Genomic DNA, 121,896 nt, shown 5'->3' with positions numbered 1-121,896 from the left:
TTAACCTGTGGAGGTATTTCTCAGAAGCAGTACAGTTTCCTACAGTGATTTAGGTTTTTCAGTTTCAACTACCAGAAAACTAAAACTTTCCATTTCTCTTCCTTGAGATCTATTCAGACTATTTTTTTTAAATAGTCAACTTTTGATTATGCAAATTCCAGCCCTACTGCAAGGTGAACTTAAAGGCAGATGTACTGACCCTGGTTCTCTTGAGCCCCAAGCATGTATTGAGGCTTCACATACATTAGTGCTCAAACCTAATGCAGAATTCCAGTACCTATTATCCCACAAAAGGGGCCTTAGCAATATTTTTTAATCACTTGCCAGCCCTCATAATGAGAAAAAGGACACCAATGTCACCCAACATTTCTTAAAAACTCTATGGACAAGGTCACTATTAACAATCACTCTGTCTTGGCCAGATACCTGATGACACTTCAAAATCACCACATACACACACCTTCGTGACTGACTAGAAAGAAAACACTCTCACCATCTTAAGTTATGACTAGTTGTCTTTGACATTTAATTTCAGTTTTCAGAGGAATTAATTTTGGTGCTAACATTTACATTGACACTGAACATGAGCTTACTTTACAGAATGCTCATAATGTTATTAACCACTGAATGCAGGTAAGCTATGGACTACAGAAGGATAATGCTTTTATTTATTAGCATCTATGCTGCCATATGAGACCAATTTCTCTTCATGAAACAAAAACAAACCACCATAAGAAAAACGAATATTTTAATTTCTCTCCCTCAGTGGCAGAATCAAATATCTGTTTATCAAGGATTTCCAGTAGTTCTAATAAATTGCTTTTGGAATTGTAAAAATTCCATTACAGAAACACAGAGGACAGAGATAAATAGAATCATACTGGCTTATCAAATGGTTGCTTTAAACATATTCTTTAACTTACTTTTCCTGTAAGAAAAGTTTGCAGAATCAAATAGGGAATTCCACTATCAGCATACTACTATGGGTTAGAAAACCAAAACTAAAAGGAAAAGATAAGATCAGTAACCTGGTATACTACAACAAAATACTAAGTCTGCAGAAGTTTGCATGTTTGTTACTATTTTACATAAGATAGAAAATTTATAATTTTATGATTTAAAAAACCAAAGGAAATCGAAAACATATTCTTTATAAAACCAAAACATTACTCTTCGATATCTTTTTCCTTTGAGACATAAGCTGCTTTAGAAAAACAGATGGCCAAGGCTTTAATGGTCAACATTTTTTTCCTGAAATACCCAAGCAGAAAATTTATTACATGATTTAAAAAGTAAAACTTTACAAGTTTTAACTAAATTAAAACATGCAGATATTTTCTCTGCCAAATGGTCAATAGAGAGCCTTAAATTGTTTTTAAATCTAAAGATTATTAGAGAAAAAAGCCACTTCTAATATAACAGTACTATTATAACAGGAACAATAAGTAAGTTCACAGAAAGCATTAAAGAAACAAAAATAGACAAAACAATAAACACTGTTAAAAGGTAGAATTGTATTCCAATTTTAAAATAAAGCATAACTATTTAAGTGAATAGTAACTTTCACATCAATTTAATGTTCTTATGATGCTTTTGCTGAAACACCATGAATGTGAACACTGTGAATGAGGATGCCCAAAAGTGTGTACTTCCAAGGAATTCAGAACTATACATTATCACATTAAGAATATCATTCATCATGGATAGCCCTATGGTGTCTAAAAATCTAAACATTTGGACAGAGAAAGCAGAGATACACTGTTTCTTATAGTCACTTGTAACATTCACATTATAGATCATTATATAGTCACAATTTTTAATTTTACAGAGAAAAACTAAAATGTGAAATTGCAGCCTGTTTATCTTCTTTAAAATCATTTTTAAAGCACAGATCTGTCAATTATTAGAGGCCAAAACTAACAGAAAAAACTGATAAATGCAGTCTTTAAAAATTTTGTAGCTAATTATACGCTAATTTTCAAAATACAATAGTTTTTTTTTTTTTTTTTTTTTTTTTGGTCCAAGAGGCCATTAAAAAACAAAAGATAACGTAAAGAACTCACACTTACCAACAGAAATACAAAGCTCATGAAAAAAATTTCAAGACTTATTATCTTTTTTATAGTTTGTGTGTATGTGTGTTTAAACACAAGAAATATCTAATAAATAATGGTGTGAACATCTTAAAAACATAAATGCATTAAGGTGCTTTAATATGACTGTATCACAATCATCCTTTGAAGAACATCAATAACTATCTGATTTTTCTCTGAATGTCAGATGAAATAAATTATTATTTCTAATATTAACATATATCAGGATTTACTACTCACAGCGTCTGTTTTTCTCCCTCAAAGGCAGGAACCAGGAATGGCCCACAGGGCAAATCTGGTCTGCTGCCTATTTCTCTAAATAAAGTTTTATTGGAACACAGCCAACTCTTTTATTTCCATATTGTCCCTGGTTGTGTTTTTGCTATTAAGATGAAGGTGAGCATTTTTTTTTTTTTTTTTAAGAGACCATTTGAAAGCTGGGGATGTAGCTCAGTGGTAGAGCACTTGCCTAGCATGTCTATCTCTTTCTCTCCGCCCCCCCACCCCCTGCGCGCATGAAAGAGAGAGAGAGAGAGAGAGAGAGAGAGAGAGAGAGAGAGAGAGAGAGAGAGAGAGAGCGCATTTAATTCTCAAAACCTGAATTATTTACTAATTGATTCTTTTTATAGAAAAAGTCTGTCAACACTTGCTCCAGGACATTTTCCTAAACCAAACAAAATAATGCATGCTACTTTGCCTTTATTAACACTCAGCTTTCTCTAATTCTAATATATATGTATATTTTAGCTTGTTTTTATACTTCATCATATTTGTTGGTGGACTGGAAGCTCAACATCACAGATGAATTTTTGTCTTTTGGAACATAAGCATTATCTCTAGCAAAAAAATTGTTTTATTTCAGGTCACTCAGGCACTCTTTATGAATTATTACAGATTAATAAAAAAATGGATGGGCCACGTGCCAACAGAATGGCCAGAAACTGTACATCTTGTTTATCTTGAATAAGGAAGCTGGATAGAAAGAATAATAAGACCAAATATATAAGAGCCATTAAATCAGGCATGAAAAGGCTTAGACTTTTCAAAACACACACATATGCACACACACACAGAAGCATCTTCCCACTTACCATAAAGAACTACAACATAAAGTAGATTTGTTTTATAAATATATTACTGTCTATATACATATAGTTACATCCACAAAACATGTTAAATAATCATGTGTATAATCAATACTACTTTAAGTTTTTTGTGTATTTTAAAATTACACATCTATTAAAATTATCAAAATAATTCTTTAAAAATATCAGGAATAAAACCAGTGAAGAGTTGCTTTCCTTTTAAGTGGTTCTAAATCCTATCATTGGTCATCCAGACCCTAGACTTGGTCATCTACAACTCAGTGAAACAGTTCAATTACAGAAATGTTAGCCATCAAAGGAACCCCCCCTCCCATTTTTTAATACTTCATAACAAATATGTATGTATGTGTATATGTATATATATATAAGACACTCTTCTTTAGTTATATTACATATTCTCGTAAATGCATTTTCATAAAAACACAAAATTCAAGTTTCCACCAGTATCAAATATTTTATACTGGTGAGCATTTCTTTCAATGTTTAAGTTAATGACAAACTCTATCAGGATACAGAGATCATAAAAATGAGACCAAAAATGTCTGCATCACATGCAAGAAAGGAGGAAATACTAAGGGCCAGTATATGGCCAGTTGGATACTATTCCCTCTGGACTAAGACACAGAGACAACAGACTGGCTAATTACTGTATAAAGTACAGTCAACTGACAATTATTCAGGGGCAGAATATTCCAGTCTGAATTCTTTTTTTTTTTTCCTATTCAGCTGACCATTATTGGCAATTTCACTACTTATTCACACACCTCTTTCTAGTTATTTATTAGCAAGTCTGATAAATAGGGATTATAAATTAGGGAGAAAGTTTTTGCTTAAATGAAGGTTTGCGATCAGCTGTAGATTTAATTTGACAATGGACTGCTTTTAGGTATTACTTAAGATAAATAAGAGTTTGCTATACCCAAAGTCTGCCAATTATCTCATTTTGAAACTCTGAAAGCAACACTGGTATTTTTAAAAAAAATAGGAACAAACTGTCCTTTTGATATAATAAAATGGCTATTTCTTTTTTTAAAATATTTTTTTAGATGTTGATGGACCTTTTTATCATTATTCATTTTTATTATTTATATGCGGTGCTGAGAATTGAACCCAGGGCCTCACACATGCTAGGCAAGTGCTCCGCTGTTGAGCCACAACTCCAGCCCCGAGAAAATGGCTATTTTTTACAAGTAATTATACTGGAAGATTTGTGGGTAGTTCAGGGCTACTCACTTCAGTACAAGTGATGGCAGGGTACATTATTTTCCCAAAACAATCATGACAAATAGCCAGCTAAAAATATTAAAAGGTCAAATTTAAAAAGTTATATCCATTTCACCTAAAATCTCATTTAAAACAATTTAGTAATATTTGGCTATCTTCAAATAATTAAAATGCTACAAAGAAAATGGAAGCAAAACCTATAAGAATAATTTAAAAGTGATTTTTATACTATATAATCTTAGATTATGACTAACATAAAACATACTACACATCTGTAACCCTACTTTTGGCACGCATTTAGCCTCTGTATTTAAACTTGTTCTGTAGATAATGACTGACAAAATCAAGGAAAACAACTTCACAAGTGAGTACGGGTTGCTCAGACACCACTCAAAATGGTCTGTGTGGCGTCACCTGCATTACTTTTGGGTACAGATGCATGCCACACTCACTTCAAACACAACAGCAATAATTGTGTAGAACATCACTTTCCTGAATTAAGTTTGCTGAACATGGTTCAGATTATTGGATATGTCAATAATGCACAATGCCTTTTAGAAGCATTTACTGTATACCCAAATCCTACTTCATGCAACACACAGTGTCACACAAGTAGTGAAAATGTTATCCTAGTCAAAGATGCTTGGACATTATTTTCAGGCAGCATTTTACCTTTATTTTAAGTTCAGACTATATAAGTTTTAGGAGAAAGAAAATGCCAATAAATTTATTTAATATATTTTAATATATAATATAAAACTAAGACAGACACTTTTATTTACCTAAATTGTTACTTTTATTTTCTACCCTATTCTAGACCTCAATTTTACTTTAAAAATTTGTATTTAAATAAGGGATAAAATGTTGCCCAAAAGTCTAATCATAGTTACACATTTGTGTTTTTTACTAGATCTACAAATCAAAATAGTTCTTATAGTTAAAAAGATACAATTTGTATCAACAGTAAAAGGTACTTTCTGGTTTTTCAGGGCTTTACTTCAAACTATGGCATGTAGAATAATCCCAATGACCAGAGCATCCAGGCAGACTGTAGTAATAGATCTGAATGTGTCTGCTACACTAAGTAAAATCCAGAATCTGGAGGGAACAGTCAAGTTATGTCAATCACATGACTGACTGCCGCTGACTGCAAAATCTATCTTCTAGTCCATAGAAATGTAACTGCAACAAGCAAAACCCATGACTTTGAAACCAGAAATATCCCTTACTAATACTAGAACAGACTTTAGTCTGTATCTAAAACTACACTATTTGTGGCAAGAGTCTGGCCTTAATAATATAACAGGCCCCCCAAAAAAACTACCTTCAGGAAATGGAAAATATACAGTATCTTACAAAAATTTTAAGTTACCATTTACACTCCTCCATCACCACTTCTATAGTGCAGTATCAATAAATGTTGCATATCCTCAACACATAAAACCACCTCAGGCCAGCCTTGATAAATAGCAGGAAAGCTAGAGTATATTAAATATAAAAGTTGCACTGAGAATAATTAGATTCATTAAAAACAGGCAAGTACTGTGAAAGGGTTATTTATCCAGTATTGTTGTGCCCCCCAAACAAATAGACAGACATTAAAAATACGGGTTAATGGAAATCGAGGAATTCAATTCCATTCCTACTGTCTAGAAGCACATCATAGCTGGATAACAAAGCTCTAACCTGTAACAGTTACGGCTTTTGCCTTATTCATAAAAAAATAAAAATAAAAAAATGGAAATGATTTTTCCATTGATTGCATCTGCTTTCTTTTAAACTGACCATATTAAGTTAACTAATTCTTAACAGAAAAAATCCAAACAAAAATACAACAGTGAAAAGTGCCATATTGTAAATCATTCTAATATATACTGTTACCCTTTTCAACATAAACCGGTAACTTACATTTTGTCTAAAATATAAAGTCAGTGCTGTAGTATATCTTTGTTTCTATAAATAATGATTATAGCACAAAGAAGCCCACTTTCCCCAAATAAAAATAACTTAAAAAGCTGTAAAAGATTCTAATTAAGCTTCGCTTGAAAAAATAGTTTGCTAGGTCTAGTCAAAGTTTCCACATTCTGAAGGTATTATAATTGCTTGCGATTGATAGATAAACACCAAGTTAATAAAACATGAAACAAAGATAAAAAGTGCTGCATATAAACCCCTGATGCACCAAAGATTAATATCAAAGATCACAGATACATCTATTAAATCAAACTGGAAAATTTTCCAGCCAAGGATATAGCTTTAAAAAGGAAATGTTTAAAAAAAAGTTTGAATGTAAAGCAATCCCGTGATACTTCCACCAAGTGGGGCTATACATACAGATTCCATGATACAGTATTTCACATAAATGGATACTATATAACCTCCTTGCTGAGAAGGAGATCACATGTGCTATTGTAGCAAACCTCCCTCAGCATTTGAGCTGAACAAAAAACTACTAAACACCACAATGATGCATCATCTTTCAATAACCCAGCTGTGATTTCTCCACTAAAATGGCTGCAGCAAGCTGCTGGGCATCTGTCATGTGAGGATTTCTTTTCATGACAATTCTCACAAGGTCAGGTGGGAAGATGTTGCACAAGTTGATATAAATCTTTTCCCGGTTGTCTTGGTACCTTGGAGGATCTTGTGGTATTCCACAGTATGGTATTCTCCAGGTGGGCTCCTGCTGTTCAGGTAGGCTCTGGAAGGTGAACTGCTCGTAACACGGTGGTGTAGAGTTATCAGGCAAGGAATAAGTCTGCCGATACCCATAGGCATCCATTCCGAAACTCGGCCTATCCCAGCTTCCCAACCCTTCCTGACGGGAGTAAGGCTTTCTTTGTCTTGAAGGAGAACTGTCATAGAGTCTGGAATCAGAAATGCTGTCTATTCTGGTAGCCACTAGGGACCTTCCTAGGTGTGGTGCCTTCGAGTGTGCTGAACTTGGAGGAGAGGGGTAATCACCAGGACAGCTAGACCGGGCACCCACAGCAGGGTGCTGCAGATGCATAGCCAAGTGTGGAAGAGGAGGCTTGTGATGGAACTTTGGTTCTTCATGACTGTAACTTTGCACTCTGGTTAAGGGGTCGTGGAAATTCTGCAGGAAAGGCTGGGAATTAAGGCGGCTGTGAGGGTGCATGTGTTGACACTTCAAATTCTCTTCCAGCTGGGGGTCAGGAGAACTGACATAGGATCGGTCATTGTACCCCACATAGGAGTCACTACTCCCGCAGCTCATGCTCCCTTCACTGCTGCAGTCAGAAGCTACAGAACTTATTCTATAGTCTGTGTCTAATGAGAAACGCCTTTCAGGACTTCTTGGGCCTGAGATACTCAGATTTGAATATGCATTTAACATGGAATAATATCCAATGTCAACAGGTGAGTCACATTTTGGATACTGTTCATAAGGCATTGGCGTTCCATGATTTTTGGTTGCCATCATCATTGGAGGATATTGTCCCTGTGGTCTTTGATCCTGAGGTGGGAAATGAACTCCAGATGGAAGGCCATTGCTTAAAGATGTAGTGCTTTGGGGTTTTGCAGTAGAAGTAGCCGGTATACTAACTAAGGAAGGTACAGACCTGGTTTCCAATTTGTTTTTGGTGGGAAGCTTTTCTTCTAGGTCTTGGTAGACTTGAGTCCTTATGCTTGGATCTGATTGCCTCTTTGGAGCACCTCGTTTGACGTCAGAAGTGCTATCAGCCTTTGTGCTACAAGGAACACTGTTGCTTTTCACCAGTCCTCCTTCATTTGCAGTTTTGGCTGCTGTATTTCTAGACATGGCACGAAGTTCATCAGCCACTGACCGCTGAGGCTGACTGCCCCTTTCGGGATGGTAATATTTGCACTTGTGTCCATAGGTACACTTCTTTCCTAAGAAGAGTAAAATTAGTTAGGTAAAGTAGCGTACCATCAGATTCTGAAAAATCAGCATGGCACTAGTATTTTAACTTGTGAAAGAAAGCAGAAATGGGAGATGTGCTAAGTGTTATTTTCTGTTCCATACTCATGAGAAATGTCACTTTTTAGTCTTCATTTCCTTACTAGCAAGAGCAGTAAGAAAGTTGGCCAAATGATTAGTGATGACCTCACAGCTTTTGGCTAATACCACATGTTCTCAACTCACACTTGCCTCTTCTCTTCCAGTGGGATTATATAATCAGGTAGGAAATTCTGTTTAGAAGAATAACTGTGCTGCTATATTATAATAAAGCCATGCTTATCTAATTTGTGTCTAGCTAGATGAATTCTAAATCTTTACCCACCTAAAAACATCGTATAGAATTAACTGAGTTTTCAAACCACATTTTAGTTCATGGCAATTCATATGTATTGAAGCCAAATAGGTAAAAATAATTAAGGGATTTTCTTAAATTTAATTACAATCAAAAGAACCACATATTATGCCATCCAAAATTTTAAATGCTGACTTTTATTAACAAAAGTTTAACAATATATTGTGTTCTAAATATAAATGTTAAGTATTCATAAAGAAAGTTACCATATGGACAAGGCTGCTTTTTGTGTTCAGGAACAATAGGTTTCTTCCTCAGAAAATTATCCAGACTTGGGCCATGTCTGCCAAGAGGGTCATCAGGGGGCATAAACCTAACATGGAGATAGTAAAAAAATGATACTTAAATAGGAGGTTGATAATTTAATTCTAAAGATACTGTACAAAGATTTATTTACTCTAAGATAATTTGAAATTTTAATCCAAGTTTTTGATTCAATATTTACAGAGTAAAAAAAATGACAAACACTACACAAATTTCTCCTTTCTTAGAAACTAAAGTAAAATATCTTAAGCTGAACTTGTATGTTTTTTAATTCAAACAAATTTTGAGTCTAGCGTCTTTTAATTTTTTTCTTCTTCTCAAAGGAGTGCTGGGATTTTTTTTTAAGGATTTCAGAAAGTGATTACAATGAAATTTTATGAGAGTTCTGTAAACATCTGTGTTGTGAAGTTGTATGAAGCAGGTGGGGAGTAAGATGGAGCAGCTGAGGAAGGGAGGGGAAGAGAGGGGAATGCAGTGAGAACACAGGGACTTGTTGGACACCAGTTATGTGTCAGATACTTTACATGCAATAATCCCATGAAGTATTAGCTCCATTTTACAGATTAATAAAATTTTCTAATTTAGGTATAAAAGAATTAAGTAATTTTTATCTAGTGTCCCATAACATAGGAAATATTCAATTATGACTGACTGTTCAAAGTCTATTCTCTTCCTATTATAGTAAATGTACTTCTTAGATGAAATGGATAAAAAATCTTAAGGAAGTAAACTTATTATTATTTGGATTGACTGTACGATGGAGAAAAAAATTTATAGTGTGCATGATAAAAAGAAATTATGATTGAAGAATTATACTACTTGTCACGATAATGCTAGAACTTGAAATAAGCCTAAGTAGTTATCTACAAAATAAGAATAATGCAAGTAATGTATGAAATCTTAGGGAAATGACAAAATGGCTGAGTAATAAATAGTTGGCAAAAACAGTGTTGCTATCATGAAAACAATGTATCAACATAAAAGTTAAAAAATAAAAGACCAAGTCACACCAACCACACAATTTTAATACAATTATTTTCCATGCTTTGTCTTTTTTGTTTTGTTTTCTTTTTGTTGCTTTATCTTTTTAACATAAAAATATTTTTCCATGTTTCTTAATAGCTTTCATAATAATAATTATGAACAGATGAATAATATGCCAGTAGGATATGCACTGTAACGTGACTGCTTTCTCTACTGCATCTTTAGTTTCCTTTGACTTCTTGCAATTATAAACAATACAAAAACAAACATACCTGGTCTTTTCTTTTTTCCTCATTATATATTCCAAGAAATGAGAATATTGGATTGAAAGGGCAAACATATTTTTGAAGCTTCTGCTAAATTTTGCTAAAATGTACATCAGTTTACATGCATCTTTAAAAGCATAAGGCACACACAAAAATATTTTTTGTGAATTAAATAGGTGAGGGGCTGGGGTTGTGGCTCAGTGGTACAGCACTCAGCCTAGCATGTGTGAGGCACTGGGTTCAAGCCTCAGCACCACTTAAAAACAAATAAAAAAATAAAATTATTAAAAAAAGATGAGAAATAAAATACTTTTTAGATTGGTTTGCATTTTTGATTATTCAAAGATGATATTTTTCTTCATATTTATAAATATATTCATTTCTATGTAACATGCTGGTTCATGTCATTTGTCCATTCATCAACTTGTAGACTGTGACTATGACTAGAGTCTTATATTGGTTTTGCAAACTTTAAAAAATCATGCCTTTAGTAAGCTATCAATGCTCTAAGTTGACTTGTGAAAAGTATCTTTTTTAGGGTGAAGATGGGAGTTCTTCACCCTCAGAGTTTAAACTTTCTTGGCCTCAGGTGCTCTGTTAGAAGTTTCAGGGAAGGGCAGGGGCCTGTCGTTCATTCAGAGCCTTCCATAGCACAAGTTTGCAGTTTTTCTGACTACCACTGAGGATCAGTGGGAGATCAGTTGTTGGAAGAAACCTGTCTCAGATCTGGTTACCATACAATAAAAAGGATTCTTAACAGCTGCCAGGTATGGTTATATTTTCAAGGAAGCAAGAGCATTGGTTTACTTACTTGTCATTGACAAAGGAATACATTAATAACCGCTCATCTATGAACTTCTTCCATTCTGGTTTTTCATTAGCCAAATCCCTGTAGTTATCATTGGACACAATTATACCATCTGACTCAAAAGCAAGCTTCACAATGAACCTGTCATCATAGCACACCACTCGTCTTCCCTGGACTCGCCGGGATGGTGTGAACACCAGGATTTTCTCCTTTTCCAATTTGCGTAAAATTTCCTGATCTGCAAGAATAGTAAGGACAGAATTTGAGGAATACATAAATATATAACATATAGAATGAAAACTTTCATATATTGTGAGTTTTTTAATGAACTGGAATATATGTAATCATTTAATTAGAGATTATGATTCATAGTTGGTAGATGTAGCAAAATTTGTAACTCCCTAGAATATTTTTTTTCCAGGAATTAAAGGCTTTAAGAATAGTAAAACAAAATAAAACAACAAAACCTGATCAGCATAAACCTCAATGTGATTGAGAAAATTTTGATTTTCATTCCATGAAGCTTTTACTAAAAGCCTGCTTTAGCAAATTTATAGAACAGCTAAGCTATAGAACCAGCAGCATTACTGCTAGAATACAGCTTCTTAGACATTCTGCTACAATGACACTCTAACAAAGCATATGAGTTGGGTTTAAGAGAGAGCAGAAGGTATTTTCCTCCCAAGTTTGTGTATTTTGTAGTTTTTTTTTTTTTTGTTGTTGTTGTTTGTTTGTTTTTCTAACTGGTTGGTGTGATGGTAGGAGAATCTGAAAAGCAAGTAGTACATGTAGTAGAGATAGTCAAGGGAAACCTTAAAATATAAAAGAAGCTCAATAAAAAGGAGGCAGAAAGCTCAAGAAAGTTGAAATAAGGTCAGAAATATTGGCTATTATATCTTCTGTGTCCTTTTCTCTGAAATGTGGCAACAAATAGCCAGTTAGTAATTAAAAACAAAAATCTTTTCAACAATTACTACATGCCTACTCTGTGGCATGTGTTGTGCTAGGTATCAAGAACCACCAAGGTTAATGTCATCTCCTCAAAGAGGGCACAGTCTTACTGGATCAGACAAACATGCAAACTGGGTAAGCAAAAGTATAATTGCCACTGCAGAAATATGAGCAGGCTCTACAGGAAGAGGAAATGGAGGAGTGATATGGGTTAGCTCTAATACTGGCATATGAATTGGATGATGGTCTCACAAATGAATTCATTAAGACCAGAACTTGGTTTAAAAAATCAGCAAAGCATTAATGGAAGATATAAGGGTGTTAGAATTAGCAAACCATGGATAAATCTCAGATTCTCTCACTTCTTACATCTGGCAATCATAATCTCATTGAGACTGTTTCTTTATGTCTGCAAATGCAGTGGCAAGCCTATGAGGAGTAACATGAGTTAACATGAGTAAAGGACACCACATGGTGCCTGGCAAATTCTTAATAAACACTGTGCTTTTCAACTTAATAGAGACATGTAATTGTCGGATCTCTTTTAAAAAAATCAGAGAAAACCAATTTGAAAGCAAAAGCCCAGACTCAATTATAAAATTCACCATATCACAATTACTGTGTTTCCCTCATAAAAATTTTGGGGACAGGCACCATGTCTCATTTATCTTTGTATCCATTAGCACCAAGCCCATGAAATGAAACTTATCAGTAGATGCTCAATAAATACTTATGTAATGAATGAATAAACGAGCTACTTGAAGATGTATACTCTGAAAACTTCCAGTGTATTCACTGTATTATGTGCATGAGTGATCCATGGTACCTCATTATTCAGGAGGGTATTTACTGACATCTGATATTCCTTAAGCCTTGATAAAGAGACTGAAGGAATAAATGTGGCAGCCTAATAATCAACACAATCTTGCTTAATTTGAATTTATAGAACAGCTAATGAGGTTGAAAGGACAATTAACTGGATGACACATAAATAATCCTAACTTCAATACAGGTTCAGTATAGCTGGTAAGTTAACATAGATAGTGCTTAGTATTTGTTAAAATAAATGGAAGAAGAGCTGGGTGCAGTGGCAGATGTCTGTAATCCCAGTAGTTCAGGAGACTGAGGCCGGGGATCCCAAGTTCAAAGCCAGCCTCAGCAACTAAGGTAAACCTTGTCTCAAAATAAAAAAATAAAAAACAGGCTGGGGATGTGGCTCAGTTGTTAAGTGCCCCTGGGTTCAATCCCTGGTATCATGGGAGGGGACGGGGGGGAGAAGATCGGCAAATGTGCTAGCCTGAATCTCTGAATCTGAAACCTTTAATATATATATATTTTTGCATTATTTTTGGTGCACTGTGAGCACTGGACTGTTCAATTTATCAGGTGTTACCTGAATGAGGGCTTTAGTCAAGAAAATCATTATATTTGGAGAGAAAACACTTAAAAACCTCTAATAACAGTTCTGGCATTTTACTAAGTAAAGTGCATATTGAATTTCAGAGACCTGGTATGCTGGTGTTTTTAAACCAAACTCAGCCACACTTCACATGTATATTATCATTATTCCTTCTTGATTTTTATTCTTTTCCTACTTAAGAAGCCTGCAAGTCATTTATATACTTAAACACTGAGCCAGGCACAGTAGCTGCATGCCTGTTATCATAGAGACTCTGGAGGCTAAGGCAGGAATATTGCAAGTTCAAGGTCAGCCTCAGCAAAGCAGCAAGACCCTGTTTCAAACTAAAAAGTTCTGGGAATGTAGATCAGAGGTAAAATATCCCCAGGTTCAATCCCCAGTACCAAAACATATAAACAACAACCTAAAACCCCAGACCGTTAATGTAAAAGAATATGTCCCCTTAAAATTTCTGCCTAAATATTCCACCTATTATATCAATCAATCCTAATATATGGATTCTTTTAACGAAATTATAATTTTTTTCTTTTTTTTTTCTATTCAAGATAATATAGCAATGAATATCTTTGGTCATAATCTTTGCCTGTGAGCTCTGCTATTTTTGGGAGGTGGGGTGGGGGCGGGGAATTATTCCTAAAAGATGAACTAGTAGGTCTAAAAATACAGTAGCCACACCCACCCATCCTGGATATGTATATTCCAGGACTCCCAGTGGATCTCTAAAACCACAGATAGTACCTAACTCTCTATATTCTGCACTTTTCTGTACATACATTCCCACAAAGTTCAGTTTATATATTAGGCCCAGTAAAAATAAATAATTAATAATTAAATAGTATAACTATAACAATATACTGTTAAAGTTATGTTGAACGTGGTTTTTCTCAAAATATTTTATTGTAGTATAGATTTCAGTAACTTAGCATATTGTTAAGTCAAGAACTTTCACCTTTTCACTAAGAAGAATTAGTTTACAGCTTCTCTTTAGCATACCCAAATTGGCAGCATAACTCTTGAGCTTTAGGACTTTATTAAGAAAAATAAGGGTTACTTATGCACAAGCACTGCAATAGTCAATCTGATAACCCAAGAAGGCTACCAAGTAAGAAATGGGCGGGCAGCACAAATAGTGTTGATATGCTGAACAATGGGATGTGATTCACGTTCTGGATAGGACGGAGCAGGACAGCATTAGATTTCATCACACTAGTCAGAACAGTGCACAAATTAAACAAATTAAATGTAGGAACTGTTTATGCATGCATAACAGAACTGCATGAGCATTTTATGTTAAGAACATGAATTCTTTATTTGTTGCTGTTTTTCTTATATAATTGATGAGTTCTTAAGAAAGTTTCTGCAAAGGTAGAAGCTTACATTTTTGATGTAATTACATCTATCTTTTCCTTCATAATTACTTCTAAAATTTTTAAATTTAGAAAGGCCTTCTCCCACTCAAAGACTACTTTTAGTCTTTGATGATTTAATTTTTGACAATTACATCTTCAACTACCTGGAATTTATTATTATAGGGAATAAGATAAAAATCTAAACAAGTATTTTTTTCCAAAGAGTTATTCCAACATCTTTTAGCAGAATTATGCCAGCTCTCATGCCGCAGTCTGGCTGGGCACAATTCAGGAGCCACTTGTCAAAAGAAACTAACTTTATTTTTAGAACCCACACGCCAAACAAAACAGCTCCTCAGGAAAAACCCTCAGAGCCCAACTGCCACCACCGGCTTCCCACAAACCTCTCAACCTCCCCCACTCCTCCTGCTCTTGAGGCCAATTGGCTGGGTCACGTGGGTGGAGCCAAAAAAGTCCCCCAAGGAGCAGCTCCATAGAGAAGCCAATCAGCTAGAAGTTGCTGGGGCCCCTTCGGCTGTGGCTCTCAACAACCTCACATTTTTATGTGAGTCCATAGCTTTGGACTTCACCCTTGGCTACCTACACATTTTATCATAATTTGACTATGACTTTAATAATTGTAAATAAAAAGAACATTTAAAGTAATCTACCCCTTTGGGTATATGATAGATGGTCATTTGTTGTTGATTTGAAAAGTTTTATGGTTTCCTTCAGAGTTGCCTCACAGATTTTGTTAATATTAGAGGTGGAAAAAAGGTCAGGAAGGGTTGGATGCTGATGTTACAAAGGACATCTCTACCTGAAACTCATACATTTAGAAATTATGAACTAATATAAAGTATGGATATAAATAGTTTATTGAGACTAGTCATTTTCTTCTTTTTTTTTTTTAAATTTTAATATTTATTTATTTATTTTAGTTTTCGGTGGACACAACATCTTTGTTGGTATGTGGTGCTTGAGGATCGAACCCAGGCCGCACGCATGCCAGGCGAGCGTGCTACCGCTTGAACCACATCCCCAGCCCAGTCATTTTCTTCTTGACCAGACAGCATATTCCGTGGTCTTAGAGGTCTTTTTTAACTTGTAACCATTAGAACTGGACTGGCATCCAGTCTAATTTCTTATAGCATATGAGAAAAGTGGGGTTCAGAGGCTCAGTGTGTTGCTCAAGTTCTGTTGCAAGTAAATGGCAAAGGTAGAGAAGGCTTCTTGTCTCAGCATGTCTCTAGAAGTCAGAATTTTAGGGGTTGGGGTTTTGGCTTAGTGGTGGAGTGCTTGCCTAGTATTGGTGAAGCACTGGGTTCAATTCTCAGCACCTCATATAAATAAATAAATAAATAAAATAAAAATAAAGGTATATTGACAACTAAAAAAATATTTTTAAAAAGTCAAAGTTTCCATATAAATGAAAAAAAGTCTTGACTCATGTAGTAAAGATTAGTGTTCAGTTAATTAGATAATTTTCAAACTTGAAAACAATTTTAATGTCCCACATAAGACAACTGCAATCATATAGAATAAACAGAAGTGGATTAAGAATACCTGAGTGTTAAGGGATCTACATAGGTATTATACAGAAGCTAGGAACAAATAGCTGCCTGTAATGAGCTTACCTGTAATGAGAGCATCAGGTCGGGATTGCTCTTTTCTCCAAGCAGGAACAAAAACTGTAATATCTTTATGGCCTCTTTCCAAAAACCAATCCACTGCCAATTTTATTCCTCGGCAGGAAAATACTTCTTTGTTTCCATGGCTGAAAGATTATTTCATAATACTTAAAATACAACAAAACCTAAGTTCAATTAAATTAATTCAAGTTTATAAACAGAAACAACTGCATAATAATAATAGCAATATTAGATTTGAAAGTTAAGGTGAAGGCCGAGCTCAGTGGTACATGCTTATAATCCCAGTGGTTTGGAGGCTGGGGCAGGAGGATTTCGAAATCAAAGCCAGGCTCAGCAAAGGCAAGGTGCTAAGCAACTCTGTGAGACCCTATCTCTAAATAAAATATAAAACAGGGTAGTGGTGTGGTGGTGTGGCTCAGTGATTGAGTGCCCGACCCTGAGTTCAATCCCCAGTAGCAAAAAAAAAAAAAAAGGGGGGGGGGGGAGACAGTTAAGATAAAGTTGCATTCCTCAGAAAAATTAAGATAACTTAGTTGAAAAATCAAGATCGGTGAGAAAACAATTAGAAAACTGAAGTGATTATTGTGTAGAAAATAAATAAAAAATAGGTTTCCAAATGTAAAGTTATAAAGATTAACTAGTCAAAAAGTTTACAAGTTCTTTTTGATAAAGAAAAGGCTTCAACCACAGAAAGAATTTTAATCAAATGTAAAAAAGTCACACAGAAAAAGAAATCTGTAAAAAACAGTGAAATGGAATACTTCAGTTTCTAAAAACTTTTCCTTTTTAATAGTTCTTATGTATATTTTTCAATATAATGACTAAGTCATGCACAAAAATTTTTAGGTGACCAATGTAAAATAACACCACATAGTCATGGAAAGGAAAAACACGTTCACAATGCTTTATCTCATATAAAAAAATACTTTCTATATCCTGTAATGAAAAGATACCTAGTTTCTGTTCAACAATTCTGTGTTGGACAAGGATTAATGATGTCAAAAGGGCATTCAAAATTGGATTAGCAGTCTTAGTGTCTAAAAGAAAATGCCCAACTCAGGAGTCATTCAATAAGTATTTATCTAGCACAAGGTTCTACTTATACATATTAACCAAATAATTAAAATAACACTAATTTCAATCTTTTTAAAGAAAGAAGTTTCTGCCTTGAATGTAATTAACTGCATTCTTTACAGCTTAAATTCTGAGGGCTCCCTTTCTTACATATTATTTTATTTTTGGGACAAAGAAGGGCTGAATGAAATTATGTAGGTAAATGCTTCTGTTAACTTTTAATAGACATCAACCATTAGGAAACCCAAGAACCACTAACATGCTGTAATCATTTTCAGTACAAAACAAAAATTGATTCACCTGCTTCATAGATGTTAAAGACTACAAATACATACACAAGAAATTGTGTTTCATGGTTTCACAGACCTGTTTTAACGGTTCAGGGAAAGATTAGAGGTGAAATCAGATTCATTGGAAGTTTCAAAGAATGGCATAAGGAAAGGAAGAGTGTGAGGTCACATTTTCTAGGTAAGAAGGGCTGCCTACTAGCCTGCAAATGCTCCAGAAAAAAGAAAGTGATGTTTGGTTTCATGGAAAATCCTGAAATTTAACCAGTCTCTGAAAAACTATAGAAAATGAAGGTATCTCTTCAGAGAACACATAGAGCGTATTCCTAAATACACTCAACTTGCTAAAACTTTACTATATTTTTGCTTTACTTTATTGTTTTGAAATCTATTATATTATGCTTTGCTAGTAAAATGATGATATTTGTTTTATTGAGAGTTGACAATTGTTTCTGCCTCTAAAGACAGGCATGCATAAGCAATTTCTTCCTGGTGATTTCATTCAATAAGGGTAACTGTCACATTTACTCAATGTACAAATAGAAGATTCCATCTTCTCATTAAAAAACTTTCATAAAATGTGTGAGACACCAGACCATTTACAATCATGGGACACAAATTCTATAGATTCAACAATAGGAAACTGTATCAATTCCAATAATAAATTTTTTCCTCATTATCCTCTCCTCACCCTCCACAAAGCATCACAGGGAGAGAAAAGGAATGAATAAGGATGAAAGGTCGTAAATAGAAACATAAAAAGAGCCTGGATTTCTGAGCAGATGGACCCAAATCTATGTTCAATCTTTGTTATATGAGAAAAAATAATTCCACATTTATGGAAGCAACTGTAGTGCAACTTTCTGTTGTTTGCAGTTGAACACATCCTTAACTTCCACACTAGGCAGACTATAAACCAAAGTAAACTGGCACAGCTCAATCAATACCAGGGAAAAGTGCATAGTTTAAGGCAAATACATTTCTAGGGATAAAAAAGCTATTACATAATAGTAAAATCGGAACAATTCACAGGCAACTATGGTAATTATGAACTCATAATCTGTGTCAATAAGGCAAAAGTTCACAGGATTACTAAAAGAAATTAACAAATTCACAATCATACTAATTGACAGGTGAAGCAGAAAACATTAAATAAGAATATAGATAATAGGAACAATCAATTAAAAACTTGATCTAATGGACATATACAAATCCTGCACAAATTCAGGGAATAGATAGAAAATCTTTTTGTGAGCACATCAAAGCTTTATAAAATTGGCTATATACCAGGCTATAGAACAGATTTCAACAGGTATCAGGAATCTGAATCATACATAAAATATCCTTTGACCACAATATGTTACTATGTTACAGATATGAGGTTCTAACAAAAGCAATTTAAAATTTTAACTTTAAAAGATTATTTAATTTGTAATAATAATTAAAGCTAAACAAATCTAAACAAAAAGAACTTTATAGAAAAAATGAAAATTAGAAACTTGTATTAAAGAACACAAGAACTAAAAAAAAGAAACAATATAACATTTTCAGCAGCAGTAAGACCCAATTTATAAAGATGGCTATCAAGTTAACATATATAAGTACATTATATTACCAAACAAATTACAGAGAGAAGTTTTTACAGAACTTGAGAATCTGATCCTAAAATTGATATGGAAAAACAATGAAAACAATTCTGGGGGCTGGAGTTGTGGGCTCAGTGGTAGAGCGCTTGCCTGGCATGTGTGAGGCCCTGGGCTCATTCTCAGCACTGCATATAAATAAATACAAAATAAAAGTAAATAAAAGATCCGCTGACAACTACCAAAAAAAATAAGGTGATGTTACAAATCAAAATTGGAAAAAGATGGACTATTGAACCAATGATACTAGGGCAACTGGCCATTCATATGGAAAAAATGAAACTGTACTTTTAATTCTTTCCATATGCAAAATGTAAGTTGTAGGCACATCTAAGATTTAAATATGAAAAGAAACATTGTAAAACTTTTAGAAGAAATGAGGAGACATTCACAGTAGGATAGGGAAGTACTTGTTAAATAACACAAACAACCACGTACTATCATAGCTTTGAACATATAAAAGTTCTTTACCCAATACTCCATAATTTATAAAGAAATGTCATATTGGAAAAAGAGACTTGCAATTTGTAGAAACAATCAAAATTCTAATAGTTAGAATAAATTAAATATTCTTTTATATCAAAACCAGTAACCCAGTTTTTTTTTTTTAAGGTAAAAGATATGAACAGTCAATTCACAGAAGAGGAAACCCAAATGACCAATAAACACATGAAAAGATGTTCAATAGTGGAAAAATGCAAATTAAAGTCAAAATGAGACACTCCTTCACACCCATCAGATTGGTAAAAATAAAGTCTGCAAACACCAGATGTTGCCAAGAATGTGTGAAAGTAGGAACTCTTACTGTACAGGTGGGAGTATAAATTGATGTAACTATTTGGGAGAGCAATTTGGCAATACTCTATAAAGTTGAAGGCGTGCTTTCTCTAAAACATAGCAATTCTACATCCGGGTTTAGTAAAACTACACAGTAACCTAAAATTAGATTCAATGCAATTAGCCATTGGCTTTCATCCTCTGCCCAGCCTTGGATTTTTACATGGGATAGGCAAATGTTCCTCACTGCTAAAGGGAAGAGAAAGGCATGCAGGAGGGGTAGGTCCCTGAGTCTCCAAGATTTTCACAGCCAATCCTCCCAGATCAGGAAAAAAAATTAAAAGAAATTCCTAAAATGGCTGTTATTTTGGAAGTCCCTGTTAAACACCAAGACCCAGAATTATTCCTACTAAGATTTAAGTCCAAGCAGACAACCACCAGGTGGCTCCAAATTACAGAGGTAATTTGTAGGGGACTTGGACATATCAGGAGAGGTTTGGGGAGACTGAACTTAATCAAATCTTACTGAGGCATGTTGAAAGATGTGATTAATGATATGTGCTAGATATAGTAAAAGGGACAACTATAGGAGGTACTAATGAGAAAATGACAAGAGTTAAGTCTGATAAAAATTATGAAAAACAGGATGTCCAAGTACAATGTTACTGATGCAATTAACTATCTGTTGGCTGTTTATTAAAAAAGAACCCCAGCTTTAATTCTATATAAGAACAAAATTCACAATAACTTTGCAGCCACTTATGGGCTATCTGCATACACTCAGGGATTTTTCTCCCCTGAGTAATGAAATTAGATAATATTATATTTATGAATTAGTATATTCCTTCAGATATCAATTTCTTTTTTAACCTAAAAATTTAGCAATAAGGATGGTTGGTAAACCTTAAGTAAGTTCTTCTGTTGGGTGATTTCATTGGAGGACATTGTGGTTACCTTGAATTAGGTAGAAGACCCTGAATATATGCTAAAAAGTTACCCTCCAACTGTTTTGGTTTAGTGGGATAGGGTTTCTGGGGAAAAATTCCAAATCTTCACAGCAAATTTTGAGTTACTGTTGATCAAAATGGGTAATATGAGCTTGAAGATCTCATCTGACTGTGATACTGGCTAATAGTAGAAAAAATATGAGAAGTCCCGAATGTTGTCAGCAGATCCCTTAAAAAAAAAAAAAAAAAAAAAAAAAAGGCTTATTTTACTCTGCTGTTTGGGACAGGTTCACCTATAAAAACACCACTTTGCAATGGCCAGAGAAAGGGTTGACTGAAGTAGAAAATTTCGTGTATTTACAAAAATTCTTAGAAAAACTCTACTCAAAAGAATTACTGATGTCTCTGCATCTATTTTATTTCTCAGGAGATAAAAGAAAGAGTAAACTGGACATCCACAAAACAAATTAGGAAAATGGAGGAATAAACTAAGAGGAGATTAAGTTATTTGCCCTTCTATGCTGCTTCTTGGCATCAATCTAGGACCTTGAAGAGTGGGGTGATGAACTTTTGGATGGATGGATGGTTCCCAATGACTAAAGTGTCTGGGGATAACTTTCCCCTTGAAAAAGCAGAACTGCAGTCTTATTAGAATATTCTAATATGGATTTCATCTCTCAGACTCCTTTAAACCCAACATGGAAAACATAGCTAGGGAAGTAGAAATGATGAAGAGGAAGGAACAAGGAGTTTGAAAATGTGCATAAGAGACTGTCCTAGTAGTTAGGTTGGCAAGTGGTTGCACTGGTAACTTGGACAAAAAGGAAAACAAAAGTCAGGATATCAAACAGTTAAAGGAGCCTGAAACTACACTGCCATACAAACCAACTGATTTTTCATCTAGTTGTGAAGAACACCAGTTCTAACTCTTTGAAATTCCACTGATTCAATTACCTTTTATAAGTGATCCAGGACTATCAGAGAAACCATATGATGTGATAAGGGTACATAGGCCCTGTTTCTCAGCTGATATTACCCATCTTAAAATGTTATTTCCAGTGCTCTGGAAAGATCTGCAAAAATCTGCCAAGGGGTCTTTGGCATGTTTTTAGTTTACATGTGAGAATGTGTACTGGCTGCTGCATGGAGTGTTGCTTCTGATTGACTGCCTGACTAGAGAACAGGCATGATGGGAAAAACGATAACCCCCATCACATAGCTGTGCGATAGCTGCAGGAAGCCAACTACCTCCTCCAACATCTCTGATTGCTCCTCATGCCTTTAAAACTGATTGTGAGTCACTACAGATGGCAGTGAAATCTTTCTGCAGGAGGTGATCTGGGGAGAAGTTGCCCTGTTGCTATTGGATAAGTCTTGCATTGATTTTTCCTCAGTTGCTCACTGAGGCATTTTCTAAATTAATGAGGATGGATTTAGAGCAGATTAGAATAGAGTCAGTCTTCTCCACTTTTGTGGCAGTTTTATTACAGGGAATAAAAGCACAAGTGAAGGAGAGGTATTTTAGATGGTAATGACAGACAAGTTTTAAGGTACTGGCAACAGCAATCTAGTTTGGGAGAAAAACTGGAGATAAAAGTGGAAAGACAAAAAGAAACTTAAGACTACAATGTCACCTGCCCAATTAAAATTATGTACAAAGGGAGCAAACCCTTTTGGGGGGCTACCAAGTTCTTCTCTCTTAAGACACCTGCTTCTTTTAAGAGAGAAGACCTCTTAATGAAAAGTCAAAAGGTCACTACTGTTAGAAGCCAGGACATTGGGAAAAGAAACGGTGAAAGACTGAGGGGGATACAAGAGATGCAACCCAACTATGAAGCTTTATCACTCCTCCAGGAGACTCTTCCCCTCAGGAAATAGGACAGGAAGTAACTAGCAAATGGTGCAAACTATTGAGCAAAACTGGCGTAATGGAGGAGCTTCAAAGCTGGGAATGAAACAACCTCATATATTTCAATGTGTTTCCTGCCTTGATCTTTGTCTGTCTTCTTGTGAATACTAGAGTCATGGATTTTGCAATTTCTGCTAACTTTTCTTGTTTTATCCTGGCCATAAAAATAATCTGTTTTCTCTTGACAGTTTATTCTACTTGTACTTTCTCTTCTGAGGTTCCTAAGCAATTAAGAACTGGTTAGAAGAGCATGTCTCTCTCTTGTCCTTAATTTGTGGGAAAGAGACCTGCTGTGTAAACTAAGGACTACCATATAGTTAGTGTATTCCAGAGACAGTATTTTTGGGGCTTCTGAGGAACAAGGTGCTTCTGAATTGGAAGTTGGTGAATATGTGCTCTTTTATACTGATAGTATAAGTATATATAAGTATAGTATATACTATATATATACTTATAAACTATACTTATATATACTTATAAACACTTATATGTAAGTATAGTATATGGAATGCCTTCATGCTATGGGCCAAATTTTGAAAAAAAGAGGCTTTCTAACATTATTGGTAACTACAATGTCACATGAGAAATGAATCATTAATTTGAATCATTACAACTTCCCAAAGAAATTTCTGTATTTCATTGTAGAACTCATGCAGGGTAGCAAGGTGAAATTAATTTGTAGACTAAGCTGTGATAAGGACTACTGAACTTTGAACTGGGTTATCTAGAGCCCAGTTACTTCTATCCAGGGATGGGTACTCATGGTTTCAGACATATGCACACTTCCTTATGACGTAAAAAACTGGAAACTAAGGGGAGCTAATATGAACACAAATTATCTTGGCAAAATTTCTTCATTAGCTTTTATTATTTTGCAAGTTAATTTTTTATCAGAAACCTAATAGGATTATCTTTAATTTATTCATATTGACTACTGTAATATATCTGAAAAGTATATAAATTCTACTTTTCTGTCCTCAAGAAAAAGGCAATTCCATAATAAGTACAAATAAAATAGTATTTGCTATCTCCTGTAAGACCATAAATAACTGCTACTATACAATTAAAATATGCTTGCTTATTAATGTCAACATATTAGTCACTTACAACGGTTAATAGATGATAAAGGTGCATTTGGTAATGCTGAGAAAAATTCAAGGAACCACATATTTTAATGCAATCTGTTTCATTCTGTGATCTAGAAGATGGGAAAGCTGGGCCAACCACTCTATCTGCCTTTTCTAGAAAATGTAATTTCACGTATTACATTTTATTCAGTTATATATATAGATATCATTAACTAGGTGAATTGCAGGACAGGAAGTGTTATCTTAGAATTAAAATGTTATCTACTAGTGGTAGATGTGAAGAAAAACAGAAAAACATGGAGAAAACTAAAAAAGGAATGAAGGCATCTATTAAAGGAGACTGCCTCTTTTAATACTTCATGTGGCCTTGACAGGGGTGAGGGTAAGGGGGAGAACAAAGGTGTCTTATCAATTATCTTTTTTTTCATCAAATTTCATTTTATTACAGTTTCCATATAATGTTTTAAAGAGCTTTGGAAATTATAGGTGATTTTTTTGCTTCTTTATTGTCTAAAATTTACGTAATTTTATTTATATGATCTAAGAAAAGCTATTCCTAAAAAGTAAGTCCTTTTCACAGCATCTATAACCTAATTTTAAAAACTGTATCTAGAATAGCACGTTTTAATATTCCAAATAGAGATGGCTTTTCAATAGTAGACTGACAGTGAAAATAACATACCCTCTAGAATTAGACATTATGTAATCTCTTAAGTCTTTTCTTTACCACATTTCTGTGACTTTAGGCAATTTCTTACCCAAATCTCTATTCCTCATATTCAAAATGAGGATAATCCTATCTGCCTTATATGATTGTAAGAACTGAACAAAGTAATATACAAAAAAACCTAGCAAAGTATCCAACATTAAGAAACATTATTATATACAACCAGAGATATGAAAAAATGTGCTCTTTATGTGTAATATGAATTGTAATGCATTCTGCTGTCATATAAATAAGAAAACAAAAATAAATAAATAAAAATATATTAACATCTGGGCATGGTGGCCCCCAGTACCCAAATAAATAAATAAAAAACATCAACAGCTTGTTCTTATAATACCAGTGATTTTTCATGTGAATTTTTAGTATTTTTATAGTGAATAGTGTAATAAATCGCATTATCTTTTATTCTTATATTAAAATTCCTGCTCATTTATTTTTATTTATTTATTTTATTTTTTCCTCCTCATTTCTTTATCCTCAAATTATTTGCTGGGCATCTCTTTTGTACATTATTCTGACATCTGTGCCAGAAAACAATATTTTATTTAAAAGAAAAAAAACATTATTTCTTAATGTTTAGAAAATAGTAAAATGCTTGGTTTGGAATAAAAATGAAACCAATAAAATAAATCTCTGTTTAATAGCTTTACTTTCACCAGAAAGTAAACTATCTTGTAGGGCAATATGGTTGATGTGTGGAGATCGTTAAACAGTTTTAGTTTTCAAAAGAAACCACCTAAAGATTATGGTAGTTTGTAGGCTTAAAAAGAAAACAAAGTTCTTTTTAATAAACCTCTGTTTATTTCATCTATTTAAATAAAAATCTGACCTATAAGTTTGATATATTCTAAAATGTACCTCTCTATATGATACTGTCCACAGGAGAATGAAATATAACTATAAAACTTCAAAGATTTAATAAGTCATTATATTAAGCCACCTATCATGATGACACAAGTAGCAGAGTTTGTCAGTAAAGTGCCTAGAATGAAACATAAAGTAAAAAGTGTCAGTTTAATCAAGTTCAGATATAAACAATTAAGGAAAGTCACAGCAGCTGGAAACAGTGATGCATAGTGGTGCATGCCTGTAATCTCAAGCAACTAGGGAGGCTGAGGCAGGAGGGTCAAAAGTTTGAGGCCAGCCTCAGTAACTTAGCAAGACCCCATCTCAAAAATAAATAAAAAAATAAAACAGGGAAAAGGTACACTGAATGCTATTGATAAAATGATAGTAATATAATATTAAAAAGTATTTAATGACAGTAAAGCACAGGTGCTCTTCAAATATTCGTTGAATTATTATTTTTCTTCAGTTTTTAGGTCTGATAATAAAGAAAGCATTTTGTGTATAAAAAGTGGTTTTAAGATCTCACAAATGCATTTTTCAATGTTAATAATTTTGAAAAAGAAATTCTCTTACACATATCCTGTGTGCCTTAAGCAGAGAGAAAGGGTACAGAAAGCTGGCTACCACCTTCAACATGGAAATAAGGAAATATGATAACATTTTATTTTCTGTCATTGGAATTCATACTGTATTTGAGAACCTATACTTATTTCCATGTTGCTGACTCATGGGCATCTAGAGTATTTTCTCTGGAATTGAAGGCTCATAGTCATTCATTTATTTATTTAGGCATGCCTATTTTGTTGCTCTTACAGCTACTCAACTTCATTGTCTCTGACATCTTATCCAATATTCCAAGATCACTGTGAAGTTAAATCTAGTTCTCAGAAAGCTAAATACTAAACAGACCATCAGAACAATAAATTCATGTCATTACAGATAATTTAAATCAATTTTATCAAGTCGTGTTCCAAACAGAAATTTCATGGTATGGCACAGATTTTTCTTCACCCAGATCCAAGTAGGTCACTGGCTTGATGTTGACAAGGAAAACATATCTGAGTATTTTTATTGTTAATAAAAATATCCTATTATCAAAAGTAGAAAACATGGACTCTGATTATGTTTTCCCATTTCTTATTATTGGTAACACTACTCAGGTGAAGGTCTGTGATCAACATTATTCACATGCAATAGGATTACTAAGGTAATGATTTCCTTGATTAAAATTTAAATAAGCACATTTTGGAAAGTTGATTGCCCACTGGTCTAATAAAATATGTGATACTGATGATAATCAGAATTATGTACTTAAACAAGTTATAAAGGGGTATAATGAAATGTAACTAATATTGCGTTTGTCAGACTCTACACTGAAATAATTAAGTAACAAAAAGAAAAACTTGTTTTGGGGCTGGGCTGTGGCTCAGTGGTAGAGCGCTCGCCTAGCATGTGTGAGGCACTGGGTTTGATCCTCAGCACCACATAAATAAATAAAATAAAGGTATTGTGTCCAACTACAACTAAATATAAATGAATAGATAAATAAATAAATATAAAACTTAGTTTTGGTTCTATTCATAGCCTCTAAATATTTTCTTTAAACCAGTAAGAGAAATGGGGCAATGCTAACTAACCTGTAAGTAATATCTGTGATAGCCACGTATAGGGAAATAAACTGTCCTTTAATGCTACTTGTAGTAAATTGGGGCTCAAAAATCATTACAATGAAAGATATACATAATTTGAACCATATATATATGTAATTTTAAGTTACTTAGCATAGCACATTACTAAAAAATAAAAGCCAGTTGAAATTACTTTTAGTATATATTTCACTTAACATCAAATTATTTTAACATGTAATCAACATAAAAGTTATTGAAATTGTTTGTTTTTGTACTAAATCCTTAAAATCTGGCATGTGTTTTACATTTACTACATATTTGGACTTGACAAATTTCATCAAGAATTCAATAATCACTTATAGCTAGTGGTTACTATACTGGGTCATGCAGGTATATACTGCACTTAATATAGTTTTGTTCAGGAAGCCAAAAACAAGTTTGAATGAAATCTAGCAATTTTTAGTTTCTCCTGTAATTTACACCAAATACTTGGACTAGGTGTGCAGGATGATTTTATTCACTAGAAGTCAGTGCTACACTGAGTAAACCAAAGAAATAAAGATAAACTTTAGAAACTAGGCAAGATGGCCTTAAATACTGATATTTAAATTTAAGAGTTCTCAAGTTCATGTACCTTCACAAAACAGATTAGGTATATGAAAGGCTTTGTGCTTTTTAAAAGATGAATCAGAAGCTTAAATCCTGATTATACAGATTCCTAAATTCTATATTTTATAAATATGTGGGCTTACTTAGATCACTATTTTTGATATGAAGGAAAGTTATTATAACTTCTGCATATTGTCTTTCATATTCTAACTTTAAAAACTTTCATCTGATTTGTGTTCAAACCTTAAGAAAATTACTTTAATGATTCACCTGAAGTGCTTTTCTACATCCCAGCGGATGTGTAGCTTTATATTAACACCAGCTCCAACATGAGTCTTTTTGGGGGGCTGAGTATAAACTTTCAGGCAAATGGCCAGTTTATTTCTCTGTTCTATGCCATTTCACTGGCATATAAAAGTAATCATACTTTCAGTGCATCTTTTCTCAGGAGTTGTCTACAGTTTTTAACCTTTGTATATATATTTCAACTAGGTCTTCTTGTCTCCAGTCTAACTGATCAAATCCATGCTCTAAATTTCTCTAAAAACGATCTTTCCTAAAAGCAAATTTTTCTATGCCACTCTGATTAAATTCTTCTGGTGATTCTCTATCACTTAGAGAGATAATATAAGATAGATCCTATTGGCAAAAAATAGTCACATGAATTATTAGCAAACAAAATATTTATCCTAATATTCTGCACAAACATGCACCCAGAAGGCCTACCAATAGTCAGGAGACTTAATCTAACCCCAGAAGCCAAGGTTCAAAGACCAAGATAGAAACCTTGCAATGATAGGGTGTGGGATAGTTGTTTCCTCAAATCAAGAGTAGAAGAAGGGCTAGGGATATAGCTCAGTTGGTAGAGTGTTTGCCTTGCATGCATAAGGCCCTGGGTTCACTTCCCCACACTACATTCAACTACATAATCTGTACTTCCACCACAAATGTGTAGGCAGTGATGAGGCTTTTTTTTTTTTTTTTTTATCCCCATTCTTATTTTACATAAAATTTGGAAGAAGTTGAAGGAGAATATGGAGATCTAGTTAATTTTAATGCAATTATATGACTAGGTCATGGAAGCATATTGAAGAAATCAAACACTTTTAGGATTAAAGGGCTACAACATCAATTTATATTCCTACCCCTAATGGCTCACAAGATGGTACTTTCTTAATGACAAGACAAGTCAAACCTAAAACCAAAGGGAAATTTTAAAAGCACTTGATTTTTTGAAAGAAAATATATGAAATTTAAACTAATGAGTACATGTGGGTAGAAACTAATTCTATATTCCACTGCTGGGCTATCCCAAGTTTAATGGAATCACAGATTTTGAAGAGCAGTGAAGCTACCTGGAGGAAATAATCACAATATCATGAAGAATTTAATTTTGGCAATATGATAACTATTAAGCATGTTTTGCTTCTGCATCTTTATATCAGAAGTACAAAGTTCTTGGCATATCTATAGTATGAAGATTCTGCTCTATTAAGGAAAGAAACTTGTTTAAGGAAGATAGCCTATCTGCCAAATTAATGAAATGTTTTTTCTCTTAGGCATTCAAATTAGCTGCTGCCTTTTGTCAGAATTTGTTAGTCTACCTCCACTAAATACAAATTCTATTCTGCTCCATATTTGAGAAACCCAAGCACTTCTTGAATTCCCAACATTTTATATGTAAGTTCAGGGCTTTATCTAAATAGTTTCCTCTCTTTTCTAGTTTTGCACAATTATGTCCTTGCTGATTCTATATCTAGCAGTGAATTGGCTATCACAAATATGCTAGACCAAATTGCAGGTATTGTCAATTTTTGGTGAATTGCTTATTCAAAAAACTATCAGTTTACCAGTGTGACACATTTTTAAAAAGATGCTAATAGAGCCCAGCATGGTGGCGCATGCCTGTAATCCCAGCACTGTGGTCCAGAAGGCTAAGGTAGGAGAATTGCAGAGTTCAAAGCCATCCTCAGCAATTTAGCCAGGCCCTAAGCAACTTAGTGAGACTCTGCTTCTAAACAAAAGAGAAAAAGAGCTGGGGTTGTGGCTCGGTGCTTAAGTGCCCCTGGGTTCAATCCTTGTTACCAATCAACCAACCAATAAATGACATTAATATATGATACTGATGAGAAGCATGTTCCCTAAGGCAACGTAAGATCCCTGCAATTTTGGGACCTATGCTGTTTATGTATTCTGGGGATAATTCTGGAGTCCACCTAGCTTTAAGAGCCCGAGTCTCTTTTATAACACTGCAGAAATCATCATTGAAAACAATGGTGATACAAACCTTAAGTAAAAATTGAAATATACCACTTATAGTTCATAAGAATGAGATGGACTATTAACTCACTAAGCTTGTTAAATGTTGATTAACATTTAACTAAATTTTTGTTATATTTGTTACTATATTCTGCATTTGGAAATTTAATGTAATGTAATAATAAGTATACTTATTAAGTATATAATATTAAGTATACTTATTAAGTATATATATAATGTAATAATAAGTATACTTATTAATAAAAATAAGTATACTTATTTAATGTAATAATAAGTATATTTTATTGAGTGCCTATTACATGCCAAGCATTTGGTATTAATCATCTGTAATCCTAATAAAGTTGCAAAACAAGGATATCCCTTTTTATACCTTTGAAAACATAGGCTGGAGAGTTTAAACAATCTGAGAAACACAAGATAATATGCAGAGAATTAAATGTATTTTAAAAATACTATTTTGTAATTGTAATAAAATGTTGCTGCCTTCCAACTTTTAATTTATATCTTAATACTCATGCATATCAATTTTATGGTTAGCATTTAAATGAAAATAAAATCTATCATATATCTGTTTGGGAGACAGAAAAGAAAATAGTACTTTGTTCTAAACTTACTCCAGATTTACTTATCATATATAATCTATTGTATGTGTAATCTATTTTTGTATGTATAAATTTATTATATATTTAAAATATAGGTTTGCTAAGCTTATCATAAATAGAAAATTAATTTCAAAAGTATATTATATTTATGCAACATGAAATGGATGAAATTCTGTATTTTTGTTACATTAAGATTTGGGAACTGAAGTATATATAAATGACTTTGTTACCTTATAAATGGCATAATGTAAAAAGTTCACTATACATTTTCATGAGTTCTAGCACTTTCAAAATTATGGACATGGTGCAACATTTTATTGTGACTTGACACTATAATGCTGCTATAATAAAACTTTCCTGTCAACTACTTCTCTCATGAGATGCCTAAGGCTCTCCAGTTTAAGTGTCAGATTAAAATATACTATGTAAAGAAGAAATGAATCTGCATAGTCCTATCTGTATAACAAAGGACACAGAATGAAGCCAAAATAACAGGGGAGTAGAGGTTGTTTTCATAATTACATAAGAAAGGTTGTTTGAAATGTTTTAATTATGCCATCTACTTTTTTTTTTTTTAGTAGATGAAAGATTGTAGACTAATTTATTATAGCTGAATATTATCACTGAGATTTTTCTGAGTATATTCTCTCTTCAAATGTACATAATGTTTTATTTTATTTTTTTAATTTTTTATTGTTGGCTGTTCAAAACATTACATAGTTCTTGATATATCATATTTCACACTTTGATTCAAGTGGGTTATGAGCTCCCATTTTTACCCCATATACAGATTGCAGAATCACATCAGTTACATATCCATTGATTTACATATTGCCATACTAGTGTCTGTTGTGTTCTGCTGCCTTTCCTATCCTCTACTATCCCCCCTCCCCTCCCCTCCCCTCCCCTCCCCTCTTCTCTCTCTGCCCCCTCTACTGACATTCATTTGTCCCCCTTGTATTATTTTTCCCTTTCCCCTCACTTCCTCTTGTATGTACTTTTGTATAACTCTGAGGGTCTCCTTCCATTTCCATGCAATTTCCCTTCTCTCTCCCTTTCCCTCCCACCTCTCATCCCTGTTTAATGTTAATCTTCTTCTCATGCTCTTCGACCCTACTCTGTTCTTAGTTACTCTCCTTATATCAAAGAAGACATTTGGCATTTGTTTTTTAGGGATTGGCTAGCTTCACTTAGCATAATCTGCTCTAATGCCATCCATTTCCCTGCAAATTCTATGATTTTGTCATTTTTTAATGCAGAGTAATACTCCATTGTGTATAAATGCCACATTTTTTTTTATCCATTCATCTATTGAAGGGCATCTAGGTTGGTTCCACAGTCTTGCTATTGTGAATTGTGCTGCTATGAACATCGATGTAGCAGTGTCCCTGTAGCATGCTCTTTTTAGGTCTTTAGGGAATAGACCGAGAAGGGGAATAGCTGGGTCAAATGGTGGCTCCATTCCCAGCTTTCCAAGAAATCTCCATACTGCTTTCCAAATTGGCTGCACCAATTTGCAGTCCCACCAGCAATGTACAAGTGTACCCTTTTCCCCACATCCTGTCCAGCACTTGTTGTTGTTTGACTTCATAATGGCTGCCAATCTAACTGGAGTGAGATGGTATCTTAGGGTGGTTTTGATTTGCATTTCTCTGACTGCTAGAGATGGTGAGCATTTTTTCATGTACTTGTTGATTGATTGTATGTCCTCCTCTGAGAAGTGTCTGTATAAAATAAAATACTTGGGAATCAACCTAACAAAAGAGGTGAAAGACTTATACAATGAAAACTACAGAACCCTAAAGAGAGAAATAGAAGAAGATCTTAGAAGATGGAAAAATATACCCTGCTCATGGATAGGCAGAACTAACATCATCAAAATGGCGATATTACCAAAAGTTCTCTATAGGTTTAATGCAATGCCAATCAAAATCCCAACGGCATTTCTTGTAGAAATAGAGAAAGCAATCATGAAATTCATATGGAAAAATAAACGACCCAGTATAGCAAAAACAATGCTAAGCAGGAAGTGTGAATCAGGCGGTATAGCGATACCAGACTTCAAACTATACTACAGAGCAATAGTAACAAAAACAGCATGGTACTGGTACCAAAACAGGCGGGTGGACCAATGGTACAGAATAGAGGACACAGAAACCAATCCACAAAACTACAACTATCTTATATTTGATAAAGGGGCTAAAAGCATGCAATGGAGGAAGGATAGCATCTTCAACAAATGGTGCTGGGAAAACTGGAAATCCATATGCAACAAAATGAAACTGAATCCCTTTCTCTCGCCATGCACAAAAGTTAATTCAAAATGGATCAAGGAGCTTGATATCAAGTCAGAGACACGCCGTCTGATAGAAGAAAAAGTTGGCTACGATCTACATACTGTGGGGTCGGGCTCCAAATTCCTCAATAGGACACCCATAGCACAAAAGTTAATAACTAGAATCAACAAATGGGACTTACTCAAACTAAAAAGTTTTTTCTTAGCAAAAGAAACAATAAGAGAGGTAAATAGAAGCCTACATCCTGGGAACAAATCTTTACTCCTCACACTTCAGATAGAGCCCTAATATCCAGAGTATACAAAGAACTCAAAAAATTAGACAATAAGAGAACAAACAACCCAATCAACATATGCCATCTACTTTTGGGCTGAAGTTTTTCTGAAGACATTCTGTTGGATAAGCATAGTTTAGAGCTTTATATCAATTCTCAGTATCAAATATTTCAACTTGGAACTAGGTTTTGATTAGGTGAGTTCATGAGGCTGGCCCAATATGACATCATTTACCTAAATGACATTCATCTTAAAAATTTGGTTTTTGTAAGTCTTATACTGTTTTTCCCCTCAAAAGGTTTGTTTTTGTGCATCCAAAAGTTTACTCCCTTCAATGCCAAATTCTGCATTTGTGCTTTTTTTTTTGGTTTCCTCCTTCATAATTTCACTTTAAAAATTGACCCATTAAGTCCCAAATTTTCAATTCTGTGAGTGAAATTGGCATAAGTTGCACTCAAATAGGTTGAAAACACTAATCTAGAGCTTGTATAATTATAATAGTAATATAACATTCAGCTACTGGGCTTCTATCTTTAATACCATATGCATTGTTATATTACTATTATAATTATATTATTATAATTATACTACCTACTACATAATTAAACATTACATACTATAAATAGGTTTTTATAGGTGTTTCACTTCTGGGACAATGGGGCAAAATGGGTTAAACTCCTCTCTCACAGTATTGCTCTCTTATACTCCTTCCCTTTCTCCTGTTTATATAGCTTCATTCTCTATTTTTTTTTTTCTTTTTGGTACCAGGTATTGAACCTAAGGAAACTGAAACACTGAGCCACACTCCCAGCCCTTTTTTATTTTTTAATTGGAGACAGGGTCTCCTTAAGTTGCTGAGGCTGGCTTTGAACTCAAAATCCTCTTGCTTCAGCTTCCTGAACTGCTGGGATCACAGGCTTGCACCACCATGCTCAGCTAGTTTCATTCTTAAAAACAAAACCATACAAAATTCTTTCCTAACACTTCTTTTTCCTTGTCTTTCTCTTCCTCTGTCAACCTTTTAGAATAACAGTCTAGATCTAATGTCATTTCTTGACATTCAGCTACTGGGCTTCTATCTTTAATACCATATGCATTTTTGAAGACGATGACTTCCTGGCTGTCATGTCCTCTGATCTTTTTTCACTACTCAGGATATTCTCTCCTTAAAGCTTCCTTCCTCTTTCAGTTTAATGACATTTTAAATGTCTGTTGGTTTACTGTAGCACTATGATTTTTTTCTAGCACTAGGATTTTTTGTAACTCTATTGTTTCCCTGAATCATCACTTTCTTCTGTGTCCTGACCTATATGTATTTATGTGTGTGTGTATGTATATGTGTATATATGTGTGTACATATGTGTATTTATGTGTGTGTGTATATATGTATATATGTATGTATATATGTATGAATACTTCTGACGTTTAATGGTTCTCAGAATAAGCTATACAGAATAATTGTGGCACCTCAAAATATATAGTTATTTTGGCCCTACCATCACTCAACTGAATGATACTCTTTTAAGTATGTTTTTAAACAACTGATCTTGTAATTCTGGTATATATCTATGGTTGTAGGTGTTTCTCAAAGATCTACATCCTTCCTTCAATATTCTCTGCTTTGGCAATTTCATGGTTTTTGGACTTCCATATTTTTTTAAGTAATCATTTAGTAGTTTTTGATTATTACAAGAAAGAAAAAGCCATTCTGTAGACATATTACCTTTAATACCTTACTGAAAGACTTTTCAAAGCCATATGTATAATTCGTACCTCTAAGACATTTGTTAATCTCTCCATTGGAAGGGTTGCTTAGATTCTAATTGATCTCCAACCTTCTATTCAGCACCGCCAGATTATGGGTATAAGGCACTAATCAATACAGGACACTCCTCTACACAAAAACCCTCAATTACCCTTGGATTGTAAAGTTTTGCATTAAAGACTTGTAAGATCTGGCTAGAAACTGTGCAATTCAGTCTTTCCTCTTTTATTATAGGACAAAGAGTGTAGACTTTGAAGTCAGACATATTTGGGTTTGAATAATGTTTAGCCTTGGCAAATAGTTTAAATCCTATAAATCTAATTTGTTTATAAATGAAAAAAAGATAATTCTGTCTCCTTCTTAAGATTGTCTGGAGGACAACATATCTGTTTTCCTTATAGTTTATGTGGAAGAACTGTAGTAATTCTCAAAGTTCAGAGCTACAATGTCCATTACAATAGTCAACAGCTACATGTGGCTACTGAACACTTAAAAATGTGCCTATTCCAAATTGAAATGCACTATATACACCAGATTTCAAAGACAATATAAAAAATTTATGCTATGTCTCAGTAATAACTTTAAATTGACTATATGTTGGAATGATATTTAGCTATGTTAGACTAAATAAAAATATATTTTTCAAATCATTTAACCTGTTTCATTTTATTTTTTAATGAGGTATTAGGAAATTTAAAATGACACATTTTATTTCCAGTGAACAGCGCTTTTAAGTTCTCCTGGTTAATATTCTAGGCTCTCCTTCTGAGAAACCATGTATGAAATTATAAGTTGAAATGCTACTCAATTGTTCAGAATTTGTGCTTTCTTCAGAGTCTCCAGAGCTCACATTCTCTTGAAATGCCTCTTTTTCTACCTTCCTGGCATTAACTGAACCCATTGTTGGTTTTTCTACCACTGGCCATGGTACAGATGCACTTAACTGTGGGTCATTACTCCCCACAAGTTTGACAAGTTCTCTATTCTGATGCCTTTATATGTCTTTTTATTCTCTAGAGTACTGAACATTGTGGCAATTGATTATATATTGATTGAATCTGGATATACTTTAAATTTTGATGTGGTAGCTATTGCTTATAATTCTAGTACATGGGAGGCTAAGGTGGGAGGATTGTAATTTTGAGGGCAACCTGGGCAACTTAGTAAGACTCTGCCTTAAAAAACAAACCAAAAAAAGGCCTTTAAATTCATTTAGAATACTTCATTAGAAATTTCACTTTTCATTTCCTTATGATTCCTAGAGAACTATTTCTGAATTACATTTCTTAATTGAACAAAAAATTTGTTCCCAAATCAATACTACTCTCTAGAAGAATTAGGGATTCTCCTTACAGTCATTTAACTTCATGTACAGGAAATTCCCAAACTGTTTAATGTCATCATACTTAAGTTCTTCATTTAAAACTAGTGATAACACTAAACCAGTAATGTACAATATTTCTTATGCCATAGTAATTTAGTCAGATAAAGAAAAAGACATATATAAGAAAAGAGGGTCTTTATTCAGGGATGAGTGAAAAGAAGATGGCTGAAGAAGGATTAATTAACATTAAACTAATATTTTCTAAAGGTAATGTTGGAATGCAGATGATTATTGACTTTGATGAGCCTGAGAAGGGAAACAGCAAAGTAGAACAAACTTTTAAAGATTTTTTACTAATAATTTTCAGTACAATTTTTCTTACTTACCTCATTGCCACATTGCTGCCATCAATAACAACTGGTCTTAGATTTTCACCATCATCTGTTACAATCTCTTGCATTGGCGATTCAGACCTCTGAGATTCCAGGGAAGAAGTTTCCCGCATTATAGTGTTAATTGTACTAACTGTTTGATCAGCCTCACTTTTATTTCCCAGTTTGACAAGTTCTCCCAAAATATCATTGATTAAAGCATCAGTACCAAGTTTGTTTAATACAAGCTGAACCTGTTCTTCAGAATAACCCAACTTAAGTGCAAACTCCAGTTTTGTTTGGTATTCTCGCACCACATCAGGGGGTTTCTTCACTTCCTTGGACGGAGTCTGGGACTCTTCAGGTTTAAAGTCTTGCAAAATTTCATTGTGTTTGAGTAGGTGAGGCTCTAAGCAGGGAGACCTACATAATTGTCTGTGAGTCTTGGTTAACAAGCATGGCTCTACTGAAATGCTATTCAATTGTTCTGACTCATGATCAGAATTTGTGCTTTCTTCAGAGTCACCAGAGCTCACATTCTCTTCAGATATCTCTTTTTCCTCCTTCCCGGCATTAACTGTATCCATTGTTGATTTTTCTATCATTGGCCAAGGTACAGCTGCACTTAACTGTGGGTCAGTGTTCTCCACATACAGGTGGCCGAGGTCATGCCCCAGGTGATCCTTCAAGCCCATGAAGCTGTTACGTGTACTTGACTCCACTTTGCTGTTTTTTCTGTATTCCTGAATGCAAAGTACACCGTATTCCTATAGAAAAATGTAAAATATTCAGAATTTCATACTTATTGTTTGATTTAAGTCTTACTGGAGAAGTTAGTGAACTGTCAAACTATAGAACATCTAGTTTGTATTCTGTTTATATCCTCTCATCACTCATAACATGCTTGCCAAGACCTCTCATGCCCCATTTTTCAAATGAAGAGGTTATGAATTAGAAAGGCCATGTAATTTCCTCCAAGGCAACAATTAGTAATGTAACTGGATATTTTATTCAGTTTTTTCCTAACTCTTAAACCCATCTTTTTCCCACTATACCAGAATGCTTCTCAACCGTAATGGCAGAAATTTTCCCGTTTATATTTCTAGAATGACCTACAGAATACTATCAAAAAGCATATTTTCAAAATATTATGACAGGTTGAGTACATTTTTCCTAACCCTAATTCCTAAAAGTCTGTAAAAATCATTTTTTAAAAAAGCGATATAGGGGGCTGGGGATGTGGCTCAAGTGGTAGCGCGCTCGCCTGGCATGCGTGCGGCCCGGGGTTCGATCCTCAGCACCACATACAAAGATGTCGTGTCTGCCGAAAACTAAAGAATAAATGTTAAAAAAAAAAAAAAAAAAAAAAATTCTCTCTCTCTCCCTCTCTCTCTCTCACTCTCTCTTAAAAAAAAAATCAAAATTAAAAAAAAAAAAAAGCGATATAGGAAGAAAGGAGAACATTAGTTCATCATACTTGAAAACTTATCATTAACCTGGATGAAGCTTACTAATGTAAATTAAAGACATTTTCAAAATAATTTGTATATTGAAAAATATTCACATTTTATAAAATGACCAATAAGGAATTAAATAATTTCAAAGTTAATTATGTTCTACTTGGAGGTGAATATAGTTTTGCCTTAATAATCATGATTTTGTGAATATTGAACATGGTAACAAAATATAATTTTTCACATTATGCTATTCTTATTAAGTGGCAGTGGTATTACATTCTGTTTCATTCCAGAAAAAAGAAAGAGTTCTTTTAGCCTATGTGCACTTATGGAAAGAATAGAAATTAAATACTTCACATAAAGTTAGTCACAAATAATTAAGCACACCAAATAAATAATCTTATCTCAATTTCCTGAATTTTATGGCAGAAAATATTTCTGTATTGCATCAGATTAACAGTTAACTTGCATTTCATTAAAAAAATCACCTCTAAATTTTTTCCCTGTGGGAATATTTTTAATGATTAAAATGTTTTGCTATTATACAATTTTTCCTTAAAGTCTATTGGAGATAATTTCCATTTCTCTATTAGGGATGAGTTAGAAATATAAAGTTATTTTCTCTAGTGCTTCACTGTATGAACTATGTCAACATAAGTGGTTTATTGATTAAAGTAATTCTAGTGTTCTACCCAAGTGCAACATTAGTAAACCAGTGGTAGCTGAATTTGAGACTGTCATTAAACACCTATTTAAATAACCTAATAAAACTGGGAAAACATTTATTCTAAGGCTCTTCAACATAACATACATAGAAGAAAAGAGCTATTATATAAATGTTAAAAGAAAATGCAGAGTAATTTTCTGACAAGTCACAAATTTGAAAACATATCTAATAAACTTCATGAGTCAAGTATTTCAACAAAGTGAAAATTTTATTAGCTTTGGTAAACACTATAGATGAGAACATGGAATCTTTACAATCCACTTAAAATTCCCGCAGTGTAGAACTCCTACACACTTCTACAAAAGTTTCTTCAGAGTTTATTCTGAGAAGACAGATAACTTTAATATCACTGTTCTACTAATAGAACATTCATTAATTTTAAAGCAACTCCAAACTTTCCTAGTCCTGATTGCTCAACTGGTAAAAGGATATTCCTTAAAAGAGCTCTGTATACATTTGTTCCATTGTGAGCTGTATTCATTTCAATTTCTTCTGTTAATATGGATATGCATATCCATATTATTATTTAGAATTAAGGAAGAGAGTTTGAAAGCAAATCTTTACACCCTGTGATTTATTAACTACTGTAATATACTAACACTATAATGTAAGTAACAAATCACAACAGCATCCTAATAAAGGGATACAGTTAAAAGAAAAATCTACACTGTGGCCTTAGTAGAGCTCCCACCAAAAGTATCTTAAACAAGGAAAACCTATTGGAAGCTGGGCTGCCTGGCAACCAGAAGCTGGTTGCTAAGCTGCACTCCTTTAACATGCCATCATGAATGCTAGCACAGTGAAAGAATAATTTGGTATGAACAAAAGCCTATAAAAGAGACTGGGACTTAAGTGCGTCTGGTTTACCCTCTGAGAACAATGCAGCTGCCAAACCAATCTGGAAGCTCCGACATCATTGTTCTGTAAACCCCACAATCTGCTCTGACTGCAGGAAGTGCATTTAATGGGCAACATTTTTGATCTCTCCTGAAAAGTTTGGGTTTTGCATAAGTGCTGTTGTGAGATAATTCTTCAAGATAATGACTTGCTGACCAAACCCCTGAATTGAAGTAGGAAATATTATTTTATTGAGCAACAGTATTGTTGATTTTTAATTTTTTTTTTTTGGGGGGGGATAACAAACAAAAGGAGTATCTTATGAAAAATACAGCCAGTGAGGAACACTAGAATAAAAAATTTTGTTTAAAGGATAAGTGGATTTTCATAATTTTTGACTTTCAAAGAAATAAAACCAGATACTATAAAGTTTTTAAATGGTAAATTAACTACTCTAAAAGTATTTAAAACTATTTCATCTTAAATCTAGTATTTTAAAAAGTACGAATGGTACTACTATATGGCTATAATGAAAAGATAGGGAGAAAAATGGGGTTGTTTTTCAAAATTTTAGACCACTTAAAACTCAATGTACTTTTAACTTGTGATAATACATGTCATTTGTACATTTTAATAAAGAGTTTTTAATAATGTAAACTATCCTAATCTTTAAAATTAACATTCAATTTAGTTTGATAACATAATTTAAAAATATATATATTTTGGTTGAACGTTTTCTGTAATGCTAGGTCCCTCCTCTTCATCATCTAGATTTCAATAGTTAGCTCAGAAAAAGTTATCTAATGCCATCTTGTACTAAACAAGCAGTTAAAATGATTTTTAGCTCCTATAAAGCAAAAAGACTAAATATAAGTAGTAAATGTAAGGGAAAATGAGTTCAATTTCCAGGCCTACAAGCCACATATATACTCTCCATCATAAAACACTTATTTAAAATAACCTGATTTGTATTGACCCAATTGATAAAGATCTGATTTTTAAAACTTCAAGTTATGCTTTTCTATTCATGATTTAAAAGGTGCTCTTAATATGGAACATTTCAGAATTTGGCAATATTTAAAATCATTCAGTAAAAAAACTAAATGCTAAAGATTTAAAATATTTCCATAGACATTTGTTAATAAAATGGGATATGTAAAATTTAAATATAATTATTGTTAAGTAAAGTAAAAAATACTTTCCTCATTTCTAAACTACTTAAGCTCTGCATTTACTCAAATGCAAGTTTATGTAAGTCATCTTAAATTTAACCAAGAATTATCTTATAACAGCACTTATGCAAAACCCAATATTAATATTAATATTTAATATTACATAAGGATGATTTTCCTTATTTCATGGAGGAGTATAGTCAAAGTTTTCACACATAACATAGACCAGTTTATACCCCACTCCTAGATTATCACAAAACTCTAAGAAACATGGCTTACTCTTAAACTTTATATCAGGTTCTATTATAACTGGCCTCTACATACTATATTCTTGAACACAAAAAGGTATTAGGCAAAAAATAATAATCCCAAACAGATTTCTACAGTTTTAAATCTTTGGATTCCCTCCAGATATTGTTCTGGAAATTCAAATTTTCTTGTTAAAGGCTACCTAAAACCTAAGTAATAGTATTTGTTGAAAGAGAACTAAATTATCATGATAATTCTGTAGATGATGATGAAGTATAACAAATTGTTTTAATTACCAAAAAGAAACTTTGTAATAGCTGAATGCAGTTTAACATATGGTGATTACTTATTAGAAATTTATCACACATACTGTATTTCTCCCATTTAGTGAAGAGATTTTCAGAAATTTGTCATTCAACAACTTGGATAATACTTCATCTTAAACCAGGTAACAATATTATTTTTTTAATATTCTAAAGAGTCTCATATTAATCAGGATATTAGACCATAAACTTGTTAAATCAATTTAACAAGTAATATAAAGTATTACTTTATATTAAATATAAAATAATACGGTAATATAAAGTTACAATGCCATAAAAGTAGGTTCTGGTTGTTATCCAAATGGTAATACTATGAGAACAATAAAAATAAAATAATGAATATGTAATAAATACCGACTGCTGTAGCCTCTGTGTATTTAATTACCATTGTATATGAGTGAGTGCTGTTGTCTGCATCCCCCTAGCTAACAAAGGAAGGATGTCCCTTTGAACAGACTGGTTAATGCTCTGGGGCAACAGATGTCTACTGGAACTGCAGGAGACCAGCAACTGGTGGCCTGCCCATCTTCTGAAAACTTTCAATAGACTTATGCATATGTTCACACAATAGGGCATGTGGTAGAAATGAAAACCTCTTTTTAACCCTTTATACTCTTTCTTTCTCTCCTAACTGATAGATTGAAAAGTCTTTGTCCTCCATTCCCCATTACAGAACTCTTGAAATCAATAGTTCTTGGAATGACATCTTTAATCTAGTATCTGAAAATAATGCAAAAGAGGAAAAAAGGTAGGAGAGTAGAAAATGAAAACTGTACATGAATACTGAAAGTGCTGACAAAGCGACTGAAATGCTCAATCATATTTAAAACCAGCTGTTTGAAACATCTTCATGTGTCAATCCATCTCCCTAGGCTAGACTTAACATAATGGAAAAATCTACCAAATCTCAGCATCATTTTACAGCACTTAGGTTTGACCATCTCCTTAAGAAACATAAGAATCTGACAAGAAGATAAAATATAAATTCACTGTTTATCACAATATCAGATTTTGTTATAACTTGTCTTTAAGCTCCATATGATTCCACGCCATGTCTAGTGCCTTGCAAAGATCCATGAAGCTATAATTATTTGCAAAATTCCATAATATGAAAATGTAAAAATCGGATTCACTGACATATTTTAAAGAATTGAATTCTCTGTATGTTGGCACTATGTAATAGTTTACAGGTTTTCATTTGAGGTGCTTTTCTATCTTTCATAAGTTCAAATTAATAATCTCTTTAGCAAAGTTAAACTTCCAAGGTATTAAGTAGCACAGATACTCACGTTAGCAGGAAAATACAAAGACATTGGTTTCTGTAGCAGCTTCAGCAGTAATTCTTTAACACAATTTTAGCTGCAGACTTCCAGGCAGGCAAGAAGAACAATGAATGGTTGAACAGATGGAATGGCAATGTCTTTGCTTAACCTATTACAGAGTGGAGTAACAGCCAATCATAGGCCAGAAAGCTCACAATTAGTTGGCCAGGCAGATGCAAGACAACCTCAGCACCCTGCGACAGGTTTGTAGGTTTCTAAGATAAGCAAGTTGATGTCATTCTTGGGTCTGCCCGGGGCAGCATGTGTATTAACGAGGGGTGTGTGACAACAATAGGCCATACAAAACTGACTAGTAGGCAGCTGCTATATGAGAGCAGAGTCATTAGGGAGCAGGCTGCCAACAAGAAACACCTGGCTTGGGCAGACTTCAGCTTTTCCTCCTTGTTTTTAATGCATGAAACAAAGAAACCAATTGTGTTTTAAAGCAGTAAAAGTTGCATGTTTCCAAAAAGTTGAGGCTATACACTAGTCTATTAGCTTTTCATTTTTATTTCAGAAATAAAGAAAATGAGGTGTGTCAAAGGATCAATTAACTATTGTAGCAACCCTTTTCTCTAATAAATGAGGTAGTGGTGAAATGAGACAGAAGGTTATAGTAAACCTATTTCCCTGGCAATAGTGGGAAATCTGTATTTTTAAGTATTTGCTAATGTGTTGCAAGACAATAAAACTGAGGCGGGAATAGTGAGAGGGGAGGGAGAAGGAAGAGAAGTGGGGGGAGGGAGAGAGAGGGAGGGAGGGAGGGAGAGAGAGAGAGAGAGAGAAACCTTTGTGTAAAATTAGTCATGTATACTATACATTTAAACAAATCCATTTAACTTCAACCTAAGATCATGGAAATGGCCCATTTTATCTAGGTCAAGTAACACTGTAAAATTCTTTATCATGGATACTAGTTAGACATATAATTTTATATGCAAAATCTTTCATTGTTTTAATATACAGCATAGTATACCTGTTGAAAGTATTTATATTTCATAACATTTATAACATGTAATATTCAAATTTCAGTTTAGAATAAATTAACACTAAAAAGAAATATTGTGATATTTTTGAAGGGTCTAAAGTGTACAAAAATGTCCCCAAGGTGAGGAAGCTTGTTATCTCTGATTCATATCTGTTTCATATTACAACACTTATAACACTATGTGCTACCTGCTTTTGAGGCCTGCTTGAAAAATTCTATTAAAATGTAAATGTCATAGGCATTATGAGGATATTTCCCTATTAAAGAAAAAAGAATCTATAGCTGCCTTACTACTTATTTATGCGATATGAACACACACACACACACACACACACACACACTCCTTTTTTAATCTAGTACAAACTGAAAGAGCTAAGGCAAAGAGCTGACTTTAACATAAAATTTTCTGATATAGGCTGATTTACGTAGTGTCCAGACCTTTTCATTAAATGACCCATGAACTTATCTAAACATCAAAAACTTAAGTCAAAACATCCTGAGGATCTACATCAATCTCACTTTATCACATAAAATACAGACGTTACTCACAATTATGATCACTTGTGAATACTTGGAAAAGGTAATATTTGTTTGGGACTCCTGTTCCTGACCTTTTTGTGTTTACTCAAATGCAAATCACATGGTCTGTATTTAGTAAATAGGAGGAAAATCTATTCTATATGGTTAAGATTTTCCAGTGATCTCAAAAAACCATTCCTTATGCCTACTAAAACCTTAAAAATTATTGTTTCCAGAAAGAAAAGTAAAATATAAAGTATGATATTGTAGATCACCATTTGCCTGCCTATAGATTATTTTTTCTGCAAAAGAGCTTAATATTTTATTGAAGTAATGCCTTTCCAAAATTGTTGGAAAATTTTTAAGTCTGCAAAACTATTTTTGAACTCAATAATTACTAGGTTCCAAATGTCAAACTAATTTCTAAAGCAAGAACTGATCTTTTTCTGCCAAGCATTAAATTAATGTTAATGAAATACTTAAGTCCATGCTCCATATCATAAGCCATTAAAGATCAGGGTAAAGCATCTCTAACATTATAGTTTATTGTGAATTACAAGGTAAATTACACAGAATTCAAATTTCCCTTTTCGGGTTAAGCATATCACAGAAATAAATAAAGAATTTTATTTCTCCCTCCTCCCCATGGGGATGGTAGTTCTTCTTGAAATCTCATGAGTAAAAAAGGTGTCATCCCTGAAAGGAATGAGGTCAATGCTGTGACTAGTCCACTGTAATTCTTCATAATACTGATGTGGTTAAATAAAATACAAATGAAAAACATAGTTTACATGGAAATTAGTTGCAACCCAAACCTAAAAACCTAAGTAGCTACATACTGACTAGAAAAGACAATAAGGTCACATTTATAAACTCATATTAAAACTTTTTTCTTTTGTATATAAGAAGGAAACTATTTAGTACAAATAGACAGTCTTCTCTTTTCCCTTGGGGTTTCTTCCTTCTCTTTATTCCTTGCTACTATAGTTACTACTTTATAGCTTTAATTCAGGAGGAGGAAGAATCTTCTCAGCCTGCCATAGTGAACACAAAGAATGAGAGAAAACTACCCAAGAGCTCAGCAGGAAGCCTGATCTATAGCACTGGATTAAGCTTTTTTTGCAAACAGCAAATAAAGGCAGCGATCTGAAAAAGCTAATCAGATCCTGCTGTGGTATTTAGACCATCTCAGTTGCTAGTATTGGATAATGTTAAGCACATTAAAACATCTGTAGGTGAAAAAAAGGGTTCCTTGGGCTTTCTTAGTCACATGGACCTAGTCTACTTCCCACTGACAGGCAAGTACAAACAGCTGTACTGAGCTCTGTTTGGGTCACTGCAATAAATGACTAAACACAGCTCACACTTATGACAGGGAAAGAAAAAGAAAGGAACCAGTGTAGTTTGAGGAGTTTATTAAAATTTGTCAATGCCAAGTGTGGTTCTAACATGGGTTTTCTATTTTTTGTGAGGCATGAATGTTAAGAAGTGAGTTTGAGACTACTGTTTGAAATCAATTCTCTTTGTCAGTGGTGACACAAGCTTTCTGGTACCTCTCTCTTAAGATTGGAATCATTTCCCTTTAACATAGAATCTCTTTTTACCTTAACAATAACACCATGGAATTAAGATTATTCCATTAAATCCTCCCAATTGTCCTCCAAAGGTTGAAAGGTTTTAAAGAAAAACTTAATATTTTTGAGATAAAAAAAAATGAATGAGCCAACCAAAAAAAAAAAAAAAGCTAACACATACACATAACAGAGTAAAAGAATAGAACAAAATCAACTGAGCACTAATTCTCAAAGCCAGAAATTATATTAGGCAGCTAGATGGGTCATAAGATCTTTCATATATAAAACTACTTTTCTGAGTGTTATCTGAAAATTGTTAAAGGTTAACTTTAAATCACAAAATGATGCTTTTATGAATTAGACACATTGCTGTAGATATCCATAGCACCCCATAGCACTAGTTAAAAGAAAGTCATAGGATCAGCTGTGTCAAGGACCATCATCTGTAAAATGCTAATTCCAGGATATTCTGTATAAAATTAGATATTTTCTTAATTTCCTTCTGCCACTCAAAACCACACCACTTTTCAGAGAAGAGGCAGGACATGAAAGTTCCAACATTAACCCATATTTGGATCCAGCCCTGAATTTGATCCACTCAAATATATGCTAGAAAGACAGTTTTATCTTTAACCATAAAGATCTCAACTGTAACTAGAATCATATATTTAAAGTAAATCATCAAATATAAATGGTTTTATATTAAATCAAGCCCATAATCTGAAAAATATTCTTATTGGGTAGAAAAAAAGTATATTAAAAATTGATAATAAGAAAGACAACAAAAGAAATATCAGAAATCATATTTTAGTAGAACTTATATTTGCTCCTAAAAATACTTAAGTAATGCCAATAATAAATAAAATGGCAAGGAAAAAAAGGTAAATTAAATATTAATTTAATACTTCTTTATTAGCAAAACCCAGACTGACTAGCTTTTTTTTTTTTTTTTTTTTTTTTAACAGGGCTTGGAAAATTTATTGAAAGAATACTGAAGAGTTCATAGGATCAAAGGAAGAACTCAACACTCAAGTTCTAGGAAGGCCAGAGACCACGTCAGAACTAAAGGTTTTGGTTGTGGAGCTTCTAGAATACCTCCATCTGATGATTCAGCACTACCTACTTGTAGGCCTTCTTGTGTTCTCATTCACAATTCTAATTTCTGAGACAAGAATCTGAGCAGAACAGTTTAGGTCTTACACTCACTTCTTTGTCCAATTACTGTGGCCAGAGATATATGGGGCCATGACTGGCAATCTTACTAGAACAATATAGAGATGGACTGGAGGTTCATTTCATGGAGTGAAATTAACAAAAGCAGAGAGGGAGAAAAAGGTAGGTGGACAAAAACATCAGGTATCTGCTACTAAATAACATTAAACATATTACAGGGAGATTATGGGTCCCATAAAATCCATCAAAATTACTTTTAAAAAGAAAGAATGTGTAAGGAGTGAAGAAATAAAATATTAAAAAAACAAAATAAAGAGCAATAAAATTTAATCAAAATGAAATCCCTGTTTCTGATTAGTTTTTCACATTTATAAAAATAAAATATGTAATAAGCTCATGTCCTTGCAGAAACCAGGCACTGCTTGGCCTCAGTTTTCATGACTGATCTATATCATATCTAAGACTGAATTTCTTTAAAGAACCCCATCACTGTTGCAATAGCACATTCTTGAATGTTCATTCACCTTTGTATGTTTCTGCTTCATCGATTTAATATATCCTCAATTCCAGTTAATCAAATCCCGATTATTTTTCTCTTCTCAAATTTCTCATTCTTACAGCATCCCTAAGACTAGATATGCATTCCCTCCTCAGGCTTAGATTACTTGTTTCTCTATTTTTCTCTTTTGAATAATTTGAATAACTCAAAAGTATTTCTCTGAAAAAATAATTTTCAATGACATCACTCTTATGCTAAACAAATACTCAGTTGCAAATCCCAAGTTCCTGGTTCTCTATTCTGTTTTCAAGGTTCCACAACCTGAGCCTCCTCTGGCCCTATAATTTTACTTCTCACTTTACTTAGGGGAAAGAACAGCAAAAGGAAGTCAAAGATGCTAAACTCTCCCCTAATATTAAGTCTTCTCTTGTACTGTCCCACTTACCCAGCTATATCTGTCATTCTAAACCTGGCTCATGGCTTATTTTTTCCTTAAATCCTGCTTGAGTTAGTCTAGTTTTTATTTATCTCCAATTATTTGAATTTCTGTAACATTGATGGTCTATATGGCACAATTTAGCATTTGGGTGCAGGCTACAAGCTTTTTCAGAACAGAAACATTCACTCTTCCATGATCACAGTATGCTAATCTCTGGAAGACCCTTTAGTGCAAAATATGGCCAGTAAAAAACCAAGCCCCTGCAAATATAAATGCAGGCATTCATATGAACAAAAATGCTATTCCACTAGTTTTTATTTTCTGTGTGACAAGGTGGGCTTATCAAAGAGCCTTTAGATTAAGGCTGGGTTCCTGTAACCCTGGTGCTGCTACTAGAGCTGCTTCCAACACTCAAGGAAGCTCAAGCGTTTCAAAAAGTGGACAGGTCTTTTCCTGTACTCTCCTTTGAATTTGACTTCCCAACTACAGGAACATCCATAAGAATAACACTGCAGCTTCTGCCGCCTCACTTGAGTGTGACTTATCTGATGGGTAGCCTAGGAAGAACATGTGTGCAAGCAAAGCTCAGCTCCTTATACTGCATGTTTCTCTTCAGGATAAGCCACCAGTGGGAAGAACAATACATGGTTGCTTTCTTCTTTAGCATTCCCTGAGACTAAATGATTATATATTTCTGATTCTGGGGCTCAGTGTTACTAAATCCTCTATCCTGTTCTCTTAGGTCATATTCCCTAACAGTTCTATGGACAAAAACAGTTGCTATTTTGGTCTCCTGCTATGGATCCTTTATTTCTTTACTGGTTCAGTACTAAGGCAGGAAAAAGACTGCCTCAAACTCTATAATAAACAATAAAATTTTGTTATAAATAACTCTTAAAAGGGGGTTAAATAATGACTATATACATGAACTTAGACCACTTTGATAATAAATATGAAGAAAGTAAAAAAAGAAGAAAGGAAGATAAAATTTAGTAACAAAACTGACAATGTGCAGTGGTGCACACCTGTAATCCCAGTGACTTGGGAGGCTGGGACAGGAGGATCCCAAGCTCAAAGCCAGCCTCAGCAACTTAGCAAGGCCCTAGGTAATGCAGCAAGACTCTGTCTCAAAACAAAAAAGAAAAAGTGGGATATGGCTCAGTTGCTAAGCACCCCTGGGTTTAATCCCCAGTACTTAAAAGAAAAAAAAAAAGTCACAGAAAGGTAGATAATGCTCCTCAAAGTCAAAATTCTTAAGGTTTATGAACACCTTTCAGTGAATGTCATCTAGAGTAGATAACCCTCTGTTTGGGGGTTAGAGATAAGTATAAAATAAATCCACAAAGGCAGTGTTACTTTCCTCTGGTCTAAAGATAAAGAAACTCTTCTATAGTCATTTACAATGACAATATAATCCATTATTATGAAATTTAATTTAAATATTTTTTCCAATGAAAATATTTATATTCCCACTTAGTGGTTAAAAAATTCATTAAGTAAATAAACCTTTTAAAAAGAGGACCTTCAATTCCTAATAATATCTGTAAATGCCCAAGAAACAAGGAATTCTAGAAAGTGCAGGGAGTACAAATGGCATACAAAATGCAGACTTCTGAAGTAGTAATATATGGGAGGAGTGAAATGGAGAAAATCCATGAGGAAAAAAAAACATATATACTTTTAAAAGAAGCAGAAAGCATATGATATCATTCATGGTAACAAAACACTCATAATTATATTGAGTATAATTGAAACTATGGGGAAAAGATGAACAAAAATGCATAATTTTATAAAAAATAAAATGTTCATAAGACATTCTTTGAATTTTAAAATAATAGAATGGTAGTTACATGACATCATATTGCTTTTACTAATGATAATGTTCACAACATCATCATCAAAGCCCAATAAGAACATAAGAATAAGTCTCATCTCTCCTTCCTATGCCACTCAATAACATTCCTTACTTTCCACCTGGTATGCATTCATTTGTGAACATCGTATCTTCAGGCGACTGCTATCATGTGAAGATTCATATATACATACTCTTCTTTAAGTGTTCAATAATTGAACTTGACAAACTACTTTAAAACAGCTAGACCCAAAGCACTGTTAAAAAGTGAAATTGACAGGCTATAAAGAATGATTATATCACATTTAAAAGAGGGCTATATCATTAGTAGGTCTGTCTGTTCTTATTAATGGTCTAGAAGAGAGTGCAAGTAGTATATTAAATGCTTGTAAAGTGACTATGGAGAAAATATGATACAGAGCAAACAATCCAAAAGGAACTTCAAACCACTATAACCCAGTAAATTTACTTCATTAATTATAAGCTTGATTTAAATAATAATTCTTACTAAGAATCAACATAAAAACCAGTTCCCTCTATATCAATTCTTATAAGATGGGGAAATGAAATGTTTGTGGCCTCATAATACTGATTCTACATAACTGCATACTATTGATTTTAGACCAGTGTCCTATTGTACAAGAAAAATAAAAAGCATTAAGAGGCTTAAAAAATGGATGGTTGTTTCAAAAAACACTCAATGAAATTAGCACAAAAACTTGCAACAAAATTTTTCATTATAGAGTTCTCTTATATGTCAAAATTTAGATATTAAAAATTGTGAGCATTTAGAACAAGATTCCTTCTAAATACAAAACATCATATACTAGAAGTTAAATCTAAAGTATGAATCATCTTGAAGAGCTACCAATGTAATTTAATTATAAACTTCTTTTGTTTTTCTATGTAGTTCTACACTAAGAAGAGTGCCTGGCACACAGTAGATACTATAAATAAAAATGTGCTAAATAAGTGACACCATTTCAATACTTGGGCCAAAATATTTTTTTTTTCCAGATTTGTTTACTTCCCTCACATACCCTACACTTCAGCCAAACTCAAGTAATTAAAGTAGTGGTGTGGTTCTCTAAATTCTGGTTGCACGCTGGAATCATCTTGGGAAACTTAAAATATACTAATGCCAAGGTCCCACCTATAAATATTTAATTTTATTGGTTTAGGTGAAGCCTGGGCATAGGCATTTTAAAAGCTCCCCAGCTGATTCTAATATGTAGTCAAGTTTAAGAATAATGACTTTTTTGAGTTTCTTTTTCCACAGTTTCACCTGTCAATAATGCTACTCATTACTATTGAATATTTAGCTAAAAATCTAACTCTGTCATGAAGCCATTCCTAGAACACTGGCAAATTCATCTTTAAATTATTTGTTTTTCTTACAGGGTCTGGTATATGTTTACTAGTGCATAATTCTGGAAACAAAGCACCTAACATTTATTGAGAGAATGACATACAGTTGATCCCCATTATTCACAGATCTGTATTTGCAAATTTGCCTATTTGCTAAAATTTACTTGCAACCCCAAATACATACTTGTGGTGCTGTCACACTGTACACAAGCACAACTGTGAAATTTGAGGTGGTCAACAGACCTCCAGCAAAGGTTGAGCAACATGAAGGTATGCTTTCATATTTTAAGTCTTACACTATAAATGAGGGTTCTTTTTTGGGTGGTCTATCTAGTGCTCTCTTTTCCCCATTCTTGTTAGTAAACAGGCTATTTAAAATGATGAACTGGGCTGAAATATTATCTAGTGTTCCGAAGAGCAAAAAGGCTGTGAGGTGCCTTATGGAAAAATACATGTGTAACTTGGTTCAGGCATAATTCATACTGCTGTTGGCCATGAGTTCAATGTTAATGAATCATCAATATAGTATCTTTCAACACACATATAACAAGAAACACACATATAACAAGGTTATATACTGATGAATTGATAAATATTCTGACCTCTACAGTAGTGCCCTTGATCTATGGTTCTACCTCCCCATGGTCAATTGCTATTAGAAAATATTGGATTGAAAAACTCCCCAAGGGCTGGGGTTGTGGCTCAGTGCACAGTGCTTGCCTCGCACATGTGAGGCACTGGGTTCAATCTTTAGCGCCACATAAAAATAAAGAAATAAAGAAAAAAATAAAGATATTGTGTCCATTTACAACTAAAAAAAAATATTTTTAAAAACTCCCCAAATAAATTATTCATACATTTAAAAAAATATGACATATGTTTTTGATGATGTTTGTTTTGGTGGTGCTAGGTATCAAAACCAGGACCTCACACATGCTAGGTAAGTGCACTTACACTGAGTTACACTCCAGCCCCCAATCCATAAATCTTAAATTTTATGTCATTCTGAGTAGTGTGATAAAATCTTGCATTGTTCTGCTCTGTTGGACCTGGAATGTGAATTATCTCTTTGTCCAGAGTATCCTTGCTATATACACCACCCACCCTTCAGCCATTTAGCTACTTGGTTATCAAATTAATTGTCATGGTATCACAATTCTTACATAGAGTTCAGTACAATCTGCGGTTTCAAGTACTCACTGGGGGTCTTGGAATATATCTTTCATGGGTTAAGAAAGGAACTGCTATATTTTCTCTGGCAGAAATGGTTCAGTATTCATTAATTCATTGTTTGTGGGAACTTAATAGGTCAAAGCTATAAAGAATCACAAGAATTGACTAATTTCTCCCTCTCTTCAAAATACATATACATCTTATCCATAATTTTTAACATCAGTTTCATTCAACAAACAGGAACATCCTAGTTGCCACTCATTGAGGACAGAACAAGAACAAAGTCAAGTCACCTTCTCTAACCAAGGTTACAGTTTAGTGTGTATGGAGGGACATAGGAGAGAATGTAAATAATAAACAGGTGTTGAGTGACTGAACTGTCATAAAGAAACTTTGAATAAACAGAAAGCTTTACTGATAAAATGATATTTGTGCAAATACCTAATGAAGTGAAAGGAAACATGTAATAGGGTTATGATCTAAATGTTGGTGCCCTTGCAAAATTCTTATGTCAAAACCTAACACCCAATGGGATAGTATTAAGAGTTGGTGCCTTTGGGAAGTGATTAAACCATGAGGCCTCAACCCTCAATGAATGGGATTAATGTCCTTATAAAGGAGGCTAAAATGAGTTTCCCTGCCCCTCATGTACATTTTTTCTACATGATTTAAAGAAAAAAATCAGGAATTTGGATTACAATAAAATGATCTATTAAGATGAGTACATAATTTTTTTCTTACTATGAATTACATTAATAGAAACATGATGATATTTTAGTGAAATATCAGCATAAATACATATTTTAGTGAGAATTTTTGTATCAATAATCTTAAAACTCAAATCATTTTCTATAACGTATTTGCTTTGCTACAATACACTATTATTTTGCTGACTTAAAAGGAACATGATATTTCATCCAAAACTATTTCTCAATGGTCACTGCCAAAGAGAGCTAAACTAATTTAGTCTTCTTGTTCCTCTATAGGCATCACTATTTCTTAAGATCTGATTTACTGATATTTTCAGAACTTTCCCAAAATACTTAATTTTATTAAGTACAATTTATTCCAACATGGATTCCAAAGGAAAGAGATGAGCAAGAGGGGGATTTTATAATTTATGGATATAAGAACCAATACCATACCATGTCCTCTTCCCTAAACTAACCAAGTAACTTGGAGAAGTTACTTAACTTCTCTATGTCTCAGTTTCCTTAACACTACTGGCAGCACAGGTTTATTATGAGGATAAAATTAGTTAATAAATATAATAATTTAGAAATGTGCCTGTCACATAGGAAATGCAAAAATGTATATTTAAAAATATTTAGATTATAAGTAAAACTGTAGTTCAAAAAAGAAAACTCAATTTACACTATTTTATTTGATATAATTCTGAAAGTTCTCTCCTTTTTAATATAGAAGAAAGAATATTGTGCAGGCAGAAGCTGTAATTGTGTCCACTAACTTTTCTTATCACACATTTAATAGAAACAAGAAATCAAGTGACTTGGGAACTCAAATGCCCTACTCTATTCCTTTGTTCATGATTATTTACCATACGAATTTACAAAATAAATAATGTAGAACAATGTTTATCAAAGGGAAGGGGACATAATATTAGTTCAGAAAACCGAAATGTATCTACTGGAAATTAAGTGCCATAAAATATTTTGGCTTATGAAATAATAAGAAAATGTTACCAACTGGTTAAAAATGTGAATATAAAAATTATTGACCATAGTGATTTAGAAAAAAATATAGTAATTTAATGGTGGGCAGCAGTGAAGGGAAGAGACAAAAATGTAAGTATAATAAGAGAATATAATAAACACCTGAAAGAAAATAAAGAGCTTCTTTTGTAGAAAAAATATTAAAACTTTGATTTTAGTTTAACAATACAGACAGTGTGTATTATTTTAAAATACATGGCTGTAGACAGAGCAGCCATCTTTCTCTACCTCTCCCATAATATAATTTCATTAATCTTTTAATTTCTAGTCACAGAATTTTCCTAAGTAAAACTCTTAATTTATATACTCTTCAAAGTTAGCTTCCTGCAAAGATCTATAAATTAACAATTAAAAAGTTAAAGCTACTCTGATATAAAGGGGGAGACTCAAAGTGGGATAGGGAGGGAGAGCATGGGAGGATGATTATTTCTAGATAGGGAAGAGGGGTGGGAGTAAAAGGGAGGGGGAAGGGGAATAGTAAGGATAGGGGAATGTGATGGTCATCATTATACAAAATATATGTAAGAAGATTTGAAGTTAGTATCAACATACCTTATATACAAACAGAGATATGAAAAATTGTGGTATATATGTGTATTAAGAATTGTAATGTATAAAAAGGAAAAGATTAACATTAAACAGAGACATGAGGTGGGAGGGAAAGGGAGAGAAAAGGGAAATTGCATGGAAATGAAGGAGACCCTCATTGTTATACAAAATTACATATAAGAGGTTGTGAGGGGAATGGGAAAAAAAAAACAAGGAGAGAAATGAATTACAGTAGATGGGGTAGAGAGAGAAGATGGGAGGGGAGGGGAGGGGGGATAGTAGAGGATAGGAAAGGTAGTAGAATACAACAGTTACTAATATGGCATTATGTAAAAATGTGGATGTGTAACCGATGTGATTCTGCAATCTGTACACGGGGTAAAAATGGGAGTTCATAACCCACTTGAATCTAATGTATGAAATATGATATGTCAAGAGCTTTGTAATGTTTTGAACAACCAATAAAAAAAAACATATTTCTCAAACCCCAGAAAAAAAGGAACTAGTTTTATAAGCAAAAACTTGAATAAACATTAAAAAATTATACTGAATAAAAAAAGTTAAAGCTATAACAATTTTCCCCTAAAATAATTGTCACTTGACAAAATTACTTGTGTTAAAAAATGATTCCTATATTGAGTTTATTTTATTGATGGTAATATAACTTAAATACAGAGCATTTTATAGATATTAGCTAGTTGATCAGATTTTATTTCAAAATCCTATCCAGTTTAAATGTAATACTTGGAAGAAAGGCAGGAAAATGGCAGTTATAGAATGATCATGTGGTCAAACCAAGTGAGAGGTTAAATGAAAACTAATTCATTTATTCACTCAAGAAACATTTATTTGAATGGTTACCATGAGAAAGGATTACTGCTAAGTGAAGGAGAGAGATTACAAATATGAATACAGTTGCTATGCTTAAGGAGCACATAATTTATTAGGAAAACCAGATAAATGAACATCTGCATAATACAGGGCATGCCAAAATTAGTATTCTTTATAGAGATATGTCATAGAGTACAAGAGACAAAGACATAGCCTCAGATGTAGGAAGGTTCTGCAAGGTGACATATGTACAAATGACAGTGATGACACATTTCTATATGTACTATATGGTGTATGTGTCTTTTGAAGGGGAAGAGAAGAGTAGGGAAAGGCAATAATAAAAGAATTGTTGCCTACGAGGAGCACTGACCAAAGATCCAGAGGTCTTGGAGATGATAAAACACTGATTAATATAGCTAGAGAAGTGGCTAGAAAGTCAGGATGTGGCTGGTTCATAGTAAGTCTTGAATACCATACTGAGGAATTTCAACTTTGGTAATGGGAACTACTAAGTTTTTTAAAAAGGCAATGGTATATTGCTACCCATGTTTCAGAAAGGTAATGGGGAACTACTATAGGTTTCTGAGATGTGCTTTTTAAAATGTTTTAGGATAATAACTCCAATTGCATTACTTTTTATTAGTTTTGGGGTGGCAAAAGGTGACCAATAGCTAAATTTATGCAGAGAAAAAATGAGATTCTTTCTAAGATACAGTCAATGAGTCTAGTTAGGATTTGATACCAAAGAAAAAGGGGAGTCATTTAAAAAAAAAAAAAAACAAACCTGATGGCATCAAATGAGACAAACATTACAAATATATTACAGAATGACAGGGAAGAGGGCTTAAGGTAAAGGCTATAATGGACAGTGAGGGAGTTATTTCTTTTTTTTTTTTCATTTGTTTTAGTTACACATGACAGTACAATATCTTGATATTGAAGGAATTATTTCTATGAAGTGAAAAGAGATGGAATGAACGGGAATTTATTCTTTACCATGTTTTTGTGCTACAGACACCTTTCTCAGTCGATAGACTCTTTTCAAAGTAATGCTTTTAAATATGTAAAACAAAAACATAGGGTTGCATTTCAAAGGAAGCCAATTATACTGAAGTATAGTCATTAAAATATTAAAAACTTCAACAGTGAAATATATGCCTTTTTATTAACACATTAAAATAAAACGATGAAGCGAAGATCTAAAAAAACTATCACGATTTAGAAATAGTTAAAAATGCAAATGAGGGGCCAGGGTTGTGGCTCAGCCATAGAGCACTTGCCTAGCATACATGAGGCACTGGGTTCGATCACCGCCACCACATAAAAATAAACAAATAAAATAAGGGTATTGTGTCCATCTACAAATAAATTTTTTTTAAAAAAGTGCAAATGATACTTCAGGGTATTTACTTCAACTGGAATATGATTTCTGCTATTAATATTGGGCTTGTTGCTTACATTTATAATTGAGAGAAATGCTAAATTTCAATTAGAGGATATGAAAATAAAGATGTAAATTTTTCCCATCAGGCATCACAGAACCAATGGAACACAGGTTGAAAATGCCTGGTAAAGATATAAGTTTTTGCTGAAAAAGAGATGATGGCATATGTTAGGCAAGAAAAGATTAAGATACAGAAAGATATTTTGGGTGGTGGTGGAAAGCAATAGAAGAGTTTCAAAAGAAGTCTTTTCTCCCCTTTTTTGGGTATAAAAACTTTAAAATAATAGTTTCAGTGCAGCAGGAGATGAAAGATATGTGTGTGCACATATGTGTATAAAAAAGAATAATAGACCATAATTTTAAAAAGAAAGGAAAACAGTAAAGTAGGGAAAACAACAGACCTGGTTCTATCAGGAAACCAATGACTTTCTTTTATCCTATAATTCTCTGGTAAAACTAACCAGCCTTCAACCCTCAACTCTGTACTCTTCCTTAGTCTCCATAAGATTCAGTGGGCCAAGATGGAATGGGAGTAAAGAGAGGCAAGGAAAAAGGCCTCTGGCAGGGAACTACCAGTCATGGGAGCAGAAGGTTAATTTTTGCTGCTGTTCTACCTCCTTTTCTAAGCCTGTTTACTCTTTCCCAGCACTGCAGATTCCTAGAGGCTTCACATTGCCATTGGCAGTCTACTTCCATTCTTGTTACTCCTTCCAACATCTTTCCCACCAAAAATCCAAACTCCAAAAGAAAGATCAGTGAGAGTGTTAAGACACTTAAATGGTTAAAATAATTAAACATTTAAATGTGAAGAATTCTTGAGATAAGAAATATTCTATGGATATTATAAGGATACTTAGATAAAATGACTGAGGAAATTGTTAAATATAAAATTTTAGTATCTATGTCTCAACCTCCTTCCTTATCCTTGCACCTTACTTCCTGTGTGTGTGTGTGTATGTATGAGTGTATGCACGCACATGTGTGCAGGAGTTAAGAGGCTGGGAGTTAGAACCAATTTACCCCACTTCTCATTCTTGGAAGAAAATTTTAAATCATTGGGTTTGGTAAACAAAAAACTAACAGGGAAGTAAACATTTGGCAATTAAATGTATCAATGTTCAAAACAAGAATTTCTAAAAATAAGTGACCATTTTATTTGACCTTCTAATTCTGAATGTCTTTCTAAGAGGTAACACAAAAAGTTGAATAAGAGACTATTGCACATTGAGAAGTATGAGAATTCTATATACTATAGGTTTACAAATGAAAATCATTTTAAGATTATGACATATGTATATCTATGTTGAACTGTCTTGCTTACACTAGGTGCATACTATCAAGTAAGTACTCAATCTATTAAAATGCACATAAAAGTTAAGCACTCATTTACTATCAAAGTAGGAAATAAACATTTATGATCTACCTGTTATTTTGAAGACTGTGTAGGCCCAAGACTCAGCACCCAGTAGCACACTTGCCAAATTAACATTCTGATTTCTGGCTGTCACTCAGGAGTTCCAAAGTGCTTTCTCCACCTGCCACATCTTCATTCAGGTGCTTTCACAGCATGGGTGGGTCTAGAAGCTAAGTTGCAGCTGCCAACCTGGTACATGCTTCACAGCCAGCCAGGCCAGCAGAAAAATATCCTACCTCAACCAAATTCACAAAATAGATTTTCTGAAGTTTTTTTTTTTTCCCTTATAAGGTGATTCCTTATTGTTTTAAAAAAAAAAAATCACACTTGAAAAAATATACAATCTATCCTCTGGGGCTAGTCTCAGCATAGAAAATCTTTCTGATTTATGAGATCAGGATTTAACTTCAAACATTAGCTGCCGCTTGCTCCTTGCTGATGTTCTTATTCAAAAGGGAGGTTTTAAAGACCCTAGGACCAGTCTGAGGCTCTCTCATTAATATATCAGAAGACCTCCGAGAATACTGAAAAGTACATAACTTAATGGGGAAATAAAAGGGCAGTGTGTGATGCATTAGGAGTTTGCTATTTGTGTTACTTATAGGAGTCACCAGAATCACTACCAATCTCCATTCTCAAGATGTGGAGCTGGTTCTAAATGCTGAACTCTATGATTCTTTTGGTCAGTTTATTTTTCCCATCCATAAACAGGACAGGAAAGAGAAGTTAATTTGTACTTCCAAAGCTAACCATCTTGGAGTAAGGGTGGGAGTTTTCAAAAAATACTCCCTGATACACTGTTAAACTAATAAAGAGAGCATAGTTGTCATCTTGGAAAAGTCATAGGTACCTTCTCAACTTCTAACGCCCAGAAAACCTCTAGAAGGGAGTGCAACAGGGCCAGAAGTGTGCAGATTAGTAGGGAAACTCCATTTAAGGACTCAAATGCTTTAAATACAAGCTAGGAAATCAGATAATTTTGAAAGTTAACACCATTCTGTCCTTACACAAAGAGGACAAACTCTGACAATCCAAAGCATAAGATTTATTTTTCTTATTCACAGGCCTTTAGTGATGATGATGGTATTAAACTCTAAGGTACATAAATATTTAAACAACAGCAACAAAAAAATGACTCTTACTCAAGTACTGATTTAATAATTTACCATGAGATACTTGATTTCAAAGCTGACATACAGATATTTGCACTAGACCAACTTTTTCAAAGCCTTGAGAAAAATTCAAACCTTGAGAGTAGGGCATGATACATAAAAAATAAGTTACAAGCAGACAGATAACTCACATAAAATTCCAATTAACTCTACTGTTATAAAAAATAAAATTTTAGACTATTTAGAAATGGATCATAATAAAATGTTCACCTATGAGATGTGGCCAAACTGATAATCCATGATGTAAATTTTTTAATAGATATAAAAAGGAATTAAACGTTTAAATCAGAAAGGTTAATATGAGCAAATAATTCAAAATAAAGCTGAACAAAGGAATAAAATTAAAGGCGGAAATAAATAAATTAGGAAGCAAAAATAAGTAAAACTGGTTAATAAGGATTAGAGGTACAACTCAGTGGCAGAATGCATTCTTAGTATGCAAAGGCCCTGGGTTCAACACTCAGAATCAAAAACAAGTGATTTGGTGAATAAAATGAAGAGCTGGTTCTAAATGCTGAATGAATTGAACAAATGAATGAATGAATAACTTCAGAAAAGTATAACCAAGAGGTCAGAGAACACTACAACTATATAATATAAATTTAATATTCAATTAAATGGGTTAAATGTCAATATTTCTGCATAAAACATTATGTCAATAAATTAAGAATCCATAATCAAAGTTGACTTAAGCAGTTGCAAGTACGAAAACCATGGAAGAATAAAAACTTTTTAAGATTTCTATATGACATTCCATTCCTGTCCAAGTATGTTATATCAATAGGTTCCATGAACGTGTTCTAGCAAAACCTCAAAGCATCAAGCCTCTCTTCTGTTTCTTAGATTATTCTAAGGCACCAAAGATGGAAGGCATCCCAACTAGTTGGTGAGGCCAGCATAACTCTGTTGATAAAACCCCACAAGTAACACCCAAACTTATCAAATATGTATATACTCTTACTTATATAAAAAGTCCTAAATTTAACTAAAGTAAATTATATGGTATATTGAAAGTTTTAAAATATACATTAAGAGATTTTTCTAACATTAAACAACTTTGTTAACCAACTCATTACATGTATTGGTTAAATGCTTTTACTGGATTGATGTGAAAGATGTTATATCAAGAGTGTCTAGATTTTGGGTTTACGCAGCTGAGAAGGAGACAGTATTTACTAAGAAAGGAACAGATTTGGGATAAAAGTTTTGTTGATAGTTTTAGTTTCAGATACCAATAGAGCTCTCTACAAAGAAGCAGTGTACAAGACAGATGTCAAGACTGAAGACATAATGTGGTAATTATCAGTTCACAGATGGTATTTTAAAATATAATATTGGATGGACTTGTTTTGGAAGAGTACAGAAAAAAGTATAGAAGCACACTTTTAATAATCTAAGGACAGGAAGGCACCATGTAGATGAGTGGCTACCATATTTTACTGTAGTTTATATTTGCTATATCTAATCATTTTTTTGGCAAGCTAAATTAGGATTTCAGCACAAAAAAATATTTAATAAAAATCTCATGGTATCACAATGTGATTTGACAGTTTCTTAAAATTTTTATTTCAGTTTCACTGCATTTTGGAGGCTTGTAAATTATTAGAAGCTTTTTTTGAGGGAAGGGCAGTAGTTTTCAAACAGCTTTCTACAAAAATGCATAAGGAAATTGGTAAGGGGGGGCACAGGGACTCTCACTTTAAGACTTTAGTTGAATGAAGAGCTTTTTTTTTTTCCCCAGAGGATATAAACTGTTGTCACTGACTTTTAACCAAATTTTATAGATATGACATAACAAGTGGACAACTGTGAAAAGAACAGGTCTCAAATTTTAAAATACTGAGACAAGGATAGAATAATTAAATGGAATGAAAATAGTAAATTTTCAGCCTTACTGGAGTTATAATAGTTGACTATTTGCTCAATTAAAAATGAAGAGATAATATCTAAATATTAGAAATGTATAGTTGCAGACATTTCTTAAAAGATCCTTTGGGAGCTAGGGTATAGGTCAGTGGTTGAATGCTTACCTACCTATGTGAAGCCCTGGTTCAATCTCAAGAATCACTACCACCACCAAAATAAAAACAAAAAGACCTTAAGGCTTTAATAATTTAAGGTAATCCCCATTACATGCAAAGCTATTTTTAAGTTTCTTACATTTAACTATTATAGATATTGTTGGAACATGTATATATAAGCAAAGGACACCTGTACTAGAAAATAGCCACAAGCATTTTGAAAAGTAGAAGTCCCATTAAAGTCAGAAGTAAGTCCTAAGTGCTTCTAATTAATCAGTACTAGTCTCTGATTTAAGCCAATGGAGTAAGACAAGAAAAAAGGATAAAATAAAAATATTGAAAAAACCCACATATTAATGGGCCATTAAGTATCCTGAAAATAAAGAGATGCAATTAAAACAGAGTTGAAACTAAATCTTAATAATTTATCTAATAGTGTATTAAAAAGAATTCTGTAAGGTAGCCAAATGTTATATAAAATAAATAACTTTTTAAAAATCAGCTACTAGCAGGTATAAAATACAGTTGAATATCCCTTATCCAAAATGCTTGGGACCAGTAATGTTTCAGATTTTGAATGTTGTTGAATTTTGGAATATTTGTATACACATAATGAGATAACTTGAGGATGGGACCCAAGATTAAACATAAAATGAATTTATGTTTCATATTTAGTTTACATACATAATAAGTGAAAATCACAGTAAGGATGGCTAAGGACTTAGATATTTCAATATACATTATTAATCAATACCCACAATCATTATAGTATCATGATGATAAGTATTACTATAACCATTTTATAGGCAAAGAAACTGAGGCTTAGGGAAATTAATGAGAATTTGCGCAAGATCACATACATAACCAGTAAGTGTCCTAACAGGCACTCAAATTCAATTTCTCTGAATCACAAAATGAGCTTCTTAGCACTATACTCATGATGGTATACCAAATGAACAAAAAAGACTGTGGAGAAATAGTGATGAGAACTAAGAAGTGAACGCTCATGTACTGCTGATAGATTACTAATTAACTTTCCTAGAGGGCAATTTTCATGATCACATCTTGGAATGTGTTAAAAATATACTTAGGTAGACATTGATTTCTATACGCAGACATTTATCACACTGTTTATTACAACTAAAAAAAACTGGTTATGATCAATGATTTCTTATATTGTTAGTACATAGTTGTTCATAGTAGGCCTTAATAATTTTATTTCTGTGATACAGTTGCAACATATCTCTTTTTTCATCTCTAATTTTATTTGGGTCTTCTTTCCCTTTTTTTCTTGGTTTGCTCACAACCTAAATATAAAACAATATAAACTTGATCAAATTATAATACTTAAGATATGCTGAATGTCATTCAGCCAGTAAAAACAATTTCTTAAAAGAATACTGAATGACATAGGAAAACTCTTATGAAAAGCAAGTAATAAAACTATAATGCATACACTTTTGGGGGGTTGGGGGGATACCTGGGATTAAACTCAGGGGGTTGGGGGGGATCCCGGGATTAAACACCTGACCACTGAATCTCATCCCCAGCCCTCTTTTGTATTTTATTTAGAGACTAGGTCTCACTGAGTTGCTTAGCACCTCGAGTTTGCTGAGGCTTGGCTTTGACCTCACGATCCTCCTGTCTTAGCCTCCCTAGCCATGAGATTACAGGCATGCACCATCACGCCCAGCAATGCATACACTTTCACAAGGATTTTTTACAATGAAATTTTTAAAAATGAAAACAAGAACACCAATATTTTAAGTTACATCTAAGCAAGAAATATAGATTATTTCACTATCATTTTGTACTTTTCCTGTATTTTATAAATGTGATAAAATGTGCCAAAATATTAAATTCTAAATCTAATTTAAAAAGATAAAATGAAGTAGTCAAAATAGTAAAAATGGATTTTAGAAAACACCTCCTCATTAAAACTATTTTTCCTATGCATGATAGTGCTAATTTAACACAATTATGCCCATGATTTTTATTACTTAAGCCACTTTTCTATCTTAGCAAAAATAGAAATAACGTATTTTATCTAAAATAGATCATTTATTGCACATAGATCTGCACTAGTCATTTTAAATTAAAGCAAAATTTCAGAAGTATTTAATTCACTAACTCAATGGGGCCAAAGAACAAGAACACAAACATTAAAAAAGCATAAGTCAACAATGAGGAGACAGCCTCAATTATATGGGAAAACTTCCCTGTAGATGTACAAAATAATAAAAATAAATTATAAAGTAAAAGCCTAGATTTCAAACAGACTAAATCTCAGAATAAGGATAAAATAAGCCCACCAATTTTGAATGGGAAATGAGTACAGATGACTAAGAACAAAGAACAAAAACTAATTTTAGCTTTATCCTAAAAGACAAAGTAATAGATTTGAAAGCCCTCTGAAAAACCTAAAATATAAGCTGACGTTTTAGTAACAATAAAAGTAAACATTATTTTATAGAAGTTTCATTATTGGCAATTTCAAGCACTTAGAACTTAACTGAGAGCCAGAGAATAAGTAGAAAAACAAAACAAATAAAAAAAATCTCTGTCCAATCAAATGAATGGATACTGCTAATTCATTTCATAATATTGAATTGTTCTTTGTGCTAAGTACTTTTACTTTCATTATCTTGAATTATGAGAAAACAACTCTGCAGAGTTAATGTGTTTCATAGGTGAGTAATCAAAGAGATATTAAGAGTCTTGCCTAGAGTCACAGGTAGAATATGGCAGGGCCAGAATTCAACTGTGTATCTATCTTAGGTCACAGCCTTAACCTGCTCTCTCCATACAGTGTGAACATTCACTTCTCAATCTAGACTATTTGAACATCCTATAATCACTGCCTAGAAGTTTTATTTCAGATATATTATTAGCTTCTTGTCATCCAGTTTCACAATCCACAGCAGATATCATCTGCAAATTAGAGGAAGGGAATGACAATGTCAGCAAGGAACAGCTAATATCAAGGAGAGAACAAAAATCATTGCTATGAATCAATATCAATAATTGATTCCTGCTACCTCATCACCTAAAATAAACAGCATAGAAGTATTGTTATTTAATTTAGGGTAAATTAGAAATCTAAATAATTCAGGTCAAGTTATTTAGCATCTCTAGTTCCATCACCTGCAAGGCAGGAAAAAAAAAAACCGCAGCATACACTTTATATACTTGTTATCAAACTACATTACTTAATGTAAGTTCTAAATTGTGCCTAGCTCATAGAGTTAAGGAACAATAAATATTAGCTATTGTTACCTTTCAAAATAATTTATATCACAGGATATATATTATTTGAAAACAGGAAAATACAATGTGAACTAATTATTCTTCCTTTTAAAACAGAGAAAAATGTTTTGCTCTTAAAAATTGGTATTTTGGAAAATTCATGTTTATAATATTCTTACCTTGCTAAAGGAGGTAATCGAAGTTAATTATATTCTTAAAAGGCAAATGTATATTCCTCCTCAAGCAATCACATAATATATTCTAAGTTAATTTTTAAATGCCTATCAGTTGTGTGTTTGCTCTGTAACGATCATCGTAACCATCTCTTATCCATCTATTATTGTTGTTGTTGTTCGTCATAACCATCACTAACAGATCATTGGTTAATCTTCAGGACAAGTCTATACACTGGGTAATATTTTTTTTTTTTATAGATGAAGAGCAGAGACAGAAAAAGCAGAAATGAGGAAGAAACAGCTCTTATCTAATCTGCAAGTATTATGAAGAAATATATAGTATTTCGAAAATGGGGAATTAAGCAATTACTTCTGAATTGCTTAATTTGAAAAACAAATGCTTGTCATTTGTTTTTACTTTAAAGTTCATGTACAAATTCTGCAAACTACATAAATATGAATGCAAATAACTGGAACAATCTTGACTAAAATATTTACATAACTTATTTCTGGGTGAGGAGATTTCACATGAACTTAAGTTTCCTCCATACTTTACTTTTCTTAATCAACACATCAGTACTTTAAAATATAGTACCACACGCCAGTACTTTACAATATAAGTATAAAAGCATTAAAATTAGAGATTAATGCCCATCAAACACATTGTCAAAGATTTTAAAAGTCAGTACTTAATGAGTGTAAACATCGGATGAAATCAACACTCTGACTCTTTGCTAATGGGTATATACACATCAATACAACTTTTGGTTAAAAAAACCATCAAAAACTTTAAGGCTTATTCTCTTTGATCATTACTTCTTGGAATCCATCCAAAAAACGTACTAAAGAAAAAAATTTTTACTGAGATGTTCAAATCATTATAATATTAAAATATTGGGGGAAAAGCACATATGTCTAACTGCAATAGAATGATTAGATAAAAATAATCCATAGTTAGGAAGGAAATGTTTGAAACATTTTGAATGTCATAAGAAAATCCTTAGTTTGTTATATAGGAATGGGAAGGTGGAATTCAAAATGCTATCAACAATAAAATTCCAAGTATATAGGAAAATGTTATGTCTTTTTAGAAACAAACTCCCACGTAAGCTCATTCTATTCTATTATTTAAACCTTACAATAAAAGATTAATCTATTAACATTTATTGTTATAGAGACCTTAATTTTTGTTTTAAGGAGAACTAAGTTGGGACTCTCTGCTAGTAATAACTGTGGACAAATGCTGCAGGCCCATAAGGTATATTAACATTTAAAGTTTTTTTTTTTTTTTAAGTACATTTGGTAGATTTAAGATCAAATGTAGAAACCATAATCTCAATATTTTAGGTGTAAATGTGGAATAGTGATTTAATACATTTATATTATTTGCTGACCATCTTACAAACTATATCCCAAGACTCGCCTTCTTAATCACCCACTACTCCAATGTGCCACAAGTTTCAGATGCAGGTCCATCCACTATCTGCTTTCCTGCTACAGCTCCTTGACTCATTTACTTACTTGGAAATGGCTCCCACCCAGGTATATGCACATGAATCCTACCTTGTAATTTATCCCTTTAGAGGTCAGGGGTCTTACTCAGCACCTATACTGATATTAAATTATTTGCCAAGGGAACAAGATGAGCAGTAACTGGCAGATTAGTTTACAATAATATATTCCAACGCTAAAAAGACAAAACTTTTCTTACTTGTTTTTTAAAAGACTGCTATATAATCAGAATCAAAGAATTCTTCTAGTTTATATAAGAAAACAATGAAAACCACTAAGCAGATATAAAATGATAACACCTTATACATATATTATATTAATTAAAAAATAAATGTAGAAATCACTGTGGGCTGCTAGAATCAGGGCAAAGTAAAAAATGAGAAAAAAATGTTTTAAAGATACAATTTGTATTAATCACTTGGGGTCCAATTTGGCAGATGCAACCCATCAAAACATAGCTCCAGAGAAGCCTGAAATATAAAATATTTTATTATTCTAAAAAACAAAAATTTAGTAAAAGGAAGTGACTAATAAAACTCCCATCAGCATACAAGCATTCCAAGTGTCCGTTTTCTATCCATTAATATTTTCCATTATACTACTTTCCATCAGCTTTGATTATTAAATGGGGTGCGTGTGTGTAAAATAATTATCTCTTCCTTGTTGTTTTAAGTTTACTTTGGGCTATGGGAGTAGAGCAGTGGTAGAGTGTGTAGAATGTGGGAGGTCCTGGGTTCAATACCCAGAAAAAAAAATTTCACTTTATTTTGCTTATAATGTTTAAGTACATTTACAATGATGAGCTGCTAAAAGAACTGCAACTTACTTTGAAAGTAAAACCATTCTTTAAATAAAGTTATTCAAACATTTTGAATTATGGATTCATAGTCAACTATGATATTTTTATGGTACCTTCAAGGAGACTAAGTTAGGTAACTTAATATAAGCAGGCCACATTAGAAAAAAAGGTGTATAGAGGGGCAAGTCTAAAATAGTCATCTTCCTGAGCTTGTCACAGTAAAATTTAATTTACAAATATTTAGTCAGCTATCTATATATTCAAACATCAGGGAATACAAAAAAATTCAAGAATATGGTACTAAAACTAAATGAATTTTGGCCTATGTCAGAGATGAAATAAATGGAACTCAAACCCTCTGTACTCCTGACTTTCTATGGTTTTTGGAAAGTCCAAAAAATGTATTTGACGTGTATTTCCTATTTTCTGTTTACATTAACATTAGAAAATGAAAAACTCAGGAAATAAGAACTGAACAACCTTCCCAAATTTCTGAATATACAGTACTCAGGCCCAAGGATATCTGCATCTATTCTAAGGTGGTTAACAAAACAAAACAAAACAAAAAAACACTGAATCAATAAGCGCCTGATGGGCCTGGAGATAGTCCAACAGGCTTGCAACCAATGGGAAAACTTTCCCTAAATCGAGATTAGTGTTTCATCTCTTTACCACAAAACACAATGCAGGATTGTTAACGGGTACCCAAAAGGCAAGAGGCGCAGTTAAGAGAACTCAGTACTTGGAACTACCTCTGTTTTTCAGGACTTTAAGCGGTAAAGGATGAAACAGTTTAAGGAAGAAAAGCGGGATTCATTTCTCCAAGTTATATCTATAGCACCTCTTTGTAAGGAGTTAAACATGAGAAATAGCCGAGCTAAAAGGAACGCCTGGTGTGAAAGGGAACTGGGCTGGAGCCTGAGCAGAGAGGGAGAAGGAGGGACACGGGAGGGGTGAGGGGTCTTCATCAGGACCGGCCGATGGGGTGGTAGGATGGAGCGATGGATAATAAAAGCGAACGGCTGGGGCCGGATCCGAGATGTCGGCTGATGCCTCACCCCACGAGCGCGCGAGGGTCCGAGCCGCAGCAGCAGAGCTTTGGGTCCGTTTCCACCGCGGACGCCGGAGCCCGCCTCCATATTCGGCCGCCGTGCCCCCGGCGGGGAGGGAGCGGACCAGTGCCCTAGGCCGCGGGGCTGGACACCGGCCTCACCTCGCCCGAAATCCCGGCGGGACCCAAGCCGCCAGCGGAGGATGCGCTGGGCTTTCCGCTCCGTGCCACCTGAGTGGCGGGAGCTCGGCGACTCGACCTCGGGCAGTGCGACGCGCCTGGGCCTGGAGATCACCCGGCTCGGCCGCTTCGGTCCCAGCCCGGCGTCCAGAGGCGGCCTCCCGGCCCCCTGGCCTCCCCACGTCCGTTCCTTCAGCGTCCCTCTCGCCGCCGTCGGCACCCCAACCCCCTTCCCGAGGACAAACCTGGGGGCCGCTACCCGGCATGGCCAATCCCGCGAGGAAGCGGCGAGCAGGCGGCGGGGCCCGCGGCCACAGCGGCCAGCTCGGCCCTCCCCGCGCCGAGCCGCGCCCGTCCGCTCGCCCTCTCAGCGGGCCGCGGCCCCGGCACCCCCCTCTCCCGGCTGGCACAGCTCACACCCCACAGTCGCGCGCACCGGGATCTGTTGCTCAACCTACTTGCAGTCTCTTCTCAGCAGCCATCACATGCTCTGGGAGCCGGGGCAGCCCTGGGGCCCTGCGGCAGGCGGCCGCCTTTCGCCTCAGCCCTGGGCCGCCGCGGCAGCCGCTAGGGCGCAGGGCAAGCGGGAGGCTCCCCCATGCCGCCCGCCCGCCCGGCCAGCCGGCCGCAAGCCGGGGCCCCGGCTCGGGCGCGCCCCCGGCCCTCGGCTCGGCCCGCCGCCTGCGCCGCTGCTCCGCCGGCGAGAGCGAACTCGCCTCGGCCGCCTGCCGCCTCGCTCCTCGCCCGCCCGCCGGCAGCCGCCGCCGCGCGCCGCTTCCTCCTCCCCTTCTCTCTTTTCCTTCTCCTTCGCCGCCTCTGGAGCCGAGGTTGGCAAACCAGCACCTGCTGCTGGAGATCGCCGAGAACTGAAACAGGAAACCCCGAGCCAGGGGGAAAACCCGGGAGGCGTGGAGAAGGGTGAGGGGAGTTGCTGGGACCTGTCGGGCTCTACCCGGCTGCTGGGGCTGCCCGAGGTTCCCGCGCCTCCTCCCCTCTCACCCATTCCCTTTCCCGGCCCAACCCAGGGGTCCCGACCTCCCCTCGCCGCTCCCGCAGAGCTGTCCCGAGGGTGCGCCTGGGCTGGTCAACACCTTCTCCGCCCAGCAACACGGATCGTGCTCTGGGCATCAAGGGAAACAACGGGCTCCCTTCTTAGGGCATGTTTCCCGTGGTTGTTTATTTATTATCTATATTCTGCACGGAGGGGGGAAAACCACACCCTGCATAAACAAGACCATTAAGGAAATTTAAGCAAATGAGGCTATTGGGATTTCACCCTCGGGAAGGACTTCTTTCAACAAGGAACTTGGCCTTGTTGGAAATGGCAATCATGTCAAAATCAAGGTTAAACCCAGAATAAATTCAGATCTCTTTCAGGAGATTGAGAAGAAACAGCCTTCTGTACTGAGGTGGGCACCTAAGTTGCAAGTGTGAACAGCTCTGAGAGCCAAGAGCCTTCCTATTCTATGAACCCAACAATCTAGGTCAATATTTCAGAAATGTTCGAATAATCTTATTCACCTGCCTGTGGAATAGTTACCAAGATCATCATTCCTAGCTCTGGGCAGGATGCTTCTGCCTCTGGAGAGAAGGGAGGATCCTAGTGGACTGTGTGGCTACCATGTGCCACTTGGTCCGTAGTTTGCTTTAAATGCCTTATCTCATTTAATTGTCACCACAGCCAGGTGAGCTGGATATTATAATCCAGTTTATTGTAATAAAATAAAAAATCGACGCTGGAGTGTTTATCTGAGATTACACCACTTTTGACCACATTTTTCATCTTTAGAATCATTTCTTGCCTCTGCATTGTTTTCAACAGGGCTTAATAGATGGCTTAAGCCTGAATTTTGGCTACTTAATGGTAGTGGTATCCATGATATTTATGGGGACCCAAACTTTATAGTTTCCTGTTTAATATTCTTTACAGAAAAAAATGACTTTATATGGCTCAGTTGAACAGCACGAATGCCTCCATCTCTTTGATTAGCATCTATTGCTCTTTTGTTATTGATGAGAGCCCAGGTAGAGCATCCTTCTGACTGATGCCCATGAGCATACTGGTTCTACCTGTAAGATGAAAGGAAAAGTGTCGAATGGAGCCTATTTTCCACTTTAGTAGGCCAATCTTGAGGCTTATTTAATAAAATTGTAGACAGGAGGCTGACTTTTGTGGTTTACATTCTTTCATAGCACCTTGAGGACCCTGGGAAAACTAGCAACCTGCTCTCTGCTGCAGGGTCAGATTTTATTGCCAGAAAGGGTAGGATGTTCTAGGAAAACAGCCTCTGTTCACTGGGCCAAACTCTCAGAAGTTTCTGGAGCAGGATTAGAGAGTAGCAGGGATTTAGGCTGGATTTGACAGTAAGTGACAACCTATGGCATGATTTTAGTGATGGCAGATAGTTTCCCCATTCCACAAAATACCACCCACACAGTGCCCTCTGTCCTACAATTCAGTCCAACTGAGTTCCATTCAATATTGATTAAGCATGGTTAAAGATCAGGGCACTCTGCTTAGGTCCTTTGGAGGTAAGAAAGATGAATAATAGTAGTCAATAACTAACATTTAACAAATGCTTACCAAGTTTTAGATATTCTAAGTACTTTGCATGTGTGTGATCTTATTTCAAAACTCCTAGAGGTGAAAACTCATTCTTATTTCCATTTTGCAGATGAGAAAACTGAGACCATGATTACACTCAATAAATGATCAATAGCATAATAACTAAAATTCAGGCATTCTGACCCCAGAATCAAGACCCATTATGTGAATAAGATACTGTAACTTTCCTTAGTTACCTTGTTATTTAGTTGGGAAGATAGAAAGCACATGGAAGTTAAAAGAAAACTAAGAAAATATAATAATTTATAAAAGTCTCAAATATGTGTCATGCTTAATAAATCTGTAAGGTAACAGAAAACAGAGGAATCACAGCAGGTTGGTATAGGTAAAAAAAACAAAGAAGATGAATCTGGGCTTTGAAAATGAGGATTTGGTCTGGATTGTGATATATGAATAGGATTTTGATAAGTGGGAGGATAAAGAAGGTCAGATCTGTGGAACTGACAGCATAAACAAGGAATGCCAGGGAAATATGGGGGACAGGAATAAGAAAAAGGTAGAGAGGAAAAGTAGGACAAAATTACAGAGATTTGCAAAATGAGAGAGGGAAACACATACACACTAAGAAAGAGATTATGTATCCTATATACCATTGGGAATCTGTGAAGGGTTTTGTCAAGAGATGATGTGGAGACTATCCTATTCTAGGAAGACCAACACTTTAATGGTTGTTGGTTATTGGATGGTTTGGAAAGGGGTGGGAAACAAATTTGAAACCTCATATGGCAGAACTGACCTAAAATTATGGTATAGATAGTGAGAGAGGAAAGGAAGAGACAGGTAAGTGATCCACTGTGATTTAACAATCACAGAGGCTTTGTGAATGATTGAATGCCCTTAGGAAAAGGGAGAAGTCCAAAATGACTTAATGGTTGTGAATGTGAAACTTGAAGTATTACTGACAGGGAAAAAAGGTGGGAGGGCAAGGTAGAGGAACTACTCTTTTTGTATTTAGATCACTTGGCCTAAGACAGAAACTTGAGATAATATTGAGATATGCACATGAAAATGTTACAGTATTATGTAGGAAAAGCAGATAGTTTGGTAAATGATGCCCTTATCTGCTATTGAGAGAGTAAGTATGAAACTTTAAAATGGTTTCTTTTATAACAAAACCCAGGTATGACTGTTCATCTTTGTAAACCAGAGTTGAAAAAAATTCTGATACAAATAAAATGTTTCTATGACTCTTGAGTTAAATGAACATTAGGGAATTCCTCTTATATTATCTTTTTCTTTTTTTGCCAGTTAATATTTATCTACAAGGAAAAGGGAATATATAGAAAAGAATTTTCATGAGCTCTGACAATATTAAGATGATGGGAGGAAAGTTAGAAATTATTTCATGTGATCCCACTTTTCATTTTGCAAAAGGCAAAATTGAGAATAAAATGATAGTAAAGCTTCACAATAGGCATTGGACAAATATGGCACTTTTGCTAGTACCAATTCTGGATAAAAAAATTGTATTTTAGTTTTATAATCAAGTAGGGATCTTAAATTGCAACTTGGAATTGCACATGATTAAAGGAATCAAGTAGCCATGACTCCACAGAAGGCAAAATCTTGGGACAGCCTCACTAGTTAAAAGCACATACATTGGAAAGAACAGATACGGGGGAGAATGGTTGCAATAAAACACTTCTGCTTTTTAAAATGTAGCTCCCCAGCAGACTACCACACATCTGGTTTCACACTTGAGCCATAAAAGACAAGAGTTCTAGATGATTGTCCTATCCCACTGTGGCTACTTTAGTCTGGGGCTTCCAGTTTCCCAGCCACCTTATCTAAGACCTCTAGGTGCTTCAAATGGCTCATTATCTCAGGTTCAAAACTGTTATTCAGCCCAGGAAAATGCTTCTAGTTCAATTCAGAGTTTTCCAGGTGGTGTCCTTGGGAATTTTCTCATTGGAAATGTGTCAATGTAGTATAGCTACAATTGGGGCTGCAGAAGAGTTATTTCTCCTACTCTCAAGCCTCATGCTTTTACCATTTCTACCCAAACTTACCTTAGTTGAAACAATACCAGCAGTCCTCTCGATATACCATCTCCAGCTCTTCAGTCAGCAACTGATTTCCTCTAGTCAAAGAAGTGCTTCACACACATAGCCAGGTGAATATTGTGATGTTCCATGCAGTGTCTTCTATGTCTTCTAGAGAAGTTCTGGTTAATTTCCACAATCAGTAACATGTCTAGCTTCTTTTGTCATCATTATTCAACAAAAGCCTTAGCACATGCTGTGCAGAGGAAAGACACAGAGAGATGAAACGCATACTTTACCCATGAACTTCAATGACTGGCTAGAGCTGCTGAGTTCTAAGGGAAAGGAAACTAGAGGACATGAGATATGTTCTGTTGACCAACCTCAGGGCTTCTTTCTTTTCATGGTTAACCACAAGATTCCATACTAGCAGCATGACTCTTTTTTTCCCCCAGAAATTGTGGGAGGACACCAGATAAGGTCACCAGAGGGCCAGAATAGCAAGGTTAGTGTCATACAGTCATGTGCTGGATTTTCTACCTGAGCCTGATAGGATAGCTGCCCAACTTCACCACATTTGGTAAACAGACGAATTTTGAGAACAATGAACTCCTAATAGAAGAAAAAAATGCATATAAGATAGCACTTTGCTACTGAGGACCAGTATTGATACTGTGCTGCTATTTGTGTTAAAGAAAATCTCTGCTTACATAATCATATAATTTTCTAATGAACACTTAAAAAACTGGTAACACTGGTTGTCCATGGGCAGGAGAACTGGTAATTGGAAAGAAAGGTTATATGAGAGATTCACATTTTACTCTATACTCTCTCCTAGTTTTTGAATTTAAAATTCGGTGCTTTGGCTTCATTAGTCAAAAACACTTTTAAAAGACTATGTTTATTGATGACATGTGTTTTGTCCATGCCTTTCTGATAGCTTCTATAAATAACCAGCTGTTACTTTTTTTGGTGACTGAAAGAGGAAGTTAAGGGAATCCTGTGAGTTGTACTGTAGAGTCCGGGGCTTCCCAAGCAAGGGAAAGATTCCCATGACCATGTAGAAGGGGAGATCCCATAATTGCTCAAGGATTCCCAGCTAGCATTAATAAAATTAGTCACTGTCTTTACAACTTAGTTGTCAAAAGCTCTAAACTCAGATTCTATGAAGAGTTTTGATGGGAACTGCTTTAGCCAAGGGGAATGTTCAGGGATGTTCTCATGGACAGATTCATTAAGGAAATTCACATGAGCTGGAGGTACTGCATGGGTGAGCTGTAAGAATGGGGCAGATGGAGCTTGCATGCTTTCTCATAATACTCATCCCCTAATATTGTGTGCATGTATGAATATGTAACAACAAATCCCACCATTATGTAAAACTGTAATGCACCAGTAAAAAGTATGGGAAAATACTCATCACCTAGACTTATATTTGCTTATGTGTTTGTTTTCCCACAATTTAATATCTATGAATGCAAGATCTGTCTTGCTCCCTGTGCTGTCCTCAGGTCTTCTGGGCCTGGTGGGTAGAAGGAACTCAGGTTGCCTTTGGACAAAGGGAACACCCGATGACTCTCCAGTCTCTGGTTGCTTGTTTAGGCATAACTCTGTTAAAAAGTAGTAAAGATAGGGCCAGGATTCAGGACTCCAGTCTTTGAAAAAGTGAGCAAGGTAAACTTTAAATCTCAAAGGAACTGGGAAATTAGAAAAGTACTCAAGAGCTGGGGATGTAGCTCAGTGGTAGAGCACTTGCCTGGCACTTGCAAGGCCCTGGGTTCTAGCCCTAGCACAGCAAAAGAAAAAGAAAAATACTCCAGCATGGGGGAACAAGTCAAGGAGTCAAGTATTAAACTAGTAGAAAATGGAATGGGCTTGGTTTTAAAAAGAAAGAAAAGGGAGCTGGGGTTGTGGCTCAGTGGTAGAGTGCTTGCCTAGCATGGGTGGGGCTCTGGGTTTAATTCTCAGCAGCGCATATAGATAAAAATAAAAGTTCATTGACAACTAATATATATATTATATCATATATATATATGAAAGAAAAAAGGAAAAACAAGGGTTCATGGAGGAGGATTTCACCAACTTTAAATGAAAAAAGAAAACAACCTTATGAGCAAAGAAACAACAAATGGTGCAATAATAAAAGAGCAAAGTGAGTCCTATAAGAAGAAAGGCTGCAACTTACAGGAAGAGCAGGATTATCAGCAGAGCAGGCTTGCTGCTGAGTCACTGCACTGCCAGAGACTTGGGTAGTTGGGATGGACTCAGACACCTTGATGTAGGGTCAAGATGGGCTTCAGAGTCTAGGAGGGGGGAAGACAAATAAATTTTGTGACTGAGGTCAAATGGCTATAGGGCAAACAATCAATCTAGATAATTTCAAGTACTGACTTTCAACCATAGAGTGGAAGTCAATGGAAAATTTATACTATCAGCTGTTTTTGTTTGAACACTGAATATTTGGAAGATATTCAAAGACTATCCAGAAGATCCAGGGAGGAGATGTTAAGGATATTTTCATGAATCCCTAAGCAAGTGCCAAAGGCCTAGGTGGGATATGAATTTTCTGTGCACCTTGGAGATTCAAATATCAATGATGTTTATTGAGTACTACTAAGTGTCAGGCACTGTTTGGATATACCACTCCTTCCTTAGGCAGACTTGGAGAATACCTAAGCTGAAGGCAGTTGCTGCTTTCTTCTATTCTGCCAACTCTTCATCTTCTTCTACTCTATTCTCTTCTCATCCCTCAGCCACATACATCTTCTTGATCTTGCTGTTCCTCTCTCAGAACATTCTTTCCACACTATATACAAGGCTCTCTCCCTAATGTCCTTCATATTTCTGCTCAAATGTCGCTTTATTGGGGAAGCTAACACCCCATCTAGATTATTAGTCATATCTCTCTGGATATACATTTTGGTCACTATCCATTTCCCTTAACCCTGCTTTTCTTTTCATTTTTTTAGCATTTTTTATTACATATATACTTATATATATATGCTCCTAGAAATATATATATGTTTATAGGTATATATATATATATATATATATATATATATATATACACACACACACACACACACACACACCTATATATATAGAAATATGTGTGTGTGTGCTTAATGATGTGTGTGTGTGTATTTACAAGGAGGCCAGGAGGATGCTTTTGGCTTTAATGTTCACTCAACACAGAATAAAAACTATAGGTTTATAATATTACCATGATTTTGAGGGCTGGGGAATGGGATCAGGATCAGAATATAAAAATAGTAGATTATGTCCTATTAATAAAGAAATGGCTTTATAGAGGTAGCAATATGTGAATGGAAATTTGTTTACTTGAAGGTGAAAATGAAATAAAATTTTTTTGAACAAGGTAAAAAGAAAACACACATGTCATCACTATTGGGATACAGCACAGGAAACAGACAGGTGTAGATGCGTAGATGAAGCTTTCTTCAGAGGTTCCCAGTGAGCACAACAAGGAGACAAAGGAATGTGAGAAGTCTGTAGTTCCCCAGGTGTCTGCTGCCCATCATAACCAGCCAGATGTGGATTTTCTAGTCAAGTCTTAACTTACACCAGGGACCTTGGTTTCCTTTGGCTTCTGTGATGCCACTTCTTTCCTGGTCCCCTCCTTACTTCTCCTGACAAGTCTCTTTGGGATTTTTCTTCTGTTCACTTGTACAAATAATTTCCCTTAGGCTCATTGTCTTTTGGCTCTACACAGATGCTTGGGGTTTCTCCTTTGGCATTAACTACTACCTATCTTCTGGTTGATAATTGCCAAATCTGTCTCTGTAGTCCATAGTGCCTGACACTAAATGGGCACACAATAAAAACATCATTCATCTGTTCAAAATGAATAAACTGATTTTATTAGGTACCTACTCTGTGTCAGCTATTGCTGTACGTACTGAAAATTTTCCCTCTCTGATAGAGCTTATGTGGCATACTTAAAATAAAGGAATAAAGTGGAGCACAAACTGACTGAAGGCTGGTTTGTGGATGGTGATGAGAGAAGACCTCTTTTAAATCTTATTTGAGCTGAAATGATGTTAAGGAGCCATGCAAAGCACATTGCAGGTAGAGTCAGTGGCATAAGAGGAGCTTCTAGATTAGTAAAAATTGGTGGCTCAAAGAAGAGAATAGAAGGCTGTGCACTGGAGCATGGTGAGGGAGGGAAGGCACTGGACCCAGGTAGGCTTGCACCTTGGGGCTGGTCCTGTGCTCTCCTATTTGCTCTGGACCTCACTTCTTCTCATTGTCTTACCCCTGGCCATCCTCCCTTTTTACCTGACCTGCCTGGCCCTTGTAGGCATGTGCTTTTGTAACCCTTTCCTGTTCTTGGTCAATTGCACTGGCAGTTAGGAAAAGGTTTTGTACTTTTGTTTACTTCCTAGCCTTTCCATAGATAGTCTGCTCTCTTTGCTTGCAAAACCTTTCCCCTAATAACTGTGTGAGAAAAGGTTCAGCTCAGCATTTCCTTCCATTCTAAAACCTTCTTAGATCTCATCTATTTTGGTTAGATGTCTCTCTTCTGTGCTTTCAGAGTTCCACTTATAAGTTTCAGAAAAGTTGAGTGTTTCCCCCAAATTATACAATATACCCAGGATTAAAACCTATGTTCATATTCATCATGCCTCAGGAAAACTGTTGGGAGAATTACGTGGGGTGATGCTTGTAAAGTGCTGAGTATGAGCCTTGACTTTTGAAAAACACTCAATAGAAGTAAGCTTTAATTCCAGACACAATCTCTGCCTCCAATAAACTTACGGTTAAATCAGGGTTAAAAGTCTAGTTTACTTTACCCCAAATAAGTTGGAGAAAACAATCTGAATACCTAGAATGATCTTTAGTATAGTTCTAACTACTGTCATTTGTATCCCTTTCTGTAAAGTACCTGCATTTAACAAGTGATGGTGACATTCTCTGAAAAAGAAAATATTAATGAACCTAGATGCAAAAATCCTCAATAAAATTCTGGCGAATCGGATACAAAAACATATCAAAAAAATTGTGCACCATGATCAAGTAGGATTCATCCCTGGGATGCAATGCTGGTTCAATATACGGAAATCAATTAATGTTATTCACCACATCAATAGACTTAAAAATAAGAACCATATGATCATCTCGATAGATGTGGAAAAAGCATTCGACAAAGTACAGCATCCCTTTATGTTCAAAACTCTAGAAAAACTAGGGATAACAGGAACATACCTCAATATTGTAAAAGCAATCTATGCTAAGCCTCAGGCTAGCATCATTCTGAATGGAGAAAAATTGAAGGCATTCCCTCTAAAATCTGGAATAAGACAGGGATACCCTCTCTCACCACTTCTGTTCAACATAGTTCTCGAAACACTGGCCAGAGCTTAGACGAAAGAAATTAAAGGCATAAAAATAGGAAAAGAAGATTATCACTATTTGCAGGTGACATGATTCTATACCTAGCAGACCCAAAAGGGTCTACAAAAAAGCTATTAGAGCTAATAAATGAATTCAGCAAAGTGGCAGGATATAAAATCAACACGCATAAATCAAAGGCATTCCTGTATATCAGCAACAAATCCTCTGAAATGGAAATGAGGACAACCACTCCATTCACGATATCTTCAAAAAAAAAAAAATACTTGGGAATCAACCTAACAAAAGAGATGAAAGACTTATACAATGAAAACTATAGAACCCTAAAGAGAGAAATAGAAGAAGATCTTAGAAGATGGAAAAATATACCCTGTTCATGGATAGGCAGAACTAACATCATCAAAATGGCGATATTACCAAAAGTTCTCTATAGGTTTAATGCAATGCCAATCAAAATCCCAACGGCATTTCTTGTAGAAATAGAGAAAGCAATCATGAAATTCATATGGAAAAATAAACGACCCAGAATAGCAAAAACAATGCTAAGCAGGAAGTGTGAATCAGGCGGTATAGAGATACCAGACTTCAAACTATACTACAGAGCAATAGTAACAAAAACAGCATGGTACTGGTACCAAAACAGGCAGGTGGACCAATGGTACAGAATAGAGGACACAGAAACCAATCCACAAAACTACAACTATCTTATATTTGATAAAGGGGCTAAAAGCATGCAATGGAGGAAGGATAGCATCTTCAACAAATGGTGCTGGGAAAACTGGAAATCCATATGCAACAAAATGAAACTGAATCCCTTTCTCTCGCCATGCACAAAAGTTAATTCAAAATGGATCAAGGAGCTTGATATCAAGTCAGAGACACGCCATCTGATAGAAGAAAAAGTTGGCTACGATCTACATACTGTGGGGTCAGGCTCCAAATTCCTCAATAGGACACCCATAGCCAAGAGTTAATAACTAGAATCAACAAATGGGACTTACTCAAACTAAAAAGTTTTTTTCTCAGCAAAAGAAACAATAAGAGAGGTAAATAGGGAGCCTACACCCTGGGAACAAATCTTTACTCCTCACACTTCAGATAGAGCCCTAATATCCAGAGTATACAAAGAACTCAAAAAATTAGACAATAAGATAACAAACAACCCAATCAACAAATGGGCCAAGGACCTGAACAGACACTTCTCAGAGGAGGACATACAATCAATCAACAAGTACATGAAAAAATGCTCACCATCTCTAGCAGTCAGAGAAATGCAAATCAAAACCACCCTAAGATACCATCTCACTCCAGTAAGATTGGCAGCCATTAGGAAGTCAAACAACAACAAGTGCTGGCGAGGATGTGGGGAAAAGGGTACACTTGTACATTGCTGGTGGGACTGCAAATTGGTGCAGCCAATTTGGAAAGCAGTATGGAGATTTCTTGGAAAGCTGGGAATGGAGCCACCATTTGACCCAGCTATTCCCCTTCTCGGTCTATTCCCTAAAGACCTAAAAAGAGCATGCTACAGGGACACTGCTACATCGATGTTCATAGCAGCACAATTCACAATAGCAAGACTGTGGAACCAACCTAGATGCCCTTCAATAGACGAATGGATAAAAAAAATGTGGCATTTATACACAATGGAGTATTACTCTGCATTAAAAAATGACAAAATCATAGAATTTGCAGGGAAATGGATGGCATTAGAGCAGATTATGCTAAGTGAAGCTAGCCAATCCCTAAAAAACAAATGCCAAATGTCTTCTTTGATATAAGGAGAGTAACTAAGAACAGAGTAGGGACGAAGAGCATGAGAAGAAGATTAACATTAAACAGGGATGAGAGGTGGGAGGGAAAGGGAGAGAGAAGGGAAATTGTATGGAAATGGAAGGAGACCCTCAGGGTTATACAAAAGTACGTACAAGAGGAAGTGAGGGGAAAGGGAAAAATAATACAAGGGGGAGAAATGAATGACAGTAGAGGGGGTAGAGAGAGAAGAGGGGAGGGGAGGGGAGGGGAGGGGGGATAGTAGAGGATAGGAAAGGCAGCAGAACACAACAGACACTATTATGGCAATATGTAAATCAATGGATGTGTAACTGATGTGATTCTGCAATCTGTATATGGGGTAAAAATGGGAGTTCATAACCCACTTGAATCAAAGTGTGAAATATGATATATCAAGAACTATGTAATGTTTTGAACAACCAACAATAAAAAATTTAAAAAAAGGAAAATATTAAAAGGAAGAGCAGGTCTTGTGGGGAAAATGACAAATTTAGTTTTAGACATACTGAACTCAAAGGTGTTTCTGGAATGTCCAATTGAACTAGACAAATGGCAGCACAATTCACCCCATTACTTAAGCATTATTCTTTTTTAGAGAGAGAGAGAGAGAGAGAGAGAGAGAGAGAGAGAGAGAGAGAAAATTTTTAATATTTATTTTTCAGTTTTCGGTGGACACAACATCTTTATTTTATTTTATGTGGTGTTGAGGATCGAACCCAGCACCCCACGTATGCCAGGCGAGCACATTACCGCTTGAGCCACATCCCCAGCCCAAGCATTATTCTTGGTTTCCCCCTTTCCCTCAATTCCACATTTAATTCAACATCCAGGCCTTATCCTGTCTACCTTTAAATGATCTCTGTAATAAGCCCTCTTCTCTTCTACCATTACCTGGATCACAAGCCTCACCATCTCTGTGCCTTGCCTACTCCATCTGTAAAATATGGATACTTATAGTGTTGACCTCATGGGGTTGTTGGGACGCTTAAATAAGATAATTTATATAAAGCATTCAGAGTGCTGTTTAGCATTAGAAAAAAAGAGGGAGCAAAAAGTAAAGAAAAGACCAAGATTGTATGGGACCATGGAATACAAGGAACAAATGTTTCTAGAAGAAAAGTAGCTATCAGCGGTTAAGAAGATTGGGAACTTCCAAACACGTGATGTTTTGTTCTGTTAGGACATGTTTACACAAGAGTGGTGAAATAGAAAGTTGAACAGGGTTATTCCACCCAATCAGTTCATCAGAATAGTGTACACAACCATTATCTGCAGAAAGGTTGAGTCAACGGGAGACTCAGCTAGAATCTGCTTGACACAAACCACCTCTGTTGAGTCAAAACTGTATTTGCCAGGCCTCCTTGTAGGTTGCTGACAAGTCTGTGGACAGGCTTCCTTTGAGGTCAGTTTCCTACTCCTGTTGAATCAGCAGAGGCCAGAGAGAGATGTGACTGAGCTACCATGGCTGGCCAGGGCAGCTTTCATAGCGGGGACCCAAGATGGAGCGGTTCTCCTCTGAAGTGACTATGGCTCTGGGTGTGGTGGGAACCATGACTGGCACTTACAATTTAGAGATACAGTTCAGCTGAGGAAAAAAAAGCATGATGCTTAAAGTCAAATGACTAGTTTTGAGGCCAAGCAATTCAGTTCACATGTGATACACCATATGAATAAACAAATACATTTCTCTACTACATGATTTTTCTTTTGAAAAATGGATATGTTCATAATTTCAGAGGTGTTTGGTTTTGAAAGCATTATGATAAGTGTAACCATCTTGAAGCATTCATGTTCTGAATAACCTTTTTTGCCTAGTAGGAGAGACAGTTTTAATTGCATTATTAAGCTAATTGCTAAAACTCTTTGCTAAGATACTGCTTGGAGGGATACTACTCTTTGGGAATAGGACAAAAATACAATTCCCACTAAAGGTTTTTTCTTCTCTCATAGGTAAAGAAAAAAAGAATTCCTTAATACTAGTAAGAAATAATATGGGCCAACTCTGGCAAGAAGAATCTACATCTGCTATGTTTAGCACAATTTACTGTGATGATTTGGTCTCCTAAGAAGTAGGATGAAATGAAGTAGACTAGCCAAGACTTCTCTTTTAAAAAAATTAGTTGACAAATAAAAGTTGTACTTATTTATGGTATACAATGTGATGTTTTATAATATGCATATATCGTGGAATAGCTAAATAAAACTAGTGAACATATCCATTACTTCACATACATTTTTTTCTTTGTGGTGAAAACATATAAAATCTACTTTCAGCAATTTTCAAGCATACAGTACATTTTTAAGGTTCCTCTTTAAGGAAGCAGAACACTTAAGTAAAGAAATCAGATAAGAAAATAGAGAATGAATAAAAGGAGGGAAAATCCAATGGAACAGGTTGATCTAGAATTTCCCAGATGTTCTTAGTGGATAGGAAGTATTCCCCAAATCAAACTCCCTGGACAGGCCAGTCAGTGTGAAGAAAAAACAGGCTGGAAGCCATTGTATGACGCAGGGACTGTAGGCCAAGTAAGAACAAACAGCTGATTGCTGATATCCAATGCATGTCAATACAATCAGTGCCTCCTGGAAAGTAGATTCTGGAATTCAGAAGGAGAATGCCCAAAATGAAGTTAAATGCTTTGGCTACTGCAAGGCTGACCACTACCTTGTAGTCCAGAATGTATGTTTTTATGCTATCTTCTCTTTTAACCTAGGAGAAACTGCCTTTCATCTCAAACTATAATATATATATACCTGGAATAACATGTCCAATATTATTTAAGGTAAATACAATAAAGTTCCCAAGATTCTGCTATCATACAGTAGAATTTGTTAAAGATTATTGGAGATCTGACATCATCTCTAGAAGTTTTGGAGAACCAGACTTGGAGACTATGGAGCCAGTCACCATGCTCAACTTTACTTAGTACAGCTTTCCCAGGAAGAATCCGTGTCTCAGCTGATCGGCAGAAACCACAGTCTGTAGCATCTCCAGCTTGATTCTGGCGCTAGAATCAAGAAGTGGCCACTAGAATCACTGTGTCCACTGCCTTTGGAAAATGAATATAATTTCTGTGTCTGCTCTTATCCTTGCCAGACAGACTCTAGGAAGCTCTTTCTTTTTTTTATCATTAACTTCTGACTCCAAATCAGAGGTGAAAGCATTCCATCAGAGGAGTCTAGGCCATGTACTAGCACCCCAGCTACGAAGGGTTCTGGGTAATCTAGTACCCGGTATGGTCAGCTTCTATAGCAAAGGGTTCTAAATGCTTGGGAGAGGGACATAAACATTCAAAATATACATAAGGTTTGTCTCTAAGAGTTATTGACTTTGATGAATAAATCCTTCATTTAATTTATATGAGATATTTTGATGCACAACTGAAAATCCTAGACCTTATCTTTTAGCTCTCAATTCTGTTTGGCAATTTCTGAGAAATCCCCAAGAAAGTGAAGACAGTACTGATTGCATAACTTTTGGTTAACAATAAACTAAACATACATTGGTGGTACCATAAGATAACATCACTTAGTAAACTCATAGCCACCTTAGTTTGTGTAAGTGTACTCTATGATGTTCACACAACAATAAAGTTACCAAATGAGGCATTTCTCAGATTATAACCCCTCTTTAAGTCACACATGAGTGTATATCTTTCTGAGGACTATTAGTATATAATATTATACTAATAGTCAGTAGTATTTTTAGTTCAAATATATGCCAATGGTATTTTTAGTTCAAAACCTTGAAAATTTACTAGCATTAAAAATCAAGAAATGGTTTTTATTATACAAATACAACTGTTAATATATTCAGTATCCACCCATAGAAATAATGAATAGATTGGCGGAAAAGCTTGTGGTAAGACACTTTCACACTCAGATATGCCAAGATTAGATAGCATTAAAACATTGATAATAGCAATAATAATAATTAAAAAATTAAACAAGGAAGGGGAGCATGAAATATTTTATTTACTGTTAGGTTTTTTTAATACTTCTTATAATATACACATGTAGTAAAGACACTTCAATATTTTAGTTGCTGCTGGAATGCTTTTGTGGTCCCACATCTAGACTGTAATAACAAGTTCTCTTATCAAAGCTATCTAATAGTCATTTCACAATGCTCAGCAATGCTAGTTGTGACGCAGATGCATGCCTCATGTAAAAATTTCTAATATCTCTGGTTCCTGTACTTCCCCCTCAACTCCTAGTATAACTAATTTAGGAGTTAGGAAATGTATAAACAAGATGGGAATTAGACTATCCTCAAAAACCTGGGAGTTTTTTGTCCATATGCTTTCGGATGTTCCATCCTGAGACCACATTTCCCAAGTGCTGTTAATGAAGGAATGAGTGGCCTTTCATTGGTTCTTACTCAGTCTTTGTCTTTCCTATGAGTCATTATTGTTTTCCAGCTATATGCTGTGGCCAGCTTTGCTTTAAATATGTCATTTTCATTCATTTGGAAACTAAAGAGCTGTGCTTTGCACCACGATCTTTGTGTCAGCAAAGCTAGCTCTGTTGGACTAAATGCAGACACATGTTTGCAGTTAGTGTGAAGTGTCACAGGCTGCCAGTTTCAGAAAAACAGTCACACTGAGCGTGTTATAAGTCCCCTTAAGGAGGGCTTGAAGGATGGATGCCTGAGGCTAATAACATCTCAGGCTTTGTTAAAAAAAAATAGGCCCTTATCATTGTATCTGGGAGACAGAGAATGTGGCCTATAGAACTCCTTGTAAAAGAGTGCCACCCAGGATATTTATCCTGTAAGTGACTTATGGGATAGGCATCTTATAAGGGGTAAATGAGTTAATACACTCATAACACTTCAAACAATGCTTAGTTATCAAGACTCTCTTTTTATGTATGCTGTATCTTTATTACAACAATGTGATCTTTATAACAACTCATTTAAGGAAACTAGGCCAGGGATATTAAATAACTTATCCAAAATCAAACAGCTAGAAAACAGTGAAGTCAGAATTCAAACCCAGTTCTGCCTATATCCAAAGCTTTGGTTACAAGTTAACTCAATCTAATACCTAGAATTATAGTCCTTTTTTTTAAACAGGAGAGGAAAAGTGTTATATTTTACACATGGAAAGGAAAAAGTATGAATTCAACAGAACTGCCCTAATGTGATGTTTAAAGAAAGGACTCCTCATACATGGTTCCAGAATGGAGTCACTCAGGTCTGGCCCAAAGCCATTTAACATTCTGATGAAGGATTCTGTTGACTGTTGTGTTCTTAAGTGTAGTCACACCCTCCCCCAAATTACTCACTATAAAAATAATCCTGCAGGCATAGGAAACTGGATGTGTGATAATGAAGAGAGGAAATAAAGAATTAGAAATATGTTAAAAGATATGTTAAAGATATGTTAACCCTGGGGCTAGTGAGAACAACCACGGAGCTGTCAGTAGATATTCAATAAATATTTTATTAATGAAAGAATTTAGAGATTGTCTCAGAATGCTGTACACATAAAGCACAGGTTACATGCAAACAGAATTAAGGACTTTCAGATCCTAATACCAATAATTTATGACTGCAGAATTCTAACAAGCATTTTGAAAAATATGTGGATTCTTTCAAGAAGAGACATGTGGTTGCACAGAGCAGAAAGAGTTATTATGGTGAATTCTAGGAGGCCTAGGAGTCTATAGTTAGCATGGCCCCTGGCATCTCATAGTTTTTACAACATACTTGAATTAAACTGTATCAACTTCTAAGAGTTGAATATCCTTTAGGGAGTAAGTGCTGCAAGGAAGAGGGAGTTGCCCAAGACCCAAGGCACTGTTCTGCAGTGTTTTCTAGAGACCGTCCTTACTAGTAAGAGAAGGGTACCTCTCCACAAAGCAGCAGGTTGATCAGTTTTTTAACTTAGCAGGTAAATAGCACATCTCCAAAAGCCCTTGTTCTCCTAATTTCAGCCAGATTTCATTTCTCTGACTCCAAAAATAGGTTAATTGTGGCTCCTATGTTTTCCCATGGCAGCTTATGTGGTATTCCACTGTGGCTCCCAACAGGAGTAGATTTTGTAAGATTATATGTTTACCTCTTCAAGAGGTATGTGGGCTGCCCATGCTGAGTTATCTCACTGCCTAGAATGTTGCTTGGCATATGGTAGGCACTTAGTAGATAACTGTTGAAATGACTGAAGTTAAGTCATACAGGAACAGGATTTTTATTTTTTATTTTTGTATCAGGAATTGAATCCAGGGGTCTTTAACCACCGAGCCATATCCCCAGCCATTTTATAAATTTTATTTAGAGACCAGGTGTTGCTGAGTTGCTTAGAGCCTCACTAAATTACTGAGGCTGGCTTTGAACTTGCCATTCTCCTGCCTCAGCCTCCTAAACTGCTGGAATTACAGTCATACACCAACACACATGGCAGCAACAAGAAGTTTTAAGAATGCTATGGGAGGGGATCTCCAGTTGCAGTTGGCACAGCTGTTCATGAGTTGTTATTTAAAATTTGTTGCCTTTGATTTATTGGATTGCAGGAATTAAGATATATATTATCAGGTTTAGTTTTAAACCTGCTTATTGTGCATTTTTTGTACACTGGGCACTGTGATGAGTAAGACAGGGTTCTTACTCCTATGGAGCAGTCTGTGGGGTAATGTTATAGTTTAGATATGTGGTGTTACCCAAAAGCTCACGTGTGAGACAATGCAAGAATGTTCAGAGGTGAAATGAATAGATTATGAGAGCTGCAACCTAATCAGTGGATTAATCCACTCGAATGAATTAACTGTGTGGTTAATTCAGGTAGCAGGTAGGATGTGGTTGGAGGAAGCAGGTCACTGGGTGGTGTGCCTTTGGGGCATACATTTTGTTCCTGGTGAGCAGAGCTCTCGGCTCTCTTACTGCCATGTTCTGAGCTGTTTTCCTTTGGCCACACCCTTCTGCCATGATGTTCTGCCTCACCTTGGGCCCAGGGCAATGAAATCAACTGATCATTAACTGAACTCTAAAACTATAAGCCAAAATAAATTTATCCTCTAAATTGTTCTTGTTGGGTATATTTGTACCAGTGATGTAAACCTGACTAAAACAGGTAGAGTGTACCTAAATAAATAACTATAACCCTGTGTCATATTGTAATGCCAGATTCGTGGGACCCCAGGAGCTGAATCCAATGCAATCACATAAGAGTCTTCATTGCAAGTTCGAGCCTGGACTCACAACCATTCCCAATGCAGCGGTCCTAGAGCGTGAGTCCCAGTCCTTTGTTCAGTGAGATTTTATAGGTTTTGGGGGGATACTCTATGCGTCACAACATCACACAGCAAATCATTCCACACCACGGGAAAATCAAACAACAACTCTTAACATTGGTTAGCACATTCACTGGTGGGAACAAGTTGGGTAGGGATAATTGGTTAGTACAAGAGGGGGATTCCTTTGAACTGATTGGTTTAGGCCACGAGGGGTGTACCTGCTAAACTACATGGTTTCCTAACATGTTATCAACCACCATAAACTACTGGGGGGTCATCTGGCATCTCAGGTATTTTCCCTGTCTCATGCTGATTGGTGGTTGCTAGGGTGTTGCTGTGGGTCTTCACCTAGCCTAACTGAGTCAGGGACACCTGGCACAGCAGATCTCTCCTGTTATTTGCAGACAAACAACTCAGCAGGGTGGTTATCTGCCTAGAAAGGCTCTGTGGGTTTTTCCCAAGGACAAGGATCATGCCCCCTTCCTTAGGACAGGCTTTGCTCTGAGGTAGAGGCTGGTTTCTCAAAAATGGAGTCACATCAGTTTCTCAATATAATCAATAGTAAAAGTGCTTACTCTGTATTAAAACTTGTTCTAAGTACATCATTTAATTATAACAATTCTATTAGATTAATATGGCTATTGTCCCCTGTTTGAGTCAGGTTTGGCATCACTGTGACCAAAAAATCCAACAAGAACAACTTAGAGGAGGAAAAGGTTATTTTGGCTCATGGTATCAGAGGTCTCAGTCCATAGGCAGCAAACTCCATTGCTTTGGGCCCAAGATGAGGCAGTACCTCATGGGGTAAGAGTGTGGTAGAGGGAAGATGCTCCCCTCATGACACCAAGGAAGCAGTGGGGGAAGACAGAAAGGGGCCCCAGGAGAGATGCAGCCTTCCTGGGCATGTACCCAGTGACCCACTTCATCCAGCCACACCCCTCCTATCTATAGTTACCACCCAGACAGTCCATTTAAACTAGAATGGATTGATTACAGAACAGTTCTTACAGTCTAATCATTTTACCTCAGAATTTTACCCTGAATCAACACAGGAGCTTTTGGGAGGCACTTCATACCAAAATAATAACATTCCTTTTTAGATCAGGAAACTGAGACCCAGAGAGATTTTAAAAAAAATGTTGAAGATTACATAGTGACTAAGTGATTGAGTGAGGGGATCAATCAGATTAATTTGAATTCAGAAACCAAGCTAGAAACTGTTGCATTGTATCACTCCAGTACAGAAGAGGGAGGGGTAACTTTGGGGCAGGAGAAGAGGAAGGGAGGATGGATGCCAAGAAGCATCAAGGAGGGCATAGTCTTTAATATAAAGTTGTGAATTATAAATGGTAAGACGTCAGGTGGATGGGTTGGCAAAGGAGCCAAGAGGGAACAGCATTTGCAAGACATGGACAATTTAAAGTCAGAGTGTGATCAAGGAAATGAGATACTTCGGTACTAATTAAAGCAGAGCATGCAAGGCACAGAGAGGTTTAAGAGTGGACAACCTATCATGGGAATTAGTAAATCCTCAAAATTCAGTACCCTCTGGCTTTGCAGGAGGTAGAATGGGGATTTTTAATTCTGCTACTCAGATTCTTGATGGTCATGTATCTGGCCAGAACTGTGGGCAAATTGAACCTCTTTTTAAAGATAAAGTTAGCCTGCCTCAGACATTCACTATAATAGCAAAAAATTGACTAATACAGATTACAAATGCCATGGGTTGCTACTATCCTATCACAATCTCCAATATATAGCATAATAGTTGGTATATTGTGGGCTCCCAATGCTTTTTGTTGCATGAATGAACAAAAAAATAAGACTGAGAACTTATCACTAAGAAAAGCTTAGTCTTAAGGAAATCAGAGGGAAAACAAAAAGGACAAGGGAAGTTGGGCTTATAAACTAAAAAAAAAAATAAGACATAAGGACTGGAATGGCTATATTGTCTGATAATGGTTAGAGCTTTCACTTGAACAGGAATTGGAGGACCCAGAGAAGTCAGCATGCTTCTGGGATACAATTTCGATTGACATGATAATAAAGGTGAGAGTATACACAAATTTCTCTTGAAGTAGCCAAGGTGTTCATAGCTCTGTTTTCTTTCTTAAAAAGAAATGTTACACAATATGTAAGTATGGTCCTGATGATCTAAATGACTTTTATATAGGAAATCCAATAGCAAATTTCTTATGATTATTGCTTGTAGATTATGTTGATAAACATCTCACTTGACAGACTGTTTTGATTTAGGGCTATAATATAGCACCTAGAAGCACAGAGCATTTGCATGTCACAAAAGGTAATTCTAAATAACATTACTCTCAGTGAGGTAGAGGTTGCCTTCTCTGTCCAGGATCTATGTGTCAACAGTCTCTGTGGCTGGCTGAGATCAATACATGCTTTTAAAAGTAAAAACAGTAGAGGTCAGATTGTCATTCTGTCATTAATATATAAGAAGATTCAGTATCATCTTGGATGATCATTTCTTCCTATATACAGAAATAGATCAGAAAATCATAAGAATTAAAAAAAAATCAGGGGCTGGGGATGTGGCTCAAGCAGTAATGCGCTCGCCTGGCATGCGCGGTATGCTGGGTTCGATCCTCAGCACCACATAAAAATAGAATAAAGATGTTGTGTCCACTGAAAACTGAAAAATAAATACTAAAAAATTCTCCCTCTCTCTCTGTAATAATAATAATAATAATAATAATAATAATAATAATAGAACCGTGAAAAGCATCCACATCTATTAAACAAGTTGTCAAGAAAATCTTAGGGTTCTATTAATTCTCTGACATTACACATGAAAAGTCTTATTTCTCCTTCATTAAGATATAAAACAAAAATAACATCACAGTTATGAAGGCCTTGGTATAAGTCCATGATAATGACAATTCTGTGGCATCATCTCTTCCTGGCTGATGTCCTGTCTGCTGGCCAGCGTGATATTCTTTCAGAGCATCACTTATACAGCCTTCTATCTTCAGACACAAATTTCCTTCTCTTTTAACTTGTACAATATCTGTTGGTCACAATTTCTTTTCATATAGCTCGTACATATAGTTCACTTGACAATGATATCAAAACAAACATTTCTATTTTTAACCTGGTAAAATCATCAGCTACTAACTTTTTAAATTTTTTTCTTTTCTTTCCCTTCTTTCCCATCATAACCTCTTCTATTTCAGAATTGGAATCGCCAATGTCCCAGAGAAACACCTGTGATTTCTCTCACATGTTCAGTCTCAAACAATCAGATACATACTTGTCCTTCGTCTATTTCACCATAAATAAATCAATACCATTACTCAACTCTGGTAGGTAACATTAAGATTTCCAAGGAATGTTTTTGGATCCTCTCTGACATTTATTCATTTGTTAGTTTCACATAATTCTGCAAGTATGCTTGGTCAGATACTTCATGAGGAATGAAAGATTCAAAGATGTTGCCAGCTGGCCAGGCTGACGAGATGAGCTGGGTTCAAAGGAGTTGGCTGTATCAATAACTATGAAAACGGCAAAGAAACCACACAAACACAAAAATACCTTTTTCTCAATTGCAGGGTCAGGATGACTCTGTGACCTCAAATATTGGTTCCCATGCTGGAAAGAGGGCAAGGGGAGCAAGAGAGAGAGAGCACATCTGCAATCCCCCTATTTATTGGAGAAAAGCCATTCATAGAATATTCTACCGATTGATTGACATCTTGAAAGCCACACCCATCTCAGGTGCTCTGTGGGATCAAAGGCAGAGCGAGAGAAAAAGCATACATATGTCACACAGCCCAATCAGGCAGTAAAGTCAGGCCAGTCCCCTCATACGCTCAAATGTGCATAGCTCATACACACAGCCCATGGGTGGCTCGAGACACAAAGATTAATAAAAACAAACAAACAAACAACGAACAAACAAACAAAAAACCCTACAGTCCTCTCTGTCTTTTGAGAGTTTGTGATTTAGTGGGAAGATGAATGATTATAGTGATATATAATACAGTTGGATGATCAAGAATGAAGATATGAAAAATTGTACTCTATATGTGTAATAAGAATTGTAATGCATTCTGCTGTCGTGTATTTAAAAAAAATAAAACCAATAAAACTAAAAAAATTATAACTTAAGCATTAAAAAAAGAATGAAATGGCAAGCTCTGCTCAGAAAAAATAAAGAAAATTCTCTGGGGAAGAAAACATTTATATTTAATGTTGAAGATTGGGTTAGAATTCACTTGGTAAACAATACAGGAGGAAGTGTTTCAGAAAGGGCGAGTGCCTGAGGTATACTGGGGAAAATGCAAGTATATCATAATGGTTCTGACAAGAGGTGAACGTGGGGGAGTGAGTGAGGGGGCTGGAGCAACATGAAGGACTTTGCCATCACTGCCTGAAAGCCATAGGAACTACTAAGAATTATAAGCAGGGAAGAGGCAGTGTAAGAATGTCATTGCAGAAAGATAAGTACAATTCAATTTAGACAGTGAATTTGAAGGAGGTAAGCCTGGGAACTTTCTAAGTTCCCTAGGCTAACTCCAGAGTGCTGAAAGGTTGGTGTGCAGAGCATTAAAATACCCACTACCTGCCAAGTTCCCTGGGGGCACACCTGTAATCCCAGTGGCTTGGGAGGCTTAGGCAGGAGGATCATGAATTCAAAGCCAGCCTCAGCAACTTAATGAGGGCCTAAGCAACTAAGCAAGACCCTGTCCCAAAATAAAATATAAAAATGGGCTGGGGATGTGGTTCAGTGATTAAGTGCCTCTGGGTTAAATCCTTCCCCCCCCCACAGTATCTCCTACCCAATGGCTAAGCATATGATGCCTTCTAGAAGGGTTATGTCTGGAAGAAATGTGGGGGGTAAATTGGGGTACATTGTCTAGAAGGAAACATTAACACTGGAGTCAGAGACCCTGAAGAGACAAGAATGTCAGAACAGAATAGATGGGACAGAAGTGGGTGAGTCAATTCCAGGAAAGGAACCAGCACCTGCAGTGGGCTTTTATATGTTCCTGTGTGCAGCTGCATATTTTCACACATTTGTGTGGGCAGAATGGGTTCATTAGAAATAGCCAGTGTGTGAAACACCAGAGATTTGTTAAAACACTGTTTGTGGTGATTGTCCAGCCGAGGAACATTACAAACCAAGACAGTGGCAAAGTTGATGAGAAAGAGATGGATTTTAGAGCTTTCAGTTGCTTTTCTGGGAAAATTTCCAGGATAAACTAACAGCTAAATGTACGTCTAGATAACAGAGTCTACTAATATATAGTGAGGCATTATTACATGTTAAAATTTGAACTTTAATTTTGAGGACTGTCAAAGATAATGTTTTTAACTTCAGTGTGATTAATAGAGATCATTTTTCTGGCAATAGACTCAAAGACCAATTGCTTATGGCCTTCATTCTCTGGTTCATAACTAAATCATATTTATATCATGTAGAAGGATACTTATCTCCTTTCTTTGTATGGTAGGGGACATTTTCCAGGTCATCTAAAGTAATTTCAAAATGTGAACCTAGAAATTATAAAGAAGTAGGTCTGGATAACCCTTGGAGGTTATCATCTGACTCGCCAGGAGACCACTAGAGCTTACCCTGGTTTTGTGTGGACATAAATAACCACAGCCTATATTGAGCCCACACAGCTTGGCCCAGAGCCACTTCCCGCCTCAAGAAGAAAAGGCTAATGACAGGGCATTAAAACATAAAAATAGTTGTAATGGAGGGGGCTGCTCTGCTATTCCCCTGTTGGGGTGGTTCCTGTGAAACATTGCCTGGTTCCAAAATCTGGGTATGAGAGATTCTGCCTTTCCTACCTAACTAGGCGTGTAGTGCTTTATGTAAATACTGAACTAAGACAGGAGGTTGTCTGAATATGTCCAAATGTCTGGTGTATGAAGACTCAAGCACTAGCTGGGTAGAAATCCTTTTCCGGCAATTCCTCTTTTGTAGGAATCTGCTGCAATAGCTTCTGAGGGCACCATAGTGCCTGAACTTGTGGCAGAGCGCACTGTTCACCTCATAAGCCAGGAAGTAGAGCAAGAGAGGAAGAGGGAAAGTCTGGGGTCCCACAATCCTTTTGGGAGCATGCCCCCAGTGACCTACCTCCTCATGAGTCCACCCTTCCCCCCAACAGCACCTCCCAGGGGACCAAGCCTTTCTTACCCAAACCACTGCAGAAAGAAAACTACCCTCCACATAAGGCCTCCCTCATTAACTCTGACAGTTCCTCCCCGTCTCAAGGTAACTACATTAAATTACTACCTACCTCTTCTAAAGGGGAACCTTCAGGGAGAACAAGGAAGGAAAAATGCAATCTTATTCTAGAGCAGGTGTTCAATGTGTTACATTTTTGTTTTCTGATTTCTTTATGAGAAATCAGTGGTAGAGTAGGAACTAAATGGTTCTGTGACAAAAGATAGTTACCCTAAATATTATTTCCTTAGGGAGTTTATTCAAATAAAATTACAAGTGACTAGTGGCCAGGTCTAGTCTGAGAACAGCTTGAAGTATACAAAACTTAAGGAACTCAGGCATATCACATCATTTTAAATTCATAAAATCAGAAGAAATAGACTTTACATACATTAGTTTCGATTTTTGCTTCCAAAACCTTTTTCTGAAAGATGTTCAGTGGAAAACTGTACATAATAATGAAATCTTTATCATTGGTTATATAAAACAGGCATAGGGCTTCTCCCTATCTTGATTTATAACATTTATTTGTTGAAACATTTAAAAAAAATCAAATGCAATTATTTCTCGAGTGGCCATATGTGTAGTTTGACTTGCTCAGGTTTCAAGGAAAGATACTTCCAGTTACCCCCAAGTTCATTTATAAGGACCCTGAAATGCTCTGCTCTGATACTTGACTCATTTTGTTAATTTCCTTGCCCCGATCTCCTTGTGTTTTTCAACTTTAACTTCCCATGTTAAGACATAGTAAGTCCCTTTTAATATTTTTATCCACCTTTATATAAAGCCACAGAGGTCTATTATCTCCATCTAGTCATTGCATAAGGGTTTTTAAAAATTATTTCTTGAAAAGTGGGATTAGGTACACAACACTTTTTTTTTTTTTGTATCTGACTTTCTCTTTTAGATAAAGGTAAAAAATGCCAGGAGGCTAGGATAAGAAAATACATATTAAATATTAGGTATATTTATATATTTATTTATACATACATTTTATGAATAGGATCATATCATATATTCTGTTTTTATCAAGGACACCTATTTTTATACATCGTCCAAACTTTAGATTCCCATGCCTGATCTTTGACTATTCCATGTGACTCATGTTAAGACCTAGTGAGTCCTTTTTAACATATTTTTTTTTTAAAAAATGTGTTTTAAAATTTTTTTTTAGTTGTAGTTGGAAATTTTATTTATTTATTTTTATGTAGTGCTGAGGGTCCAACCCAGTGCCTTGCATGTGCTAGACAAGTGCTCTACTGCTGAGCCACAACTCCAGGCCCCTTTTAATATTTTTATCCCCATTTATATAATTCTATACAGGTCTATTATTTGCGTCTGGCTTTTCTCCTTCAACCACAGTTCATGGAGTTCTTGCAAATTATTAGCTGCTCTTTTATCTATCTAATAGCTGGGTTGTATTCTGTGGGCATATTACAATTTACTCAGCCATCTTTCCCTCACCTCCCATATTGACGGACTTTCATTTTGTTCTTAGAAGATGTGTTAGTCACATTCCTGTCACTGTAATGAGATACCTGAGGATTAACTTATGAAGATAAAAGGTTTATTTTGACTCACAGTTCTGGAGGTTCCAGTCCAAGATTGAGTGGCACCATGTTACTCCATGCCACTTCCATAAAAACTGGAAGAAAGGGGTGAGTTAGGAGGCGAGGAAAAGAAAGTAGAAGCTTAAGACAACTAATTAAAAATAAAAATTAAATAAAAATAAGTATAATAGAGAATTGAAAGTGACTAGAAAACTAGATAAAAACAGATTTTTAGATCATTAAAAATGTTAAAAATATAAGAATTAAGTAGTAAAGAAGGACAAAATAGTCTAAAAATCTTTAAGATAAAATAAACTATCATCTCTAAAGATATTTTAAAAATTATACAAAACAATACAAGATGATAAAAATAATTCAACCAAGCCTTTCATCTTCTCAATAAAGTAAAAAAGTAAAAATTCACGAGATTAGAAGTGAAAGTAAAAACGGAAATCAGATAAAAAATCTAGGGCTTAACATTGCAATTTGGGAACAAATCTCTTAAGATTTCCAAAATGAGGTCATGGTTAAGTCCACCGAAAGCTATAGGTGAAGAACAAGGGCTTCAGCCTGTTGTCTCCCCTGGAACAGCTGGGCCCCACCCAAGCCTCACTTGGCTAAGCAGTCTTGGTGTTGTGGGTCAGCTGTGTCTACATAACTTTGACAGCAGCTCTGCACAGCTCAGCCTGGCACACAAACAAGTGGCCACAGGATGATGGACAGTGTTGCCAAAGGCTGGACTAAAGGACAAGCTTCCAAGAAACCAAGGAAGTGCTCCCCTCACCCCACTCACCCCATGCTTGGAATCCAACCCAGGGCCTCAGACCACTGAGCCACATCCCCAGCCCCATATACTTCAAAATGATTCAACTTTAAAAATAGTCAAATCAAATGATGTGTTTGAGGTTTTTAATTCACCTTTACATGCAGCATCATAAATTTGTGGTACCCAGTGATAAATCTATTAGTGGAAATGAGGGCTGGGGATTTAGCTCAGTAGTAGAAGGTTTGTCCCGCATGTGTGAAGCCCTAGGTTCCATCTCCAGCACCACAAACCCAACAGACAAACGAATCTACTAGTGGAAATGACTAATTCTAAGCATGTTTTCCTGTTGGGGTGAACTAATACCAGAGAAAGGAGGGTTGAAAAACTCTTGGAAATTCCAGATTCCCAGACTTTGCAGGGTGAGGCAGCACAGAAATCTAATTAGAAAGGCAGTTAGTGACTGGGATTCAGTGTGGGCCTGAGAAAGATCCTGTGGTAAAGCTCTGCTCACCCGTGTCTCACACTGGTTGACATGCAACCCTGGATGTGTGTTTTACACCACAGTGTTTCACTCTTAATGCAGTGACCTAATTTTAAGTGACTTCCAGTAATAAAGAGGTATTTACCTGATATAAATCTCAATGGCACTTAGACAACTGACTTGCAGTTCTCATTCTTAATGGAAATGTGCCAAATCATATCACTTCATTTGTGCATGTTATAGTATTTCAGATGGCTTTGCATATGCTGTATATGTAAAACTGTTTTCTGGAACCAAACCTATAGCTAAGGATATAGTTTTATGAGTTTTTCATGGAATTATTTAAAGATGCATTCATGTAGGGATGTTTTCTTTTCAAATTTGTAATACCTGCTGCTCTGTTTTCTCTCAGTTGATTGCCTGCTTCCTACTTCACTGAACATTAAGGCAAATGTGAAAGAAACAGCACAAGCTCTCACCAGCCCATTCGTCCACCTATGTTCATTTATGCCCAGAACTCTGCCTGCCCTGGGACTCTCGGTGAACACACTTCCACTTGGTATTGGAAGTGTTTCTCTCTTGCCAACTCAAATTTTCCATTTCTACTTGACCACGACAGTCAGCTTACAAACATGCTGATATTTCTGCATCTTAAAATTCCCCTACTACAGTACTATTTCTCTGACATTCTATAGCCCATTCTCACCCAGCAGCAAGTCATATCATGTTATTCCTGTTTCCCAGTGTCTTTCATCTCAATTGGAGTAGAGGGCTAAGTCTTAAAAATGGACAACAAGTTCCAACATGATTCCCTCTCTCCTCACCTCATCTCTTTTCTCATTTGCTCAATTTGTTATTTCTTAAACATGCCAAGTGTGATTCCCAAAGGATTGGGGGTGAACCTGAGGAGAGGGGGAAAGCCTGAAATGGTAAGAGAATAGGGAAGGGTTGGGAATACAATTGCAGGACCAATAACTCTGCCTGACTCAGTCTATTGGAATGTGAGTTTACTTCTTAATTCAAGAAACATTCAGAAAATTTCATCTATGTGCTGGACTCTAGAGACATAATACATTCATTTATCCTTTCATTCAACAAAGCTAAATGTTGTCCCTGTTCATGCATCTCCAAGAAATCTTCATTTAGTAGTTAGGGTCCAGATGCAGGAAGCAGAGGCTTGGCCTCAGGACGTGGTGGATGAAAAAACTTGTTGCACCCCCTCCTGGAAGGAGGGCACAATTAGGAGGGGATCATTCAACTAGAGACTGGAGTTCTGCTGGGTATCCTATCTTATTCACATAACACTTTGAACCTAGCAACAAGAAAAGCTGTGTTTTGATCCGTCCTTACGTGGAGATGTTGCTTGATTATCCTCTTACAAAAAAAGAATTAGATATCGAATTCAATGGCAGTAGTTTTTATTCCCTAACCTTTGTTGCTAATGTCTTATCTGACCTAAAAACTGAAAGATTATTTTGACAATGTTCTACTACTTTAAGAATCTCTGTCTTTGGTTAGCATATGTTTTATTTCTGGTGGTAAGATTTATATTTTCAGCTGGAAATAGATTATGAACAGGAATCTTCCCTTCAATATTCAGTGACTAATACCTACCAGAGTGCTTTGTACATAGATATTCAGTGGCAATCTCTTTTATTCCTTGTGTACTCTTGCATACCAGGGAAAAAGTCTGTCTTATTTCTCTCTTGCATAATCCTGCCTGTCTTTTTCTTAATTGTTTTTCTCTATTTACTAGAAACATTGGCAAAACTCAATCACAAAGTAGGATGTGGGTATAGAGACTCTCTCTTTCCTGGAGTGAATGAGAAATAAGTGTTGGTGGTTCCAGTTACTCTTCACACAAGCTTGATTGTGAAAAGAGGATGGAATAGAGTTTTGAAATAGGCTAGGAGTAACCTTACCACATGTATGGCCTGAGAGGTGTGAGTGGAGAGGACAAATTTGAGAATAGAAGAAAAAGAAAGGAAATGAAGAATGATCAAAGAAAGTAATTGATGTACTGAGGGAATCAAGGATTTTGAGAGATCAAGGAAAGAAGGAGGCTTGAAGAGAGAGGCGAAGGCTTAGACCTCCCCCTAACAGATCAACAGGCAAGCCTGGTGGAACTCTTGGCTGAGACCCTCACAAAGTGGGCCACAGGGGATAATTGCTTTACAAGACCTGGAATTAAAAATGTAGAGGTCTGGCCTACTACCTGGCATACAGAGGCACTTAGGGGCCATTTATTGAATCATGAATCACTTGGAGGAAGATGTTTTTAAAAAAATTTTATTCTAAAATAATTTCAGACTCTAAAATGTTGCATAACAGGGTTAGGGGTGCAGCTCAGTGGTACAGCACTAGCCTAATATGCTCAAGGTCCTAGGTTCTAGTCCCAGTACTGTACAAAACAGGCAAAAAACAAAAGTTGCAAAACAGTGGGAAATTCCTGTTTTCCCTTGACTCATATTTACCAGATGTCAACCTATTACCAAACTGATTATTATTTGTTTTATTGTCTTCTCTTTTTATAAGTATGCAAATATTTTTTTCTGATATATTTGAGAATAAATTGTGATACAGTTACCTTTAACTCTAATACTTCAATGTATATTTCCTAAAAATAGAAACGTGTTCTTATAAAACTACAGTGCAATTATCAAAACCAAAAAATGAAATTAATATCAATCTAATGCTATTGTTTAGTCTATGACTTAAATTTATTTTGATGAAATTTTAATAAGTGAATTATAGTACACCTGCCATCTTTGAATAGATTAGAAGAGATTTTTTAAAAATTTTTAACTAAGATTATTATATATGTTAATTTTTTTTAGTTATACATGGACATGATATCTTTATTTTGTTTATTTATTTTTATGTGATGCTGAGGATAGAACCCAGTGCCTCACATGTGCAAGACAGGTGCTCTGCCACTGAGCCACAAACCCAGCCCATATATTTTTAGTAAAAAAGCATGGCTCTTCTTTCTTCAAACTAATAAAGCTTCTAACAACTGTATTTTAAATTCAGGGAAAATGTGGATTGATTTAAAATTGTTCACAGAGGTTATAGTAATAGCCTATTAATTCTATTGACATAGAATTGCTAATAGCATTTTCAGTAATGGGGAAAAAAAGATGCCTGGATCATTGTTTTGAAAGAAATCAGGATTGTTTCAGGAAATTATTAATGTAAGTATAGAAATAGTGGCTATTGCAATTCTCAATGCTTCTGGCAAAATTTGGATTTTTAATTTCTAGCATGCAAAGATGTCACCATGTGCCCAAAGAGGAGTATAGAGCTATGCAACCTCTATTCCATTTAGTAGTCTCGGTCACAGGGTCGAGGAGAAGACAGGAGGGCATGTCTCTCTAAAGCTGAGAGCATTGTAAAGCTCCCAGACAAATGGCAGAGAGCTCAACGTGATGGATGGGCAGCCATTTTAGGTGAGAAAGAATTGAGTGCTGCCTTCTTTTTGGACAGACTCACATAAATCCTTTTATTTAATCCCAACTCAAGGCAGTGTTTGTAGTCTGTCTCCTTATCTATTTATTTAGGATACAAAAACAGTATACAAAATTCTTACTCTATTAAAACAAATATTATGAAATTGCCTTTTTTGGTAGGTTAAAATAACTGAATTAGCAGCAATGTCACATAGTCTAATATGATTAAAAAAGGTACAACCTTATAATAAGATTCAGGCAATAGTAAATACAGAACAAAATGTTACTCCTGCTACCTTTTCTAAAGGTAAACTATGTTAGGTTTTTTTGAATGGTATCCTTCTTTTTCTAAATGTTTATATGATATACACAAGTGGGCTCATTCTCTCTGCACTGTTGTATACATTGTTCTATGGATGTTAGATTTTTTTTCTATATTAGAGAATGTGTTCTGCCTCCTTCTGGTAATAGCTGCATAACTTTTCATACAATTATTTCATAGTTTATTTAATCATTCATTTGTTAATTCCCTTACTCATATGTATTCTTAATGCTTTAGTCAATACTATACATGTATTTTTTTTAATATTTATTTTTTAGTTGTAGTTGGACACAATAGCTTTATTTTACTTATTTTTATGTGGTGCTGAGGATTGAACCCAGGGCCCTGCACATGCTAAGCAAGTGCTCATGCTGAGCCACAACCCCAGCCCCTACTATACATATTTATTTGAACATGTGGACAAAATTTCTGTAAAACAGATTCCTAGAAATAGAATAACTGAGTCATAGGTACATATATTCAAAACTTATGAAGTATTGTTAGATTTTCTTACAAAATGATTTGCCAATTTACCAACTAACAGTGTCTATTTTCTTGTATCCTTGCTTTTACTAGGCGTTATAGATCTTTTGAATTCTTATAACTTAATAATGTTATCATAAGGTAATATAACTTATGATAATATGTTTTTTCTTATTTATTAATGATTTCAGAAAACTTTAGATAACTTCTACTGGTCATTTATATTTCTTTTGTCAATTCCTTTTTATAATCTTTAATTTGTATGTACATTAAATATTAACTCTCTATTCATTTTGTATTTTTATTTTCTACCAGTATTGTTTTAACTTAATTTATGGTAAATGTAATCATATAGTCTTTAAGTTTTATTTAGTTCAATTAATCTTTTTCATTTTGAATTCTGGAGTTTTATAATTTAGGAAGAACTTTTCAATCTTAAGATCACATTTTTTTTGTATTATACATATTTTTTTACTTTTATCTCTTTAATACACTTTCCATTATTTATTGTATATAATGTGACATAAAGGTCTAGTTTTATTTTGTTCCAAATAGATATTTATGTTAATATTATTTATTAAGTGAGTATACCTTTTAGTGATTATAAATGCCAAATTTATTGATTATACTAAATTATTATTCATATATGGGTCTGTTTTTGGACTTTTAAATTATGCTTTATATATCATATGTTTTTACATCCATTTCACACTGATATAATTACTCTACTTCAAAATATTCTTTTTAAAAAATTTTAAAATTTGTTCTTTTTAGTTATATATGACAGTAGAACGTACTTAGATCTAGATACATGGAGCATCACTTCTCATTCTTATGGTTGTACATGACATGGAGTTACACTGGTTGTGCATTCATATGTGAATATAGGAAAAGAATGTCTGATTTATTCTACTGTCTTTCCTAGTCTTATCCCCCATCCCTTTCCTTCATTCCTCTTTATCTAATCCAAGTACTTCTGTTCTTTCCTACTCCCTCTTATTGTGTGTTAGCATCTGCATATCAGAGAGAACATTTGGCCTTTGTTTTTTTGGGATTGGCTTATGGGATGGTATCAAACTCAAAAGCTCCTTCATTCCAAAGAACACAATCAAGAGCATGAAGAGACAGTCTACAGAATGGGAGAAAATATTTGCCACCTGCATCTCAGATAAAGCATTAATCTCCAGGAAATATGAAGAACTCATAAAACTTATCCCCTACCCTTTCCCCCAAAAAACCCAATCAATAAATGGGCAAAGGAACTAAACAGGCACTTCACAGAAAAAGAAATAAGATCCATTAACAAATATATGAAAAATGTTCAACATCTCTAGCGATTACAGAAATGCAAATTAAACTATCCTGAGATTTCATTTCACTCCAGTCAGATGGCAATTATCAAGAATACAAGTAATAATAAATGTAGATGAGGCTGGGGATGTGGCTCAAGTGGTAGCGTGCTTGCTTGGTATGCGTGCGGCTCGGGTTTGATCCTCAGCACCACATACAAACAAAGATGTTGTGTCTGCCAAAAACTAAAAAATAAATATTAAAATTCTCTCTCTCTCTCTCTTTAAAAAAATAAATAAATGTAGATGAGGATGTGGGAAAAAAGGTACACTTATACATTGCTGGTGGGACTGCAAATTGGTGCAATCACTCTGGAACGCAGTATGGAGATTCCTCAGAAAACTTGGAATGGAACCACCACTTGACCCAGTTATTCAACTCCTTGGTATATACCCAATGGACTTAAAATCAGCATACTATAATGACAACAGCCATATCAATGTTTTTAGCATCTCAATTCACAATAGCTAAGCCACGGATCCAACCTAGGTGCCCTTCAACAGATGAGGTGGATAAAGAAAATATGGTATACATACACAACGGACTATTACTCAGCTATAAAGAAGAATGAAATTATGGCATTTGCCAGTAAAATGGATGGACCTGGGGACTTCAAAATATTCTTACAATATCTAAGAGAGTTATTTCTTTTTATAATTCTTTAAAAAATAATCTTGCCTGTTCCTCCATAAATTTTTAATTGTATGAAATTTAGCATCAGCTTAAAAGTAATACAATTTCTATTAAGTTTTACTAGGAACACATTAAACTTATAGAGTAACTGGAGAAAAATGGACACTCACAATTTTGAGGTTTTTCCATCTAAAATGTATTATTTCTATACTTTGATGTTTTGAAAAAATCCCTTTTTCTTTTTATGGCTTCCTTAATTGTTTTCTTTTACTCTTCTTAACAGATTTACTCAGAGCTATTTTTCCTATTAAGAATGATGTTTTCTGGGTATATCAGGAAGATCTTTTTTATCAAGTAAGGGACATTTTCTTCCAATTTTAGTTTAGCTTTCTAAGTTAAAAAAATTGTGGTAAAATGGATACATACCAACATACACAAATCTTAAGTGTTCAGTTCATTGTATTTTTAAAATTAACTTTTTTTATTGACAAAAATTGTATATACTTAGTATGTGCATCATAATGCTTTGTAATACATATGTACTGTATAATGGATAAATTGGGCTAATTAACATTTGCATTACCTGAAAGTTTTTTTTTGTAGTGACAATACTTAACATCCACCTTCAAACTTTCAAGAACATAATACATTGTTAATAACTATGATCATCATGTTGCACAATAAATCTCAAACTTATTCCTTTCATCTCACTGAAATTGTGTTTTCTCAACCCTCCTCCAACTACTGCCCATAGCCCCTGGTTATCAACATTTGGCTCTCTGCTTCTAGGAGTTTAATTTTTTTTGTTGCTCTTTTTAAAATCAAATAGTTTTAAAACTGATATATATATATATATATATATATATATATATATATATATATATATATATATATATATATATAACATACAAATTGTACATATTAATGAGATACCAAGTGATGTTTTGACACATGTACACATTATATAATGTTCATATCAAGTTAAACATCCTATCTTCTTTCAAACATTTATCATTTCCATGTGGTGAAACATTCAACATCTTTTCTTATAGCTTTTTGAGATATACATACCTGTTATCTATATTCACCCTACTGTACAATAGGAACCAGAACTTCTTATTCCCATTCAACTTGTACCCATTGATCAATCAATCTTTCCCCGTCCTCCCTTCCCACTCCCTTCCCAGAGTCTGGTCATTAACATTCTGTTCTCAGCTTCTATGCGATGAAATTTGTTAATTTTCCCATATGAGTGCCATCACTCAGTACTTGTCTTTCTATGCCTGGCTTGTTTCACTTAACATAATGATCTCCAGTTCCATCCATGTTGTCAAAAATGACAGGATTTCTTTTTTTTTAATGTCTGAATAGTATTTCCATTGTGTATGTATACCATATTTTCTTAATCCATTCATCATTTGTTGATATTTAGGTTGTTTCCATTTCTTGGCTACTATGAATAGTACAGTGATAAACACAGAAGAACAGATATCTTTTTGACATATTGATTTAATAGGCGATTGTTGAATCTTATGGTAGTTCTTTTTTAAGTTTTTGAGGAACTTCCATACAGTTGAACATATTGATATCCTAGTTTCCATTCCCAGGAATGTCTTTTTCCACATCCTCTCTGACACTCATCTTTATTTTTTTTTGATAATAACTATTCTAACAGGTATTTGGCATTTTCTTATTATGGTTTTAATCTGTGTTTCCCTGGTGATTGGTGATGTTGAACATTTTTATGAATAGCTTTGGCTATTTGTCTTCTTTTGAAAAATGTCTACTCAGATCTTTTGTCTTTTTAAAATTTGGTTTATTATTTGTTTTCCTGCCATCAAATTGCTTGAATTGCTTATATATTTTGAACTTTAACCCTTTATCAGATATGTGCTTTATTGAGTTTTGACCACTTCATTTACCTGATTCAGTACCACCCAATACAAAATATTTATTAATATAACTTCTCACATCCAATTCTATTCAATTTCTCCTCTGCCCAGAGACAACCACTTCCTAACTTCAATCTCCATTAATTAGTTTTGCCTGTTCTTAAATTTTGTAATAAACCAAATGGCAGTTATTCATATATGTTGTGAGTATAAGCAGTTACTCCTTTTTATTTCTGAGTAATATTCAATTGCATAAATATACCACAATTGGTTTATCTGTTCTCCAATTGATTAACATTTGGGCTTGTTTCCAGTGTTTAATTATTATAGATAAAATTTCCATAAATATTCTTATCGGTTGGTTGCTTTTTCTACTCTTTTTTTCCTCTTTATTTTTTTTGTAAACATATTTCACATATCTCTGGTAAATATCTAGGAGTATAATTATTAGTCCATAGGTAAAAATCTGTTTATAAGTTACTGACAAAAAATTCTTCAGGGTGGTTGTACTATTTTATATGCCCACCAACAATGTATGAGGGTTCCAGTTGCTCCCCACCTTTGTCAATATTTGGGTTTAGCTGATCTTTGGGTAAATCATTCTAGTGTGGATGGGACTCTATTTCATTGTGGTTTTAATTAGCTTTTCCCAGGTGATATTGAGCATGTTTCCATGGACTGATTGACTTTTCATGTTTCTTCTTTCATGAAGTGACTCTTCAAATCTTTTGCACATTTTAAAATTGGTTGTCTTCTCATTGTTGTTTAATGTCTTAAAAATATGTTTTTAAGACATATTTTTATATTATGGATATAAATATGTTCTTTGCCATATATATGTATGCGTATACACACTAGCACAGTGAATATATTTTTTCTCAACTGTGACTTGCCTATGTTTTTTCTAAAGGGCACATTTTAAAGAGTAGAAACTTATAATGATGTCTTTTTTTTAATATTTATTTTTTAGTTGTAGTTGGACACAATACCTTTATTTTTTTTTTAATTTTTTATGTGATGTTGAGGATCGAACCCAGCGCCTCCCACCTGCTAGACTAATGCTCTACTGCTGAGCCACAACCCCAGCCCCAATATAATGATGTATTTTGAAGATTAGAAACTTTAAATTTTGATGAAATTCAATGTAGTAATATCTTAACTTTTTGTGTCTTTTCCAGGAAATACTGGAAGTCACAAAAATTTTTAAAACTATTTTCTTCTAGAATCCTTATAGTTCTGGCTTTTATGGTTATATTTATGATCTCTCTCAAATTAATTTTTGTATACAGTGTGAAAAGTAATATTCATTTCCTCCCAAATATCCTATTTTTTCAGAAGCACTATATAAGGAAAACTCTATTTGACCCATCTAGTTGACTTAATGTCTTGGTCAAAATAAATTGAGTATATATGTAAGGATCTATTACTGAACACTTTATTCTGTCCACTGATTTATTTGTCTGTCCTATGCTCATAACAAATTATCTTGCTTGTTGTAACATTATAGTAAATCTTCAAATCAGAAGGCAAATTCTGAAGGTTGTTTCTAATTCCTTTGTATTTCCATATATATGATATATATATATATATATATATATTTTAGAATCATATATATATATTAGAATATATACATATTTTAGAATATATATATTTTAGACATATATATATTTTAGAATATATATATATTTTAGAATCATCTTGGCAATTTCTATAAAAAATTGACTAATTTTAATAGAAATTATATAGAATTCATTGAAATAATGACATCTTAATAATTTGAGTTTAATATTGAGTTTTCAAATATTTGTTTATAAACATTTATTTGGTTTTTTGATTTCCATAACAATGTTTTGTAGTTTTTAGTGAGAAATCTTACATGTTCTTGTTAGATGTATTTTTGGGTATTTAATTTTTTCATGATTTTTGTCAGTATTTTATAGAAGTCTTATTTTTCTAATTTTTTGCTGATAGCAGATACAATAATTAAACTTTTTGTATGTGTCAGCATTTCTAATTTCACATATTAATTCCAGTCTTATTTTCTTTTTGGTAGATTCAGTAATGTTTTCTATGCATATAATAATTATGTAATCAGTAAATAAAACAGTTTCACTTTTTCCTTCTTTTAACCTTCAGCCTATATTATTTTTTCATTGTATTATATTGGCCAGAATTTGTTTTCCTTATACTTCTCATAACTTTATATTTTTATATATATATATATATATATATATATATATATATATATATATATATATATATATATATATATTATGCCATGAGATTAATAAAATTTCATGGCTGTTGTGTCTTGCATTGTGTCAAGTTGAATGATGGCTCTTTATTGTAGCATATACACACAACATAACTTTGCCATCTTAACCATTTGTAAGTGTACAGTTTTGTGAAATCAAGTGCTGTCACATTGTTGTGATACCATTGTCACCATCTGTCTCCAGAAAATTTTCGTCTTCCTCATCTGAAACTGTACTCATTAAACACTCATTCCTCCCCCAACCATCCCAAGACAACGCCATTCTATTTTCTTTCTTTATGTATTCGATGACTGTAGGCTCCTCAAATAAGTGAAATCATGATATTTGCCATTTTTGTGACTGACTTATTTCACTAAAGGATAATATCTTCAAGGTTCATCTACATAATCACATTTTATTTATCTACTCATTCATTGATGGACACCTAGGTTGTTTCCATTTATTAGCTATTGTGAATAATATTTTGAACATTGGTGTATAAATATCTCTTTGGATCCCTGTTTTCAGTTCTTTTAGGCATATGTCCAGGTGGAATTGCTGGATCATATAATAACTCCATGTTTATTTTTGGGGAGAACTACTATAAAATATTCCACAGTGAATGAATCATTTTACATTCCCACCAGCAACATACAGGGTTGCAATTTCTCTATATCCTTTCAAGTACTTATTATGGTCTGGCATTTTTTTGTTTTTATATCAGTCATCCTAACTGGTGTGAAGTAGTAACTCACTGTGGTTTGATTTGCATTTCCCTATCAACTAGTGATGCTGAACCTCTTTTTACATGCTTATTGCTCATTTGAATATCTGTGAAGCAATGTCTATTCAAGCCTTTTACTAATTTTTGAAACAGATTGATTTTTGTTGTTATAGAAATTTTTATATATTTTAGATACTAATCTATTATCATACATGATTGTGTCCAATTCTGTAGATTGTCTTTTTACTCTACTGATAATATCCATGGATGCACAAAAGGTTTTAATTCTGATGAAGTCTGATTTTCCTCTTTATTTCTTTTATTGCCTGTGCTTTTGGTGTCATATCCAAGAAATTAACTGCCAAATCTAATGTCATAAAGCTTTCCACCTATGTTTTCTTATAATGGTTATGCAGTCAGGATTAAACTTTTTATCAGTATGAAGGACGTCTATTCTGTTCAGTGTGTTTGTCCTTCATCTGCTTCCTAACCAGTATGGAAAAACAATAGAAAATCATGGCGTGATTCACCTGAAAATTCCAAGCCAATTGTTAAAAACACAGCTAAAAGAAGCAGAGGGCAGGCAGGTGGCTGAGAAATTCTAGCTGGAGGGAAAGTGCAGAAAAAGTAAAGGAACAGGGGACCCGCCGAAGTCAGGAAGAGTTATCAAGGTTTCATTTTGAAATCAATCTCCACTTTTCAACCTAGTACTCTGAAATTCTGTGTTTTAAAAATTGACTTGAGACTTTTGGGTGAATTATGGCATCCACTGAACTGTTTTTGGAGCAAGAACTTTGTTGGTGAGGCCACAACTTGGTTCTGTGTGTCTCATGGGTCTCCCGAGTATAACTCAGAATTAAACTGATTGTACACTGTCAGGGCACATGGGCTCGGTCCACATTATAACAATATATAGTATAAAAACAACAGAATGATGATGTTATTGCAATAATGAGAAAACTGGAAAGCAGAGTAGGCTTAAGAATGTTAAAGATATTTAAAACTTTGCATAAATATCCAAGGCAAAATGTCTTCTTACATAGAAAATTAATTAACCCTGAGGGGTTCAACCTTCAGGGCTAAAATTTAATAAGACAGGAAGGACTGAGAGTAAGCTGAGCATCCCATCACTTTACAAATTACTACATTCATTCTTTCAATCATTCAATTAATATGAACGATATGTCCACGTTTTATTATGAAATATTGATTACTTTGTTACTATCCTTCACTATAGTTACTATTGCCTATTCTGTGAAAACCTGAAAAGATATTTCCTTCCTTTTACTTGATTTCTGACAGATTCTTACTCATGATATGATATTGACATTAGTGTCCTAGAGTTAGGTAGCTTTTGGCAGGGGTCATAAGACAATATTGGAGGTACAACGCTAGACAGAGAGCTACCTGAGACAAGAAGGTAAAATCCAGAACCAATATAATACACTGATTATTTTATTAAAATTATGAAGTATTTTGAGAAAATAAATAATTTAATTTTAAAGAAATGCTATATTCAACACCACTAATTTCCCCGTCTTTTTCTCTGAGTATCTGTAGGAAACAAGCATTTTGGTTTTTGCAGAGTATTTTTCAGGTAGTCAGAACTAAAATTCTGATGTGACAAAAGCAACAAAATATTTCTCTGATTCTGATATTCTTTTGAGAGAGAGAGAGAGAGAGAGAGAGAGAACCGGGGCCGCACGCTTGCCAAGCGAGCGCGCTACCTCTTGAGCCACATCCCCAGCCACTGATGTTCTTTTTTCTTAAAGCATTTAAAAAAAAAAAATAAAACTCTTAGATTCACAGGCAAATTGAGGAGAAAGGACAGAGTTCCCCTATGTCATCTGCCTCCCCCAACTCCCACCTCAGTCTCCTGAACTACCCACTTCCCCATCCAGGATGGTACATTTATTACAATCTATGAGCCTACATTGACACATTATTATCACCAGAAAGCCATGGTTTATACTAGTTTCTCTTGATGTTGTACATTCAATGAGTTTGGAAATTTGTATAATGATGTATCCATGGCTATCGTATCATTTGCAGTACTTTCATTGCTCCAAAAATCCTCTGTGCTCCACCTATTTATCCTCTTTCTCCAAGAACCCTGGCAACCACTGATCTTTTTATCATCTGCATAGTTTTGCCTTTTCCAGAATGCCATATAGTCGGTGGCCTTTCCAGGTTGGCTTCTTTCACTTGGTAATATACATTTTAGTTTCTCTTGACTTTTTTTAATAGCTTAAGAGTTCATTTTTAAGAGCTGAATAAAATTTCATTGTCTTGATATAATAGCTTACTTATCCATTCAGCTAGTGAAGGAAATTTTGGTTGCTTTCAAGTTTTGGCAACTATAAATAAAGCTGCAACATTTTTTTCTTTATAGAGTAATAAAAGTTTGGGGGTTGTGTACATAAATTTGGACCCTAAATTTTTTTCTCCTCTCTTTATAGTCACACGCATGTTGATCTCATCTAGTTCCTCAGATTATCTGTATGTTGACAAATTTATATCTTGTTCCAAACTCCTCTTGTCTGAACTCCAGATTGATGTATTCAAAGGCCTACTTGATACCTCCACTTGGATGTTCAATAGACATATCAAACGTGTTCAGAACTGTCCTCTTCATCTTTCCTTCCAGCCCCTGCCTTCAGTCTTCCCTCCTGTAACTTTCTGTCTCAGTTAATGTTAACTCCATCTTTCTAATTGTTCACACAGAAAACACCAGAATCTTTGAATACCTTTCTTTCTTTCTTTTGTATCCCTCTTCTAATCCACCAGTAAGTTATACAAAAATCTTTCCAATATGTATATTCATGAACTGATTAGCTACCATCTGCTTTATACCACCATATCTCTCAACTTTAAGAAGCTGAAATAGCCTCCTAAATACTTTCCCTCTATCCCTATTGCTAGTTTCAATATTGTAGCCTTGAGTTTTCTTTCATTATTACTTCAAAATTACAGAGAAGTTGTGCGTTTAAGAGAGAATTTTTTTTTTACCAAACCGTTTGAGCATAAATTGCTAACCTATTTGCCCTGTTACTCCCTTCTACTCAAATACTTTAGTGTGTATTTCCTACAAACAAGGTCATTATCCTATGTAACAGCAATATAACATTAAGATCAGGGAACTAGCAATGATTTATCTCTATTACTTAATTCTCAAACCACATTCAAGTTTCACTAGTTTGGTCCTAATTATGCCATTTATAGCAAAAGGACACAGTTCTACAACCAGGGTGTTACACTTGGTGGCCATGACTTCTTTTTTTTTTTTTTAATTTAACTACTATTTTAAAAAAAATACCACAGTGGAATGAATTACAATTCTTATTACACACATAGAGCACAATTTTTCATCTTTGTATATAAAGTATGTTCATGCCAATTCATGTATTTATACATGTACTTTGTATTTTTTTTTGCATTACAATCCTTATTACACATATATACCACAATTTTTAATATCTTAGTTTGTATATAAAGTATGTTGACACCCAATTCATGTCTTCATACATGTACTCTGGATAATGATGTACATCACAGTCCACCATCCTTGCTAATCCCCTGTCTCCTTCTTTTCCCTCTCTCCCCTCTTTCTTATCTAGAATTCATCTATTCCTCCCATGTTCCCCCTCCTTACCCCACTATGAGTCAGCCTCCTTGTATCAGAGAAAACATTTGGCATGTTTTTTTTTTTTTTTTTGATTGGCTAATTTCACTTAACATTATCTTCTCCGACGCCATCCATTTACCTGCAAATGTCATGATTTTATTCTCTTTTATAGCTGAGTAAAATTCCATTGTGTATATATGCCACATTTTTTTTATCCATTCATGTTGAGAGCCACAGCCGAAGGGGCCCCAGCAAACTTTCAGACTGCCAGCTGATGATTGGCTCACAGCGGCCCCAGCAACTTCTAGCTGATTGGCTCCCCTCTGTGGTGATGCTCATTGGACTGTTTCCCTGCCCTTTCAGACCACGGAGCTGCTCATTGGGGGACTTTTTTGGCTCTGCCCACGCGACCCAGCCAATCAGCCTCAAGAGCAGGAGGATTGTGGGAGGTGGAGAGGCTTGTGTTTGAGGGAGAGGCTTGTGGGAAGCCAGTGGTGGCAGTTGGGCTCTGAAGGTTTTCCTGAGGAGCTTTTTTGTTTGGCGTGTGTGGTTCTAAAAATAAAGTTCGTTTCTTTTGACAAGTGGCTCCTGAATCGTGCCCAGCCAGACAGCGGCACATTCATCTACTGAAGGGCATCTAGGTTGGCTCCATAGTTTAGCTATTGTGAATTGTGCTGCTGTAAACATTGATGTGGCTGTGTCCCTGTAGTATGCTGTTTTTAAGGCCTTTGTGTATAGATGGAGGAGAGGGATAGCTGGGTCATTGGTGGTTCCATTCCCATATTTACAAGGAATCTCCATACTGCTTTCCATATTGGCTGCACAAATTTGCAGTCCCATCCGCAATATATGAGTGTACCTTTTTTCCCACATCCTCGCCAACACTTATTGTTATTTGTCTTCATAATAGCTGCCATTCTGACTGGAGTGAGATGATATCTTAGATTTGATTTGTATTTTTCTGATTGCTAGAAACGATGAGCATTTTTTCATATATTTGTTGATTGATTGTATATCCTCTTCTGAGAAGTGTCTGTTCTGGTCCTTGGCTCATTTGTTGATTGGCTTATTTGTTTTATTGGTGAGCACTATACAGATTTAATGCAATTCTGATCAAAATTCCAATGGCATTCCTCATAGAAATAGAAAAAGCAATCATGAAATTCATCTGGAAAAATAAGAGACCCAGAATAGCTAAAGCAATCCTTAGCAGGAAGAGCATAGCAGGTGGTATTGCTATAACAGAACTTAAACTATACTACAGAGCAATAGTAACAAAAACAGCATGTTATTGGCATCAAAACAGACTGGTAGACCAATGGTACAGAATAGAGGACACAGAGACTAATCCACAAAATTACAATTATCTTATATTAGACAAAGGTGCCAAAAACATGTACTGGAGAAAAGATAGCCTCTTCAACAAATGGTGCTGGGAAACCTGGAAATCCATATGCAACAAAATGAAATTAAACTCCTATCTCTCACCATGCACAAAACTTAACTCAAAATGGGTCAAGGATGAGCTGGGGTTGTGGCTCAGTGTTAGAGCGCTCGTTTACCATCCACGAGGTACTGGGTTCGATCCTTAGTACCACATAAATGTAAAATAAAGATATTGTGTCAAACTAAAATATAAATATCTTAAAAAAATGGATCAAGGACCTAGGAATTAAACTAGAGACTCTGTGTCTAATAGAAGAAAAAGTAGGCCCTAATCATCATCATGTGGGATTAGACTGCAGCTTCCTTAATAAGACTCCTATAGCACAAGAATTAAAACCAAGAATCAATAAATGAGATGGACTCAAACTTAAAAGTTTCTTCTCAGCAAAAGAAACAATCTGTGAGGTGAACAGAGAGCCTACATGCTGGGAGCAAATTTTTACCCCTCACACATCAGATAGAGCACTAATTTCTAGGGTATATAAAGAACAAAAAGCTAAGCACTGAAAAAACAAATGGCCATGACTTTTTTAGACCAGTGTTTCTCTGACTGTCAAGACCTTGATAACTTTGGAAGATCAAAGACCAAATATTTTGTAAATATTTTCTCGTTTGGGTCTGTCTAATGTGTCTTTATAAATAGATTATGCTTTGTGGCAGAAATATTACAAGAGTTAGCTTGTATTTTTCTTGTTTTCTCCTATAAGGTGGTACACAACTTCAATTTGTTCTATTCCTGATGAGGTACATAGTGATCTCTCTTTTCTCTCCCTTTTCCTTGCTACACTGGGGATTAATTCCAGGGCCTTGAATGTGCTAGGCAACTGCTCTACTACTGAGGTAAATTCCCAGCCCCAGTATAATCTCTTGGTATCTGCTAGTTTTCTTCAGTATAAAGCTATTATTTTTCCCCTTTATAATTAATAAATTTTTTTTTCATGAAGGCACTTGGGAACTATGTAACTATCTTGTTCATTATCAATTTTTCCATTTATTCTTTTATTTATTTATAGCTTTCTGGACTCATGGCTTCCAATTTTATTCCACTTTCAACTTAGTTTTATATGTTATACATTGTATTATTTTATACATTACTATTTATTTTGATGCTCAAATTATTCCTAATTTGGCTTCTGGGGGCCCTGTATGTGGTTTCTGAGTCCTTGTCATGTAACAATTATTCTTTGAAAATGTTCTGATTTCGAATAAAAAGAAGTGTTTAATCTTTTACTTTCCCTGTTTGAGTTTTGCAAATAGGATTTATTTGTCCTTGACATTCTGGTTCTTTTTCGTGGGCACCCTTCCCCCACACAGACTCCTGTCTGTCTCTCCTGCCCAGGGCTCTGGCTCCCTTCATCAGTAGGCCTCTGTGTAAGATGCCCTCTTTTCCCGGCTTGTGTTTCAACAATTGGTGCCAGGCTGACCCCAGCAAGCACATCCTCTTCAACCTCCTTGGTTAAAGTCCCTTGAAACAAAGTTAGGTCATATGTCTTCTCTGGCTCAAAACCGTGAAGTGACTCCCATAGACCACACTATGCTGCAAGCTTTGCCACAATCAGACACTCTTTTACTTTTCCCATCTCCTCTCCTGTGGCTCTCTCCTTGCTCAATCTACTATATGTGCATCCATCAGTTCCTCCCCTGCTAGAGGGCATTTGCTTTTCTCCTTAGGAACACTCTGTTTCCACAGAACTTCTTGGCGAGATGCTCCATCTCCTTCAGGAGTTTGCTGAAATCTCACATTTTCAATTAGGACTACCTGATTTTCCAATTTAATACTGTAAGCTTCCATTTGCCTGAGTCAATGTTTCTTTCCCTTATCAAAATGCACAAGTGGAGCTGTTTGGTAAAAACTGATGCCCACAGGACATGGGCCTGCAAGTAAGCAGAATCAAACTAGATCTCAGCTGTTCTAGTGAGAAGAATTTAAGGTTTGGGTAGGCAGCCCCTTAGCTAAGTGATGGGGACTTTGGCAATAAATGAAAGAATTCCAGGAATAAGAACAAGATCAGGAACATTTGGTATGTCACTCAAGTGTATATTATTGGCTCCACATTGCAGCAATGGAGTTGTCTTGTCTGAGGGTGCACTTAGGGTTTGACTCCCAGATTGATAATTAGTGGAGGAAGCTGGCCATCTCACAGAATATGGGATGATGGGCAAAGCAGCTGAACAAGCTTTTATGGGAAAGGTAGATCCAAGAAGGCTGCAGGCTTTAGGATCGCTTAGGTATAGGTGATGCCTACAGATGTAAGAGTCTCCTGAAATCCATGTATCTGATCCTACCCCAATGAATATCTATTACCTGCTCAGAGAAAGAGAGTCTACCATTCAAATTCCCTGAAATTGCCAGATGTGTTTTGGGAATGAAGAAAATCCTGGGTTGAAATGGAACGTTCTTCTCAAACCAGGAAGAAACACAGTGATCAAAGTGAAACAATTCCATATATATGAAATGCCATTGTTTTCTCTTCCCCCTAGAAACTCTCTTCTTCCATAGAACCTCTTAGCCAGCTACTCCATTTCCTCCAAGTCTTTGCTGAAATCTCATATTTTCAATAAGGCCTAACTGTTTTTCCGATTTAATACAGCAAACTTCTCCTTGCCTGGGTGGATGTTTCTTCCCTTTAGAAGTATCAGATAATATTGTGTGTTCAAACAGAGACATTAAGCAAGAGGTGCTCTATTGAATGATTTTTGAGTAAATCTAAAATATCAGAGGAATTTTGCTCTTAGGGTAACCTGATTTAGATTATGCCCTCACACGGATGTGAGTTGTTTAGTCACTCTGTCACAGGTGTTACTGTATTATAAGAGTTGGAGAGGGAACTGGGGTTGTGGCTCAGTAGTAGAGTACGCTTGCCTGGTGCATGTGAGGCCCTGCGTTCAATCATCAGCACCACATAAAAAATAAATGAATAAAATAAAAGTATTGTGTTCATCTACATTTAAAAAAATATTTTTAAAAAGAGTTGGAGAAGCACTGAAAAAAGAGTAGGAAAACTGTCCTTTCCTCAACACTGTTGACCTCAGTCCAAGTCACCAAACCTATCAATTTTCCTCACTTATAAAATAATAAGGTTAAGATGACTTTTAGTTAGATTGCTTTTGACTTTTAGTAATGATCTCAGCCTTCCTCTTTCCTTCTCTCTTAACATCTCTTCTTCTATAGTTCTGTTTTATTCTCTTCTCTTTACTGTTTCCTTCATCTACATTTTCCCAAATAAGCTCCTCTGTTCCACTTTCTCATAACTTTGGCTTTACCTGGTCCACTATGATTGTCCCAACATTCTCTACTTTCTGACAGTTCTTATTAATTTTAGTTTCTGCCTTTGCAGTCAATTGCTCATTCTGTGAGTTTCCATGCTACTTCCTTATTCTTGAGAGGAATCTGATTGGCCCAGCTCATCTCTTTCAAACAGTTCTCCATAGGTTGAGGGTCAGCCAAGAGAGGAGCTATGATAAGACCACCTTCCCACATTAGCACCATAGTTATGGTAAGGGAAAGATGGGGTGCCATAGTAGAAAAGGTGGCTGCCGACCCCTTAGCTTGGCTGAGAGGAAGTCAAATCTTAATAGAAGGGAATGCAACTGGCAGGAATAAAAAGAACTAGGTTTAACCCCAAATTTCTTCTGATTCTTATCAATTCTATGATATAAAAGACATTGAACCTAATACCCAGTTTACTGTTGTATCTTTTTGATCTCTGGGAGAGAATTCCTCTCAATCCTCTCCCTTAGATTTTATGTGGGCTCTTTGGACCCTATTAATAAGAGAAGAGGTATACATTTTATTAAATTTACATGCATATGAGGATATTTACGAGACACTGAAGTCTGAAGAAATAACCAAAACACAATACTTTTATACTTTTTAGACAAAGAATAACAAATTTGTGAAGGAATGACAGGACAAATGAATAGCTGGACTAGGGTAATAAATTCTAGAGATGTTACTAAGAGATATGTGGTGGAAGGGATATGTAGCAACTCTGTCCCACTATATTGCCCAGGCTGGGCTCAGACTCAGGAGCCCCAGCTTCCTGAGTAGCTGGGACACAGTGTGCACCACCACACCAGGCTCAAAAGAATCTTTATTTGCTTGCTTGCTTCATGTATGAAAAAGTAGGCAAAATGGCCCTTTCATGCTCTACAGTTCTTTAAATAATCAATATATCAATTCAGTATATCAAGATGGTAAATCATCAACTCCTTTTTAGGTATTTAGGGTCTGATTTTCTATATAGTAATGTGACTTATAATATTTACCTATGTAAGGAAGTTCTAGAAAATGATTATGCCATTGCTAAAGGTTTTTAGGGTTGTTGAATACTTTAGGTTCAGTAGAGATACAAGTTATTTCCCTTTCTATTTCCTTTCATTCAAGAAATATTTAATGAATGCCAATTCTGGATCAGGAACTGTTTTATTTAATGGGGATATAACAAGGAATAAAAAGAACAAAACCCTTGCCATATGGAGCTCACATGCTAGTGAAATATTAAAAAGCTTTTGTTTGCTTATTATTTAAAAGGAATATTTTAAATAGGGAGAATTACGTAACAAAAATGCATATATCCTTCATCCTGTTAGCCAAACCTCAACATTTTACTATACTTATTTTAGTTATTCTTTTTCTTTAAGGAAAAAAAAACATGTTACATAATGTCAAAACTTTCCATGTAGTCTCCAATCCTACCCTTTTCATTTTCCTTTCTTGGAGCATTATGGACTGAATTGGGTACCTCCTCCTTTTCACACACCAAATTCATATACTGAGCCTAACTTCCTATATGTGTTGGATATGAGACTGATAATCAAGTAATTAAGGTTCAGTGAGATCATAGAAGTGACTGGTACCTCTCTCTTTGCTATGTGAGGACACAAGAAGGTGAATCTTCTGCAAGCTGAAAGCAGAGCTTTCTCTAGGAGTCCAGTCAGCTGGAATCTTGATCTTAAATTTCTCAGCATCAAGAAATAGAAACAAATAAATTCTGTTGTGTAAATCATCCAGTTCATAGTGGTTTGTCCTGGCAGACTTCGCCCACAAGGGAAACACTCTTCTGAATTATGTATTTATGAATTCTAAGCACGATTTACACTTCTATGACATTATGTAGCTCCAGGAACAAGGACTAGTTTTCCTTTTTCAGTGTAGAATACTTTATGTAAATAGTATTGTGCTCTACATTGTATTGTATTCTAAAGAAGTGGTCAGATTTCATGGCTACTCCTTTGAAAATTTGAAAAAGTATGACCAGTTTTCCAACAACGAAATATGCAATGTTTTATGTACAACTTCAGAGTTTATAAACCACAAAAGCTCAATCACTAGCTCCCAATGAGCAACCTTCACTCTAGTTTTAATTACTTTTCAGATTGACCATCCCAGGATATCACAACACCCCAGTCACCTAGAAAACAGAGTAAATCATGTCCACTATTCCTTGCCAACTGAGATTCGTAAGTTAATTCACAATATAGAAATATATTAAAACATAATGATTAGGAACAAAAATGATTTTTTCTTGAGTGTCCAGAAAATTAAATTCATATCTCATTTCTCAAGTTTTCCAAATAATTGGGGTCTGGCAACAGAGGATCATATAATAAGGATCTTGACTTGATAAGAAGGCTAAAAGAGTTAATTAAAAATAGTCTTTCTTGGACATGAAGGAAAGGCTTAGAGTTATTACAAATAAATAGAAATGAAAAGTGATGTTCCTGTCCTTAGAACTTTGATTAGCACAGTTAAATATCAGGTCCTGTCTTTTTCCCCTATAAGATGTGAGGAAGTTTATCTGGAAAACTAGAAAGCAAAGAGTTGTTTGTTTTAAATAACCTGGTGTGAAGTATCTTGGAAAGGATCCCCAGCACTGGGGTATAATAGGTTTTGGCATGCTGGTTGTTGTCTGTACTGTACTTCCCTTTCCTCTGATAGACACAGAACACTGTGAAAGACCTCAACGCCAAATGAACACTTACAAATGAATTACCACCTGCCACGAACACAGAAAGAAATATTGGTGTTAAATACAGTCATTTGGGAACTCAAGAAGGGGAAAAGAGTGTGGAACCAATTGAAATCTAAAGAGCCTACCCAAGTTGTGAAAAAAGGAAGGTTAAATTGTCCTACACAAAATAACACAGGTCTGGACTGAAGCTGGCCATTATCTGGGAATCACATTCTTGTTTCTGTTGAAATCTATTATTGCCTAACTTTATCAGAGAGCACCAGAAGGTACGAAGACTCATTCTGAGATTATCTCTAGAGCAAATATTTTCCAGGCAGAGAGGAAAAAGTTGAGAAATACAACATATATATGAAGTAAAAGAGAGATGGAAATCTGTGAATGGAAGAGTAAGAAGGAACACAGGTAGCTTTTAGGTCTTTTGGCAAATGAGGAGAAGAAGAGAGACTCAGGGATATAGAAGGAAAGAGGTTGAACAGCCTGATCTGCTATCATACCTACAGGGAAATGAGCATTTCCAATATTATTTTATTAGGTATTTTCTAGATTGGACAGAGCAGGACTGGGAACCAGTGTGCATCTTCAGCCTTGAGATTATTTATCTTTACTTAACTGTCCATCCTTATGTATGTATGTGTGTACATGCATATATGTATTTTATCCCCTTTTCCTGGTAACATTTAGGAGAAGAGGTAATATTAAGATTTTGTAGATGATAAAGGAGAAGAAAGGAAACACATACCTTGATTGGTTCTCCATTAGGCCAGTTTTCCCCTGACATTATGTGTATTAGTCAATTTGTGTCCTCCAGAGAACCAGAGACAGTCGGATATTTAATTATTTACTACAAGCATTGGCTCACTCGATTATGGATGACTATGGAGGCTGGCAAGTCTAAAATTTGTAGAGCTGATGACCCAGTTCAAGTCTGAAGGCTGACAGGCTACGGTAGAATGAGGAAGATTAGATGTCTCAGTCTGAAGGCTGTGGGTTAGAAGAATTCTCTTACATGGGTTGAATCAGCCTTTTGTTCTACTCAGACCTTCAATTGATTGGATGTGGCTCACTGACCTTATCTACAGCAATCTGCTTTACTCAGTCTACCAATTTAAATGTTAATTTCATCCAAAAATACCCTCACAGAAACATCTAGAATGATGTTTCACCAAATATCTGGTCACCCTGAGGCCCAGTCAAGTTAACACCTAAAATTAACCATCATACAGTGATAGGCTAAAAAATGGCACCCCCACAAGAGGAAGAGGCAATGTGCCCTGGAGGCAGAGATCAAAGGGAAACAGCTGCAAGCCAAGGAGCTCCAGCAGCCACCAGAAACTAGAAGAGGCCAGGTAGAAGATCCTCCCCTGGAACCTGGATGAACCATGATCCTGCTTCTCCTTGATTTTGACCCAGTGAAACTAATTTCAGACTTCCTGCTTCCCAAACTATGAGAAAATACATTTCTGTTGCCATAAGCCTTGAAGTTTGTGTTAACTTGTTACAGTGGCCACAGGAAAGTAATATAGAGACCAAAAAGAAGGTGAGCATTAGAGAGCACAGCGCGGGTATCAAAGATTATATATGAGGATGAGAATTCTAGAAATGAGGATGAGAGTTCTAGAAAGAATTCTGGAACTTGGCTCTCCCCACATTGGCCTCTGACATCTGAGTGATGTAACCATGTGAATTTCTCCAAGTAAGGAGGTGATGAGAAGAGAATCAGGAACCCATCACACCTTTTCAGCAGAACTATATTTCAGAGTAGCCAAGGAAAATAATCGATGAGGGAAAGCTCATTTTTTTTTCATACAGGGAATAGGAATTTTAGATTTAGAAAATCACCAATGTTCAACCTTGCATGGAAACAAACAAACAAATAAACAGAGTCACGGAGCATCAGTGATTGTGAATTCTTCAGTGGTTCTCAAGGTTGGCTGCTCACTGGGATCATTCAGGGCATTTGAAAACTACTGATTCCATGTCTTACCACCTTAGATTCTGATGGAATTGTTCTGAAATGGGTTCTGAGCATCAAGATATTTAGAAACTTTCAGGTGATTTCTAATGAGGGGGGGGGCAATTGCAAACTCTGGCATATTCACCCTGACTATTCACATGTGGCTAAAATATCACTCCATAGCATGTGTGTGTGCATGTGCTATTCACAAAGGGAGAAATGTACCTTATAATAAAAAGATCTATCTAGATCTCTAGCTGTCATCCCTTTCACCCAGGAACCAAATTTAGCATCAATTCCCAGACATCATGTACCCTTTGATGTAATATAGCAGACAGACAGATAATGATAAAAACAAAATAGATAAATATCTTAAATGGAATAAAATTCCATGTAAAAGTAAAATCTATAACTAAAGTTAAGTGCTATGGAAGAAAGATATGTGGTTCCAAGAAAGAATATTAACAGGGACAGACTGAGGATAAGGAGCTAGACCATTATTGCATCCTGGGTGATACAGGCAATGATGAAATTCATACAACTCCTCAGCTCACTCTCAGCCGAATCCTCCTTCACTTCTATCTACCATGGCAGCACAGCCTTGGAGGGGAGGCCCCTATTCTGGCCAAATTTACATTGCCCCTTCGGGGGGCAATGTAATACCTTCCATTACCGTTCTGCTCTGAACTAACATGTCAGGCTTTGATTCCTCATTATGGCTGTTTCCACCTGTAGGCATGTGACAGACTGGGAGGAGCACCAGTTTTGGCATGAAAAAGTCCTGTGTTTGAATTCTATCTGGGCCTTTTAGCAGCTCCATGACTTCAACCTCTCTGAGCCGCAATTTTTCTCATCTACACAATAGGAATAATAATGCTTATTTTATGATGTCATCATAAGGATAAGTACAAAGTGCTTAGGAAAAATCCTGGAACATTGTGGGTGCTCAAAGAATGGTAGCTCTTCTGCTTTAATTATGTTCCTGTTAAAGTGGGAAAAAAGAACAACCTTCTCCTTCTGGGGGGTGGTCTGCCTTGTGCCCTCAGTATGTACAGCTGGTCCTCCATGTCTATGGATTCTGCAACCATGGATTCAACCAACTGGGGATAGAAAA

The 121,896-nt window shown here is 35.3% G+C and overlaps 1 protein-coding gene across 3 annotated transcripts; it reads right to left on the bottom strand.

Moving 5' to 3' along the window:
• Nucleotides 1–497: 497 nt before the first annotated feature.
• On the bottom strand, nt 498–69,227 carry Zc3h12c (zinc finger CCCH-type containing 12C). 3 transcript variants are annotated; one of them, XM_071616683.1, is made up of 6 exons: nt 69,126–69,227; nt 36,883–37,634; nt 16,401–16,540; nt 11,047–11,281; nt 8,928–9,034; nt 498–8,299 (listed from the first exon to the last, which is right to left on the bottom strand). In XM_071616683.1, the coding sequence occupies exons 1-6, from the start codon at nt 69,147–69,149 to the stop codon at nt 6,903–6,905; spliced, it is 2,655 nt and encodes an 884-aa protein (XP_071472784.1). In that variant the 5' UTR covers nt 69,150–69,227; the 3' UTR covers nt 498–6,902. The 3 variants fall into 3 exon arrangements, with proteins under 3 accessions (XP_071472784.1, XP_071472785.1, XP_027786290.2); XM_071616684.1 differs by lacking the exon at nt 69,126–69,227 and adding an exon at nt 68,913–69,006; XM_027930489.2 differs by lacking the exon at nt 69,126–69,227 and adding an exon at nt 42,922–43,190.
• Nucleotides 69,228–121,896: the final 52,669 nt, after the last annotated feature.

This window comes from Marmota flaviventris, chromosome 9, assembly GCF_047511675.1.
Source record: "Marmota flaviventris isolate mMarFla1 chromosome 9, mMarFla1.hap1, whole genome shotgun sequence".
Taxonomy (NCBI): domain Eukaryota; kingdom Metazoa; phylum Chordata; class Mammalia; order Rodentia; family Sciuridae; genus Marmota; species Marmota flaviventris.
The sequence above is the reverse complement of the archived record's forward strand: the minus strand, read 5'-3'. Positions and strand labels throughout refer to the sequence as shown.

Bases quoted from the DNA above. Each gene is read 5' to 3' on its own strand.
- Zc3h12c (XM_071616683.1), bottom strand. From the start codon at position 69,149: ATGGCTGCTGAGAAGAGACTGCAA. The intron at 37,635-69,125 runs GTAGGTTGAGCA...ATTTTTCTATAG, and splicing joins CTGCTGAGAAGAGACTGCAA to GAATACGGTGTACTTTGCAT. The intron at 9,035-11,046 runs GTAAGTAAACCA...TCTCCATGTTAG, and splicing joins TATTCCTTTGTCAATGACAA to GTTTATGCCCCCTGATGACC.